The sequence below is a fragment of the Gasterosteus aculeatus genome, chromosome 7 (assembly GCF_964276395.1).
Source record: "Gasterosteus aculeatus chromosome 7, fGasAcu3.hap1.1, whole genome shotgun sequence".
In the NCBI taxonomy this organism is placed as follows: Eukaryota; Metazoa; Chordata; class Actinopteri; order Perciformes; family Gasterosteidae; genus Gasterosteus; species Gasterosteus aculeatus.
In genome coordinates, this window is record NC_135694.1 from 19744848 (window position 1) to 19863533 (window position 118686).

Here is a 118686-nt window from a genome sequence, read left to right on the forward strand (position 1 = left end):
ATTGATGGTTATCACGAGCGAACCACACCAGCAGCGTTATGGCAAAATGAAATAAAAATACAACGATCTAATTTGTTATGTTGATGGAAACAGTTAAGACAAATCAAAAGAAAGAAAAACACCCAAGACTGCTCTTTTAAATCGCCCCAGTGTGCAGGAAATGCAGAGAGCACTGAATGAACTCCCCCCCCAACTAACTTGGAGGAGGCGGTTCCCTCGGCTGACGCTAGGAGCTGTCCGTGGTGCTGAAGCCTCGTCTCTCCATGTGCCGACTGCTCGCGCGGACAGACGGGAATCCGCTTACCGAGCGTCCGCATCAGGCAAAGGCGCCCCTCGCGTTGCGCTCGACCCTCTTCGGCTCGGCTCCACGCTGCGAATTGCAGACCAAGTGTGAACGGTGGTGAACCGTGCGGCTCAGTTTTGGGTCCGTCACGCGATTGAATTTGTCGCTTTTTTTCCTCCCCCCCATCCTCCTTTGTTTTTCTTTAAGCCCTGGAAGTATTCTTTCCCAGCACACGGACGTGTTCTGTTCCAGCGCGAGGAGAGACCTCCACTCAAAGTAGACATGTGTATGAGGCAAGACTCTCAATTGAAGACCCTCTTCGCGGTTTTGGTCCTTACTGCCGCCGTGGCCGACGTGCATGGACGAGGTAGGAACTTGGGGGTTTTGCACGCACTTTGTGGGGATTGTTCCGTGGACTTCCTTTTGTCCAACTGTACGGGGCGAAGGTAGAACCGCGTGCTGGGCAATAACACCGGCTTCACCACGGGCAGATCTACAAGTGTGTATGGGGTGTGCGCCAGCACAATGAACCGTTTCATATAGAATTTATAATTTCCTGTTCTAATTATTCACCATCAAGCTGTTTTGATAAATTATCTGCCCATATTTTAGGCTGCAGAAATAACTCAAATAATAAGCAAGCAGGCAGCATTTATATATATATATATATATATAAAAATATATATTATATATTTATATATTATATATTTATATATTATATATTTATATATTTATATATTATATATATTTATAATCAAGATCCAAGTATTTCCTTACTGCACAGTGTAGCTGATTAGAAGTTACAGACCCTCACATTTTTCGTCAGGGTAATATTATTTAACATTCAGTTACATAACAATTTACTGTCAATAACCTCTTTAGAGTGCTACAACGACACACACACACACACACACACACACACACACACACACACACACACACACACACACACACGCATTTGGCCACAAGCTACAGCTAAAAAAATGAACATACTTTGAACCATATTTAATGATACATTTTCCCGGTGAGATGCTGGAGTATACAGTCAGGAAGTGACTTGTTTTGGGCATCCAGTTCTGTGTGACAGACGGTGCTCGGTAATAAGACTCTAATCCTCAGGAATTGCTGAAGATTATTGACCAAGCTGTTTGACACAGTTGAGTGCCCGTTGGAAGTGGCGATGCGTTCATGCACAGTGGCCTTGTCCTAATTATTTTTCTATTGTGCCACTGCCCTCACTTTATCATTCTACTATGCAAGCTGTTGGTCTACTTCTATTTTATCTTGTCTGAACGGTTTTAACCATCACCATCACATATAAACATATATATATATAAATGATATATATCTCTTTGCTTTCTCTTGCACTTCCACATAGACATGCGCCACCTTCCAGGTAGTGTGTGCAGATACATTTTGCAATAATGAAAACAACGTGCACCATATACCTATATATTTTTACTTATTTATCCATCAGGCAAGTATGTCAAAGTATGTTAAATATATAGTACAAATACCACCTTGTCTATTCAAGGATCATATAATACACATCACATCTGCAGCTCAAACAAGTATCTCATTACATTTCCACATACATTTAGCATCAGGTAAAGTAGTCTTTAAAGAAGTTTTTTCTAAAATGTCTTTGTGAATACTATTTCTGCCACCTGTTTTATGTTGAAAATGAATGTGATAACTAAACAATATAGTATTTATGAAAATGAATTCACATTTCCTGCTGATATGTAATGACGGGCAATGTGAAATAACAGAACCCATCCTGGACCATCCAAACAACATTTTACACTGTCAACAAAACCTCTGCTGATGGGTATCTAGATGAGGAAAAGTGCTGCGTCCCTTCAACAAAGAATTTCAGAACCGTGCACAAGCATATGGAAAATTAAGTTGTTTGGGATTCAGGTCAACATCCTCAGAAGACTTTTCATATTGTTTAAATGTTTAATAAACTACTCTGAGTAAACACACAAAGTACAGTAGTGCTTGTAAGTAGACGATGAATGCATTTTTTTTGCGCCGACAAATGCACACGTACCAAAAACACACTTGCTTTGCTGTCCCTCCGATTACTCTAGGGAGGGGAAAAATGCACAGAGCACATTTTTTCTAAAAGCAAAAACAATTTCTCCGCCATTGCTTAGCCAGCAAATGTGAAAGATTTAGTAAATTCTCCCTCTAAACACTTGATTCTCGTAGTTTTGAGTTTGCAAGCAGTGAGCAGTGAGGTCTGATTCTGATTCTGTGGCCCACGCCTGTTGTTGACATGCTTCACTCTGTTACCGAGCAGGGAACACAGATAACATCTATTTCACTGTCATCGCATGAGACATTTTACCAACTGTGACAATAGTTTTTCATCTGTAGTGTGCACTTTCAAATGATTATCTCTAGAAAATGTTCCACAAATAAATGTAGCCTAATGTTTGTTATATGGGTCATCTCAATTCTAAGCAACTGATCTAATCTGAACTAATCTACTTCGCCTCATGAATAAAAGAAAGAAAAAAATATTCATTCATAAATATTAAATCTGATTTAAACAAAAAGACGGTCATTCCATGAGAATTATCATTAAATTGTTTGAATTGAGGTATTTTTTGTGTGAAAAAAAGAGGATGTGAAATTGCAACATGTAATAGTTAAGAGGAGATTGCCACAGACCTTTAATTATCTTCATGCGATTCTCTGAGCGACACAGTGACAGAACTTGTTATGGACCTTTGCTTGCATAGACAACCTGAAAGCAACAGCTTTAAGCTGTCATAAAAGGTATCCGTCACATTTACACTCTGATGTAGCATGTAATCAGATTATTACTATCACTTAACAGGAGTGTTAAACTTAAAAAAAATACTATTAAAAGAAACATGCCGTGTACCAGATACGGTGTAAAAAGATTCCGAACCACTGAATCTACACTAAGGTAAAAATCTCTCACAGTGGTTGTTACGTTTATTTCCAACTCCATTTGTCTCAAAGCAGCTCAATAATGATTACATTTTGTAAAATTATTCAAATGAGTACGTCTGATAAAATCCGGACACATAATTAATAGCTAATCATGCACCCATTCAGCGTGGAGAGTTTTTGCTGGCCCCGGTACGGCACTTAAAGTTTTCCACAGTAATGACATTCAGCTGAGCCTATTATCTTTATGCATACATATTATCTCCGCCTGTTAACAATGATCTCTGGCCATTGAGGAGCTGAAGACAGGGATGTTTTATGTATCCTAAAGCTCATTAATATGAGTTATGATTTCCTTGTCGATGAACCCTCTTTGACGTGCCACCGGGTGTTTAAGGAATATGTAGGAGTTTTGGTTTTAATTTATCTGTCAAATGTTGCTCATCATACAAATATACTGCAAGTTAGCTTGTATAAAACAACAACTTTGCTTCCTGTTTTCATGTAGATTTTGTCTTCTTTCAACTAAAACTCTCCTGTGATGCAGAAGTGGACCTGATTTTAGGTAATTGTTGGAAGAGGCGCATATTAAAACCGCAGCATAGTTATTGAGACCGAGAACCTTCCTGCTTTGGTTTTGAAACTTTTTACCAAAATGAAATCAAGTTAATTTAACGTTTTAATGAAGTGTTTACTCATTCAACTCCATAGTGTTTTTCTTGCTAACATCACAGGTTTAGACCCTCACTTTCTGTTTTCCAGCCCAAGAGGTGGGGTTCATATTGACACACGGTGGTGAAACGAGCCCATATCGTGGGAATGAGACGGTAATTCTTTCGTATAGATTGCTGCTTTGAGCGATGTGCTTGAAAAATCCGAATGTCCTATAGTTCCAGGGGTGGCAACAGGAATTATTCAGCACCTGTTTGTTGGATTGCCGGTGATTAACTTCATCAAGGGCTATTCAGCATCTGTGTGCTGTCATAATTAGTTTAACTTTCCCAAGGCCTGTCAATGGTAAATGAGAGTCATTATGCCAGAATGCCCCTCTTCAAGGCTTGGCGCCTGCCTGCCTCAGCCCCTCTCTGTGCCTGTCTCGGTCTCTTTCACTGCCTCCTACGTGGAGCTCACAGCTTGGCTGAATGCGACTCATTTTCCACTCTTCATGTGCAAATGCCGCTCTTTTGCTCTGTGAGAATGTTCTATGCATTCTAATTTGAGTCATTGCCTCATATATTTTCTCAAAAGTGTGGAGCTATACTTGTTGAAAGAAAGGAGGATTTTTTTGCAAGGATCTTTTGGGGATTTCATATCGGCTTTTCTTGGAATGGGTCTCCGACAGCTGGTTCTGCCCCAAAGGTGCCTTCACTAGATCAGGCTGTAGTTCAACTCAATCTGCACATCAGTATTAAAATTGAGATTCGCAGGGCGGAAAGCGGTTGGTTTATTTCTTTTCCTCGTATCCTTGCTGTGTGGTCAAAATGCAACATCAGCTTTAAAAATGAGGGCAACCGGCTGTGTTGTATGAATAGTGATATAACTATTTTTTATCATCAGTTTCTTTGTCAGGTTCTCTTTCGTCCACCGTGTTTCATTTAACATTTTGCTTTTCATTTTCTTTTCAGGGATGAGTGGTTGCCATTTGTTTGCTCCTTTGTAATTGAACATTTAGCCGCCCCTGTTTTGTGGGAGACTAACTAATTAACTAAAAGCATTATATCAACAGGATTTTTTCTAATATAATTGCTTTGTTAACATATTGGATAAATATGCATGCACACAACCTGCATGAACTATATTTGTAAAATCTCTAAATGAAATGCCATCAACACTCTCATCATTAAAACATCTGTTCAGATATGTGTTGGCTACTTGACCATCAGCCAATAAAGCAAGAAACAGGAACAGGTTTTACAGGCCGTTAAAACTAAATGTATGAGAAAATACAGAAAAATAAAGCAAAACGTAATTGTTTTGGTGTATAAAATCGACTAATTAATTTAAGCTCTTAACCCTAAGTCTATAATAAATAAAGAATACAGTTATACTTTACAAAACCCTTAATATTCTTAGTCAAGTATTTTCTCATACACCGTTCACATGGGGCATTTTAGATAGACCTGACATATGTTATTTTGTTTAGATAATTATGTAAAACGCTTTTCCAACAAACCTGTGTTTTGGCTCAACACAATCATCTCTTCAGAGATTTAAAGTTAACAGTTTACAATTCATATGTTATCATTTACCCTTTGCAGAGGAGAGACATTTCCTCAGGATCGGACGCAGGCACCCAGCCGCTTATAAAATCCGTCACCCCGAGCAGAGGACTGGGACTGGACCTCCAGCAAGGAGGGCAATTCACTCTGCGAAAACCAGAGGGTCACATTTACTTTATCGCAACTGAGGATCCCCCTTTAATGGCAAAACCCCCCTAAATCAAGCAATGTCTAACGCTTTGTCAAAGCAGTACATCGCTTGCTTACTTCTACCTACTTTGCCTTCGGCCTTACGCCTTATCGATCCCACCAGTCGTCCACCGACAAAAGCAGTCACTGTGGTTTGCCTCCTCCGGACCAGGTCTCTTTTTTTCTCCACAACTTTAACGCTCCGCCTGGCCTTGTGCACACCTCTCTAATCAGGACTGGCGTGTTTTGCGGCTGCAGTGAGGATGGCTCTCTGAAACGATTAGGCTTGGGGACAGCTCCGGCTCTCTTCCCCTCTTCTCCACGCCACATTCCATCTAGAAGGTATTTCATCTGCGGCCATGGGAAGGCTTACGCGGGGTCTGAGAACGCCGGGCGAAAAGTAGCAGGTAATAGGCTGTGTAATGTGTTTGGGGGAGTAGTTTTAGTATTCACCGTTAGCGCTGACCTCTGACAGGCTGAGCCACCCCCACGGTAATTTCTTCTAAAAAGATGTAATTGAATTCATCAGGATGAGTAAACATATTATAAGTAGCAACTGAAGATAACACTGTTGTGGATAGATCAAGGAAGGGGATAGTAGCTCTGTAAGTAATTGAAAATAGCCAAAGACAAACATAGGCGAAGAAAGTCTGCAGCTTGGCTGCTTCTTAAACAACGTCTGTCTTGATTTGAACTACTGCAAGCTGATCATCACATCCCCGAAAGCATCGAATTATTTCAGTGGAAGCGGCGCTGGCTGAAACAAAGCTAAGTATCACAAGCAAAAATCCATTCCCGAGCCTTCTCCTCTGCTGACGTTTCTCAGCTCACACCACACAGACAAAGAGCGGAGGGACACGATGTCACCCTGAGCCTTGTGTTCCGTAGCGAGATGTATTGAAGCGTCGTCCCCGAGGATCCTTGTGTATAATTTAGAGGTTCTAACATCGACCGCCATCGTCAAATATCGAACATTGTCAGTCCTAGCAACTGGCGGGTGGTCGGGCAATTGTCTGTCAGTAACAAGGCGGTCCTCTGCCGCCGCTTCTCTCCCGGTGATGGAGAGCCGGCTCATTGTGGCCGTTCTCATCTGTCAAAGCAGCGAGCAGCCGAGAGAAAACCCGTCCTCAAGAATGGATTAGTTAGCAGGGAAAAAGATGGAGCTCTGTTAGACCACGGCGTCCATTGCTGGCTTTTTGTGTTAAGACCTGGCCGATGGATTTGGAAGCCACTAATAGTTTTTTAAGATGCTGGATGAAAACAATGGCGACATGATGTTTAGCATCATCGAAAGCCTGGCTGCTTGGAAGGATTAAGTCCAAAATTCTGAAAGCAAACGGAAGAAGGAAAAGAGATTCTGCCAGTAGGGATGATCCTTACCAAAGATTTTAACTTTTGAGTTCACTCTAAACTGTATTCAGGAAGAGAACACAACATTTACGTTAACATTAAGAAGAAAAAATGAAAAAATGAAAGCCAATTACACACCTTCATTTTGCCGGCAACAGTATCAAACTGCTGCTTGCTTACTTTTTATTCATTGCTCAAGGTATTGCAGCGCTCTAGGCCGGAAAATAATGACAATAATAATGTACATATTTTTTTACCGTTTGATAAAATGTTTGCTTTATTGTTTTGAATTATTATCAATATTATCTTGTGTAATTTTGGCCCCTTACATGTACAGCAATATTTTGAATAGTAATTAAATATCTTTGTCCTTACTGCCATAGATTATTATTTACCCTCCCTGTTATTATTTATTTCTCAGCTCCTCAGGGGTATAATCCTTGCAGAACATTAACCAACCTTTCGGCTGATGAATTGGTTTATTTTTAGAACATACAGCATGATCAGTAGGGGAAATAAAAAAGAGAACCTTTTTTCAGGTGATTTTTGATGTGCTCTACTGTTGAATCTACATTTTTTTGCGCTGTACTATAAAGTATTATTGCATTACATTTGTTTTGTACAAGAAAGGGAGACAAGAACTGCTTTTTCCTCTGCAGTTTGCAGTATGTCAGAAGCCAACGTATAGCAGATTTGGATGCACATATGAATGTTTCTATATAGTGTTGTAATATGTTTTCATACATGATTCAGTAAATTATGTAAATATCTGTAGGATCAGCCTCAGAGGGGAAATTCTACAGCTTCTTGCAATCACAATTGCATCCACAAGAACAGTGTAAAAAGCATTTGACACACTTTTGGACCAAGTTTTTTAAACACCCAGCTGGCGACTGAAGTAGGTGGTGCACTTGATATGACAGAAGCAGTACAGTAAACTAAAAGAAACAAGACACGGTAGACAAACACTGGCAAGGAGAGTCACAAAAAGCAAGGTTATCTGACAAAAAATGGGTTGTAATGAGATGCATCTGCTAGCAGCTGGTCACAAAGGCTGATGAGGAGGAGAGAAGCCACAGGTGTGAGGGACAGCGGGACAAACTAACGACACCTGGTGGACTGGTGCGTCCGTCTGTCTTCTTTTCACGGAGACGTTGACAAGTCACAGTAGGAAAGCACGTGTAATAATATAATTAATGATGGCTAAATTTACATCTTAGCTGCGACGGTTTAATGGTCCTGTTAAGGTGCATTCTGGCTGACTGTCACACTGGGAAGGTTTACTGTGTCTATGTCTGCTTTATGCAATTACTTTCGTTCAGATTCTTCATTGACAAACCTGCCTGTATGCAATCTATGAAGCTGTTACCCAGAGATAGTTGGCATGCAACTACAGTTAAGAGCTAGCCCGGCTCTGTCAAGTAAAAAATTCAACTCAAATTCTTCTATATAGCATATTAATGATATTCTAAGCTTACATACAAACATAACAATAGCCGCATCTTAAGAGAATAATCAATTAGATCTGCTGAAGCCGACACATGTTAAAACCAGAACATATGTCAATGTTTGCTAGAATGTAGATGTAGGAATGTTATTCAACCATTTCAAAGAGTTTTCTCTCTTTCAGTATTTTTAGAACACTTAAATTACACAATTACATTTACCTGAGAAACTCAATGCAGTACATCGAGAACTCTGCTGCTTGTAAGCCCTCCATAATCAGGCCCCCCTCCTACCTCACCGACCTGCTCCATCAGCACCCTCTGTGCCGCTCCGATGCCCTCCTCTTCCTCCCTCCTCCTCCTCCCTCTGCCGGTCAGGACCAAGCACCGGACATGGAGGCGACAGAGCCCCCCCCCCCCCCCCCGACCACATCCAAGACGAACACAATCTCAATGTTCAAATCCGAAACCAAAACTCACCTCTGCAAAACGGCCTTTAATGTCTGACTAATGCTGTCTCTGAGTGCTATAAAAAGCGCTCTTCAAATGAAATATGTTTTATTATTATAGTATTATGGAGTTATGGAGTTATGGAGTATGGAAACATTTTAGCTACCTAGTTTATGTACATGAAATTTCAATGAGTTAATACCGAGGTAGAAACTGATTTTCCGGTGGTTTGCTCCCATCACAATGTAGAAAAAAGAAGACAAGAAAAAGACCAAAAAATACAGCAAGAACAACAACATAATTGCATTAGTAGGTGAACTATATGCTGACCTAGCGTATTTTTCATTTTTTCCACACTGAAACATGGTTAGCATCATAAACGCATCTCTGGTTTAGTGGAGCCTGTTATGTGGGAACAACCCCCCCCCCCCCCCCCCCCCCGATTTTTATCAGAAAGCTGCCTTGGGAAAAGCAGAGCAAATATTCTTTGAAAAGGTTTTTTCTTAACAAATGCTGTATCGAGGGCACTCTCAAGCTTCTTGAGTTCTTTTCATTTCGATGTCTTTATTTTAAATCAAATATTCTGCTACATGTTGGGTTTTTCATCAAGACAGAATTAGAAAAACTGAATTTACACTGTGTGAAGGCAGCTGTTGAGACAATCAATGGGTTGGACTCTCCAGTACACTGGAGTCTTTGAAAAATGCACTTGTTTCTCATTTTCCTTCTACACACAATTCAGGGTAAGACGGTTGTACTCAAAGTTGCCGATCTCACGTTGAGAGAAGTAGAGCATTTTCGATGCAGATCACAGCTTTGAGGGTACACCCAGTGTTTTCAAGACAGGGTTTGTGCCTCGGCTTGACTAACGTAGCATGTTACAAACAATTTGACAAGGGGGATGCGAAAGTGAGAGCAGCGTTGCGGAGAAGGGGAGAGGAATGAAAGCGAAGTCGCTGGGAATCTTCTCCACTTCCATTTATATTAGGGAAAACATGAGCTTTTATCTAAAGTGCCTGAGCGATCCGGCCAGGCTCAAAACTACAACCCTGAAAATGTTAATATTGAGAGATGGTAACCAGGGAAGTGTCATGTTATTTTATGCCTGGATGTACACAATAAGGAGGACGTTCGAAAATAGCCTGCTAATGTCAGTGACCGGTCCTGCTTGAAGGTGATGCTGATGGTGTTGTTTAGCTGAACTTATTGTATGTCCCTGTCAAAGTAGTCTCATCCGGCAAGTAAATAAATCTAGACAAGGTTCTATCAAAGCTGGAGAAAAAAAAAAAAAGTCATTATAAAAGCACACCACTTGGCTCCAGAGCAATTACCTTCTGTAAATGAAGCTCAGTCTGTTCCGCGAGTTGCTCACACTGTGCAGGCGCTTTGCACATACACTGTGTCAACGAAGCAGCACGGGCCTCTGTTTGGAGGGTGCGAGGCTGTTTACCTTTGTTGCTGTGTGGATTGATGAGGTGGTTGAGGCAGAGGCGAGGGCATGATGTGAATAGTCGGGGTATTACTGTGGAAAGAGGCGTTTTCCCCCGCTCGCGGGCGGCTAACTGAGTTTGACAAAGCTGTTTCTGCTGAGAGGCTATAGGGACGCCGCCTGGCCCCGCTCCAGGATCTGAATGTGGATGCACATTTGAGGTAGTGATGAAAGGGAAAGCAGAGACAGGAGGGAGGATTCAGCTAACACCGCACTGTAAGTCGGCGCATAGTTAGTTTGGTTTTTCAGGTTTGTGGAGAGAATACAAATTTGACTTCCAGAGAGCTTTATTCAATTTTAAGCTTGGTGTGTGATATATTTTTATGCCACTGTGGTGGTGACAGCCTTGGCCAGAGGCATTGTGATTTTGAGATTGTCTGTCCGTCTCTCCATTCCAAAGAACACAACTTCTCAGGAACGCCTGGGGAGAAATTATTGGATTTGGCACAGATGTCCACTTGAATGATGAGCTGAGTAGATTTTTGTGGCCAAAAGGTCAAGGTCACTGACCTTATTGCCGCCCCCATATTGCAAACATAATGTCTCAGGAAGGCTATGAGCAAATTTCTTCGCATTTTTATAACATAATACCGCTCTTTTTAAAAGGAAGATTTTTGAAGAGAAAACGGATCAGATTGAAGAGCTTTTGTCGGAAGAAATACGGAAATATGACCACTTATACAAACCGTCAATGTCGGCTCATAAGGACGAGCAGATGGCCTCCCATTCATGGAGGGAAACGTCGGTTTGCCGGTCGAGGGGTGTGCAAAGTTGTGGAGGAAAATACGGGACAAATATGTCCGCGATGAAAAGCGCCACCAACTGTCTTTGGGTTGAGATTGCCCTCTCTGCCATCCTTCAGGTGTATGTGGACAACAAGACCGAGTACATAAACAAACCAACGACTTCCCCACACAAAGACGGCATCCTCTAGGTCGACAAAAAACGTTCTGGCGGTGAATTGCTTTGCAACACGCGCAACCCTTTTAGAACCATGAATTAAAACGAGTCCATCGATACAACTGCGCGAAAAAAGCCACAGTTGCAGAACCATGTCAGAGCCTTGAGACCTCGCACGGTTCACATAAATATATTATAAAATAAAATAAAAATAACTGTATATAGGTGTATTCAATCTGCCTCTCAAGTGTAAAAGGAGGAGCGCTTCACTCCTCACTGATGTTTTGTACTGTTCATAATTCATTCCTTCGGCTGCAGTAGGCTCTCTTTGAATTGGTCTTCCTTTTCTTAGATTGTCGAGTAATTTGACTTTTGGTGTTGTGGAATTATCCATTTCAAATTGTATGCATCCCTATGGCTTTTATAGGAGACAAGCCACTATGTGATTTTAACACAGCTCCAACTGCCGAGCAAATTGGATTAAACGTCATGCTGTGGTTCTGGAGTAATTTTATTCCGCAGCCTTTCCTTTCGTTCATGGTTACATGCGCTCTCTATATCGCTATCGCCATTGTCGATATCGTTAAGGGCACTCTCGGTCATTTTTAACTCAAACAAACTTAACTATGGTCTTTTTCATGTTTACTAAACTCAACTGTAGATAAAAGGAAGGTTTCCAGCCCGCTGGATTTGTCACCCTATAATCCAATGGGATTTGCGAGCTCACATTTCATTTCACAGGACAAGCCATTCTGCCCAAACTGATTATGAAAGCAAATATGGGGACAAGCTATAGGCAAACACGTTCTAATGGGTTTTTTTCTATGCATTTGCCTCTACATGCCACCGCCTGCAAACTGTGGGGATCTAAAAGGGTTGGATAGTCACAGTTTTGGAAACTCAAAATGATTGATGTAACAAAAATAAAAGAATTTCTCTTCAATGGAGAAATGTATGAAGGGAACAATTATGTATTTTGTACATTCTAATACCGGTTAAATGATTTGAATAATGGTTCAATATTTATAAGAGCGATATTTCCCTTAACTGGTTGGCCGGAGCATTATTAAAGTTAAGTTGATGTTTGCAGTTGTATTGTTATAGTCGCTGAGTAAACGCAACGCCTGTCCAATTTATTATAATATATTCCTAAAAACAAGTGTTCTTTACTCCTTCATTATTATTTTCATTTTCCCCTCTATTGTCTTCAAAAGTTGTTACGGGCAGAGAGTTTTTAAAACAAAATTATTGACAAAGGCAGAAGACAGAGGAAGCTGAGAGGTGTGACATTCACCCTTTTCATTGACTCGTGAATAGATCCTCAGAATAGAAGCTTTTTAATAGATCCTTGGGGAAGGAAAATCTTGTTGTTTCCATGGTAATATAGGTAAGAATTTGCTGCTTGCGGGGAGTAATTCAATAAAGAAACTACTTTGAATGAGGCGAACGCTCGTGGTAGGGAATCTACAGCAAAAAGAAGTCTTCAATGATTGTTGGAATGGAGTGGCAGAAGGGAAAGCAACAGAACATGGTAACCGCACAATAAAACACACACACACACACACACACTAACAGATAGCGCCGCCATTTCGCAAATGGATCTGGAAAGGCACTTCAGTATGTTTGCTCTTTGTCTCGGGCCGTCAGAGGATTTGGTGAGCCTGAAGACAAACCGCCCCTTGATCTGAAAGCCCAGAATCATGCAGAAGATAGATCAAAGCCTCGTGGCATCTCCCGAGACGCTTCCACTAGAGTCGGGAAGGGAAAAGAGAGGGCAAAGTTTGTGCTAGTGTGTCTGTGTGCTCAGTGTGTGTAATTAGGGTGGTTTTCTGGTAAACGTGTAGGAGAGGAGATGGATTGGCTGAGAACAGCCACAGAAGAAAATCCTTCCGTCTGGGTCTCGCATCAAGCACCAAGGGGCCCAGTTAGATACCGGGAGGCAAAATGTGGCCTGCTCAATGATGTACGGATGAAAGGACTGGAAAATAGTTACAGAATATGGTTACCCAAAGTAAGAGGAATGGGCGGTTCTGTTCCTCGCTCATGTTATCTGGAATAAAATATAGTTCAAGACTTCATATTTTAAGGTAAATCTCGCTGTATCAGCGTAACCAATAAGAACATTGCAGTGTATTTTGAACGAGGCCCTCAACTTTTTTGCTCCGTAAAGAAATTAAACTGTTGGCACGATCTGCGACTATATTAAATAAAGCATTCAGGCCCTCGCAGGTTTCTTGGCTGTTTTCTGTGTTCAGCTAATGATAAAGCAGAAAGATGTCCTTCTGGCCTTTATTTGAAACACTTCCAGTGAGAGAAGCTTCTTAAATTAATTATGTTTGCCTAATGAATAATTAAGTCAGGGGAAAGATAATTTGGTGTTACGCAGCGAGCCAGACCATTGTGCATGTAGAGGAACCACTGCTTTGTGCGCCTGGCTGATTTCACATCGGGAGAGTGTGAAATGAGAATTAGCAAACAATCTGCCTCCCCTTCCAACACTCGCCATGACTAAAACATCACTGCTGATTATGCCCTGACAAGTGTCAATATGGTACGCCTGTTTGTTAACCACCACAGACAGGTCGGTTATGAGGTCCCATTGTTGTGATTTTAACGTCTTGTGTGTTATTGATTCGCGGTTTGAGTGAAAGCAGATACCAAAGGTTATCTTGTCAGGGTGTAATGTCACAGAAGTTAAGGAATATCTTGAGATAAAGCCGGAATGACAGGAGAACAGATTATTTTCTGATGAATGAGATAAGAGACTAAGAAAAGACATTTAATTATCATCTGTCATCTTCTCTCAGGAGTTAGATGGCGTTACACATCATAACATGATATACGTGCAAAACCTTTATTGGAGAAAATGTTCTTTGTTTTTCTCCTTCACTCTTCAATTAGTGAATAGAGGCCTATACCTCTAATTGGCTAAATGTACCCTGTACTGGCACAGTCTGTGATTTGTATAGGTTTTAAAGGCTTTTTCAATGTATTTAATTACTTAATTTAATCTATAGGCTGGCAGTGTTTACCTTACTTTCCTTCTGTAATGCGTTATCAGCGGTATGAGCTAGCTAGTGGACTAACACTAGCTAGTGCACTTGCTAGTAAATAGCAGTGAGGTACAATAGTAATGGTTTGAGTCCGTTATTCTTGACCTCTGAACATGGGATGAAAAGGCATGTTTTCTTGCCAAACCACACCTCTTTCTTGATGAAACATATGATAAGAAATATTTTATTCAAGATTTTGCAATAAATACAGTTCTATCTGCTTCTAGCAGAGATTGTGCAGCTACCACAGAGAGGAAGGACTTGTATATTGCAGTGAAAATCAAGGTTGCAGGAAGAAAAATGTGAAATAATTAAAAAACGCCCCAAAACTGCCAGGGTTCGAACAGAAAAAACCTAACTAATCTGTGGTGGGATATTCTTTTTTTCCCCATTTCAACGGTGTTTGTGTCTTCTCACTGATATACACACCTCGCTTAGATACGTTGTAAAAAGGAAAAACACCACTGACAGTTTCAGATTTGCTGCCCCCAGTGATTTATAGGCTCTATGAGTCAGTCTGACACAAACACACACAGAGAGAGAGAAAGAGATCCTTTCTATCTGCTTGTCTCTTCCGCTCCGCCTCTTTGTTACTCTCAGGTCATAAAGACTTGCCAAGAAATCATTGGCTCAACAGGGAAAGGGCAAATCCTCTTCAGCCAATTTGAATTCTCCTGAGCCGCCTATTCCAAACTAATTAATAGACATGTCATGAATAAAAGCACTTTGATTATGAAAAGAGGTTGCCCTGTGTCTCCTCTTAGGCTTGTCATTAGTATGAGGACACATGTGGTGTCCTCATACAATACCTCGAGTGTTGCTACCAGCAGCCCGAGACAGCAACCGATGCCCCCTCTTGATTACACTTTTAATGTTTTATTCAGAGCGGGCTACATGGACTCAATGATTAGCTATACCTGTTCCGACAGGAGAGCTCGGTCCAGCAGGACCAGGAGGGCAAGACCAATTCAAAGGGCGAGACACAGAGACATGACACCCTTGAGCCCTCATTCACACTCCCACTGCACCCAATAACCCAATTCCCTCCTTCTCTCTTGGTCAATCAGAATCAGAATCAGAAGCCATTTATTGCCACATATGTTACACTTAGAGGAATTTGACTTGGTGCATTGGTGCAATATAAGAATAAAATATAGGAATAAAGTAAGATAAACTAAAATAAGATATAAATATAAAAGCAGGAATCAACAATGTAAACAAATATAAAATTTAAAGTGACATGCAGAGTGCATCTTCCTGTGCTGTTGCACCACTGTAACCTGCACTGGCTCAGTTACCTGCCCTGCATTGTAGAAAGAGGGGAAATTATATCTTCTTTGTTATTGTGCTTTGATTAAGTTGTCGACTGGGTTTGAGTTGATCTGGTGTTTCACACAAACAAAGGTAGTGTTAATGCTGCACAATATTTGCCAATTTGCTGTCTTTTTATTCCTTTAAATGGCCAAACAGGCATACATTTTTTGATCTTCTCCTGCCAACTTGGCGCAATTGCTATTCCTTTCGTCTACGCAGTCATACAATTTGAACGACTCACTTCAAAAAGGGGCCCTGTGACTCGGACATGGGCGGATAATAACATCTGTATCAACCCTCGCAGAAACAGAAAGAATGCCTTGGCTCCACTTGCTGTTATTTTGCTGTGGTAATAGCTGGACCTGATGCGTTCAATAATAATCCTCCAAAAATTGGGTAGAGCATTTGAAACTCGGAACAGACGTGTGCTTATATTCAATTACTTCCAACGGTTTGCAATCAAATGGTAATTTATAACACAATTATTTAACAGCGTATAAATGACTGATCAAATTGTTGGTACATTAGTTATCAATTATTTATAAATGCATTAAAAAAAAGATATGCCAGTAATATAATATTGTTCCAGTACAGAAGGTTTGGTTGGGCTTAACAGTTTCCCGAGGTGATTCTCATATTATAATTAAATATGCACAATTAAGAATGAATAACGATATTGGAGATTTCGTGTTACCCTCGGCTGCTTTGTAGATTATGTGGTACAAATGCATCATCTCAGAGATGTTCTCTTGGATGGTCTCCAAGCAGTTTTTAGCTGTCATGCTGGTGCGTCACGTTACTCTGCAAAGAAGTTCTGGCTGTCGACATGTGGTCTTCAGCCGAGCTGATTCAACCCAAAGGGAACCCAGGCCCCCTGCAGGAGCCATCTGTATCCCTGACAAGGCTATCCATCAACCTCACTGCAGAGCTCAATTTAGGGCTCCTCTTCAGACGGCTTTTGGCAGCAGTGAACAGCTTTACATGTACATGTCGGTAATGAGGGCCCCTCTCAAAGCTAGCTTAAGGCCTGTGGAAAATCAATGAATCAATCCCTCTGGCTAAACCCACGGGCATCGTCCTAGGTCATTGCAAATGTTGGTTTGTGGAGAAAAAATGATGGTGTGTCTGGTAACATGCAGCCGTGATTCTCAAACACGATCTGCTGTGTGGCCTACTAACTGTTTTAAAAGACGTGTAAAGTTCCTTTATTCAGCAGATGTATTTGTTTGTTGACACACACATGGTGTAACAAATCAAGTATCTCGTGCCATATTTGATGGAAAGTGTATTCTTATCTGCAGAGACATACAACCGAGAAACTGGAGAGCTAGAGACAATTGGAAAATGCTGGCTTAAAGCATTACTGAAACTGTATGTACTGTTTATTTGGCCCTGTGGCCTAGAATGTTAAAAAATGGAATAACAACATCCATTAGTGCTATTTTTATCATATTGCACCTCTGTACAAGGCACACCAGCATCATATCCATCACACTAATGGTTGATGTTGTTGTAGATTCAACAGGAAGTTCACATTTCTATTTCACCAGGTGTGTTGACTTAAAGCTTGCATTCATTTAGATCCTTTGGGCAAAAGTTGCAAGCAAAGGAGGCTTATATGCAATTCATGAAATTACATTCACTCATGCTTGAGGGCTTGCCTGCTGCAACCACGGAAAGTGCTTTTAATTAATTTTCACAGCTCAGACTTTCCAAGCAATCCCCTTGTCAAAAGCGTGCTTCCTTAACCCCCGGCTACCACTGCTGCCCCATTGCTAGAAAACAAATCCATTTTATTCAAAGAACCAACATTTGCCTTTTAACACTGTGCCGAAACAAGAAACCACTCGCAGAGCCTCATGCCAGGGTTGAGAGTGTATTTGACTCTCGTTCCAGTTGTGTTTGGTGTTGCGCTGAGAATGTGTTTATCCTAATGGCTGACTGAGCCAATTCATCCCCACATCTTACAACACTTCTGGCATTGCCTGAACTCAAAAGTCCGGCAGTGAAGAGTTCACATGTCCGGTAGGTTGAGTAAGTGGAATCCATTTTGTTCCAGTTAATTCAATCAGGCTCAGCTGACGGCGTCATGCTGACGGTGCTCCCAAAAGGCCGCGTGAGCTTTGGAGGGAGAAAATAGAAGAAGTAACCTCTTTGTGTATGTGTGTATGTGTGTCGCGGGTAAATGTCATGGCCCCTCTGCCGTGGCCAGATGAGCCTGTCTTTCATAGCAACCTGCCGGCTCAAGGCACGATTGTTGTAACGAAGCATTTTTTGTTGTCGTACGGTCTGTTCAGTCCACAAACCCTGTATTAGAAATCTCATTCTTCATGCTGCTGGGCGAAACGACTAAATCCATCTCAGTTTCCAAAATTCCACACAAGATTTGTTGTGATGTTTTCTTGACCATATACAAAATGCCATTAACTACTCAGAAGTACTCTAAACTGGAAAACCGGCTTACTAACTATTCATCTTCCCACAAGTGAGAATCAAAGGTCTGTACACATTACTGCGACCAATGGTAAGCCTCCACAAAGCAAACTGGGGAATGAGTCAGACCTGATAGCTTTAAACCTTACAGCTCAGAGGTGAAAAGCATTGCTTTGTGTCTCTTCAATTTGTCCAATTAAAAACTTTGTGATTTGGGCCGTGAAGTGTGAGACAAAGTAGACACGAACCTCTTGTGGCTGCTTGCGGGAAATAAATCCGATAAAGTCAATATTCATTCCGTGTCTAGTCACTAGTGCCGTAACTCAAGCGATCATTCTATTTTTCCGCCTAGAAGTAAACCACAGCGTCGTTCCATTTCATTTTGCAAAAAGTGCTTCGACAGATGCAAAGCTGTACTGTGCAAAAACCTAATGTGACGTGGTAGAAATGAGATTTAGGTGGAAATAAGCAAGGCTTTGTGTGTAAAAAAAAATGTCTCTGCCTTAATCTGTTTTGCTGGATTGTCAGGTTTGTACCCCAGTGGTAGATACCGTATGGTGGTTATCTGTGGAGTGCTTTGAATACACTTCTTTTGGATTTCTATCACTGCGTTTAGTTCACAAGATTTGTATGTTGAGGTTTTTGCTTCTATTCTTAGACAGACAAGCCTCCAGAGGGACTGTGCTTTTATTTTGATCACAGATGAAGGTATCCTGATTTTTCCAGTAATGATCCCCATCCTCCCCGTCTGCGAGATTGTCAGCGAGACTCCCTGTAGACATTAGTGAGTCGAAGAGTCTCAAATTAAAGGCAACACCTCAGCAATGTATGGAAAGCTTTACTTAAAGCATGAATCATATCTTTGGGAGTTCTGCTTCAACCCATCAGCTCTCCTTTTAAAGGACCATATTAGAAGTTATGTGCTCGGCTCTATCAATGCGGCAGTTATACCGTCCCTGGTAATTGCTCAACACAAAGTCACAATATCCTTTAGTCGCTTATAGAACCCTTTTAAAAATGAATGTCGCTCCAAAGTCATCAGTGTCCTCTTTTTTTTCGACTCTCTTTTTAATACCAGCCAGCAATTTCCTACGCCAGCTGTATGAATGTGCACTGAATTCATGCAAGATGTCTTGTGGGTGTATGTGTGTTTGTTCTGGCTATGACCGAGTCTGGGAACGCGTGCCTGGTTCGATGCGTGCCGTCGCTAGCGTGTGAGCAGTTGAGCATGTGGCCGAAGGACTGTCGCTAATGACATAAATTGAATGTCTGTAGATTAACATATGGAGATTGCAGGCTGTGAAATTGACTTGAGGCTGTGAAATTAAAGGCAATACCCACTGAGGTGATAGTTCCGGTTGTTCGGGGATGGGGCATTCTGCACCGTGCGCGTATACTGCAATTCAATTAGTGCCCTTGATCATCTCCTTTAGCAAGTCCTATGTGGTGTGACTTTGCAATCCGGGCGTGGAGACACTGGCTCAATCTCAAAGAGATGTTTGATTTATTTGTTCATTACGAACTGGCTACACAGATTCAGACCTCTCATCAATCCCTGTTTGCCCTCAACAAGCACAATCAGCCGACGTTCCATTTTGTAGCCAAAGGGAAGGAAAAATTGGCACGCATCACAACCATTGATAAGTCGGTCCCCTAACCAAATTTTACAACAAAAAAAAATCTATCTCATTTTTAGGGGATTAAATATTAAACAGTTTTGCACGTGTGTGGAAGGAGAGCAGGCTATGGAAATACCAGGAGGATTAAGTTGGAGCGGATATGTTGCTGCAGTAGTAGCATGCCATCCTGGACTTGCTGTTTCTCAATAATAGAAATGTCAGGAAGGGGGGAGAGAGGAATGGAAACGAAGGGTGACGGGCACGTCCTAACTGCAAGAGTTAGAAAGCACAGCTAGTGTAGAAGACATCATCACTGCTTCAACCCTTTGCTGCTGAGGAAAATCGTGGTGTGTGAATTTCACTCAAACACTATTATTTTTTTAACAAAAAGACTTCATAATTGTGTCAACGTAATACTTGTTTCATTAAGCCTTTACAAACAAACACCCTTATTAAGACCAAATTGAATAAGCTACCGACATCTTAATAAGCAATTTAGCTTAGAGAAACAAACGTTAGAACAACCTTCCCTGACGGAGGAAGTGTTATTCACATTCATCTTCGTGCTTTATTTTGTAATGTTTTATCGCTCACGGAGCGATCACTTTGTCAGCATCAGTAATGCCTATAAATCCCACTGTGGAGGAGATTAGTCTGTGAGAAGTGCTGCTGCCTGCAGTAATTAAAATTCTGCTGGATGGCCAAGGTTTCTCCTGCCATCATCTCCTGCACGTCGCTCGCTGTCTGTCTCACTGACTGCCTTTGTCCTTTTGTCCCTCTCAATAGTTTTAATCATTTTACAATAAATATCAGACCTGATAACGCTACTCCTTCACGCTTAAGTGGATGATAAGAGGGGAAGAATAAAGGACCTTCTTGAGAAAATAAAGACGATGACAGACATCTATTTCTGTGGCTGTGAATTGCATTTCAGAGATCATGGTTATGTTGGTGTCTGAAAATGAAAATAAAAATCATATCCATCCATTCCGTTTTTTCGGTTATTGGAAGCAAAAATTCTGAATAAGTGATTCAAGATAATTAATGTGTAATTGTAATGTGTAATGTGTAATTAATGTGTAATATGTAATATGTAATTAAGTCAATTCATTTCTTAAAATCACAAGTTACGACACAGAACAGACTCTCTATTTCATACAACTATAAAAAATGTATGCACCGCAGTTTACCTATTATCATTTTCTTTAATGTGGGTTTATCTGTTTATTTAGTGAATCGTTTCCTAATCCAATCCAGATTTGTTGATGATTGTGCTCTCATGATTGAGTCACACAGACATCTGCTGCTGTTGTCTAGAACTGATCCTACAAACTACGCCTGTCTGACTGGCTGTCGGGCTCTATAAACATGAACACATTTCATGACACTCCAGCTTGACAAATTGAATAAATCACAAATTTATTAAAATGCCATTGTGCATCTCTGCAGCATCAGAACTATGTAAAGTCAATGCAACTGGACTTGCATGATCTATGGATGATTTGCATTAACCTTTCATCACGGTCCACTCAGAGAACAGTGTGTCTTTATCTGAAAGAGACACTTAACACTCTGGACATGTAAAGAACTGTAGTGGGACCTTGACTTTGATTATAATCTCCGCAAGGATAATCTTGCGCCAGCTCGCATGTGTGCAGGCGCCCGTGAGTGAGTGTGCCCCTCTGTTGTCCGTCCAAGGCTAACCTCCCATTCTGCTGCTGCAAACTTCATATTATTTGGCCGCTTATCTGCGGCTGCGCGCTCAAGGACCTCTCTTTTGTTGCAGCGATGCATACAGTCTCGAAACACCTCTTGTTGCGTGTCTGATGGAGCCATTGGTTGAGTGCTGTCTGCGTCACACACTGCTCTTGCCAAGTCCAAGGTCGATAAGGGCCCCGAGCTCACAACAGTAGAACACCATCAGCTGTTTGTCTTAGGGGAAACACAGTTTGCTTACTCTATTGTTATTCACCTTGTAAAACTACACACAAAGAGGACTGCATGTCTGCCGCTCAGTCACTGCTTTGCTGTCAGTTATTCAATGCGTTTTTATTTGGCATCAACCTCACGTTTACATACGTATTATAAAATCAATAGATTTTTGAGGCCAGAGAAATGCCACATGTAGACACTTGTCTACACAGAGCAGCTGCAGACATCTGAATTGATTACGATGAAAGGTAATCTGTGGTGATGGATGCGGGAGAAAAACGTATAACAAATATATAACATATATAATCATGGGAGGCTTTCAAATAAAAGCACTTGCTGTTTCGCTCTGTTTGCTGAACTAAATCCAAATGCCGCTCTCCGCTTGTGACTGGGGATCATGTGGTATCTGGAAGAATATATGTCATTGGTTACACATTTATAACTAAAGGGGAGATGATTATAGATCTGACCCTGACTGGTTTTCTCTAGGTCTTCAGAACATATAAATATATAAAAATACTATGAAGCAATCAGTTTCTTATCTTAATCTGTCAGACTGCAATGTGCCAACTCAGTGAAGCTCAGCAGTCTGCACTTTGAAAGATCTTTGATGACGGTAATCTGTCCTGTTTTGCTAGCTGTGCAACTGACAGTATTTCAGATGGTATGAAATAGCGCCATGGTTCCGTTACATTGTATTTTTTTTTGCTCTATTTCTGACACATGTTGCCTCAAATGACAGCTGTTTATCTGCTTTAACACCTTAATGAACTACCTTTTTTGCATCTGAGTTATACTGATAATGCGATTGGTTCATTATCCTGTGTCTACACAGTTCTACACAGAGTTATGAGCAAAATCCTGAAATTGTAATAAACGACTTTACCCGCTCGGCCCGTACCGGATTTTTTGTTTTATGGCTTCTGTGACCTTTTCAGACAATAAAACTCTCCCTGTGCCAGTCTCCGTGACGTCGCGGGGTCATCACATCATCAGTTATCTCTTTACTATAACAGCAACATGACCTAAACTTTCTGTCCTCAGCTACCAGCCAGAGGTGGATTGATGGTTTTATCTGTAAATGTAGCTGCTGCACTACATGTGCTGACATAAATTCCCTGCTGATAAGAGGAGCACTTTACGGGCAAGGTGGCAGGTCATGGCGACGGCACTATCTAAACGCAGCATGTAAAAGAGCTGAAATGAGACTTACTGGCCGCCCAATTTTACACAAAAGGAATTACAATTATATAGTGTTTGGTACTAAATGAACTGCTGGGAGCCCACTGAACAGCTCATTTGTTTAAAGCAAATTTCATCATATATTTATCATATATTGTCATATATTTGTTTTTGGTGCAGAGCAAAATGAATAAAGTAATGCCAATAGCATGAGGCGTATTTGTTGCATTTATTGCAGAACTTCTGCTCTTCTATCACAAGAAGCTGATTGCCAGTATTTGCGACACATCTCTCATCCACAGACCTCGATCCAGGGAGTCGGCCATCAGCCCTATTGACGCTAGGCTTGATGGATGCGACTTGGCAGAGAGCATCGACTGAAAAAACGACGGTGTAGTGTAGTGATTGGCTGGTTGTCCGGCTCAGGAAAGAAAGATTTTAAGAATCTTAAAATCGAAAATACTCCAAGACCAGCTCCACAGGAGGTATAATTAATCCCAATGGAAAAAAAATAAAAAAATGCTTTTTACAAAAAAGTATTTTCGTAAGAGAAAATATCAGTTGTTTAGGCGCTGCAATCTTTATTGTCTTCTTCAAGTTGAGACGATATTGACGAATTAAAACGGGAACCTTGTAGTTTTTTTAAACTCAACTTTTATTTTTCTTTAACACCTCTAGACCATTTCTCATTCCAATTTCATTAAGATTGATCACTATTCCAGTCATTGTGGAAGCTTTGCATGCTTACTCAATTAATTATTTTCTCTGACACGGACACATTCACAAAAAAAAAACTGTCTACCTAAAATAATCGTTTTAGGTGGAGAGGAACACTTGTTTATGTTTTGGGTCCAGAATACCGAAATAAGATTGATGATTTATTAGACAGCCCAAATCACAGATTTTCTCATTTTCTCTGTTCCCCAGGTGAAGCGATGTAACTGCGATGTTGCTACATAATGATAAAAAAAATAACCCTCTTTCAGACTCAGTTAAGATCAGAATTAGCATAACCTCTCCGCGAACAGCCGTGCATGAAGCTCACAGTCCTTTTAACCTTGGTGCTTGGCACCGCTCGCAGCACTGACACACTGATGTGTAGGACCGCTTGCTTATTCACTTCCCTCCGGGAAGGAAAAGACAGGTAGCTGGAGCTACCGGTAGGTGAGGGGGCCGGCTGACTCTGTAGTGATGACAAGGGATGCCGTAACAAGCTCTGAATACTCCTGAAAACTCCTGCTCATTTAAGTATTTAAGTATAGCTTACTGGTGCCAGTAAGACCTTAAGCCTTTTTGGAGACTGGCTTAATACGTGGTTGCAAAGTCACTTGTCATAAAATATAAAACACAGTCTGAACCTTGTAAACACACTGAAATTAATCCAACATTTCCGTAATACACACTTGCAATGTTTCCTTATCTTGAGAACAGTTAAATATGGGACAATAGGATGATATAAACGGCGGTTGCATTTATGTGTCTATTTAATTCATTCCTGCAAAAGATAGGACAAATATCAGTTGACCAATGGGAATGGGATTTTCAGCTGTAATGATCAAACATTTAACAAAGGAACAATGTGCATCACATACTACCTGTGTCCAGAAGTGCAGGCAGCAATGTTTTTTCCCTATGCTGGCAGATCTGCAAGATTTAAGGCAGTGATTCTCAACTAGTGGGTCGCGTCGCGGACTCGTTTTTAATGGGTCGCGACCTGGATTTTGCCTGGGAAAATAAAAATTTGAACAAAAAAAATAAAAAAAATAAAAATTCATCCTGTGATTTCATTTTAAAGGGACATTTTTAATGCAGCGGAGTGTCAGTTTGTTTGCCGACTCGTCCGTCCATGTTTTCAGCAGCGTGTGCCAGGTTTATTTAATTTATTTTGAATTTGTGCAAAAGCTGCTCCTCAAGACATAGTGTTAGTCATAGATCTGTTAAAGTTAGGTCATTTGAGTGTTTTTTCAACTTTTTTGTTTGTGCATGAAAGCTGTTGAGTTTGTTTGAAATGGCTGAATATTCTTAATTGTTATGTATGTTGTAATACCTTGTGTCCTTAAGATACACTTTTGGTTTTTTAGCTAATTTAGTGTAAAAGGGAATAGTTCCCTAGCATCGCTACCAGCTGGCTGTTTTTTTTTTTCATTAAACTTGTTTTTGTGTTGGCATACGTATTCTGTCTCCATACTATCTCAGGTAGTATTTGGGTCGCGGCTTGTCATTAAGGGGTGATGGTGGGTCCCGGAGCCAGACCAGTTGAGAACCACTGATTTAAGGGATTAAACTGTTTTTTTTCCCCCATGGTTCTACGCACCGCTTAACCTTGCAGCACTGTGAAGACCGTTTTCTGAGCAGATTAAGCAGCAAATGTACACATTCACCATATTTGCTTGGTATCTGGAAGAATTTACTGCCCCACTCTTTGGTAATTGAACGTTCAGTACTCAAAAAGGAAAGAGTTTAACTAATGCCAAATTTTGCATTCTAGATTTTGAGGCCCATAAATGACCATATCACAATAATTAATTGATACAGTTCCCTAATTTAACATTCATTTTATTCCATATGAATAACATACTATATGAAAGAATAATACAAAAGATTGTTAGGGCCAGACCTAATTAAAAAAAAAAGAGAAAAGGTTTGAACTAGATTGAGTTTTATTTGTATTAGACTGAAGCTAAAATACTATTTTAAGAATAAAAAAGAAACGTTTAAAATAAAGTTGAAGTGTACAGGATAAAGAGGACATTTTTTGATAGTATACTAATTGTTAACAGTGATTCAAATTACCACTTTGAAAAATGAAATCTCCCTTCCCTTAGTTTTGAATGAAATGAATGTTGCAATGTTGCAAATTGCAGACTAAATCTCTCACTCTCCAAAAATGATGAAACAAAGTGGCAACGGTACGGGTGCTAATTGAAGGCGTTCCAAAATGTTAAGTATCCATTATGAAAAATTGATGCCTCAGTTGAATCCAATTAGGAATTCAAAGAAAGAGCCACATAATAATTGCTGTTCCATAAACCCAGGCTCTTGAGACAACTTTTTGCATTTAGTTAGGACCTTGTGTACTAATGTGGTTCATATCATGCCAGAGATAACTTTTATTTTAATATCTTGCCCACTACTGTATGTGTAAGGTTGTGGATTTAGAACATACAATATTGGATTACAGAAATATCCAATTTAATCTGTTTATGGATTAACAAAACACAAGTCCCATAATGAAAACAAGGATTTAAATCCTAAGAGTAACATATGGCCAGAGACATACAGTACATGCAGTGAAAATGCAAGTATTCAAAGAGAAGTTAAGCTGCTCCCCACGTTCAAATAACTGGAAGAAAAAATTAAATATTATAATACAATTTAGTATTTATCATCACATTACCGTTGGACTTCAATTTGATGCTTTTCTTAGGACCAGATATTATCAAATAGTCCCTTCATCTCCAACTCTTTTACTGACACCTTTATCCAGACCTTTCCTGCGTATATCATAATGCAGGCGTGCAGGCGTGTGGTGCATCTCAGCCGTGATGAAGCATGACATTTGTGATAAATGCACTGACCATAAACTGTCAAATCAGAGCAGGACCAGCCTCCTGGCCGCTCCCTTAGTTACGCTTTGCACCCTTTCCCTCCTGTCTTGTCCGTGTAACTCGCTCTCATCTCTGTGCACGGCTGCCGCGTTAGACACACCGTGTCAGAGTTCACTTTGACGGGAGCTAAAGTGAGTCACATAATGGCCAAGGGCATTAGCAGCCACTGCTGGTCACCATTAAGCATGTTTTCACCTCTCTCCCCACGACCCCTTTTGAGCTAGAAATCCCTCTCTCGGCATGTACTCTGACATGAACGGCAAAACCGAAAGATGTAGATGTTTTTAGACACACAATAAAAAGAGAACCTGACGTACTATCTGTTGGCATACCTTCCATTTTATTTGTCTGTTATGCACTCACTCAGGTTGACAAGTTGTCATTTAAAAAAAAAAAAAAAGCCATTTAATTATTCACACTACTTCATGCATGATACTGGTAATGGGGGGCGTTGTTTGGGTCTCGTTTGTGCAACCCGCCAGAAGACGATCACAGTTGTTGAGTTGGTTTTGTACTGTCACAGACGGACATGAAGTCCAAACAAGATTTTTTATTTCTTGCTTTCTTGCTTTTTTGGAATGCTGCAGTCGAATCTATCAGAGGTCAAAATGGGGCAGAGTGGTTCACAATCTCAACAATATGAGTCAGCTAAAATTCACCAACTCCAGTGTCGCATCACATAACCGAAGCAAATATTAAGGAACAAATGTTATCCGTCTGACTTTCTGCTACTAGTGAACGTAAAGAAATGACACAGTCACGGATGTTTTCTCTTTGTCAATTCAGACTTGTCTGCATTTTTGTTTGCAGACAAGTCTGATTTTGCAGCATGTCAATAACGCAACACAGATCATGGTTCGAGTTCAAAGTACAGTAGTGCTTTTGTGTGTTAATGGCTGGAAAGAACTTGTGTGGTCGGCATACTAAAACCAAGGTCGGTTCATCTCATCTCTTGCGGTGCGTAGCTACGTAATGAACAAACACCTGCGGATGCGAGTTATCAGCTTTGATGTACGTCTCTCACAAGTGTGCAACAGCATATTGGGTTAGCAGAGGCGTGGGTGTTGTGACCATCTGCCGTCTTTAAAGACCTCGAGGAGCCACGGCAGATTGTCAACAGGCCTGAAAGAGGAGCATGTAGAACAAAAGAGATGGGGAGAAGCGTTCCCTCATACTCTAATTATGTGTCACTGCTCAACTCTAAAGCAATGCGAACCCTGAGGGCGCTTCACTTCAGTTCATGCCATCTGATCAATAATAACAACAGGTTTACACAAAAAGGCAGAGGTAGGCTACAGTACATGAAGATTTCAGACAGCATTACATATTCAGTGTAATCAGGTTTTATCAGTTCATATTTTTCAGTGGATGTAAAATTATATTTGCTGGATTTGGGGTTTTAGTTTTGATAATAATGTTTTTAACAAGAATAATAATGAATGACTGGACACTAAAATGTATTTTCAAGCCTCTCAAATCCATTCAGGTTAAACCACTTGAATTTTCACACTTTCATTTTTTTTTTAACTCTCTGCTGTTCCACTCCTCAGATTTGCTTTCGCACGACATTTGTTTGTGGATCCTCTTAGGGTGGCCGGGCTTGAAATCCAATTTTGGTGAAGCTATAAAAGCACAGAGGGTAAAAAAAGAAAAGAAAAAGATGTTTATAAATTGTTATTCTTTTCATAACACAATGCACCAATGAAAAACAACTTTAAAACTTTAGTGCTATGACTGGGGTTTTTGGAATTTTAATACATGGACTTATTCTCAGTACTAATAGTTAACAGTTTATTTCTCAAGAATTACACCTGCTTGTTTTTAACATCTGTCAGTGCTTTGATTTTATTGGCTCAACGATGCTCTCCAATTACCTAGTGTGGTAATTTATAGCCCCTCATAATAACCTGTTCCTGCACCGGGAGAAGTTCAAATAAGATCAGAGCATTTGAATTCTCTCAATCATGCTTGAGCACACTGATCGGTTTATTTAAGCAATAAGTTACAAGAGGTTTTCATTTGCAGTTATTCAAAGTAGCTATTGGAGGTAAAAAAAAGAAAAGAAAAGAAAAGAGAACTGTCACTTACACTTTCTGAATACAACATATTATATTGAATATGAACAATAAAAAATATTTGTTAACCAAATTGTACCAAAGTGACTGCTTTTTGTGTTGTTATTGTTTCAAAGATGAAACAATTTCCATTCAGAGTGTAGTTTTAGATTTACATTGATACAGTTTCCTGACAAAAACATCCCACAGCTTTGCAAAGCAATCATGTCTTTTCTTATTAACGGTGACAGTTTCAGGTATTATTTAATCCTCTTGGACCATATCTCGCTTTAGCTTTTTACCATTTTCTAAACACATAGTTGAGCTACATGTCAGGGAAAATTTAGAGGGAAAAGCTCTTAATCTAAACAACCATGAGTGGTTGTCTGATATGTTGTTAAAAACTGTAGAGTGAGGAGCAACACCAATTAGACCTCCAAACCTCCTCTATATATATATATATATATATATATATATATATATATATATATATATATATATATATATATATATATCTATATCCCAATAGACCGATCTGAACTTTTTTTTTAAGTAAAAATGCTTCCTCTTACTTGATGAATCTATATTATTCACACACAGACACAAATAATTAGTGGGCCATTACATTGATGTTCTTTAGTCATTTAAATTTAGGAAAAATCATGGTCCATTTTCAATGTACTCTCTTTCAAAATACTGCAAAGTATCCCTGTTTCTAGTCAAACAGATTACAGATCACAAAATGTAAATATCCCATTTTTGCAGAAGGAAACAACTCTGCAGATACGCAAGCTGACATCACAAACATAAACAGTGATGGCTCATACATTTCTAAGACTGGACTTTGGAGGCAATGCACGCGTTGCTGTTAGTGTGGCGGCGACGGTGGTGCATCGAGGAGAGACGGTGTGCTGGTTTGAACCCCGTCTGCTCCATGTCCCATGTTGAAGTGTCCCTGAGACACCTGACTCTTAATTGCTCCCTCGGCAAAATGTAAGCAACCATGGGTTGAAAATGCAATGTAAGATGCTTTAGGTAAAAGCATCAGCTAAATGACATGCAGTGTAATGTGCAGTAGGACTTTTGGGGTATATTTCACAGTCTAGCAGGCAAATATAAATTACATTCAGCATTGTGCACATCCACCTCATAAATGCAAGCTTTACCCGAAACACACATGAATTGTCCCTTTTAGAAGAACATTGTGCTGTATCTATTATACGTTTACAGGGAGCAGCATAATCCATCACTGTCAGCGTTAATATTGTTTTCCCTCACCTCCCAATAGGCAGCTTGTGTATTGGTTTATAACATTCATGTTTCTAGACTTGTGGACTCACAGGACCTCACCTGGGTTTGCTCTCTGGCATCACTCTGCCAAAACTCATAAAACTAATTTCAACATTACATGCAGCAAGTCTCTCTCTCTCTCTCCCTCCTTCCCTGCCTCACTTCAGGATTTAGCCGATTATGGTTTGTGTTTTATAGTCCGATTCTTGTATGTTGATCGCTTTAGAAAATGTTTGTTTGAGATTTAATGCAGTTAGGAGAGTTGCTCTAAACAATTACATTCGCAACGCAATTACATTACAACGCTAGAATTTTTCAAATAAATTACTTTTTTTGTGGACCCGTGTGAAACTCCAAAATTTGAATATTTGACATAATACATAAACATGACAACGTTTAGAATAAAATAAAGAATGATTTAATATCATAAAAAGCATTTAATCTCATTTATAATCCGTGTGGAACCAGATTACACCTACATTTCAATCTAGATTCACCCTCTGGTTATGAGATGCATCATCACCAGTGAACAAAAATAAGTTAAATTGTTAAAATGTTAATAGTTTCAGTCAGACCTACAGAGTAGACCAGACATGCATCACATACACAATAAAAAGCCCTTCTTTAAGAAACAAGCCACTAGTTCTGATCAAAGCAACAATATTGTCAACCCATTTGAATGCCATTTCTCTGTATGTGCGTCACATTTAGATTGAACACCGTCTTCAAAGAATACAATTCAATCATCCAAGTCTCAAACGTACAACAATTTCCACCTCAACTCCTCTTAACTTTTAGTTCCATGTGCCACTTTTTTTTGCTTGCTAGCTGCTGCAAACTGCACAGAAATAAAACGTGTGCTCAGATTGGAAGTTTTTTTTTTTTGTCTGACAGTCTACTTGTTCACCTCCTTCTAACCAATACTGTAAATACAAAAAGGTCAGAGCTCACACTTGAATGTGAGCGCTTCTGCTCTTCCTTCTAGACTATTACACGAATCACCTTTCACATCTAATTCCCACAGATTCTCCCTGAGTCCGTAAGCCTTGCAGCTGTATCGGAAATTATGGATGAGAAAGAATATTCATGTATGATTATTTAAATTTTCCAAATCAGCAACGGTATATGAGCATCTTTGGCTCAAAGAGAAGCATCAGAAAACTACAACAACATTGTGAGATATCAGGGCAAACATTTCTATCGCTGACCTTAATGACCTTAATCTTTCCCAAATATTACACACCATGCATATTAAATGCAAGCCGTGTCAACTTTTGCGGTTGCCAATGTCAAAGGACTGTTGAGCAACGAGATTCAGTGAGTTGATTGTAAGTGTTTTGTAGCACGAGCATCTGTGAACATGTGAGGCGTGTGCTATCCAGCGGTGCGTTCAATGAATGCGTGTGAATGCACCAGGCAGCGCATTTAACAGGAGTGGTATTGTAATGATTGGCACACAATAAAGAACAAATGGAACCGCTGGTCAGTTGAGTACTAGAGTAAGGTAAACCATGCTGAATATTAAGCCTGAACTGAAATAGAGACTGAATCCCTGTAAATGTCCGCAGGCCTGTTTCAAAGGAAAGTGAGTCAAAGACTAAGGGAACAGATTTCTAGTCTGCACGAGTGCTCAGGGGAGACAACTAGTGAGAGAAGTAGAGTGCCGGCTATGTTGGATTTGTTCTATAAAAAATTAGTATGGATTCTTACTATAAGTCGTTATTTTTCAATTAATAAATAAATGTGTCTCTTTGTATTCTCGTTCATGGAGCAATTATTCTTGTCTTGTCATTTTACTGCCCGGTAAGACATCAGTAAAAACAGTGCGGTGGCGAGCGAGCTCACCTCACTTATTATCTTTGGCCTCGACACAAACTGCTGCCGTGCTTGCACTTGTTGAAACGAAGGCGAGGCCTAAACCGCATTTCGACGTCCCGATCTGGGTTAAACCAGAATCACTGGTCACGCGTCAACATTTGTGTGCAATACGGTTTATACCACTTCAGTGGCAACTCATAGGCACTGCAGAAAATCCCTGTGATACGGCCATGACGTCACTGAGAGAATAAAAAGCAATGCTACCCAAAACTACCATGGCGTCCCATGTGACGTGACTTTGATGGAAAGAGTTGAAACTAAGTTCCTTTAAAGAAACACTCCTGGTGTTATTCTATGCTGCTGTGCTTTTGTTGTTTTTGAATTCACCACCTGGAGTTACTTTATAGCTGCTGTGAAGATTTATGGCCTAAAGGCTTTTAGTTTAAATTCATCTAGTTAGATGTTTGATGATGGGTATTACTGGTTTATTTTACTATTGTTAAGTAAATTGAACCGGTTATATGTCAATGAGCAGTTTCTGAGATTACGGTGTGCATATGTGTTGTAGTAATAGCTGGATGCAACCCTTCACTATTCATTAAATTGTATTTTAACTATTGCCCTGTAACTGTTGTATTTTAACTGTTGCCCTGGTGCCCTGTAATTAATAGATCTTAATAATTATCCCATTTTAATTAATAATTGTCTGACTATGAATAATCTAGATTCAGCTTTTTCAGCCTTAACTGGGGGGGATTTCAGGGGTGAGGTGCCGCCCCCCTGATATAACGGTAGGGGAGACACTGACAAGAGTTCTGTACGAGATCCTAACAGAAAAACATGGAAAAAACAAAAAAGGCCTCTGATGTATCAAGCTGGCACTGAAATCTATCGAGTTTCAGATTGTCTTTTTTTGGGTTGGTTGAGTCCTTGAGGCTGAAATGACTTGTTGAAATGTCCTTGATTCGGTTACTGATTGAGTGTGATTAAAGGAGCCTCGTCATGAGATGGACTAACGGCAGGCGTAATGGCACACAGAGCCATGTCAATCTATGACACAGATTAAGTTGGAAATGACCAGTGTGGTTCTTTAGTAATATTATCCAGCGGCTGATTGAATTGTTGTGTGGCTGGAGACTGACTTGAAGTGTGACATCAATCAGGTGCCTTTTACATTCACCACTAAGGTTGAGTGTTTTTAGGAGGAGAGCCAGATGTAAAACCTTCAGTGAGCATCCTCAGAGGCTATAAACATAAAGTATGTGTAGATTATCTAACCTTTCCTTCATGTACCTATCTGTTCCATAGTTGCAATGGTAACGCTGAAACAGGATGCTGCTACACATTTTGTTCAGACTATTGTAATCCAGTACAAATTTGAAAGTGATATATCTTGTTTCACCCACAGCTCTATTTTTAATTGATTCCAACAAGGAGTAAATGAGATGAAAATGAAAACATAAATTACTCTAATGGGAGGAAATGAAGTGTGAAACAAAACATTCCTCCCAGTATTTTCAAGAATGCAACACACTGGTAAATTAAAATACATAAAGCTGCTATATAAGACAGACTCTGCCATGGTTACGGACAATTATGTGATTTTAATACCAGGCATTTATACAACAATTCTTTACTACTAAAAAACAAAACCCAGAAGAAAAGTGGGAGATCTGTGGAACTGTGGCAGTGGAATTTCAAATTGAATAAGCTAACAAACTGCTAACAAACCAACAGTCAATTAAAGCACGTTCAACCCTTTATAGAGTTCAGATTTGTTTAAGGCTGGCCCATTTACTCCCTGCAGCTTTAGTGCTTTGCAGTAGATTTCATGCAAGTGGCGCGGCTGGGTAGCTCTGTTTTTGTTCCGCTCCAGCTTAAAGGTCAGGTCTTACGAGCTCCCTAGCACCATTAAGACACCGTTTGTTTAAAGCTGTCTGAAGGACAAACCTCAATGAACCGGAACAAAGAAAGGCCACATTAAATGAAAGGGAAAAGTTATGGTTTCCCTCAATGAAGTCAAAGGGCAGATCGGGGATAAGATTTGGTCTGATTCGTGGCTTAAAAACCATGAACAAAGTAAAGCATATTTAAATGCTGAGAAATGTAAATCTTTACACAGTCATGGATGCACTATTTTGGGCCTCGAAATCCCTTTGTGAATCGTCACCTTTTTTTTTAAGGCTTATTTTTCCAGCCAGTGCTACTTAATTTAATTTTCTTCAAAAAAAAAGTTCAAATGTCTTTCCTTGTTCATGCACTCGTCACACACACACACCAAATTAAAGACAGGTGCAGAAGCTTCACATACTGCACTAGATTCCACAACTGGGAAATGTTCACCTGATTCGAATGGATTCATGAGCTCAAAGCTCCACTGGGAACCTTAAAAAAGAGTCATCTGGAGTGATCTGAAGGCCTCGTATCTGAGCCCAGCGGAAGCTGCCTATTGATTTGCTTGTCTAGTGGCTCTCTGTAATAATAAGGAAATAAAGCCGTGAGGATGTGAGGGGATTGATGTCAATCAGGAGTCGGCCTCAAGTGTGGCTTGTCCCATCTTATTAGTGCTCTCTCCATGCACTGAGTGTTTACTGATGACTCCATTGATATGCAACTGATGAGAGGAGACTACGTGTGGCCATCTTGAGAAGGAGTCCCACATGATTGCTCGGTGGTTGCCATGGATTCATCAGGACAAAGCATAGGCCTGTAGCTTCAAGTGCTGAACGCTCTTTTGATTTTTAGTCAGTAGAGATGAGAAACGTGCGTCATCATTTAAGATGCCTTTGAGAATGCTTTTATTACTCCCATAAAATCTGCAAGACATTAAAACAGATAGATACCAGACATAATTACCAATCAATTAAAGTTTGTACAAGGAACGCAAGGAAAACAGCAACATGAAGGATGAACATTGGAATATGGAAATATTTCACAGCAGTGTAACTGATAACATCCTGGTTCGTCTCCTTTCCTTTATGCTGCAAGAGATAAAAGGTTTAGAGTTCGAGACCACACATTTTTAAACATTAATATGGCAGATAAAGGATATGGCTTGTGCTAGATATAAAGTAAAAATTGTCTAATTATTTTTACTCCTCGACTTAACTTAGTGAATCGTTTCTACAGGTTTGTTTTCATACTTTTAAACTGTCAGGTCAGATTATTCTGCATCATTAACTAAATGGTCTTGTAATAGCGACTTTGTATTTAGCTCCAGTTTAAAAAGGGGTGGGTGTTACTCTACATAGACTGGATGTGTGATGGGCTTAAGGGCACCATTACATTCTTTTGGTGAGCGTCTTTCCTCTGAGACCTTGACATGTCCTAAATGGGCTCTCCTAAAAGGGGCACACAGAAGAAACTTATTTCCCCCAAGACAATTAATGGTATTTTATTGTATGTGTGACACTGCTCAGAATAAGATAGCACTAATCTCATTCTCTAGTGGTAATTACCACCGTTAATTTATGAGTTAGCCCTACAGTAATTAACCGGCTTCAGTGTGGTGCGATGTAATGCAGTTACACGCCTGACCTCTGGAGGGTGCATCTACTTTTAGCTATTGGATATGCAGTGAATTAAGTTTTACTGAGGCTTGAGCCACTGAATTTTACATTTCACACCACTTACGTCTGCTGTTTTTTGCAGTCGGCCCATAGCAACACATTATTGACAACTAGCTGTACAGCAAGGCACAACTTTCACACGCGTTAGCACCTCTTTCGTCCTGACATCGGCCTGGTTTCACCAGCATATTACTGAGCCTCAATACTGGATTGGAGTCTTTCAAGCACAATGAATTTAAATTGGCTTCTAGTACACGGTGAACGGGAACAGGTGAGAACAGGAGCGGCCTGTGTTTCTAATCACAACCTCTGCCAGACCTTGCAGCATTTGCAAATTTGCATTTTTCTTTCTGGTTAATTTGATAGTAATACACCGTCTGACATCTCAAATGAATATCATTTCTGTGTTTGCATTACATTTTAGTGGGTTGCTCCACATTAGTTTGATAGCATTAAGCTGAGTTTGTGTGTGTATGTATTTGCCAGGGACTTATGTTGAAGGTACGTATTTACTACACAAAACTAAACTGAACCTAAACAACTGGATATTTTTCAGCCTGGATTGAAAAGGAGGAACAGCATTCTTGGCGAATATACATTAGCTTTCTCAATTACTGTATTTTATTTCTTTGGTTCGTTATCGATTTAGGTAATCACAAGTGTTCAATCCTTGCCATGTTTTTTGTCTTTTATCTAGGTTGTTGTTTTACAAAATGTCTTTCCCCCAAACTGTCCATATTATACCTTATATTATATTAGCTGATAGTGAGTTTACACCTGTTCTTTAAAATCAGGGTTGGCCAATCAGATTTCATCATAGCTTTAGGCCACTTCTGGTTCAGCGCCTGTAGAGAGAATATGTTTTTAAAATGTTTGGTCTTTCGCCTGCCTATGTATAGTGCAAATGCACATTTTGGAATATCATTGGCATGCTCTACAATTGTCCTATATGTATTCCAAATCTAGTTTCATTTTAAGATGGCATGCTTATTTTGGTCTAACATTTTGAATTTGAAGTTAGTCTTTACCACCGGTAAAATTCTCAGCAGCTCAGATGTGAGGCATTTTAAATAATCAGTTACCTCTGTATGTGTTGTAAGGTCACGGGCGGTCCTTATGGCCAGTTAAGGTGGAGCAGCGCATGGGAGCTGAAAAAAAGACACCATCACAATGTTTAAATGAAGAAAAGAAAGTTTATTTTCCCATGCCACAGGCAGCTCAGGTAATTTGTTTCAATCAAAAATCCACTGAAGTCCATTAATAAACATAAAGCGTCGCGGAGGAGAAAGTGATTCCTCAAGCAAACAAGAACTTAACACGGCTGATTCCTTGGAACAAGTTCCACCTCGTTGTGGTCCTTTCTGCATGTTTCCTCCACGTAAACGTCTGTTCTCCTCCTGCTTGTCCGGCCTCCCCCTTCTCTCCTTCTCCAGCCCTTAAGTCCGGTCTCAATCAGGTGGTCTAAACACTAAAGGGGAAGGAACACCTATCTACCACCTGGTGTGATGCCACAGTGTGTTTATTTTACAAAAGGAAAAATAGATTAAATAACTGATTCTATCCTGTTGTATTCATATTGTATGTATTGTATGTATGTATGTATCGTATTGTATTGATTCACATACTCAAATTATACATTTAAATTTTAAATCAACTTTTTGGCCCTATTCTGGGAAACCTTAGCTGTAAACACCCAATTAAGGCTCGGCAATGAGGGGAGCTTGGTAACTGCACACTCCTCTGTAATCACCACAGCGAGGTCTCCAACCTGTACACATTGATCCTGTATTGATCCGTATATGAGAAACTCTGGTTTGACCCAGTTGACTTCGTTCTCACTCTCCTCTCCCACTCGATATTCTGACTGAAAGACGGCGACTGGATGGCCAATAGCTAACCTGCACAGATAGAGACAGAGACAGAGAGAGATAAGAAAATAAAATGGTAGGCCAGTTTCAAATTCGGTGCAGCAATAACAATGATCTTGAAAAAAAAAACACATCTCCCCAAGCTGCCGTTTACAGTATTTTTAAGATTCCTCTCTACTTTGCAATTATGGTGTGTGTGTGCGTGGGGGGGGGGGGCAGCCTTATAACCTTCAATCATTCATGAAGACCTCCCTTTACACGTTTTATTCTCCTCGGTTGTGAGACATGTCAAATATGCTTAGTTTGCCTTCACTGTGCAGCTTTCTCTGCTCTTGTTGTGACAGAATAGGGCTACAAGGAAATGTTCCTCCTCCATCTTAGAACATCAAAAGCTCTTTGAATTGCTTCTGTCGCCGAGAAAGATAAATGCTGTGTTGTCGCGTCTGCCAGTATAATGTAAAACCATGTGTCAATTCTGTAAGCCTTGGAGAGGCTTTGTAACAAAATTGTTTACTCTTCCTCTTGAATAATCCGATCAAACTTTTATTGGTGTGCTGGATGGTAGCCAAACTACTGGTGTTACAGCGCTTTACAAACGCTTTCGTTAAGAGCCACGCACAGCCTCTCCGGTGACGTACGTAATATTTGCATCGTTTTCAGCAGCATTTGTCATCTAATGCAAAATTCCTGTTATTAAACCCTGAATATATTCAATGCAGTCAAATGTCAGTTTTCCACGGTGAATTTTTGCCTGAAAAGCAACTTGCGCTTGTGATCAATAAAAGCAAAATGAGCCAGTCAATTAACATGCACGCTTCATAATTAAATCAGATAATAAGAACTGACCCCAAACAAGAATAGACAATATGTGAGACTTATTGTGGAAGAGAATTAAATAATACATTATATAATTTCACCCGTCATATACTGCAGTATTTCACATGACGTCTAAAATATACACTGTATAATTATTTTTAAATTGGTCTTGCATCTGTTTTGATATGCAACATATATCCTCTTGAAATGTCGTAAACTCTCACCATGAAGATATCTTACGCCTGAGTTGTCTGTGAGAACACCATCCTTTCATCTATAACCATGACAAGTGTGCTGGCTTTTGTGTCTCATTTAGACAAATGCATTGAAACCCATTAAGGTGTCAAAGCAAATGGTATTGTTTCAAGTACAGTGCAGTACAGTCAGAGAATTATATGAACTTTTTTTTAAATAGCACTCTTACATCATGCAAATTATATTGAGGCGGAGAAAGATGTACATGCGCTGATGCCAAAATGAAAGAAATAACTCACAGTCTGGCGTGGCGTTTTTAGACAGCGTGTTGCACCGTCCTAAAAAAAAATGTTGATTATGTGTTTTATTTTTACGTCCCGCGCTGTATTCCTGCATCCATCAGAGCGAGATAGAAGCACACCCTGCCAACAAACCCCTTACAAAGAGCCTTTCAAACATGGAGAAAAATACAAATATATATATATATATATTTCACATAAAAGGTATGTAACTAGCAGCCACCTGGAGAAAATTCGATCATTTCAGGGTTGTTATCCTGTAAAAGGCCTTTTACAAGACATTTATCCGATTTTTACACGTTCTGGAGGATTTGCAGTGGTGAAAACCTTCCTTTCATTAGTGCATCCAAACAACTGATGGGAGGAAATGCAGCACACAAAGTAGTAACACTTAGACTGCATGAACTGATTAGCCGGCCAGTTTTTCTTGAGCTCTTAAAGGACATGCAAACATCTAAAAGTGAGTAGACACTCATTCAGTTTGGAGTTTTTTGTTAAATTCCGCTGTATAACTCATTTTCGGGGAAGAACTGAAAACATATTTGGTTTTCATCCGCAACAAATTCTTCACTGTATCATTCACTGTGCAGTGATTTTACAAAAGTTGTGCAGCTTAAATCTATTAACCGGTTTTGCTTTGAATGGGGAGGAAGTAAAATATGTTGGTTGTTCATTAATAACAAGTGTGTTAAAGAGAATGTTTTGGACTGTAAGGTAAAATGCACACTCATGTTTTGATCCAAAGCTGTTCCCCAACGAGTAAAGGTTTGGCTGTAATCAAGCAGCTTTCCACATTATGTGGACTAACCAGTGAGTGGGAAAGACAAGCCATCCACACCGGTCCATCTCATGGGGAGGTATAGTTGACTAATGTAGGTTCATTTAGCACCACACAGTGGTGACTTAACCCTATAAACGAGCCACAACTTAACCAGGAGCTCAACTCAGGAGGAGTTCTGATTACAAAAAGCATGAGTGCTGATAACAAAAGTGAAATATTTCCATTTTTTAGAGAGACAAATAAACCAAACAAGCAGTGGAATTTTAACAGTTATTTGAATTGACAGGATACAAATTACTTCTATGACAATAATGTCATTCCGAATCCTGTATGTTGTTGTTACTGACTAAACCCGTGTTGAGTGTGCTAGATTTTCTTTGTTAATCTATCAACAATTCTTGCTCTGTTTCAGTGGTGTGTGTGAGGTGTAAAAAAAAGAAAAGAGAACACGAATACAGTGCTAGTCTACAGAAGAATGTCGTAAAAAAATATGTGCTTTAAAATGGTTTCATCTTACAAGTAACTACACTATTTCTGCCTAGTTTCTCTCTACTCTGGATTCCAGCGCCTGCGGGTGTGATTGAAGAATTTACCTTTGATTATAAACTGGCATTCTGCAAGACGCTACTCGCCGCTGTCAGTATTAATCGTCCTCATCTTAAAATTTCACTGAATTACACTGAAGGTGTGTTCCTACATAGGATGCTGTACATCAGGGGTGTCAAACTCATTTTAGGTAAGGGGCCAGATGCTGTCCACACTGCTGGGCCAGACCGGCGGACCGGATCCGTATGTGTGACACCCCTACGGTACATCATATCATGGGTGCTGTACATTACTGTACCTACATATGTCAACCCCTTGGTCTATTGTGCAATTACTTAAGCTTCTGCTCCCCCTCCCCCCACAGACCAGGACATGCACACTGGATAATGAACTGATTTAAATTGCAATCAAATGTGTTGGGGAATTATGCAAGAAGACAGCCTCCTACCTCATTAGGCATACTTTTGGTAAATTATAGGCTGGCATTCTCTTTTTAGCAGGAAAATGAAAGGTGAATTGCTCGTTTGCACTTTATGTTGTTTTCTTAGGTCACTGTCCTGTAATACTGCACTCATACGACAATATTCTTTTTCCTTCTTTTAGTGGCAGAGGACAACAACGGAATCAGCAAGAGGACACTGGACCTGGACAGGGACTCGCCAACCCAGGAAACGGAGAGCGAACTCCGCTCTGTCACCACTGTCTCACCCATGAACCTGCCCAACCACCGACCTGTCCTCAAGGGCCTGCTGCTTCATGAGCACCTGCTTACAAGGGATTTCCAGGGAGACCAACACTTTTTTAAGAGAGATGACTCTGACTCTGTAGCTGCATATTCCACCATGCCGGGCTCCGTGTCCGCCTCAGACGGGGGGTTCCCAGTCACTCAGGTGGTGCCCCATGAGGATGCCCCAGCCTTTTCAGACATTGCGAGCACTGCCACTGCCGCTGCCACCTCCCCACCGACCACATTTTCCCGCACAACATCAAGGCCTGTCTGCCAAGGCATGTGTGTCCCTCAAAAGATGTCATTTAAGACAAAGGGGATGGACAAGGTGGAGCCAACAACAGGCTCCCTCACCACGCAAGTGTCACTCAATAGCAGAGGCTCACTCAGCGAGAACCCAGGGGCGTCCGCATCATCGCAAAGAAGCCACTCTCAAATTGTGAATGCGCCTCCCGTAGAAGTGACCCTGGCACCCTCTTCGATGCAGGCGGAGGAAGGGGAAGCCAGGCAAACAGCGCTGAAAGGGAACACCGGCCCCGATAATCCACTGCTGAACATAGCTTCCCGAGAGGATGGTGCCAACACCACGTCCACTACCGTAATCACCACCATCACCACCATGCAAACAGCAGGTAGGCACGTTGAGGTTTCCTTTGACTTTCAAGGATGACATTCCAACACATTCCTTCGTAGATAATAACGGAAATTCAAACTTGATAGTACCGCAAAGATTTAACACATTCTTTCCAGAGGATAAGAAATTTAAGCATCGGGTTATCAACATGGCTGGGTTTAATTTTGCATGCTGCACACAGCTATTCATCTCACCAGCAGAGATAACAGAGTCGCTCATGTGTCGAAAACAATTAGATTCTCCCTGACGTGTCCTGCCTGCCCTTTCCATTGGCCAAAGAGCTGACGGCCCAGATCAGCAGTGCCGGGAGGGAAATCTGCAGAGATAGTTAGAGGGTTATGGAGCTACGGTGACACAGGTGTCCTGTCAGAAAGATCAGTCGTCCAGTAAAAAGGGAATCACCTTTTTTTTTTTTGCTGTCTCCCACAGAGCCGTGCAGCCTGAATTTCACTGACCCTGAGGGCAACATCAAAATCCTGCAGCAGCTTGACTCTGGAACAGAGTGTAACTACCTGGTTACGGTCTACCTGGGATATGGCATTGAGGTTCAGGTCAGTGCAATTTTTACACCATTTATAGAACTTAAAGTGGAAAAGTTGTTAAGGAGTAAGGAATGTTCAGACTCTTGCTCCAATATGTTCACCGGCTATTTGCTCATTTTGTTTCGATTTATTGATGGGCAGTTAGTGTACAGTGGCTTTATCGGCGATCCTTTACTACGAAAAACTGCTGCTTGCATCTAAATGTGCAGTAGTAGGAGCTGCAATACTAGACCAAAACAGTCAAGTGGAAAACCATAAAAGCGAAACAATGAGCTAAAAGATGCTATTAACACAGTACAGCTGGGAGGAACAGCAGAATCACGTCTCTAAAATCGAACTGCTGCTGCACAAATATAAAACAGCGGAGTGCATTGAATCATTTTGGCTTAGTGTCCTGGCTGTTACAGTATCCACTGCTCTTGTGTGGGTTGACAGAGATGGGCAGGCAACAAATTGCTGGAGTGGGTGGGGAGATGGGGGTACAAGTGATGGCGTCTGTCTCAGGTTGAAATGTTTGCTTTGTGGGTCTTTTAAAAAAAAAAAAGTAAAGCATCGGTGCATGTGCTCCTTGGCATTTGCAATTTTTCAATTGCCTCATTTACCGACGGGGACTAAAATGTGTGAGCTTTGTCTTGCTGCCTCTGGCGGGCTACGATAAGTCTTAACAGAGGATGTATTTGTATAGGTTTTGCTCTGAAAGCTTCTTCTGCGTAAGGCAAGTAAATCTTGAACCACATAAGTACGTGTGCACTACCTGCACACACACACACACACACTTTTGCATCTCACCACATTTAATAAATCAGACCTGAACCACATCCTCACTCAATCAAAACAGCAAGGAAAGGGAACTAATAGATATTTTACCCTAACAAAGCTACTATACCAGAAGTAATAAAAAAACAGCACATAGCAATTTGTTTCAGCGCCACCATTTGAGCTAATGAGACCACAGCCTCCCTCTCTCCTTAAGCTGAACTGATAGTGAACTTATGGTAAACTACACACACACACATTACTGCTTGCCACGACTGATGACAATGGGCCATGGTCCCTTTGTTGATCGCATTAAGATGAAATGAAAGAAGTTGAAGTAAAGTGTACCGTCTCATCAGCACCAAGTAGAGTTCCTCTGCCTGCGGGCTGCCCGGGTCCCACGGTTTAAAGAGAATAAAGGGCTTTAGAATGTAGACCTGGGGAGAAGAAGTGTGCACAGAAAAGTTAGCAGGACAGTTTTTACTCAGGGATGACTTTGGTTTTCTACAATTCACAACCGCCACTCACCTCCTGCATGAATAGACGGACACGGACATGTTCTCATCGGACCGGCCGAGTAGAGAGGACTTTTCTGACATTTCCGATTTTTGCACCAGCAAGAAAAACTGACAGGTAGTTTTTTTGTTTCTTGAAATTTTGTGTAGAGACATGTGACTGTCGTACTGTCGCAGTGTCGTTCTTTCTAAAGATAAAGATAATTTTTCCAACAATAATCTATTTACTGAGTAAGATGAAATATAACCACTGTTTTTGGCAAAAAATTTGAAAAGATTAATTAATAATTTCCCTGTTCGATTCATGTACTTGTAGTTGAATTTCATTTTAGACATTTTAGAAACTAACTGTTGGTGAAGCAAATAAATTAATTGCTTCCACTTTACTGCCAATGGTATTTGTCGACCTCTGGTAGGATCACATATTCTCCACTGCCAATTCTCTGTTGGGCTCATGGCCAGTGTGTAGACTTTTGGGCCAAAGTGAAACAGAATTTAGTAGAAAACACAAATATGTGATTTATGGAATTCACTTTGGTTTGGATTTGATTTCACGTGTCAAGCAGCAAGCATTAGGAGCCATAGGAGGGATATTGTGGTTGAAGTGCACGTTCGTCTTTTGGCAGCCTGCCTCCCCGGTGGATGGGAGTTATTATAGGAGACATTCCTCAACTTCGCAAGGGCAAAGGAAGGAAATTCAATGGAGTAAAAAAAACTGAAGGAGATGAGGTTGCTGTATGATAAATATCTATATTGATGTATGATTAGGTTAAACATAATACAGGCACTAAGAGAACTCTCTAATTTCCATCAGGGATCACATAGATTGGTGGGGAATAAATACGCAAGATCAGACCTTTTCTCTGCTTAGTCAATACTCCCTTCAGCAGCCTGGCAGTTTGCAGGAGTGGGAGGATGAAAAATGTATCAGGAGAATTTACTGCCCTGAGCCTGCCTCTACAACCCCTCCGCCACAGCTAACAACATATTATGCATTGCTCCATCTAGTGATTATGGCCGCATTAACATTTACTTGCAGAATAATTGCACAAATATTACGAGGCTTAGGCCACTCTCACTTTCAGCGCAGAAAATAAGGTAAAATAAAATATATTTTGTATTATTCTTCCAGTGAATTGACACTGAACTTAAGAACATCTTATTCCTGTTCTCTTATATCTATCTCCGCGGTTGCTTTAAAATAAGGTTTTAGCAGGACAGATGGAGCTTTTCCAGAATTGGGCTGTGGTATTAAGCACTTCAAATGAGTTTGAGCTTTTTTCATTTGATAAAGTAAATCCGGTGGGTTAGCTAGCTATCTGCTCTTTCCAGGCCATCTGCCCCACTTGGATTTCTCCGTCTCCTCTGCTCACTGATCTACCTGCCGGGGTCTCAACCATCTAAGGTTCTGCACAGGTTGTTTCAGATCCGTTTCATGGTGGCCAGAGTTGTGCACTCTTGCTGAAAGAGTATGCATTGTGTTTGGAAGGACTGGTTGATATATTTCGAGGGTTACGAGCACAGACATGGCCAATTTCTCCCGTTTCCACAAAGGCTGATTGTGGAAGCGGTTTTCCATTTTCTCACAGCATTAAAAAAAAAAAGATCATTCAAAAAGATAGTGGGGCAGGATTTTGAGGTCAATACTGTATAACTCATTTTTTGCGCTTCTCCATCCCTCTCCCAATTGTTCACCTTTTTTTCTATTTCCACCCCCTCATCAGTGATCGCTATCTGTATCAATCAGTTTCAGCTCTAGTGGTGAACCTGCAGATGATTTACATCTCTAGGTTTACTTGCTGTATGATTATTTACATGAATACCTTTAATTTATCTGCATGACTGTTTGTTTGAACAGCAAGTAACCGGCAAGTAGGAGACAACACAACATTTTCTTAATTTGTTTCTTTAACGGCAGCTTATGGAAATCAAACAAACGCCTCCACTCTCAAGTTTTTTTCATACTCAAATGCTTGGATATTTTTTCAGAAGTATCCAGGCGCGACAAAATAAAAGTTAAGAGCCCACATCTAATGAGCTCAAGGCTGCTTGTGCTAATGAGTTACATCCGATGAGGGGATAAAGCTCGGTTGAGGTGGAACGCCAGTGAAATGCCCCTTCAAAGATAGAGATGTTACCACGCATGCCAAGTGTTTATAGCCAACGCCAACTTGAGGGTTAACGATTGGTATTTGATGCTGCTTCTGCGACCACGCTCCTCTGACTCCAATCAATAGCCATGTTAATAAGCAGCTGAAATACTTGACGCACAGCCTCCTCTCCGTGATGGGTGAATTGCTGTATTGATCTTTCGACTCTCATTTTAATCCCAGTATTTCTTACAAAACAAGATAATGCACATGGCATTGACCCTGGCTGGGAATTAAATCAGTTTTGATGGTGTTCAGTTCACCAGTGGTCTAATAAAATAAAAGGGCCACAAAAAAGTGTTATGGGGTTTCCACCAACAGGCAGTCTATTTCCCCACTTCATTTAAACGTTTTTCCTTTTAAAAATGCCAACAACAACAACAATACTTGTAATCCCCCTCCTCGGAATTAACGTTGTTTTAATGAGGTAATGCACATTGTTTGGGCCGTTCCCTGCCTCCCCGGCAGCACAAATGACACAACGCGTGGCAGATGTGTCGCAGAGAAACCAAGTCTAACTGAGAAATGGAGGCCAAGACAGGCTTGCTGCCTTTAATCAACTTGAAATGAGGCAGAGGGAAGCCTTCATCATGTTGTGCCTTAGGGGAGTAAGGGAGGACATAAAAAAGGCCAGTTTGATCTTGATGAGCTTTTTAGGGTGCCGGGGCTTTGCTGAGATGAGTTTTCATGGGGCCTAGTCATCCCGGGAGGAATGCTGTCAGATGACACTAATTGCTCCTCCACCAGGCTAGCTGTCAAAAGTGAGAAAACTCTGTCTCCCAGAAAACTACCTTCTCTCAGACTCTCTCAGTGTCATGATGATGCATGCTTGAAAACATGAAGAGTAATTAGCAATGCATGAATTTAAATCTATGCAAAAAATGAACACTGCAGCAAATAAAAGGGGATGTCAAGGCCCTACAGGCATCTAGGTTAGTCAGGCTGATTCATCAGAGCGCAGGAGTCTCATCTCGTAGAATGCGATTCAAATGCTGACGGGTTCAACATTGACTTTACACTAAGCTTCTAGAGGCAAGATGATGTCGCTCATCATGGCTCCTCGTGTCTTTAGTACTTTTACCAAGGTGATTGTGGGTCAAGCGTGGGATTTTAAACCTTAGAGAGTAAAATTTAGTGTGTAAAATTAAAAGTTATGTACATATATATACATATTTGAACCCATATCACCTCATCTTTTACTAAACCTATAATCAAGTAGTAGAATCAAAATCTCCACAATTCCACAAGAGGTTAAAACACTAGAACATTGATACACAAAATCTAGAAATGCTCATTTAAACGATATTTTTGGTTCAGAAATGTCAAGGTTCGTTGTATCGGTGGTTTGCAGGCTTGTCAGTTTTTTTTCTCGTACATGGGTTGCCAAATGATACACAAGTGACAATTAGCAAGCTAGTATTATATTCAACCGCCACTTGTGTCCCATTGTCATTAACATTGAGCTTTCGCTGATTGCAATGGGTCGATTGTTTTAGACAGAAGGGCAAACATGATTTAGCCTTGGCTGTTCTGCATATAGAGGTGAATGTTTAATTAAGATAACGCAGCCCATATAATGAACAATATAGGAATTCTTTTTTTGTATGCATTTATTGGGGGATACACAAAAACACCAACTGGTGGTGTACTAAGATTATTCAAACGTGAGGATTAGATACCGGGTGCTGAGGTAGGTGGTCTACTATAGGGTGTTGGCCTGCATCAGACATAGTAATGATGACACTGCAGCTGGTGAGTTCAATGGTGGTTAATTTATTTCCCCCAGCAGCAGGGTCATTTCATGTCCACGTATAGGGAGATCATTGTGATTACATACTGCTCATTTCTGCATCAGCAATGGCTCCTGTGAGTCAGTGTAAATGTTTATTGCAGAGCACCACCAGATGTTTTTAGCATTAAATCATCAGTGAGAACCAGCCTCTGTGGACATTTAATTCATGTGTGTGCTTACGGATGAATTAATAACAGTGAATAAAGATTACATGCCATCTGTAAAAAAGCCAATTGGACAGATTGTTTATTTCAAAAGCATCAAGGGAAATTCTTTTTGCCCTTTATTTTCTTGTTCTCATCAAAAGAATAAAAAAGAGGTGGTTTCCATTTGTCCACTAATAGTAGTGTTGTGAGTAATTCTAAAACATCAGACGGTAACTCCTTAATTACATTTCAATCTGGAGAGACTTGTTGAAATTTGAACAATGCTTTATTATAACAGGCATAATATTGATATTGCAAAGTTGTTTGGGGCTTGGACTCCATCCTGCCGCAGGATAGACCAGCGGCCGGGATGTCGAGCCGAAATGAGGCATATCCCCCCCCTTTGGGAGTCCAGCCACAGGTGGTGGTGGTGGTGGTGGTAGAGCCTAAGTTGCTCCAAGCTCCTGATATGCCAGGTTCTGCTGTAGATTGGGTGTCAGGGGGGGTGGTGGCGGGTCACCTAGAGCGTGCTGAAATGAAAACTGACAGAAAAAGAGAGGAGAACAGTTTTTAACGTTTTCCTTCACCGATGCAATTGGTTTGCGGTAACGACACCCACGTCTGGTTGGCTAGTACTACCCGACCCTACCCCTAATCAGCTGGCCGTCCACCCCCAGGGAGAGAGGAGGCCACCAGGGAACGGCACAGCCTGTCCAGTCTTCCCGACTGAATTTTCGCCTAAGCTTCATTAAACAGATTTTTCGGGTATGGTTTCGTCAAATTACTCAGAGACTTTGATTCTTAAAATCTGTCACGAGTCCCTGTGTGGGTGATGAAGTTACTGAGTAATGAAGCTACACCCTTCCCTGTGTTAGCCTCGGTGTGCCTTCATTATTTTGCCAAATTTACTTGGGAGCGACATCCAGTGTTTTCGGTGAACGCATCAGTTATGCAATCTACCATTGTCTGTGTTAAAAGCTCTGGAAGCTGCTATGTTTGAGTCTGCGGGCATGTTCACAATTGTCATGCTGTGCAACCTCGGTTGACTGTTGGATACCTGCAATTACTAAAAGACATGCATGCTTGCTTTCTTTCTGGATGGAATAAGATGAATCTTCACCTCTACGCACTTACATAGTTTACCACTGCGGCACCTTGGAAAGCTCTGTGTGTCTGACAAAGATCACGGTATGAACATCAAGATCAAGATATCGGCTTTTGGATAAATGTTTTGCCTTTTTTTTGGAGATCTTTTGTATTATTAATAAAGTTGGGGCCGTGTAAGGTGGTGTGTCCGTTATTGACGCCTGATTGAAAAGACAGTAGCTGGAGGAGAGTGATGACCCTCTCTCCTGTAGTCCTCTCATGTTGATTGGGCTCAGGAAATATTTTACTGGAACAGATGGAGGTTGAGAGAAACGCTGGAGGGTTAACAACCGAGATTTGAAAGAGCACTTGGAGGACAGTCCTACATTCTACGCATTGTTACGGGTCTTCCAGTAATAACCTGGATACAAAAAAACAACACCAAACACACACCAAATAGACATACTCCCTTCTCTGAACAAAACCTCCAAAATGGAGCAACACACTGTTTAGATGGCGTAGTCTGATAATCCTGCTGGTGCAGAAGTGTGCTTGATCAGCGAAATCCCACAAATGTCTCACATATTCCAACTCGGAGTTACAATAAGGCTGCTCTTAGTGCAGTCCAGAGGAGCATGCATATGTGTGTATATATGTGCACACACCCATACAAACCAGGAGTGAGACAGTGAGGAAGAAGTCCCCAGGGCATTTGGCTCCAGCACTGGATAAGATAAGGTAGTGTGATGTTTCCTGACATGGCCAATGATTCATAATTGAGGCAGGACAGCTGTTGCTGGCTGCACTGACAGGTCCCAGGGTGGATGACAGATGATAGGGCCCACCGGGGTTATCAGTCCGACTGCTCCCTGTTCACTATCGGCTCACCTGTCCTTCATAAGCCTGGCTGGTATATGTAAACCAAGAGGTCGCCATCCTACAATCTGTTTGACCTTGTTGGATAGGATTTTAAGTGGTGGCAATATCCGACTGCGTACAAACAAACAATTAATACCAATGACAAAAGCCAAGGAATTGTCAAAAATTAATCTTATGTCTGAGAGTGCAATAAAATAAAAAACTGTTGAGGCGAAGCAGTAAGGAAAACATACTCTCGATTGAAAAGAAAGAAAGATAAAGAAAAAAAAGAAAGAAAAAACATGAATAGCACTGTAATTTCTAGCCATATGTGTGATGTGTTTTTACAGGCAGTTTAGTTTGTCGTCTAACGCTGGTATTAAAAAATGCTCGCCCAAATAGCTCAGAATTGTCATCATTACATGAAAATACAATTTTGGGAAATTTTGGGATTTCCAGTCTCTGATATCATTAGGCAAAAATGCCCCAAAAATTGCAGAAAGGCTGGTAGAAGACTTGGAAAGCCGGCAGGCGGGGGCGAGGGGGCAGCGGCGCTACCACCATTTTCGCAGAGGGATATGAAAAGAGGGACATTTGATTTACCGTCAGACTTTTCTTTTTTTGAGAGATGCTTGACTGAAATATTTATGAACCATGGTGGAATATCAGCCATCTCTCATTTTGTCACCAGCTTTACACAGGCGCAGGCAACAGAAACACGTTACGGAATAATAATTTGAGACTGAATTTCAGACATAAAGAGAATAATAAGCTGCAATTTCTTTTCTTTCTGAATCAATAAATCAAATTTTGAAAATAAGATATTTATTCTTATATTCTCTTTGATTAAAAATGTGATAGTAAGGTGAAAAACCTTCTACTTTCATAGAATAATTATCTATGGCATTGTCTCATTCCTTGAAAATATGTGAATTGAATTTAAAGATAATGATATGCTGTATTGGGGAATAAATTATGAAATTATAAGATGAGCAAGTAGCTGAAGCAGCCTGATTTTAATAATATCCAAGCTCTCCGTATTAACTCAGATACACAAAGGCAGAAGTGGAGAGAAAAAGAACTGTGCCAAAGGCTTTGTCATTGCCGTTGCCCTTGAGAAACAGGGATTCTAAAAGCATGTGGCATTCCTTTATTACTCTCTGTGACGTGATTGTTTGAGGCTCCTGCAACAACGGTTTTTATATTAAAAACAGTCAGAGGTGATTCTGTAAGACACTCACACACACACACACACACACACACACACACACACACACACACACACACACACACACACACACATATCTGCTATTTTGATCTAGTGTTTGCGCTCTGTGTTTTCAGTTGGTCTGAAAACCGCCAGAGTGTTTAATTCGAGTTGTGATAAAAATCAAATCAATCAAAGAGGCTGACCTCGCGGATCATTCAAGAAGAAGTCACCTCTAAGCTCGCTCTCAGAGTGTCCATTAGCCTCCCTGCGCTCATTGTCAGCTCTACCTCGACTGAGTGACAGTTAGCCAACCTGGCCAAATTCATTTCACGTGCTCATCGTGCCTATACCGTCTCAGCTTTTCTGGACAGTTGCACTCCTGCACACATATTACCTCAGGGACCATCGGCCTATGGAGGGCAATCCTCTTTTGGCCTCATGGCATACCTGAAGCCACTACCAATCATAGCTTTGAAACATGCCATGATTCTAACTTGAAACATTAACTGGTTGAATTAGATTCTATGTTGGATCTTGTGCTACGCAGAATGAATAATAAGGGTGTGAGAAGGAATATTTTGTATTTTAAATGCACATTTACCTGATTAAATATGTTTGAATATAGAATTTAGAAATATGTAAGTGATATCTGTAAATTCAGTCTGTCAAATTCTGCTGTTGTTTAAAACACAAATGAAAACCTTTTGCCTTCTCCATGCACCATGGAAGTCGTTGAAGCCAGTAGTCTGCAAACACAAGCGAAGGTGAAGATGTTTTTTTTTATGGTAAAGAATAATTACTCTGACCTGCTGTTGGATTACCAAGCCTCTTTTATAGTTTTGCAGGGGAATTAATCAAGATGTTGCTCCAAAATGTGTCAGTGCTTCATTATCCAGACAGTTTAACTACATGCAATTCTCCTGAGGTTACCTCACCAGATTTAGCTGCAGATGCTGTTCAAACCTGTTGAAGACAGAAAGCACTTCTGTCGGAGTGGCTTACAGGTATGAGCCAACACAGGAATAGGGTGAGTCAATTCATGCAACAATCCATGAGTGGAATGACCCCGTGTCTGCCACTCAGGTGCAGGTTAACGAAGAAATTACCAGACCAAACGGATTCTTGGGTACTGTGTTGGTTAGACATCTGAGCAAAGTATCACAGCAGGTGACCCACTTTTCATAGCAACATCATTAGACTAAACTGGGCTTTTAATGAAAACACAGCAGCAGGGGAGGCTGAATTAAGAACCCATCTGGGGTGAACTGAAACCTCATGAGTCAACACTTTGGGATTTTGATTTTCTGTGCTGGAGTTAAAAGTCTATGAATCGAATGGATGAAAATGAATATGCTGCAAAGACAATAAACTATGTGTTACTCTATAAAGATCCTTTGAAAAGAGATGCACAGAAATGCCTCAATGAATGCCGGTATGTAATATGTTTGCATGGTCTCACATTGTTTTTTAGGTGCTAAATGTGAGTGCGTTAGAGGGAGAGCAGGTGACAGTGGAGGACACCGGTGGCCAGGAACCCTTCATCCTTGCCAACGAGTCAGTCTTGATGAGGGGCCTTGTACTGCGCAGCTGGAGCAATCAGATCTCCATCCGATTTCGTAGTGACCAACCGAACAACTACAGATTTCTTCTTCTGCATTACCAAGGTGAGCCAGTGCCATACGCAGTCACAGTCAATGTCCTTATGCCTTCTCTCAATGGTTTCATGCACATTAATTATGTTACTGTCATATTGGGAAAGCAGCTTTCAGTCATTATTATTTAGCAGAACATGTTGCATTGGGTCGTAAGATTTGACATCAAATAAATGAATAAATTCCGAGCCCACGTTAGTTTTACCATGCTTATTATGTCTGATGTCCATGGCATGAAACAGGACAGCTTGCTTTTGGAACACCTTCAATAGTTTTGTTAGCATTTAATGTCGTTGGGCTTTGCAGAGAATAAAACGATTAGAGACAAATCAACGATCGCCTCTGAAAATCACACCCACAATAGCGGAGAACAATTGGCGCCACAATTTGCAACCAAGGATTGAAAAGTAGCTGGTAAAAACTTTGGATTTCAGCCTATAAAATTATAACCAATACCTCTACAAGATGATGTAAGCTGCACCAGGCTGCTGTAGTTTGCTACGGCACTTGCAAACTTTTCAAATAGCTTTCAGATTCATCCGCATTGAACCACAATTTACATGTTCATTTTTCTGACCACTAGCAACTACTAACAAAAGTAAGCCACTTTCAGGCATCGTAAAAGTCAACAGAGAGCAATTAATTGTTGTCCTCTGGTGTGGGCGGGACTCAATTGCGGCTCGTCTTCATGCAGAATGATTTATTAAATGTGATCAAATAGTAACTACAAAAGGGACTTATGTGGGCAGCAATATCTGTCGGCATAGAGAGTTGGTGAATGATGTTGAATATGATGGCCCATAAATTCCTCCCTTTTTCTTGCATGTTTCGTGTGTGTGTGACATTGATCTTCCATGTCAGCAACAAAGTCTGTTTATCTTAGCAATAACACAAAGTGGTCAGCAATTACATGCCCCATCGATTTGAGTTGATGGTGGAAGCTGGTGGACAAAACATTCATTCCACCACATTACTATGGTACTTTCATCAGCTGAAAGCGGCCATCAAAACTGTCGCGCTGACGTGAGATAAATCACCCCGTCGCTGTTGGATGTGCGAATATTGCGTGGTCAGGCTGAATGATGACAGCGAGGGGTTGGTGCAGATCATACAGGGTTCTGCTTGATGGCGACAGATGGTGAAAAATAGTTGAAAAACACAGTGAATAGGTGTGCTTTTCTCCTTCTCACCCTCGTTGCTCTTCAGTCTAGATCCTATACAGTATTGTGTGCAACGTTTTCCAAGATTTATTGTGCAGTCCACAAAAGTCATGCCCTTGTTAATAAGTAAAAGTAATTTAAAGCTAATGGACGGCAGATTTAGCCACAAACCTTAGCTTTCTAGTATGTAAGAGTTACAAAACGGAAGATGAACATGTCAAATATTTTACTAAAAGTATTGTATGGAAATTTGATGATTTATTTTCTTGCAATTTAATAAATCTTAGATTATAAAAGGTGAACAATACGTCCATAAGTGAAAGCCTGAAAATGGCAACACCACCTTCGTAACGAGGGTCATTTGTTTTTTTATGTCTGATTTTACAAATGGACAATTGTGTGCATGTACACCTGTACCTGTACAGAAATATACTGGTTTTTGGCAGTGGCCATATTTTAGGTGTAGCATACGGAAGTATCTGAAGAAACGGAGAGAGTAAAATAAGTAAATAAATGAATTAATATCAAGGGGTTCAACGGCCCTGGAAGAAGGCATGAAGTCAACTTCGCCTCTAAAAAAGAAATATGTAGATCCTGTCGTGTCTGTTCTTTCTCACCAACAGTTCTGTATTGCCATTGTTGGGCATATATAAACCCGGCAGTGAGATGTGTGCTTTGGAATTTCAATGGGACCAATTTAATTAATCTAAGGAGGAAAGATGCCGTGGTCAGATTTCTAGTAGAAGATGAGACATATCGGATGGGAAGAAGATTTCAATTTGTGTTCCTCTCCTTGATTAGCTGAATCTCACCTTGTCTTTTAAGATGGGCTATGAGAAATGTGATTGGACAGGCGTGGAGAAGGAGACAGAACTGTTAAGGGATAGATCTCGTCTCACGGTAATTAATATCTACTACAGCGGTGGCTCTGCCGGCAATGACAGACTGATGGATGCTTCTATAACATCGGCATGAGCCTGACACTTGGAACAGGATTATAGGTGTGTTTTACTGTGTCGACAGATGTGAGCCATGAGGAAACTTCATCTTCATCCTTATCTTTTTCCCTAATACACACGCATATGTATCCTGATATACATAGAACATCCATTGTCCATTTAATTATAATTTCCAGACACAGCCACTGCAGCTAAAGTATATTTGAATAAAGCAATGCATGCAAATAACAAAGAACCATACAAAAAACATGTCCTGTATGTAATGCATCCTGAGTGTACCCTTTTTGTATACAATCTATATTCAAACACATCTATCCATTTAGGGCTGACATTCAGACAATATTTATTCATGAGCTGTGCGAGTTTTATTTATTTCATAGGAAGTGGTATCAATGTAAAACATATTGGGACTGGTGACTTTTTTTCGCAGGAATTTATATTCTTTTGAGAAATTACGTTTTTACTTTGTAGTTAGAATTGACTGCAATTTTACATGCAAACACATTGAGAATACTTCATTCTAAAGTGTTTGCACCCGCAGGAGCAGACTGAATAAATATAGAACTGTGCTGGCATGCAAATGTATCCTTTGGCTTTGTACTGACTTTTTGAAAGAAAAGTAATCCTGTCATGGTGTATTTTTATGCTTCAGCATTGAGTACTAATAATTAAATGCAACTCTGGTTATGCAAATCTGGACACTTTAAGGCCAATTTTATTAAGACGGTCCTTCATTTTAAACGAAATGTAATTCATTATTGACTTAAACCACAATGTCCATGTTATTTAATTTTTGAAAAGATTGCCATAATAAATAACATCATAACTTCTACAGGCATCCTTACAGATCGTTATCGATGGCGTCGCCAACGGCCGTGATGCTTTATAGGACTTATTGGCCAGAGGACGTCTGCCACTGGCAGTGATCCACTTTGCCACAACTTATCAGTGGCATTGATGAGATGCCTCTGGTCCAAAGTTATTTCTCTTTAATAGCCTTTATTGAGTAAATGACTATTAAAATCGAGTTTTTAACCCAACCACATAAATACCAACGGACCATATCACGGCAGATCGAGGGTCTGGCTTTTTACAACTGAATCACTTTCCCAGAGACAACACTATCGATCTTTCTTTAAAGGATAATGCTCGGGTGCGCAGGCACGACATGGGGCTTGGATACAGTGAGCCGCACTGTCCCACAAATCGCCTGCAGTGTTGCGGCAGCGTAAAAAAAAAAGCGAAACTGAATACTCATCAACTCTGGGTTTTCTTTCCTCGGAAACACATTTTACTCTCAAAATGTTGACATAGTACATCGTGGAAAATATTCATTAGATATAACAATCAACACTGCATTAATTTGGTTTTGGTTTTCTGTCACCCTGTTTCATTATCTTCTCCCTCCTTGTTGCCAAGTTTAATGGCCAGCTCTCCTCCTGAGGGGATTCAGGTGACATGTGAAATACAACATTATTGATTTAAATGCATTTTATTGGTCTTCCCAAATACTGTGGATAACTGTGTTTTACTAGCTTCCTCACCTCATCTATTGTGTTTATTGTCGGCGGAGCAGCAGCTTTTCCGATTGGCAAATGAAAAATCTCTATGCAGCAGAATAAGGCTCATTAACGGGAGGAGTGAGTGTTTACTTCCTTTCAACGATTTCCTCTGCAACTTTTGACTGAGTGCTGAAGAAAGCGTTGCTAATTATTTCACTTTAAACACAAATTCAGGGTTCTAATTGATTTTCAGGAAGGTGAGAAAGGCCATGGAAGCAATCTGAACAGAAATACTTTACATTCAAAGAAGCCAGGACAAATCCATTGCTCATGGACTGATAAGAGAGGGAGAAAGAAAGAAAGTGCAACAGGATGTGTTCCTCTTGAACGGTTGGGAATAACCACAGAGAAATGACAAAATATTAAGTGAAATTATTTTTTAAGCTCCTGTTGAGATGTCTGATGACAAACTGAAGCAAGGGGCACAAAGTAAGGGGGTCAATGGCCCCTTCGTATCCCACCAGTCTTCAAACTCAACCTTCATTTTAATTTCAACTAAACACATCTAGGAAGCTACAGTAGTTGTCTCCAGGACCATATTTTACCACGCAGCACACAAACACACACACACACACACACACACACTAACACACACAAAGAGCTTCACGGTTAGAACCAAATCATGTCACTTGTAAAATATGTTTGTGATAAAGGCATTTCTGTCAGTAATGTCTCCAAATATTTGACGTGTGATGCCCTCCTTCATCTAAACACTGCATTTCTGAAAGAAAAAATGCAGAGGGGTGATGAATTCCACAATTTGACAATCTTAATACTGGTCTTTAGTTCTCACCATTCAGAAAACAAAAAAATCTTTGCAAAAGCTGAAATTTAGAAGAAATAATATTCCTTACAAATGCAGCTGAAATGTTAGCATGCATATGACCATTGTGAATATGTCCTCCCCTAGAAGGAAACAATAACTGAGGACGCATCTGTTTCCCGTGGCCCTACAGTGCCATCAGCTAATCTTCCTGGCTGTCTGCGCCGTGGATCTATTATTTGTAATGGCAAAACAATCAGGCTTTATGGCCCATCACCACATTCCCTGGAATGGGGGGGGGGCGCACGCCTCTAATACTTCAAGAATTGGCTCCACAGTTTTGTGCCTCTGGCTCTCCCGCTGTATGCTCAATAGGGATGTAAATGCAGCTATGATAATGACAATAACCAGGTTCATTGGAGCTAGTGATAAACTATGAATTGAATGGATGACTTGGGGCCAGTGCACCTCATCCCTGGGGCTCACTGATTTAGTGCAAAAGAAAGGCTGGTTTCATTATGGTGGAAACCAGTGGCTTGTGTGAAAGAATAACCGGTCGGTTAAAAGTCGGTAGGTTAAAAACACAGCAGATGGGGACAGCTTCACAAGCCGTTATGGCCATTACCCATTTAGGGCTGTTTTCTCTTATGTTCAAGTTCAACAATTGATAGAATAACAATAATGTTTGAATAGCCAGTTTCTTCGAGGTAATGTTAGAAGCATGACTAAAGTTGTTTTTTGTCCTTCTATAAATGATTTTCTGAAAGGAAAAAACTTTATATTCACACTCGTGCAGAGCGTCTAATGTCGCGTTCTAACCGTGCGTTTCAGCATACAAAGACCTCAAATATATTACTGTAATCATGTGTGCTATAATAAAATGTTTTTTCTTTTTGCCATGTGGCCTCCCCTCATGCGCTATATGTATGATGTTGTTGTCCGTAGACTCTTCATAAGGAGTAGAAATCATTAAACAGTTGGAGATGGTTTATCAGGGCACTTTGGATCAGTGGATATTATAGGGATCTGTAATGTTCAATAAAGCCAAAAGAAATAGTTGCCTTTGGCACAATAGGATGTAATAAGTGAACAGAAACAGGCTTATACCAAAAAACTCTTCAACTATGATGCTGTACATTTCTATGGTCTATTTATCAATTCTGTAAACAATAAAAATGAATCATAATACGATTAAGGTATATACACACTACATACGCGTGGCCGATTATCATCATAATTGCTTTTAAGACTGCAAGCACAAGTGCAGTGCAGATAAATCTTTCACAATGCTTTTTTCCTAATACTGTAAATGCTTTGCATGCACTCCATTGAGCTGACACAGAACATGTATCTCGCAAAGTTTGAGTAAAGTTGCGGCTTTTAAAAAGCTTGTGTAAATTTGCCGGTTCACAGTCACAATGCGATCGCAGCACAATCCAAAGTGGTTCCAATTAGGTTGCTTGTTTTGTTATTCAAACATTGCCAGAAGTTTAGAAGTTTTGGTCGAGTCATTAGAGTCCCTACACTAATGAGGTAGAACAGTGTGGCCGTTAGACAGAAAGAGAAGGCTGTTTAATAGCTTCCATTACAGACTCGGTTAGCTCACTCCATTATCCATGTGAACTCCATTGCATCCTACACCATTTATTCAAAAACAAGGACAGGACAACAAAGCAAACCAAGTCCAGGAACATTGATCTTCCCCCGCTAAGATCACGACTCTTTGACAACCACTGCAGAGGCATTTCCTCTTCCAACCATCACATTACGGCCCTGATGATGTTCAGCTAGTCAGCAACGTTTCCATTTGTCAGAGTGTGTGCAGTGGCCCTATGCCGGACCACACGGTGATGTTAATTACTGTAGTGCTGCAAACGCGTCTCTGTACATTCACATACTGCACCAACTGGTGAACTTCGACTCATTAAGAGCTGGGGGTGTTTATGAACAAAGTTGACGGTTGTTGTGTGTGTGTGTGTGTGTGTGTGTGTGTGTGTGTGTGTGAGAGAGCGAGTGAGACGAAAACCGGAATGCATTTTGGAATGGAAAATCAATTATTTTCTTTCCCTTTTTGTATCTAAATATGTTTTGGTGCTGTGTGGTGTTTTGGAGGGGAGATAACACGGTCAATAATGCACCACAACAGCAGGAGTTATACGGAACACAATGCAGGACACAGCGGATTACATTGTGAAGCCAGTTAACATGCCTCTTGTTTTGGCCAGAATTGGATTTTTTGTGCAGAATGAAATATTCATTCTTTATTTTTACATTTAAAATTTCCCTCAGCGGGATGCTGGTAACATATGAAAAATTTGTGATACAAGTCAGACCAAGCAGGTGCCTGGATAAGGTGTTTCATTAACATAGTTGAGTTTTTTTTTTTTTTTGTTTAAGCAGTTTGACTCCTTTTTCTGGGAGGTTTAGTTACACATTGGACAGATGACAAAATAACACTAAGAAATTAGTGTATCTATCCTCCATAGTATGCCACTAAATGTATTTATATTCATTCAAAAAAATCCTGCTTAGAAGTTGAGGCCCATTACTGGCCACAGCAATACCAAAAATAATCAGGAAAAAAGTTTTACTGTTTTTTTCTGCATTTATTATTAAGCCTCAACCATTGCACTCTATCATTTTTCTTCTTCCCCCTTCCCTCTTCCCCAGCCTTTGTGCTAAGCTGTGCATTCCCCAAAGAGCCGGCTGGTGGAGAAGTTTCCGTGACGCACCTGCACCCTGGCGGAGGGGCCTACTTTCGCTGTTTCACCGGTTACAAGCTGCAAGGTGCCAAAATGCTCACGTGTCGCAATGCAACAACGCCCTACTGGAGTGGAAAGGAGCCCCGGTGTGTCGGTAAGACCAACTGCTCCTTTGACGGACAAGAAGTGGCAGTGGCGGCCAAGTCAGGGCAGTGAGGTTGCGCCTCGCTGAACTGCATCAAAAGAAGAAAAAAAAAAGGCTATTTTCACCGCTGTTCAATCTTTTGTTTGATATTTAATGTTTTTTTCACCACTTTATGGTTAGTGCTTAACACTTGCTCGGGGGGGCGGAGCTGCGATTGTAAATACATTTATCCAAATGGATTCCAAGACGCTTTGATAAATCCATTTTTTCAGAATCCAACAGAACAAATGGTACGATTAAAATATGCTAATTAAATTAAAATTCATAATTCATATATTGCGTGTTGTAAACCCTCCTCTCCTTAGCTTTCCTCGGGTGATTTTGATTAATGGAAGCTTTCGTGAGGTTGTTTTCGCATCGAGTCGATAAGTTACACCACAGGACCAAATGAGTGTGTTTGTATGTGATTACCGGCGCGGGGAGCTATTCTTTGGAGTCACGGCAAAGAACAAATGCCATTGGACCTGTCTGACTTAATTAGATCTCGGGCTGCATGACTATCCCTCCTCCTGCTAGTAAAGGCTCATCTGCCAGCTCCGGTCTTTTCTCTGCGCCTGCATGCAGCTGCTCCGGACCGATACAGCTGGTGCTGCTGTTTGGCTCTTTTCTTTACATGTCCATCGCACACCGCCACACACTCTTAGACCCAGGTTGGCTCCCTAGTGTAGACCGGCCGTAATCCACTGAATATTGATGCAATCCACGCTCACAAAAGGGTTGGCTCCGAACCCCCCTCCTCCCATAGGTGTTATTACCTTTCTCATATAATCCTACCATCCAACTTGTTTTTGTCTCCTTCCTCTTTTTCTCTTCTCTTTGTCTTCTCATGTAGCATCCTGTGGGGGAATGATAAAAAATGCTACCTATGGTCGAATTGTCTCTCCTGGTTTCCCTGGCAACTACAGCAACAACTTGACGTGCCACTGGGTCCTGGAGGCCCCCGAAGGCCATCGGCTCCACATTCACTTTGAGAAGGTGGCTCTGGCAGAGGACGATGACAGGTTGTGTATGCACTTTGCAAAAAAATAATAATTTACCAAATCAATTGTATTTTATAAGACAGTGTGTACACCGCGGATGTTGTGTGTGTCTTCAGGTATCATCACCGAGCTTTAAACTAATTTTCTGTATAACAGTAGGACTGTGGATAGAGGCTATAAATAACCAAAATCTGTTGGCAGTGTCAGATGAATTTGAAGGGACCTTTTATCATTATAATCCTTTAACAGTGTTCCATCAAGCGAATGAATTGGAGGGACTGCAGAGGGGTAGGGAGTGGTAGGAAACAGCAATTGCATTACATTTTTCTCCAGAGACTACTGATCCACATGACTATCGTCACACATGGCCATTCACCTCATTACCGAGTGTTGGAGAATGTTATCACAAAGTTATTACAGCCACAACTGGAACAGCGAGCAGCTCTCAGATAGTTTGGAACTTTTAACGCTTCTCTTACCTTTCAAGGCTCACTTACGTCTATTCTAAACTGCTTTCCTTTGGCGTGTTGGTGTGTGTTTGTTTCCTTGCAGGCTGCTGATTAAGAATGGCAACAACATCGACTCTCCCCCCGTGTACGACTCCTATGAGGTGGAGTATTTGCCCAATGAGGGTGTGCTCAGCACTGAACGTTACCTGTTTGTAGAGTTCACCACAGATGGGACGCTGACCTCCACCGGTGCAGCGATCAGATACGAAGGCAGGTTTGAACATGCAGCCTGCAGAGCTACTAAAGACAAATCAGCGCCTTGTCACTCGGGTCTGATGTTGTGTGTGTGTGTGTGTGTGTGTGTGTGTGTGTGTGTGTGTGTGTGTGTGTTTTTTGCATCTGCAGCTTTTGCGAAAGGCATGTGCTATGAGCCTTTCGTCAAGTACGGCAACTTCAGCGGCGGTGACTCCAACTACAACGTGGGTGCGGTGGTTGAGTTCTCGTGTGACCCCGGGTACACGCTGGAGCAAGGCTCCGTAGTGATTGAGTGCGTGGACTCACAAAACCCTCAGTGGAATGAGACTGAGCCGGCTTGCAGGGGTGAGTCAACAGACCTCATCCGCTGGAGTAATTTAGCGATGCGAAATCTATTCACAAGCAATGTGCCGCAGCACACTGCAGCAGATTTTAAGAGGCATATGGGACTGACCCGAGGACCCGAAGCTTTGCTCGTCTGCCTGATCATTTTAGGAGTTTGTGAAATTTTTTTATCCAAATATTTTAAGACCACTGGCAGTTAACCGTATCTTCCTAAGCTGCTTTTCTCTGATCCACGATATATTTCCTTTTAGTATTGCAACATTGATTTACTTTGATATGTGTGCTTGCAGGGCAGACTTTGGTAGTGCTTGGGATTAAAAAGGCATACAATAGTTGGCCTAAGATGAACACTTCCACACTGCGCCATAATAGCAATCCATGAGCCCTTCTTTCATCACTCTCTCTCTCTCTCTCTCTCTCTCTCTCTCAATCACTCTTCCCTCACAGTCACACACACACACACAGGCACACACAGACGCTGACCTTATGCTCACTCTTTGTCGCCTGCATGGTCCTTCTGCCACGCTGGGAAATTGAAAAGCTCTCCTGTAAAGCTAGATGTAAGGAAATTTAATTTCTACTCCCGTGGGTCATGGTCATCAAGCGGTTTAGTGCTAGCGTGCGGTTTCACAAGGTTCACGTCAAGGAGGCTTCCCACTCCATTTCAGATGTGCTTTATTGAGGATTAAGGCCAGTTTCCGTTCTTTGAAGTCACATAGCAGCTCATGTATGTTCATGTATATACCACCTTACCTGCACACCACCACTTTGCGTCGTTTGATGTTTCATTTCCTAATGTTATATTTGTATTATAATCAACACTTTGTGTCTGGAAATCTGTTACAAAACAGACATTTGTTTCAACCTGAGGTGTTTGTGCGTTGCAGCTGTGTGCAGCGGGGAGATCACAGACTCTGCTGGTGTGGTGCTGTCTCCTAATTGGCCTGAGGCCTACGACAAGGGGCAGGACTGCATCTGGGGTATCCATGTGGAAGAGGACAAGAGGATCATGCTTGACATCCAAGTGTAAGAGACTGCACTCAGGTGTAAGACTAGGAATCACACAGGGAGGTCAGAGGAGGAGGTCAGATTGCCTTCGAGATGTCAAACACTCAAATACAAACACACTCAACGCTTCTTTCTCATCGATTCTCTCAGTCAGAGAGACACCCTTACAAAACGCACATAGGGAAAGTGTTTCTGTGGTTGAAGTCACTAATTAGATTTTTTTTTCATCCGCTACATTAAGAATTCTGTGTTGGTTCCAGCTCGCTCTCTGACCAGATTAGCCAGTAAGCCTCCCTGCTCCCACTTCCCCGGTGGGTGTCTCACAGTTGGCTTTGAAATGAATATGCTCTGGCAGTGAACTACTCTGAGCCTCCCCTACAGTACAGCCAATTCAACACATGCACACAGGCGGTAAAATAGACTCGGGAACACCGATTTCATACTGAGTGGACATAGGTGTCCCATCCAAACACACCAAAGTTATTGCTGTCATGTCAGGTGATCACATTTCTGTCTTTTTCTTCATTAGACTAGTTGTTTCTTTTAAAACCAAACTATCGAGGTGTGAACATGATAATGTGCAACTTCTTCTTTGTTTTGTCTCAAATGCATTCATCCGTTTTCCTTCCTTGTGATCCGAGCAGTATTTCCACAGACACGCATCCTGTAGGAAGCACAATAACTACAAAATAAGGGATTTGTTTGTCATAGCTTGAAGCACTTGCACACCCTAGGGTGCAGGGAGGTTGAAATGAAACCCTCGGGAATACTTCCCGAGGCCGGAACAAACTAAAGTAATTGTTTGCTTTTTGGTCATTTCTATTTTTTATGTTGTGCTCTGAATATTAACAGTTAATTCATCTGTGGCCAGGTTTAATTATCACATGGGGTCTGGATACTGGGCATACCTTGCAATCCAGCACAGCGGTAGACAACCTAGAAAACACGTATTCATGAAAATAAAAATAATATTTTATATCTATTTCCTAGTTAAGTCATTTTTGTTTACGTATTGTGTTAGTACACAGGATTATATGAAATTCATGTGAAATCCTTACAGATCTACATCAGACGGACACCCTTCTGTGGTGAAACCATTTTTGTGTTAATAGAGATATGAGCAATCACTACAATATGATCAACAGATCGAGCGGGGAACAATAGCATCATAGGATACCATTAATACACAAAGTCTTCATACCTCACAGGACGTTTATATGACCCTGCCTGCATCCATGTTTTTAAATTGGAGATAAAAGGGTTAAAAAGACCAGAGAGGATTTCTTCCGTTCCTTCATGTAGAAGTAAACCAGTTTGAACACATTTTTATTCAGAGATCTCTTCTTAAACTTGCACCATCCCGATATTTGTTTTAATCAGACCCACATGAGGTCCCTCGCTGGGACTTAATGGGGCTTTGGCCAGATTTAGTTTATCTCAAGGTTGGTCATGCATGGCCTTCATGGCAGTAGGAACCCACAGCTGTATGATTCTTGCAGACCCTCCCATTACCCTCATGTCCAGCCCGCTGATCTTGAGAATAGCATTCTTAAAGGCCAGGTCAACTATTTATGTTTTTGTACATGAACTGTGTGTGTGTGTTTAAGTGATGAAAGGCTCCTGTGGCTGAGAGCTGACTCATTATAAAGGGTGGGCACACACTTTTCCGCGATAATGAGAATGTTTTCTGTATTATCATTCATCGCTGTGCCTGTGCTGGCAATTACAGCTGAGCAGTGTGCATAATGAGGACTGATTAATTAATTTAGGCCAAACAGGAGGGCTGGCTCTTTGCTAATTACCTCGGAGCATGGCTTGAGCAAGAGCCGGAGACAAGAGGTTGCAGCTGATATCCCCACCTGTGGAACACAACAAGGTAAAAGTAATTGACATGTGGATTTTAGAATTCAGAGCAGAACTGCGTTACACGTTTGAACACGATGGGTAAAGTCGATTTTACAGCTGTGATGTTGTTTGCTGAGCAGGATCAGACAGGACATACTGGGTTTTATAGGGTCCTCTTGTGGAGATTCTGAGCATTACTTGCCAATTGCAACTATACTTGCCTGGGATATTATTGTCTATTTTTCTTTTAAAAGATAACCTTTTTTTGATGTCAAATACATTTTTGAATATAAGTAGAAAGCAATTTCCACTCTGTTAGAGGTTATTTGTCAGGTTCTTCTGACTTGGCAGGTCAGTGAAGGTGACAAACGCCTGGAGGCTTGAACAAAACACAGCAGTCATCCCCTCATCTGCAGAATGGAGCTTGTGCTATTGGCATGCAGGCAAGTTTTCAGAAATTCTCTAAAGGCAAAATCCTTTTACAAAACAGAACCCTAGAACTAAATACCCAAGTCACGTTGATGAAGGAGGCATTTGAATCGGATAGTCCATTACATTGGTATAATACAGGTTTTTTGCATCCCTACTTATGAAAATTTACCATTTCACCGGTCATGCACATCCCTCTGACTAATAGTAGTTTCAGGCTTTTAGCTTTTGTTTAACGATCAGTTGTGCCATTATGCATTGTACTCGAATGACTTGACGCTTATTTCCTTTTTTTTTATTTGAACTTGAAAGCAACATAAGCAGTAAAGTGAATGTCACCAGAGCTGAGCTTCATTGTTTGTGTCTTAAATATTAAAAGGATGAAAGATACAAAAAGTAATGCAGAAGTCAAAATGACCATAACCTGATGTTAGACTGATAACAATTAATGTTACTTCAAAATATAAAGAAAACATAGGAGAAAGAGTAAAACTATTTATTTAGAAGATTGGTTCGCACAGCACCTTTAGAGGAGCCAGGTGGGAAGACATTTGGGTGAAGTGATTGCCAGATTGCTACAGAGAACGCAGCTGAAAAAGCTTGGAGTCTGAGTCCCCACAGAGTGCTGTTTGATCCTGAACTGAAGGCACTTTTTTGTGTTGTCACCAGACCTTCGAAAGCTCCTCACGCAGACAGTCGGGGACTTCAAAAACAAAAGTCGTCATCAGAATTGTTTATGAGGTGACTGGGTTCCTCGTGTCTGCATGACCGCTGCAGACGTAGGTTCGCCAAAGAAGGAGATGAGTCTTTTAATCAGATTTCATCACGTTCAATACAATACAGGTTGACTCGTTTTTCACCGCACCTTAGTGAGGGAACGTAGAGTGCGTTAGAATAAGAGTCATTAAGGAAAAGATCCATTTGACAATTTTCTGTGAAGGACTAGACAGCACTTACTGCAAAATGGACGCGGCAGGTGTCGTAATAGTTTTGACTTCAACAAATGCAGACCAGAGACTGGACATAATCACATATTGCCCACTGACAGTCCAATACCTCTCCTTCGAGGGTAGTCTAAAAACAAAAACAACCCTTGGGAGATAAGGTGAAATCTGGAGTAATGAAAAGGTGGAGAGACTTGACATGAGTAGCAGGTGGACAATAGAGGAAGAATAGAAGTGAAAGTGTGAGATGTGGAGATCAGAAAAGATGGCGTTGGTGTTGCTCTGTGAACTACACTCATGTTTATTTATTTTATTGTGGCACCTCCTGATAATTCCATTCAGTCACAAAGTGTGAGCAAGCCTGCATCCTATCCATCATATACGCCTCAAAAAAGACAAATATATAACAATGAATGTCGGAGTGTGAAAACAGCACTAGCATATTCTTTGGATTGTATCTTTTTGCTTATCTATGGTGTTTTTGAAATGCACATATTTAAATACACAAATTATTCTCATGGCGGTTTGGGAAATGGAGACTGGCATTTTCATAACCTGTCACTTTCATCGCAGCCTCTTACTGTTGGAGAACATGGAGGTGTAAATTGTCCCCGAAGCTGTCCAACTAACCGGGGTGGAGTACCTTGTCACTCAGCCCCTCATTTCACCGCCATTCAAGCAGCCGGCGTCTCTTTTGCGTGTCAATCAGGAAAAGATGAAATCCTGGCTGTGACGTTTTCGTTTCAGCACCGGCACACTGCACCGTCACAGAGTGGAATACAGTCATTCTATCTATGTTATTGCGCCATATTTGCCGCCGGAGGGTTTTAATCCTCAACTAGAGGACAATCACTATTCACTTTATTGCTCTAATTTCATGAACTGTTGTATAACGCTGATTGTCAACATTAATATGTAAGATATGTTTCTAATCTGGGTGAATGGGGCCAAAATGTTTTTTTGTTTCAGCAGTGATGTAGAAAATGTGTGGGGGAAGTTGTGAAGAAGAGATTGAGGCAAGGAAAAAAGATTGAGGTCATTTGTTTTATTTTATCATGAAAGGGTGTCAATCATAGACAATGAAGCCCAGTCAGAAGCTTTATATTCTCTGTCTGTTCCTACAAAATGGGCCGTTGCACGCATGTGGAATATATGCGTAGGCCGGGTGCAAATATGGCCATAAATCGGTGACAGTTTGTCCAAAGATCATCAAACTTGCTGGATATTCTTATTTAGGCTTAAAAATATGTCCCCGAAAGGCTTCCTGTGAAATGAGACTGACGGGACTTTGAGGGCTCAATTATTGAAAAGCCGCATACAGTCTCACGATGGAAGAAGTGTGTGATTGGTCCTACTCCTTCTTTGGACAGAATTAAACCAGCTGAAATGACTTTGCTCAGCTTTGTGCCGCCTGAAAGCCTGAATCCCCCTTACTACTTACTGCCTGCTGTTTTGATTTTGGCAACTGAGCTTCTTCCTTCTGTTGAGCAAAAAAAAAGGGGGTTTTAGTCTGCAATGACTGCTTGCGGCAATATGTTTTTCTCGAAATTGTAGATTTATATTTTCTGAGTGATTTGAAAAATATTTGTGACAACTAATTTCTCTCTGTTTAATTTAACCTCAAGTACTGCACTGTATGTTACTGGGATGTATTTTAGCGTTCAACTGCTGACCTATTGCTTAAATTTAAATGTTGGCATTACATTCGTGTTTTGTATACATGTCTACTTTCTATGATCTTTACTTTGCATTTCTGTTCCTTTCTGCAATCTGAGAACACAGAAGTTGGTAACTTATGCTTTCTAATGTAGCAAATATTTTGACAGTAATTTTAACCTAATGTTGATAAACTCAGAACTCATATTTATTAAGAAGAAATAAAGACAGGGTAAGAAACAATGACGCACGATTTGACACAGTCACATTGGAGCAAGATATACAATTTTTCTGGCGTTGGAACTTGTAATTTGCATTGATAACCAAAGAAATTGAAAAAACCTGTGGGGATTGTTAACGGCGACGGTTTTTAGAAAATCATGCTTTCCTGAACAGTTTGATTGCTTGTTGATGAGCTCATGCAGTGGGTGGGTGATTAACAGCCACAAAAGCGGGGCTCCTACATCCTATATGACGTGCATGAAGAACGGCCCTGTGCCATTAATTCTCTAAAGTTCTGTTTAACACAGCTTGGGGATGTAACACAAAACAACCATACGGTCATTCTGCACTGCTGGTTCGACTCCCGCCTCAAGAGACATAAAGAGCAACTACTTCCCCCTGACTATTATATCAGCAGGGAACTACACTTTCTCCAGCACCCGTGTGTGTGAATAAATGTCAGGCTTTGCTGGTGTTTCATAAAAGGAGCAAGGACATCCAAATCACCAAAGGGAAAAGGTTAATGCATTCTTAAGTTAATGACAGCAGAGATCCTGTCCAACTGTGGCACAGCGGCTTCATATTCAATTTTGTATGCGGATTATTGCTAACATTCCGATTTTGAGATTGTTTGCTGGATTATTATTTACTTACCCGAGGCATTTAGGGACCATTATATTTCTCTAAGCCTTGTTGTCATGCATTGCGGCTGGCTTTTTTGTGAGCAAAAAGATCACATTTTATTATGCTCATATATTTGCAGATACACACTATGGTACATATTCATGAGACCATGTGAGGGACGAGGGGAGACATACATCATGAATTATTTAGTGTTTACTTCAGATCAGATCTATCCAATATAAACAGAATTAATATTTCCAAGTACTGCTGACATTGCCTTATGCCGTGAGCAATGTTTTCATCAGATATCAATCACTCATATGTTAAAAGCATTTCTACTAAGAAAAACCATCATTTTTTATAATTAGGAAAACCACTTTCTTTTATGTCTCTTCTAGTCTCCACGTTGGTAAGAATGATCTGCTGACCTTCTATGACGGGGACGACCTGACGGCTAACATCCTGGGCCAATACAGTGGCACACGTCCACACTTCAAGCTGTACACCTCCATGGCTGATGTTACTATTCAATTTCAATCCGATCCTGCCACCAACATCTTTGGATACAACAATGGCTTTGTGGTCCACTTCTTTGGTAAGGTTTTACAAAATAAAATGTTGTTTGGTTTGGTTAGCTGCACTCCATAGCTTTCTCTTCAAATGAAATGTATGATAAACCTTTTGTGTAAAATTCATATTGCAAGACAAACAAGCAAATGAAAAAATTATACCAAGCGCGCCATGTAAAATGTTATGTGTTCCTATAAACCATCAGATTACCAATTACAAAAAAGTCTTGTTTCTCTGCCTCTGCCTCTTTCCATTGATGTGCCACTGCCCCTCTTCTGGCTTATCCCAGGTGCAGAGGATGAGATAACAACAAGCACAGAGACAAAATAATAGGGCACACTTTAAAATCAGCTGTTTTTGCCCAGCGCTTTGTGTTTTTGGCACTGTGCTGTACTGTTAGGGAGGCGCAGATTGACTGCTGCCAAATCACAGGCTGTGTTACTCACAGAGAACCATTGTCCTTTCAAACTGCCGCTGTTCAGCGCACACAGACAATTTTGGAGTCCTATACAACCACTAGTCAGGATGTTATTATACATCAATGCAATGAGTTATTTAAGGAACGTCATTTTTGTTCTTTAACAATACGAAATAAAGAATGAAGATCACATAAGAAAATTGGAACCAAGAATTACTTTAGTCTTTCCTTGATGTAGCTCAATAAATAGGAAGGATGTCTGTAAAATACTTCCATTCAGCCTCTCCTCTCTTTTACTGCTCCGTCATCACCAGAGGTGCCGAGGAACGACACCTGCTCCGAGCTGCCGGAGATCACCAACGGCTGGAAGAGCACGTCCCACCCCGACCTCGTCCACGGCACCGTCATCACCTACCAGTGCTACCCTGGATTTGAGCTGGTGGGCTCTGAGATCCTCATGTGCCAGTGGGATCTCACTTGGAGCGGCGATGTGCCGAGATGTCAGGAAGGTGAGAAGAAGCAAACAAATACTGCTGTTTTCTTCATATGTTCAGCAAGTGAGGGGGGGACCTCCGACCAGATCGCATCATGAACTCAAATGATATTGGTTTACCTCTATGCCTCAAGCTGACTTCTAGAATTATGGCTATGAAATTGCCATATTTGAAAATATGAAATTGTTCTGACAAATGTTTGTTAATTTTATCACATATTTGTGTCCCAGAAAAGAGAACATTACAAACAGGTAAAATAATAAACCCTAATTAGACCTTTTACTTTTTTAGCTCACTTGCTTTCAATAAGCTTCCTGTTATTACAAATGTCTAATCATCTTACACATTATGTTGTATCTATTTACAGATTATTTAATGATACGCCACCACCTAGTGGTCATGTAATTTAACACATTAAAGTACATACACATAAAGAGAGAGATTATTTAGCATTTCCTTTGCTCTTCTCCTACTACTTCCACTATTACCACTACTGATAACACACAATCATCTTTTGCTTTTTCAACCACCAGTGATGACATGCCAGGACCCAGGAAACGTGGAGCACAGTCGCAAGGTGATCGCAGGCAACCGTTTCACCGTTGGCTCCACGGTGCACTTTGTCTGCAATAAAGGCTACATCCTGTCTGGCAGCAGCCTCCTCACCTGCTACAACCGAGATTCAGCCACACCCAAGTGGAACGAGAGGCTACCAAAGTGTGCCCGTAAGGCTCTCTTTCCTCAGTGAGAAATAACAATAGCTCCGCCTGTCATGAGTTAGGCCAGTGGTTCTCAAACTGTGGGGCATGACCCTCTGGTGGGGTGCGGATGTATTACAGTTTTTCTTAAATTATTGTTATTTTATTTATAATATTGTCTTAATCCCACGTGCGGAAATTAATCTCATTAATCTCATCTGCATTTTACCCATCCATAGTAATTAAGGATCAGTGTGCTGCTGTGAAGCACTGGCGAGCAATCTGGTTTACAGGAAAGTGACTTAAATTTTATTTTTTCTATTATTAATAAAAGCACACAAAGAGTCACAAAATGTCCTTATTTTAATAAAAATTCAGCATGGACCATTTTGTTACATTTTTGTTGGGGCCGTGGGGCCCCAACATTTTTCCTTCCTCCAAAGTGGAGCCCGACAGAAAAAGTTTGAGAACCACTGAGTTAGGCTCTTAAAAGTTCTAAAACATAAATTGTCAATCTTGCGTTTCATGTCTTGGCGTGTTGCCTCTTTATGTGTTCATGTGAGCTCTCAGTGTTCCTACAGTTGAAAAAGATGCCCTGCAATATTTTGTGACTCTCAGCTGAGAAGTACGAGCCATGCAGGAACCCCGGTGCCGCCTCCACCAGCGTGCAGAGCTCTGAGAAGGCCTTTTACCAAGCCGGGGAGGTACTTAGCTTCTCCTGCCACTCGGGCTACGAGCTGCAGGGTGATGCCAACATCTACTGCATCCCCGGACACCCGTCACAGTGGAACAGCACTCCACCTGCCTGCAGAGGTAAACCATGCACTCTGTTTAGCAAACCTTTTTGTTTTTTTACAGCTGTCACATATGAGAACTCGGCCTTGTTATTGTGTGCTGAGTTTTGTTGCTTTTGTGAGTGCAAGGATATGCATTGTATGTAATTGTAACATTAGGTTGTGTTAGGTGGTGCAATACTGACTACAGTGCAATTGTATCTTTTTGTAGCATCCACAACCGAATATGTGAACGAACGCAGGTTGGATGGTGAGTTTATTTATCAAGCGATATCTCACAATCACCTTGTGAAAATTTCTTCAAATTATGTAAAAACGTTGCATATTTCACAAAACTAATACCTGTTTTTGTTTTTTCTAGTTGTAAATATGGATTATAACATGGAGGGAACCAATATTACCCTCGCGGTTTTAATTCCAACCGCTATCATCTTGGTGGTGGTTCTCGGGATTTATGTCTACTTTGCAAAGTAAGGAGTGACTTTAAAAAGAACAGTTTATTTGATTTGAAATTGAACGTGTCTTCACACAATGTTCCCTGTTTCCCTACTCTTACCTTAGACTCCAAGGGAAGACCATCAGAATGCCATCATCCTTGCCACCGTATGACAACATGACAGAAGAGTCAGCTTTCGACAACCCTACATACGAGAGCGGAGTAAGTACAGATGTCATGAGCATGCAAGACGTGGATTCACAGAACACCAGTGTTCTGTCCTGATCCGTTCCCATCTGGCAGTCATCCCGTTGTCATCTCATCCTCCACCAGCAGAGGGCGCCCACCGTTTCATCCTTCATCACCCTGTCAATCATCACCAAGCTCCAGCCACATAGCTGATGATATTTCTGCTAAAAATAGAAACAAAGGACACTTTATCCAAGCTCACTCTGTGCTCATTTTTCATTTTGAATTTCCATACTTCATTAACTTTAGACTTGCAGAACATCATCCACATTGAGGTACGTCATCTCCTATCCCGTCGTATAGATGTATTATGTTGTATGCATCAGTCACACCAGGAATGTAAATGCAAATTCACGTGTCTGTACAAATGCAACTTTGTATTTGAATTTAAAAACAAAACAGTATTATAGTGTGCCACATGTCTATATGTGAATTATGTCTTATTTATTCTTGTAAGTCAATGTATCCCTGTATTGATCTCAAGCGCTTCCTTTCCTCTTTTTTTCCTGCTCCCTCAGCCCTGGCAGTCTCATTCTAGATACTAACTGTCAGTCAGTCCACTTTGGCTGTACTGCTGACAAACCGTGAGGTGTAATGTCTTCCTGGTGCAGAGAGACCATCTCACTTATCGTCACTTCACCCTTTTTTGTTTTGACTACAACTGCTATAACTGGCCACACATTCTGATCAGCTGGTTGGTCCTTCTACGATTAATCTTTAATATACACTGGCTGTCAAAACCCATGTCAGTATTTACAGACCACTCCGGGTAAACAGAACCGCTGGTTGACGATCATTGTAAACACATTGTTAAAGTATACATCACAGAGTTGGCCTCTTGAAACATGCAATCATGTTTGTTTGGCCTTTACAACAAAAATAGATTTGAAACAATTCTTAAATGCATGAAAACTCTTTACCCTATAAATATATGATTTTTTTATTTTTTTATTTTAGCCGTTAAGATTGTAACTTGTTTTTCTCTTTTGCATTGCATCTGTCATATGATCATTTCAGTAAGGATAACGTTGGGCTGTCTTGCTTCATTAAGTGTTGTATGTGTGATTATGACATCTATGCCACATGCATACTGGTCATATTTACTTCTGTCTGTTTAAAGTATAGCAGCAGCACTTCATTTATGGGAATTAAATTTGTTATCTAGTTATTTCTTCAGAAAAGATCGAAGTTGCCAACATATAATAATTGGAAAAAATGATTTTGTGCGTCTTGTTAGGCTTTCAATGGGTACGTATTGATAATACATGTTAATGGATATTAATAGTTTTCCACTGTAAACATATTTAACTATATCTCTTCTCGTGACTTCATCTTTTCTGTTTTTGTGTGTATCTCCCCATGTTTTATGTGCAAGACATTACTGACAAACAGTATTCCTCTTAAGAAAATCATCATTATGCCAGCACGTTAGAGAGATTATTTATCTTAACTCAAACATTTTAAATAAAACCCGAAAAAGTAAGATGCCGTTGATTTAAAATACTGTGCATCACAAATTGCACAATACTCTAATTCTTTGTTCATTGATTTATTTGTCTGGTCTTTACAGGACAAATGAACACGAGAGGTGTCCATTTAGACCTTAAAGCAAGAATTGCTAAAGCTCTGCCTTTTGGGACCCTCTCCACACTGCCCATCGTTTCCCTCAAAGCTTTTTGTTCCCAATGAATTTTCTTTCCATTTTCCCTTTGTGTGGAACTGTAAATATGTATTTCTCTCCACGGTCAAAATCTGGGAATCTGGGAATCACCATGGTGATATTTTTATAAAGTAAAATGGTGATGGCCGTTGGTGATTGTACGTTTCTAAGTACTTTTTTTGATGCCCTAATCTAGTAGCAATTAGAGACTGAGGGAAACGGTGCGTTGATTGTCGAGATCTGTTGGGATCAAAAGTCCCAATCACTCATCATGCTTTGGAAAGTTGCCACCATGTTTTTTTTTCATTTTCTTTGTGTGTATGGGCCTGCTCTTTGTAAATAAAATGCCTGTCCAATAAGAGTGCCTCACAACTGACTATAACCTGAGAAGTATCACATGTTTGCAAACTCAATCTTTTGTTTGTCTATTATTATTATTATTATTATTATTATTATTATTATTATTATTATTATTATGTATTTATGTGCCTGATATTATCAGCACGGTGTTGAGGCTTTTCCATCGTACAGTTTCTCTTATAGAAACAGAAAGAAATGACGCTGAATTTACTTTCCTACGAGCTGATGCGGGGTTTTTAACTGGATACTCCATCAGTGGCTTTCTCACTTACTCCTAACGCATTGTTTTCATGTATCAGCTATGTACTATTTTGTTCAAATGCCGCATTGGAGCATCTGCCTCAAAGGATAAATAGTCATTTGTTCATTTTTGTATGTTCCAAAATGTGATTGCGCATCCGTATCAATAATCGGAACACGAGATAAGAACCCACTTAAAGAATAGCCTTGATTTACAAGGAGAACTACTGCCGGCTATTGTGTCAGACAGCAGATTGATTCCTGTGTTGCAATTGAAGTTTTAGTATGCCAAAAGAATCCTGATATAACAGATGGTTCTCCGTTGGGATCACATTTGGCCATATGCTTGGGTTCAATCTGTATGTCCTTTGTGCAAATCTTTTTCCATCATTAAATCTGCTGCAACCGCTCCCAGGAAACCAAATCACCTTCAAATATCTATATTCCTCTCATTGATAATAAAAGTAATTGTTCCTTAAAGTATCGTTGTTGACTCATTACTTGAGCCGGGTGAGAGACGGGGTACACGTTGGCCTGGACAGACCATCGGAGGGCTGACACAGAGGCAAACAACCATTCACACTCACATCTGCATACCTACGGGCAATTTAGATTCACCAACCAACCTGATCATGTCCTAGAGCACGTCTTTGGTCTGCGGGAAGAAACCGGAGCACCTGTTAGGGTTTCGGAAAGCTCTCGAGGGAGGCCTCACTCCTTTGTTCTCGTCCCAGCCGGAAACGAGGACACGAATGAGTCAATTTGTTTAAATTCAAAAAGTATTTAATAACTAAACAACGTTATAAGGAATGCAATTACAAAGGGAAATACTAAGCGAACAGTAAAATATTTCGCGAAATAGAGAATCCTCTGAGCAAGTCTAAAGTGACTTATCAAAGCGGCTGCAGGAAAATTCTTCCAGTCCTTTCCCCGCCTTGGTCCTTTGAAAACTCTTGAGGTGTGTCTTCCTTGGTGCATTTGAATGTCATTGGCTTCTTCTCCAAAGGGTCACCTCCTCCATTGTCCCTTTCACGTCGAGGTGTGAAGCTGCAGCTGTAACCTGAAACCTCACTGTACTATCTGTCCCTCACATTCCAATGCACTCAATGTAGATACAGTTGGCTTTATGCCTCAATGAGTGAATTTAACAAAGCATACATCGTTTAAGTCTTCGTCTTATAACTAGTACACTTTTATTACAACAACCCATCATTAATGATCACCGTTCATCACACTTCATCATAGATCTATGACAGTTCATGTGGTTCAATTCTCAAGACATTTGCCTCAATCGGCTGCCTCGCATTAAGTTGTTCATTTATTACCTGACAGGAGAAAAAACTCCCAAAAAACCCTCTTTGGGGATAAAATTGGGAGAAATCCATAAAGGACGGCAATTGGCATCCGTCCCCAGGTTTTAACATCACATTGTGACAGAATGTTAATGTGTACAGTGTTTATACGATTTAATGACTATGAATTGTGTTTGATTGAAATTGCATTCACTTCATCTAATATGTTAATGTAATAACTAATATCTCATAAACACACAAACTATAATTCTAACACTAAACATTATTACCCGTACTATAATTTCCTGACTTAAATCCCTAACACACCCGGAGAGAACCCACGCAGAAAGGCCACTGGGTGGAGCCGAACCCAGGAACTTCAACCGCTGCACCGCCGCACCACCGTGCCCCCCCTCGGATTTCATACAAGTGTAAAATAACCGCAAGAACTGTTTTCACAGGTAGGTGTTTGACCAATTAACAGCCACATACTCATGTCCACTTACTTTTTTTGTAGATGTGCAATGCTTTAATTAAAGGACAGGAGATAATTTGACAGGCCACAGTAGAAAGTCAGAGGTTTTAATCGCAAAAAGTAAATGGTGGTTAAACTTCTTTTTAGCTGCTTTGGAACAAGGGTTTTGCTGCTGGCTCATGTCACAATTGGCCTGAAATGTGAAGAGTAACGCTTAAAAAGTGAAAATGCAATGTGTAATATTATCTATACACTTTAAATACTAGGAAATAAGTATGGCCTTGTTGAGCATGAGTGGCAGCAGCATACACAGCACCAATAAAGCATTTGTCAGTTAATGACAAATGTCAGTTAATCTGCCTGTAATAGGATAGGTGGCACAACAACAGTGTTACCGTACAGCCTTTGACCTCAAGGGGGCAGCTGGATACCAAGTATGGATCAAATAAAAAAATAAAAATAAGTATATATATATATATACTATATAACATTGTCTTAACAAAAGACAAACTCTGATGCAGATTGTACCTTATTTTTAGCTGTAGGTTACATGGCACAATATAGACCGGAGAGGCTCACTCTGCCTTGCCGGATTTACCAGAGACCGGCCCCCTTAGATGAATTTGTGATAAGGTCAAACACATCTGATTAAATCATTGAATACATAAAGTGCTCCCACTTTTTTTTTTTCATTGTTTGTTTATGTGGGAGTTTGCTTGTCTTATTGTTTTGTGTGTGAGGATTTTTATAAAAGCTTTCACTCCGAAATGATGCTGTAATTGTGAAGGCCAAGAGTGCGCAAAGCTGTTATCAAACTAAAAGGTGGCTACTTTGAAGAATCTGAAATATAAAACATCAAACATATTGTGGTTTGTTTAAGAGTTAATTCCATACCACATAATAATTCGATATATATTCCACACGTTCCTTCATAGTTTTGATGTATTTAATATTAATCTACATGTACAAAAAATAAAAATGAAGTCAAACCATTCAGTAAGAAGGTATGCCCGAACTTCATAGTATTTTATAATATTGCCATGGATCCAGTGATTTAACTCATCTGCCTCGGTAAAATAAATGTTGGATCCTTTATAGTCATATTTGTGGTGATGTAAACTAATATTTGGGAATATTAATATTTTTATCTTTGAAAGAATGTGAACCACACAAGATGTAGTCACGTTGTGCTCCAACCATTTACTTCATTTTATCAATGTTTAGTGTTGGATAGTGTCCATGCCGGGAGGGGGCAGTAGCAAGCGGAGTGAATGACGTTCAATAACCTTCAGCTATTCTGCTTTAGGCAAATACTTAAACCCTATAACATATTTAAAAACATAGATATTTTATGCAACTGTACATATATGTAATAGGACATATGCTTTTAATTAAAATAATATGATGAATTAGCTCAGTAGAATCAATGTTATTCAATAAGAACACCAATCTGAACATTTGTATGTCATCTTTATGTCTTCAGATCCACTTTGCTCAATTTCTGTAGACTTTGGTCTTACTGTCCATATGGTAAAGATTGAATATCTATATTTTTTTATACCGCCCCATAATGTGATGTTTATTTCCAGAATGCCCTCATTTCAAAATATATTGAGATAAAACCCATAAATCCCATAACATCACCTCAGTGACGTAACATTACTATGTTTGCAAGCTTGATCAAGCTTGCAATTTCTTAAACTTTGCTTCCTGTCGTGTGCATTGATTTTTAATTCCAATGAGAGAATGTGGGGTGGAAAATAAGGAATGCATAACACTGTGGAAAGCAGGGTCTTCAATATCCGTCTGATATCCTTCTGATGGCAGTTTAGCACTGAAGTCTTTTCCATCATCAGTTTAGCAAATTATCCATGAAATCTTTGTTACAGGTTCAGCATGGGTTTCCGTTCGACGGACAAGGAAATTATGATTGACATCTCTACTGAATAGACAGCTGCTCTCCTGGCAGGTTTGTCGTTAGGACAGATTGGTCTCACTTGGGTTGAAAAGATTTTAAACACATCCAACTTATGATTTCTCTCTTTTCACTCTTTCACTGTGTGTCGTTTCTAATAAAATAAATAAATATTTGGTCCATTCCTGGTCTTTCTAGTTGCCCCAACTTTGTTCTAACTTTTGGACTCTTACTTTTGATTTTGATAGTCATCCATTGGTGTCTATTTCCAGTTCCCTTTTAACCTATCAAGCAGTGTTTGTGATCACCCTCAGTAAGAGCGCCTCAGTTTTGGCCTTTTGGTTTTCCACTGACATGTTTTTACTTCTTACTTTTGTTACTTCTCCTTTTCTTTGTTAAGTTCACTTCTAGTTCGAGGGAACTTGGCATGCAAGTGCTATTGTTAAGTCACATTTTCTGTGAGTAGACACAGAAAACTATTTACTGAATATTACAAATGGCCCACACACCAAAACAAAAGTACTGGTAAACCTCTCACAGGGAGAAAGAAACATTTATTCATCATAATCTCCTGACGTTTGGTCCGTTTCCTTTCAACGTGTCACATTATTTCTTAAGACGGCACAATTGTTCGTAATAATTTACCACCTGTTAAGTAATTGAGTTCTCAATAACAAAAACCCCTGTAAACAATGGCCAGTTCAGTCAACAAGTTAGTTATTGGAGATTTTGGAATTGAACCTGAAAACCCACCATCAATAATCATGTAGCAAGCTTATGAGCTGGTTCCCTGTTGTTGAACCTTCCCTGAAGAAATGTCCTATTGTGACCGAGGTAACTGAAGCCCACACTCGTCTGCTTGAGTGTTCTCTTGGGTTGGGATCTGGTGACGGATGGAAACGCCATGTGGTTCATTTTGAACTGGATTTAAAGTCTGCAGGGAATAATAGTATCCACACATCTCAAATGCTCAAGAGATGATTTTTGGTGCGGTTCAGCACGTCAAAGTTATCATTAATCATTGCCCATTTTGTTTTTCAAATCCATCACTTAAAAATGAAATAAAAAAGGGAGCTACAGAAATGGCTGAACTACATTTTGACTCGTGTGCTATTTCTTTGTACAGCGTAATTTTAGTCTTCCTAACACTCAAATTCTTTTTACGCTACACGTCATTCACCCTTTCGTACACCAATGGTGGCACATGAGGAATAAATATTCACACCAGTTCATAGGAAACAGGGATCCATGAGAGATTTATCACCTGCTAACTGTTTTTGAAATATGTCTTGAATAATGAGAGAATTACAAAAAATATGCATTATTTAATTGGAGCGATTGAATATACACAACACAAATATGGGGAATCTCATATTTGGCTGCTACACACAACGGCAGCACAATAAGCTGCAGAGAAACCAGCATGCCTAAAGGTGCATGACACAACATGTAAACCTGGAGAGGTTCGCTCTGTCCTGCCAGTTCCACCAGAGACTCTTGTCCTTTAGATGAATTAGCATGACGGTTGAACATTTCTGATACAATCATTGATTATATGAAGTTCAGCCACGTGTATTGTGTGTGTGTTTTTTGTGCCTTTGTTTGTGTGGGAGTTGGCTGGCTTCAGCGTGTGCGTTGGTGGGCAGTCACCCATGATTTCAGCTGAGCCTTCACTCTGATGTAGGGGGCAACGAGCAGTTTGAGCCATTAAAATGCAAATGTCCTGTGCAGTCAGTCAAGGATGAAGAAAAGGGCCACAACTGAGGATCTGCTTGTGCGTCAGCTCGTTCTCTTTGTTCACATGTTAACCGCACACACATTGACTCAATGCCTGCTATCATTGAAATGAAGAAATCCATACAAATAGAAAATCAAAGATGAATTGCTTCAATACTTGGGTTTACACCGCTTTTTGTCTGAGATGGGAGCCTGTTTTAATGAACTGTCAGGCTGCATGGGATTCATTTGCATTAAATGCAAAATATTTCCCACAAAATGAATGTAGCCAATCAAAATATATGTTTATCATCATTTCAGTTGGTTAGTAATAGCTGATAAAATAAACGACTGCTAAACGTATGAAATAACTCTAAATGTGCTGTTATGGAGGTCGAACTTGGTTAAAAACCCAATGCTCCATTGTTATCAGATAGGTATTAGTTTAACCGGCCAGCAGGTGGCAGTCTGCTACTGACAGGGGAGGCTGATGTTCCTAAAGTGCCTTAAGAGGTCCATCTCCAACACACTGCCACCATTCACCAGAGGCCGACTGCTTGGTGCCGGGGCTTTACCGGACAGGACGGTTCAAAATTAAACTAAAACACCCTTCTCCTAATCCAGTGGAGACCAGGATATTTAATTTACCCAATAATACCTCAGACCATTAGACCTCCTGCTCTGTGTCTGCAGCCCCAGGAGCTACGAAACGTTTTCCATGGGGCTGTGGGATGCATATTAGGAGAGATGGTTTAATGTAATGACCCATCCAAAGTGTACCATTGAGTTGAATCATTTAGGTCACCAGCGTAGGCCGGGTATAATATGTCAGTGAACATACTTAAGGCTACCAGGCTTTGTTATGAGATATTGGCAGTTCTCAGTCGATTGTTTCAGCTTTTCCTTTCTACCTGTTTCCCCATAATAAAAATATGTGGCAAGGTTTGATGCCTTTTTACTTAAACCCCCCCCCAAATGAATATTTTCCTTTCTGTCTCTACCAGTCTTAAAGTGTAATCTGATTTATCAGGGCTTTGATAGTTCACCGTGAGGCATCTTTCTTTTTTCCCCTTCTGTGTTTTTACCCAAGATTGACCGAAACGCTCGGCCTCCCTAAAGCACAATTATTATTATTGATCTGATTAATGTGCCATTAAAACAGTACAGCCGCAGACATATCAACTCAGTGATGAAACCTGGACATGTTAAGTGCAGAAGGAGAAATTAAGGTACGTTCTCAAGTCGAGACTCCTGCAAGTCGGACCTTTGTTCACAAAGGCCAACAGTATATGAGCCATCAGGCTTGTGTTTGCAATAAATACGGACCGAAGTGGGTCTTTCATGATACCTTATTGGAACCCCTTTAATGTAATTTTCACTGCCGTCATATGGGATAGTTATAGAAGAGTTCAGGAGTTACTTTGTAGAATCGCCAATGTGTTGTATACAAAGACTCACTGGGAAATTTCCCTGTTCACTATTAAACTATTAAATGCACAATTCTTGTCCACGGTCGAAAGAAAAGAATAAAAACGATTTCTCTCAAGTCAATATGATATAGTGTAATTTCTTCTTCCCTTTATTGCTCAAGTAAGAAAATTCCCCAGTACGCTACTGTACTGTATGTGTTACAGTCCCCGGGGAGCTGACGGCTCATGAGGCAGGCAGCCATGTCATATCGCACAGACAGGACAGGACTGTCTTTTTCAGTACAAACTGCAGCCTCAGGAAGCCATTTTGCTCAAAACAAAGGGTAAACCCTCTGCACGCCTCTGGCGGTGCTTGGCGTGGCATGCTGCCAAATCTCCCTCTCTCCAGCATATGTGGGAGGTCAGGGCTTCCCTAATGCCCTCGGTTCACTGAGACCTCCAGTTAAAAAAGAAGTGCTGGAATTATCTTCGGTTCCAATCTTCGGTCCCGCTGCTGGACCGGCTGATTTCACACAGATAAATACCTTTGTAATTATTGTATAGATGCAAATTATTTCGTAAACTCCCCTACATTGCCCTAATAATAGTAGGGTTATGTTCTAAACTGAAGCATTCTGCAAAGTAAAAAAAATCTGCCCAAAAGAGCATTGAATTTCTATTAATGCGAGTTTGACTAAATTAACAAATTTCATGTTCAACCTTGTTGTGAATGACTTAAGATGTATTCAGCCATTCTCAGAAAATGCTGTTTCCCAGAAAGGATGTTAAGAGGCTAAAATGTGTCTGCACGTTATTGGGTGTGTCAAACATCAATATCTACAGTATATAAAATTATGAAAGATGTGATAGATCTTCATTTCAGTGCAGATTTGGCTTTGTATGGTTCATCCTTCCCTTTTTGCCAGAAATGTTTTGACCACTGGAATGTAGAGCTGGAGAAGTCGGCCTGTGGCTCCTTCTGTCGACAAGTCGAGACGCTGAGTCAATTGTTATGCTTGAAATGGCAGTTTGCTGCAACCTATCAGTGTTTGTGGACGTGTGAAACTACTCTTCAGAGGTTCAACACAACCTGCATAGACTTATTTAAATGTGCTCCATGTTGTGTTTTGAACACACATAATGATGGTTTGCATATGTGAAGCTGCTCATGCTATTGTGGTTTTGTTTTGCAAAAATAAGTGTCAACATGTATTACAAGTGCACCTGTGTGTGTGTGTGTGTGTGAGGCAGAGAGATCACACTGATGTATTATCTGAGCTACAGCAAGATAGGAGATGTTTCCCTTCCAGGATGCTGGCCACGTTGTGGATTTGAGATTGAAGGGTCTGAACAGAGAGGGGGGGGGGGGGGGACAAAAGAGAGAGCGAGACAGAGGGCGGAGGGGAGTGGATGAGCCGGTGAGATGATAATACAGCATGACACCTCTGAAATGAATCTCTGGTTACCATGGCGAAGAAACGGGATGGGACAGTCTCTCAGGAGCCTCAAATAAAGCCAGCTGTAAATGATGTTTGATTAGTATTTAGATCATGTTCCTGCTCTGCAGAGACATTCTGTCAGCTGTTTGTGCACCAGTAACTCTGCCATTGTTCAGCCTTTACACCAGCTAATACAGAACATACAACTTAACGGTATATTACACTCTTATTTAACCCTAAAACTGTACACATTATGCCTAAATAAATATACAAACTACATCAAATGAAAGTTGTTTACTAGATAATACCTTATTGGTAATTATATGTGGCTATTATATATTATATGCCATGTGGCTAAGCACCAAATGAGTCACACTAGATTATTTTATGGATATAAGTATAAATAAAGAAGATTTACTTTTATATTTGTTTCTATTAAATAAAATTTACTAGCTGATTCACCTACGGACTTTTGACACAGGTGCAGTAGGATTTAGCAGCTTACCCGTCCTTTATGTAAATCAGCAGCAGACAATCCTGTTTGCTTGAAGCTTATGAGCGCAGAGGTATCTGTGTACCACATAGTAAATATGAAGGGGGTGGTCAGGGTGGTCTTATTTGCTCATGCACCTCAGCATAGTTTTTATTTCGGCTATTTGCCAATGAACTGGGGGATTTTTTTTCAACTGAAATATGGTTTAACTCCAGGTGTTATGGGAGGTCAAACTGCCAAAGTCAATATAAAGCATCGACATGAAATGAGCTCCTGCAGTCTCGCTTCTACAGCCTTTGTGTGATTTTTAGATGACCCAATCGACTTAATGAGAAAAAAAAATGACCCGACATCTTGGTAATCCTGCACGAGATGGACCATGTTGTGTGTGATGGGTGGACCGTTCGCCCTGGTAGCTTCTTCAACTGCTGCTTTTGCACTTGTCTGTTGTTTTTTCCATCAGCCAGGCAACCGATGGACTGGTTGCCTTGCCGGAACTAATCACATCTGACTGCTATCTGTCTCTGTCAATTACACACTAGGTGCCTCCTGCCCTCCTGTTACTATACATTGAAAAGGACCCTATCAAACATCCACAACAGACACTTGCTCAAAGTGTGCAAAGGAGTCTTCTGGTTGAAGCACAACCAGTATTGGCTTAAAAAACAACAACTGCGCTTTCATTCATTCGTCCATTCATTGACCGCACTTGTTTATTCCTATTGAGCGGTAATAGTACGGAGGCCCTGGGAGTGGAGGGGTGGGGTCTGGTCGATCACAGGGCTGACGCAAATGGACAATCACTCACTCACACCTGCAGTCCGAGAGTTATTGGCTCACCTGGTTTGCTTTGGACTTCAAACCCTGGACGCTCAGGGCGGCCGCGGTGATCACTGAACGTCGTCAAGAGCGCTCATGGAAAGTGAATCACTCCGGAGCAACGCCATTGTTGATTTGTGTTTAATAACTTGCCATACCGTGTTCGGTTGAATGTTAATTTCGATTGACAACCAATTCACTGTGTCTTAAATGAAGCCGTCATTTGTAACGGATTAAATTGAGGCAGAACTCAATACTAATTGAACTAAAATGTAATTCTTACCTTCTCACAAATGTCAAGCCGACTGATTCATAGAATCCAAAACATTGTTATGTACTCACTCATGTTGCACTGATATAATATAATACAATATATATCAATACCTATTAAAAATTGAAAAGCAAGTTACCACTGTTTGAGCTTATAGGATGATGATGTAAATGTTATTTTTGACAAGCTGGAACCAGATGAATTTATTGCACTTTTGCTTTACTTTCCAAACTATCAACTATACCTGATCTGCTCCTGTATACGAGATCTCGGCCGTTGCTCTTCTTCATCCCCCCGTCTTCCTCTTGTTCACTGTCTGGCCCATGTCACATGTATGGAGGGACGCCTGACAATGACGGATTGCTCAGCGGCAGCTTAAAGGTGACTGCCTCGCTCCTTGTTCCCCAAAGCGCTGGATCATTGGAATCCATCACGAGCAGCAGCCCTGGTCTACATATAAGACGGATCGCGTGGAATAGACAGCCGCAGATGGGCACAACAGAGAAGAAGAAGAACGCACTGATAAGGGAGGAAGAGAAGCACGGACAGCGAGAGACTGCGAAAAAAAAAAACCCCACTAGACTGGATTAGAATGTTTTGGTGCAAATGCTGAAGAGCCTCTGGTCACAGTGGAGTGGACTGGGGGGAGGTGGAGGTGGGGTGGGGCGGATAGGCATGTGAAAGGGGGGCATTTATCATTATTGGCCCTTACCTCCATTCCTTGCTCAACCTGACATCCCTCCCATGCCATTGACATAAATCATGATTTCTCCATAATAGATCCCCTTTCCGCAATGGAGGGGAAGAATGTGCTGCTCATATTGATTTTGGTCTCGAGTCTCTCCTCCTTCCCACATTTCGACTCAGCACAGTGATGCATAATCATTATCAAACATTACTGATTTGGAATTCATGGGATGCCAGGTAAAGTTTGTTTTACGCGGCTTAATTTAGATGCATGGGATACAAAGAGGGCTGATCAAAACACTGGGTGTTTTCTTTGTATTTTCAGCTGGAGCCACTCAGAGACTCATAGCCATCATAAAGAAAACATGAAGAGAAAAAGCAATTATCTTGTGCAAGCACCTTTTCTTTCAGCTCACAAAACTAAATAAATATTGGTTTTAAACCTCATGCTCCAGATTCCAGTGGATGAGTGTGGTTGTTCATAAGAAAAAGAAAATGTGAGGATTTCTGCATTTTTCTCATTCAATAACACATCTCGGACCTTCTCATAAAACCCAGTGTTGATCAGCAGGGGATGATGAAACAGGAGGTCACATTTAATTCTGACTGAGCTGAGCAGGTTATTAAACATTAATAACCACGTTGTTGATTTTCAAGTTCAAGTTCATTTGTCAAGTGCTCCACATTGAAACCATTAGAGTACATGCTGCTCTGCACCTGGACCTTGGCCAAGTTGAGACCAGGATCGTCTTACAGCAACAAAGAAAGAATTGCAGTCCGTGCAGGACAGTCGCAAAGGATCACTTTGATTAAAGGACCAATTTATTTGCTAACACAATAGTTTCATAGATATTAAAAAGCTGTAATTGTCAAGTGAAGTTGTTGTTTTTCAAAGGCAGCTCTAGAAATGGCATGCGCACCACAAATAAGAATCAAAATCACTGCCTGAATCATTAAAAGTCATACATATTTAATTTGAGATCGTTTTTTTAATTAAACATTAAAATTTAATATGTTCTTTAATATGTTAACCAGGAGGCACAACGGGACTATATTTTACAAGCGCCTTGATTAATCACCTACCAGCAAATGTATTTTCAAATTATAGTATAATTAGTCATTTTATGTATCAATTGTTGCTAAGAATATTTGAAGATAGACTGATGTGTATTTCCATTGAAAGAATGGGACTCTTTATTCAACAAAAATGTTTCATTAGAAATGCATTAATATCTCAGGAATCTACAACGTGCTGTAGAAGTGTGTAATCATATATGTGTACTATAATTCTCATTCACCACACTTTTGCTTTTCTCTGTTTTTGTTTGATTCTTATCTCGTGACAGTACTCATTTTTGCCAACTTCTGCACATTTTATTCTTCAAAATGTTATGTTTAATACATTTATATTAGGAACATTTATTACCAAAATATGTACAAGGAATTTGACTTGGCGGTTGGTTGGTGCATAACATGAGACCGTAAGACAACGGAAAACAAGGCAGATAAGACGACATAGTGCAAATACAACACATTGTTTCTATTAAAATGTAAATATTTTTTATACTGGAATATGTCTTGCTTAATATGCTGGGCCCCCACGACAATGTACTGGATAAACTGGTAAAAACACAAATAGATGGTTTCATGGAGACATGGATGGATTGTTGGCTCATGATCACACTGGTTTAACTATTGGAATAAAAGGTCCTTAATTCAACTTGTGGCGATAAAACATATTAGGTCTGTGAGAAGTGGAGGCCTAGAAGATGAGCAAGATTAGATTCTAGACAAGCCTGTATTTAATGACGCCCGGACTTAACTACATATGTGGGGGTTAAGTGCTTCATGAGGCCGATACAGATATAGTGCCTAAATAAATGATAGCAGGGTTAATTGCAGTTTTCTAGGCTTTTGATAATGGACTGTATTTCTCTAATGATAAAACATGAGCATCTCCAAAGATCCTTCACTCAAAGTGCCTTTATTGGCCTTTGGTTTCACAGCCCAGATCATTACACTCTCCAGCTGTCCAAGCCCTGTCCAAGATAACCTAATTATCTTTTGCTTGACGATTAGCAAGGATTATTTGATATCTTGCTATAAATATTGTCATAACTGGAGTGTGAAGTATTTGTAGGCAGCCAAATCCCTGTTGTAGGACAGAATTGGTGTCGCAGGTCCATCAAGAAGAGAACCGCGTCAGGAAAGGGATATACTATGATATGTCTTCTTAAACATGCGCACCAGCCTGAGGATATTTTACTCTCAAAGCGTATTGTTTCACACAGCAAGGAAATCACTGAAATTGTCCCTCTTCAGGGAAAGCAACCCTGTCAAGGTCATTAAGCCGCCATATAGCATCACAGAGACTTTTAGAGTCTCCAGCTGCAACGTTCACGATGTACGTACTTGACATAATGTTACCACGAGTCCTTTTAACCCATTGTTCAACGCCAGCTGTCACCCTGGATGCATGCAGCGTTAATAGATCGCTCCTCCGGCCTCTGAAACAAAACACACACCAAGCCTGAAGAGCTGTCGCTGTGGAGCTGTGGATTCCCCCGTTCCATTCCATCCAAACGAAATGATGTCTCCTAGTTCTCGCTGCACACTTCATGGGCAGCTCGGCCACAATGAATCCCTCTCTGTTTTGGCCATTTTGCTGCTTTTGCCGCTTGCGGTGTGAAGATAATGTATGGGAGTCTTGAACTTGACTGTATAATGAAATTCGGTGTATAAAGCAAGAAGACAAAAAGAGGGTCGGCATGTACCTCCTTTATCTGTTTCTAATAACAGGGAAACGTACTCACACAAACCCACACACACAAGCGCTCTATTGTACCATGGTTTTTGTGATTCACCAGGTCTGTTGCACAAGGATATAAGTTGAGGCTGGATATGAATGTTGGGATAATACAAATTGCAAAGTATATCCACAGGTATGGATATAGATACAGACATTCATCTGTGTGTGTGTGTTGGGGGGGAGGGGGGTTGTTTGTCTGTACATGCCAAAAAGCGGCAAAAATGTTCCTTAATATGTTCCTCAATATTTACACTTCCACTCATGTTGTGTGATGATTAAAAATGATTTCTGTGTGACAGGAGTAGGTCATTATCACATCAAAGGAGACCCCCGTAATGAATACCGGTGCATCACAAGTCCGGTGACCTCGGCACGCCATGCACTCCACTCGTTGTGGCTGCGGTGTGAAGTGGGGATGGTAATCAGCTACAGGGTCACATGACACTGTTTTTCTCACTGAGGACAGAGTGCCACTTTACTTCTAATTGGCGTAATTGTTCCACATCTGAGAGGATTGACCACAGAAATGGAATACTCTTAAAATGAAGAGCTCTTACTGTTAGTTAAGGAGAAATCCAACGGACTCACATTCTGCCAGGACGTATCAGCTTGAAGGAAAAAAATTTTGGCAAATGCAACAATTTGACTGTCTTGCTTCGAGTTGGAAGAGAAGAGGATATTACACTGTTTCATATAAACAGCCAGAACTAGCAACCAGCTGACTTAAAGTAGCTTAGCGCAAAGACTGAACAGCTAGCAGTAAAGCGTTGTTACAAATCCAACAAAAGACACAAACTTTTAAGTTTCACAGGGGGAATTTACACCTTTTGAACCATCTGGCTCTGTTGTTTCACTTTCATCCTATGGAAAACAACCATGTCTGACAAAATATACAAAACACAGTTTTAAACCGCCTGGTACATCTTACATTGAATGCTAACAGTTTAAGAGCGAAATACGCCTTTTGGTTATGTCAGAATTGAAATGGTCAGGTTATTTAAAAAACGCCTTTATTGTGCTGTACAGCCCAGTTAAAACACAAATAAACTGCCTCAAATAGACAAGAAGATAAGTGGACCATTTAAGTGCTGAAACTGTCAAAGTACTTCAATCACACAGGAGAATGGAAGGTGGGGGGTGTGGGGGTCATTATGGCAGATTGTGGCGGCTAAACCCTGTTGCCTCTCCACCTGCTCTCTGGGCTGCTACAGTGCGCAGAAAACCTCCTCACCTCTAATGGCAGTTTACTGAACGTTTACCCACAAGTGTCATCATTTTCTCTAACAACTACAATTATGTCATTTATTTTTTTTTGAGACATACAGTATATTAAATGGGAACGACAACATCCGTCATTATAACTTCAATTAGTTGGTAGAAAAGATGGGGCTGAATTGTTGCTTGACAGGCATTACATTTTAAACTCAAAACATAACGTTTCTCCAATTATGTAACTGTACACTGAAAGCAGGGCGAGTGTTTATCTCCTGACAAAAGCAGTCGACAAGCAGGTGAACCGAAGCTAGCCACAGGAAAATGCATTGTTGCAAGAGTGATGTCAATAGTCTTGAGAAAGATCGTTTTTAATGTGACTTGAAGTCCGAAGGGTTGGTTTGCTCTTCGGTACTTCAGTTTCCATGAAATGAAAGTAAACAAAGCAGCTGCCGTTTCATTTTTAAAGAGGTGGGTTGACATTTTTTGTCAATTTCCTTTTTGAAATAACTTTCTGTCTATGCAAATATAACTATTGGCTGTGCTGAAGGTACACAAATACACAATCTCGTCTATGCAATTATCAGAGCATCTTCATGTGCAGGAGTTTATAAAACCATGGTTCAGATTAATTTGTCCGCCTTTGTGTGGCTCATACGGCACTCCAGTCAGCCCTGTTTCTTATTCACACTATGCAGGCTCTCTGCCTCTAATAATGGATAAACAAACAAGCGTGACGAGCCCGATGTGTATCAGTTCATAATTTAATTATGTTTTGATGGGGAGCTCTGCAGGCGTACGAATAACCGAGAGAGTACGTTGCTGTCAATGTCATGCACTGTTTGGTATGTCAGGATGGTGCAAATATTGAGCTGGATTCAATTTCATAAATAATCTGGTGTTGATTTGTTTTTCTGTTTTTCCTTTCTAATACTGCCCCTATATAAATTGTATATGATCTTCCTACACTAGCAGTTTTAGCTTCGTGGTTGAGGAATCTCACATATTTCATGATATGAAAAGGGAGTTACTACATTCCTTTGAACGGAGCCCATGCAGAATTTGAAATGCAAATAATATCCTTTGTATAAAAAATAAAAAACTTTTTACGCATGATGACAATAGGAAGGAGCAGTCCACATTATTTTTTTTTATACACGCAGCTCCTGCAACACATGATGTTGACCTTTTTTGGGCTGTGACTGTGACTGCAACATGCTCTCTATGCACTGGTGTGAACGGACAATAGTGAGCAGCTCTGGCAGGCATGTTTCTGATAAACCAGTGATCTCCCAAAGGCACTTAAAAACGAGCCCAATTTACATGATAGTATTGCCACTGAGTCTCAGTGAGCAAGCTGGGGTCAGAGCAGTGCACTGTGGTATTAAATGGAAGCACATTGGTGTTTGGGAGGGCGGCAGGGAGGGGGGGGTGGGGGGGGGTTGAGGCCACGGTCCGCACCCTGATGAATACAAATCGCACCTTCCCAACTTCCTTATCTGAGAGGGGAACACAGGATGCACAGCGGCGTACAAAGAGTGATGTAAAAAGACGAGGCACTAGTATTTGAACGCTGTGTCACGTTGACACTCAAGTGGCAGCGAGCCATATCAGTATGTTTAATTACTTTTTCATTGTTGTTGTGAATATGTATTCTTGCAAAATTCCTTCACTCATGGCAGGATTTGATTCGTTTCTGTTGTGACAAAGGTTGCGTGCAGATGATGTTGTTTTACATACTCTTCATTCCTGACTGTACGTCACGTCATTGGCTTGAACGCGATGGCAATACGCCAGCACTGAGTCAAAGTTGGGCCAGGAGGTTGACGTGGGAGAACCCTTCCCTACCACCTTCTTTTCTACGTCAGGCGCCAAATCTTCAAACTTGGCCATCATGTTGACCTCAACGACACTCCTTTAAAGTTTAGTGACTGCATTTTAAACAGTTGTGAAGCTATCGCACACGACAAAATCGTGTAAAAACTGAAAACATCTGTAGGTTTAAGTACCTTGCCAAGCACGATGACACACAGACACAGACTCGCAAGGTGAAAATAATACCGATAATAATGATACCAATGATACCATAATACCATTTGAGCAATTCAATTCAATTCAATTCATTTTATTTTATTTTGTAAAGCCCAAAATCGCAAATTACAGATTTGCCTCACAGTCTGTACACATGCGACATCCTCTGTCCCGAAACCCTCATCGACACAGTAAAAACTCCCCAAAAAAGCAATGAGCCAGTGAGGGTTTCAGTACAATGGACAGAGGCCTGCAGACGTTACCTTTTCGGCAGCTGGATGAGCCTGCAGGAAATTGACAGTAAAAACAGTAATTTTCCCATTTTGTAATATTTTTTTTTTCCTTCCAGGATTTGGTGTCATGCTTTTGCACTTGAATGAAATGAGATGAATGTTGAAACACAACATCAATTATCCTATGTCAATGTGCTCTGACTTGCAATGGTAAGTATCTCTCAAAGAAGATTCAAAATGAATGTTGGGCTTTCAGCATGAATCCTTGATATAAACCCATTACTTTTTGCTCTGGCTATTTTTTGAATGGATTGCGCTGATTGAATTGAATCATTGGATCTAGTAAAGGTAAAGTAAAGGTAATCAATGCATGAGGGTCAGCCTTGTGTTAAATCAATTGAAATCCCAGATGCCGTCACAGATGAGGTAGCAGAAAAGTCCACCAACACAATTCACTTTGAAAGAGACATCGTGAGGGTAGGTATACCCAACTGAATCAAATGCCAAAATTCACCTTTTGAGGCCCAATCTATTCCCTTCTTTAAAACACATGCATTTCCTTCAGGACAGTTAGTGTCCTTGGTGAAACATTTATTTCCTCTTCCCCCTTCCCCTAAAATAGATTATTACAAAAAGTATCACAGTGTCCTCAGGAAGTAATTGAAGGAAAAAGGAAAATCTGAAAAATGATTGTGTCCTTTGTCTATGATCTGCTTCAAGATGAATGTGTGTGTGAGTGAAATGCAGCTTACTTTCATCAGAGAGGCTGATGGACCGACAGAGTCCACAGGGGTACAGGGCACAGTAATTCTGTCAAAACACTCCACGCATCCACACAACACTGATACATGTGAGCTTTGCTGATGGTTTGGTATGGAGCTACTCTTCTGTGAACAACAGAGAAATAATCGGTGTCATAAAACAAATTACGTCATGATATAAGTCCCATGTAGACTGGAAATGTAAATCAAGTGTACTGCCACACTGTGAGTCTATGGTGTTGATCCCTGCTGAGAGGCCAAAGAAACAGGCCCACAGGGATCAGCAGGGCAACCGGAAGCTTTTCTTGATACTAAGGCACATAATACCACAATAGGGAAAAAACAAACGTTCCATATCTGTTCCCTGAAATGGACCAGATATGTGATGGTTCTGATGAACGAAATCACTGTGTAATGATGATTATTCTGTTAATGTTTCAATGGCTCTTGCTTTTTTCCCCCCCAAATAGACCTGCGTGTAATTAGCAGGTTTGCGTGTATATGTGAGAACACACGTGTGAAATACCATGTGTGCACATGCTGGGAGCCAGCTCCTTCTTACCTAAAGCCATAGTGGAGGATCAGAGCTCAGCCAGACTTGGCAACGCCCCTAAAAAGCAGGGGGGCTTTATGCACTTGCTTGATCCCTCCATCTCTTCCCATTTGCTTTCCCCTCCCCCCAACCATGACAGCGTGATTAACCATTGGACACACAATAGGGGCACATGTCCCCACAGCCACGACTAGCTCACTCAGACCTGTACATCCTAATAAGGATTAGGCGAGAAGTTAACAATGAATAAAGAAGTCCTTAAGGAGCCCTTAATGCTATTCTGCTCTGTGTCACTTTTCATCCCTGGCTATTCACAAGCCCGTGTTTGAACATAAGGTATAATCCTCTTAAATATCAAAGGTGGACAAATCATATTAATTTAGACATTGCTTCCCGTGCCCCAAGGGCACATTATGCACTCGACACATAGCCCCAACCTCACCATCTGCTCTCTTCTCTCACCTGCCTCAATTTGACACCCCATGCGCTCAAGCCTTTATTCTGTCTGTTTCTATCTACTTTCCCCCTCTATATTTGATTTTTTTAGTATTTAAAACAGAATAATTGATGATGTAGACACTTTCAACGGGTCTGGTTTTAGCAAACCATACAACCATCTGTGACACATTTGTCTGCACGCTGTAATTAATTAATATGACGGATTTGTGAATTTTAGTGAATTTTCCCTTGATTGTTTTTCTGTTTGGTTCAAATGATTAGATCAGATTCCTGAGAGATTGTGGGAGTAAAAGAAAATCCACGAGTTAGCGTTGCTTTCCAGTAGAATATTATCAAACGGTATTTTTCCCAATGAAAAATAAAATACTGATGAAGCAGAATCAGATCTGCATTGCAGGTCATTTGGGGGGCAGTTTTCGACAAGTGAAAAGAAACCATGGAATAACAGCAGTTTTGCCACCAATAGTTTTTGTCATCAATTTATTTGTGTTTTACAGGCAGCTAATAGACACAGCAGTGGGCTAAAGAGATCCGGTAAACCTACCTCTTCACCTTGTCCACTCCAATCATCAGATTTAGTTATTTTTTTGTTTTTATTTGCTTTGTTTTTGTTCAAACTTGTAGTCCTTTCGAACCCGACCATGCTTGTAGTCAGGTTGAGATGCAAACTTACTTTTTCACAAAAGGTATGTTAAAGAAGATTCTACCACAGACGTAGGAGATTAGAGGGATAGCAGACAGGTATCACTGAAAGACAACATCAGTTCATCACCAGTGCGATCTCTCCACTTGTGCAGCCAACTTCGTTTCCACTTGAATTTTATCAACCTTCTGCTGGCCTCTCAAGGAGCCGGCGCACACACTCTGACATGAATTAGCCCCAGATTGACTGATACTGCCTCACCTCCAGGGAATTGACGAGTCCCTGGCTTTTCTCATCCTTCAGTCTTTTCTCTTTCTCATCTTTTCTTTCGCACCACTGCCTCTGGTTTGGTTTCTACCTTATACCCGTCCTTGTCACTCACCTGTCTGTCAGACATCAGGCCTCCCCCTTTGTCTGGCGGACAGGTGCTAGCAATGTCTGATGGAGTAATTTGCCATGAATGTGCAAAACACGATTGATCAGAGAGATGTCATCCAAGGAGGTGGAGAACGCCAGAGCGCTGAGGATGGCGCCGAGACGTCCATTTCCATCCAGCTCAAGCACTGACAGATGGTCCCAGTTCTCAATTTCCATCTTTCTATACCTTGTCCCTCAGCTCATTAATGCTCTGCATCCTCTACAGGTTGATGTATTCTCCACTTGAAGTCGGTGCTTATCACCACCTGAGAGAACAACATGTGCTTTTGAAAATATTAAAATGAGAAGGATCGTTATATGAACTAAGCAAATGTGTGTAGAAAGAGTTTAGGCATCATTTTAGACTCCTTACAATTCAGACCCAATGTTAGTTACACTGACATGTGAAATAAACATGATGAGTTGGTATTCTGTATGCAAGTTCTCAGTTGGCGGCTGGTTTTAACACCAACATACTGACAATCTCCACACCAACGGATGGTAATGATGGTAATGAAGTGGGCTGCATTATAGTCCGTATTATCTTCATTTTGAGTCAGTCTTCTCTTCCCACAGTCACTATTGCAGAGATAATGTTTCTGCGGCAGCTAGAAACCGTATTTTTATTTTCAACTGTGGCGCATGCATTAGTCCTATCTGATTGTGAACCAGCAGTCACGTGCCTCAGATTGGCCGACGGTCTCCGAGGTGGAGGCAAAGGTCACGATGTGGCAACCTGTCTAATGCAATGCCCCGTGTGATATGATAGATTGCCTGTCAATGTGTTTGTATCACCCAGGGAAATATGACCAGAGCCGACAACACGTAGAAGTAAACCTATTGAGTTTGTGGATGCGCCACTACAGAGATGCAATTTACATGAAGAATAAGACTAATCTGTACAAAGACAATCATTTTGAAGCTGGATTCACATGATGTAACACATCAGAGGCTCATACCATGCCAATCACGGATAATCCAAGGTTCAAAACAAAACAAATAGAATAATGGGTGCGAATTTTTTAGGTGTATCAAATCACCGGAGGTACAGAGCAGATGCTGTGGAATAAAGCAGCCTAATCCCCTGGGCAGGAATAGATTTAAAAATAATTTAGGGGATTAAAATAATATCAAAGTCATAATCTTAAATGATACAAACTTGGCCCACGTTGTTTTTCTGAAACAATAACATGCTTTTTCACATTTTTCCTGGTAATGTTGTCTTTAAAGTATTGCGGCTTGCTCTCAATTGCTGCATTAGATAGATAGATGCATAGATAATTAGAGAGAAGTTTACAATTGCTGTACTTCACAAATATAATGATTCACCTGGTAATGTAAGTTTTTGATCTTCACTACGTTACCGAAATGATGAAGAGTATTGACCTCAGGATCCTTGAAGATTCAGAAGCTCTTCAGTGAGGTTGGAAAGAAATAGAATATAGCAGGCTGGGATCTTCTCCCGGTTCTGAAAGATTGAAAATTGAGGAGCCACAAAGGGGTGATTCGCCTCCTCTTTGTGTGAAGGAGCCGAGGTTGTTGCAGACATATAGGATGGCAGAAATCAATACACAACACAACACTCAGGATCCAACACAAACACCTCAACCAAAGGCCATCTCCCCAAGTCTGCTGTGACCCTGAAATGACCATATTTTGTTATTGTCCTCTCATCTCCATCGAGAGGATAAGACCCACACGGAATTGATTGTGTCTCCACAAACTGAAGATAGCCATTGATTTCCTCTCTTCTATTAAAAAAAACAGGGCCGCTTTGTTCAACCGACATGTACGTCTTCCTTCTATACCAAGGTGGGCACCCAAAAGCATTACAGGTAAGGAGGAACACAACGATCTGCTTGAGCAGGAACGGAAAAGTTCTGACCCTCGTTGGGGAAAATGCGAGCAAGCGCTATTTGCGCCTGCAACATGCTGAGACTGGTTACTCCACCGAGGCCCTTCATTCTCCCCGGTGGTTTGATGCTGATCTCTGACAACTCCTGGTGGGAGAGTACAGTGTCATAGCTTCGTTTATCTCCCACCACCTCCAGAGAGATGAACCAATCGTTGTGCTGCAGCGAGGCCACTGGCAGGAGCTCGTCGCGCGTCCCGCGATATTGTCTGGGGTCGGATGTGACAAATCAGTCAATCACTCCTTCTGCTGATCCCTGCCTCTTTAATTCTCACTTGCCCCTCACTGGAGCCTGGAGGTTTCAACTGATCAATTGCTTTTAAAAAGCTTTATCGACATGACAAATGAAACATCTGCATTGATGAGCCTGTTTGGACAAAGAGTTGTCATTAACAATGGTGGTGGTGTGAAGTAGTGTGGATGCAGCATATGACTTATATGGATTGGATATCGCTGTGATATGAGATTATGGATTGATTATCTATTGTTGCTGACCAAAGAAGAGACCGTGCCTTTACCTTTTGGATATAAACTAAAGGATTAAGTTAAGAAAATAATTCTATATTAAAAATAAAATTGAGCTTCCTTGGCTCTCTCCAAAAGTACAGAGGTTCTCAATATTACATGTCATTTAGCAAACGCTTTTATCCAAAGCGACTTACATTACACTTTAAACCCATGGCTTTTTTACATTTGGCCCAGGGAGCAATTAGGAGTTAGGTGTCTTGCTCAGGGACACTTCAACTTGAGACATGGGGCAGCCGGGACTCGAACCTCCAACCTTGCGTTTCCCAGCACACCCACTCTACCCCCTGCGCCACGACAAGCTAAAACAACAAGCCATTTCATCCACGCAAAAAAACTTTTAAAGTAAATTATTTGAATTTATTCTGAAAGTCTAGTTACAAAGGCGAGACAAGAAATGATCACAACATTTAAGATGTCTTTTCAAAACAAGTGAAGAGATTCATTAATTGCAAAGATACATTGTTGTTGGAGAATCAACCTGACTACATTTTTTAATGAAAACGTTTAGAAATGTACTATTTGTTAACATCCCATGTTGTGGGATGTGTAACCTATTTATGGTGCGGCTACAACACTTCTATACATCTTTGTTGCCTAATGCCATGCGGTCCTATTGCTGCCTTCTGCCACCTCCTATAGCCTATAGGTGTTGTATTAGCGGGTGGGGAGGTGGGGGTAAGGTGGGGGTAAGGTGGGGGGCGGTCAGGGGTGAGCCAGGACACTGCCGGAGGTTTGAATGAAGATCAGTTTTGTTATGAGCATATGTCTTAGTCAAGAGACATTGGGCTTGGCAGTGACTCTACTGTGTCAATCCATTAGCACTTTTCTCAGTACCCCCCCCCCCCCCCCCCCAGCTTTCACCACCCACTGCCGACTCCGTCACTGTGGCAGCTCAGAGGGAGACTCAATGCGACATAAATAATACACTACCTCACATATCAGTTAAGATTTACTAAATGTATTTTGCTTTTATAGGAAAAAAGTGTTTGCTCGGTATACGTGATCTTTGTAGATAACAGCAGCTAAAGAAGTTATTGTTTCACCGCCCAGTTACAAGGTGTAGAGCGGAAAAATCCCAAATAGTCATATAATGGTGAATGTAAAAAAAGTATTTTTTTACCAATCCTACTCCTCCAGTGACCAATTCATTCATTTAAGGAAAATGCTATTTTATGGCTGTGTAAAGCCCTTGGGCGTGCTGGAAGGAAACAGATTAGCACATTAGGATTGTAGGCTGAATGAAGACTTCTGCCTCTGCCTCGGGCCCTGCAGGCTATTAATGCCACCGCTGCTCACTGACATCAGCGGACAATTATCCAGCTATTTTTGCCTGAAATAGAAATACAGGATTTAATATCAATCTCTCCCACCATGGCATGTTTGCCTGTCAACAGGAAACAGTTAATTTACTGCACAACATCCACAGAAGCGACTTTCAGGACTTTATTTACTGAAAGCATTGAAAATGTATGTGTATCTGTAATCCACCTTCCCTTACCTATTCTATTAAATAGTCCTGTTTAAAAAAACGGACTTTCATACTGCTGTACTTGTCTTATTCCAGAGTGTTACGAATTAACAGAGAGCTCCGTGTCCGTCGTCCTCCCCTCTGCCCTCTGGGCCTCTATGCAGCCGCAAATGAGAGGCCGCGATTGCACTATTTTCCTCAAAGTACTCCCCTCTCCAGGGATATTGACCGCGCCAGTTAGGTTCTGGTTGGCTGCGCTTTGCAGAGATGTTGGGACTGTCAGAGGAAATATACGGCCCTCGTCTGGAACCCAGGTGTGCTGAGGCAAAGTGTTAAATTTGGTCATTACTCTTGCAATAGTGCTTTTTATGTTGCGTTCACAAGGGTCATGTGTGGAAGCGCCGCAGCAGGTCTTTGTAGAAAGGTTTGCAGACAGAGACGTAGGTATCAGTTGTCGGTGAGATCATATTAAAACCGCTTGCTGTGTCCATGACGATGGATAATGCTGAATGTCAGAGAGGCATGTAGATGACCCTGTTGCAGGGCTGAAAGATGATGAAAAGAGTGGTAAAAATTATTCCTGGGTGTGAGAATATGGTGATGAGACACATCAAGGCCTTTGACGCATGTCCGACGGATCATTTGTGCATGCGTGTGCCTGCTTCAAGCAACATATGCGTGCATGTGTTGATTTGTATGTGCCGACCGGGCTAGAGGCAGAGCCAGGGGGAGGAGACGGCAATTGTAACGGCTTTTTGATGCAGATAAATGGCTTACAGATGGCTCACTCAATATATTTAAATGAGATATAAAAATAGGGGAGGATCCTTGAAGAGGACCCTCCATGTGTAGCACCATATGAAGCGAATGCATCGATCCGACGACCAAGCTGGTACATTTTCAGGTGACACATTTCCCAAACCCATCCACACGTCTGTAAGTTATTTAGAAAAGTGTTCTGTAATTACACTAACAGTTCTATTCTGAATCCACAAGGATTTGTAAACGGTGGGACAACCTGGAACCTTTAATACAGAATTTAGAATACAGAATCATTTCAGATCAGAATCATTTTCCCATGATTGCTCAGTTTGTATATTAAATGGAACGTGTTGTTTCATGCAGACTGTAGGTTCTTCTAGAATGATATGTATTAAGGAAGATGGAAGAAGCTGGTGATTATTAGGCTGCATGCTTTAGTTTTATGACACTTTTACACTGTAAAAAAGGAAAAGGGAATTTAAAGTTCAATGCAATTCAAGTGTCAATTTGTAAAAGTCTGCTGCTGAATTAGACAATAAATGAAAAAAAGCTTAATTCACGCTGTGATTAGGCATTTTGTTTTGACAGTTACCCTGTAAGATATCAATACAAAACATGAATATAAACCCAATAAATAACAAAGGATGATACCAGGATATCCACCACTGAAAACCGCCTCTGGTAGGGGTTTTACAGCCCCCTAAAATCCAGCAGTCTGGGCAGTTTATGTTTGAAGAGATAATCCTCTTCATTCAGCCATCTCAGTCTGCAGACAATATCCTGGAGGTAACACATTCCATACTATAATGTACGACCGGTATGAATTGTATTTACCCACGTTTCACCTTTAACATCGGGCTGGAAAAGAAGCCCAAATGCGATTATGCACATGAAGAATTAATCCGGAGATGAGCGCAGGGTAATGTATGGTAATTATCCAACAGGATATTCTTACATAGCGATTAGCATATCTGGGAGGCCAGACAGGGATGTGAGGGAAGAGTGAGAGGAAGGGAAGGACACAACTGCTGATAAGGAGCCCAGTTTGTTGGTTTGTTATTTTTTTTTTTTTTGTGTTGATTAAAAATGTGGATAGTCTGATAGAGTCATGTACTCGCTTGCTATTTTTTCTGTTGTACTCTATCTCTTGTGCACATAGGCAGATGAGAACGGACACGGGGATGCACATGCACTTGCACACACACACACATACAGTGACATCACTCCTATCAGTGAGAAGGGACCGAATGAATTTGAGAAATAAACCCTGCTAACAACTCACAAGGGAAAAGGCACCTGTGTGTGTAAGGTGTAAGGTTTGTACATGATGTCTTATTAAAGATGGACAGGTGCATTCAAAATAAGAAATTTACCAATTAGCGAGAAGTGAACGCTAAAGGATGCTGCAAGAGAAGCGATATGACGAGTTTTTTTTCACTTCTCCTTCCGTCATTCTGCCTAGGTTAAATATTAACAATAGGTTGAATAAAAATTCTCTCAAATAAAATATGCCAATGTTAATGTTTCTTTGTCGCGTTCCAGCAGCTCATTGACCCTTCAGCTCTCTAAGGAATGAATATTTGCAAACAATGCAGACATTATTTTTTGTGTATTTTTTTTACTGAACGCCTTGTATCCCAGTTGCAAAACGTGACCGTGAGGCACTGTATCAATCCTCCGTTTGGTGTGTAGGTGTAATCAGCCATGTAGGACACCAGCTTGCCAGGAAGCACGGCCCTTTGTGAGACGCCCATCTGTTTAGTGCATTGGGACGAGCCCGGTCCCAAAGAGCTGTTGGAATGAAAGGGTGAGCATGAGAAGACCCAGCTGAAAGGACAAGGGTGGGCGGCAGCATCGGGACACAGTCTGTCTGCGGCACTCCTGCAGTCTTATTCTAATGCCGCGGCTACAACTCCCCTGCTTGCATACAACTCAGAGATCAGAGACTGACAGATGCATCAGGGGAGGCAGACTGGGGATGTCTGACACATGCATCCTTTCATGCGAGCCCCCCCTTGCCCCCCCCCCCCACATCTCTCTCCCTCTCAGTTAAGCTGTTTGGCTAATATTTTCCTATTGACTCGGCAGTGTACATATTACCCCGCCTTGGTGACCTCTTAGCGGGACATATCTGTGTGAGCGCAGATCGATTCATACAGTGGGCTCCCCCTCCTTGTTGTCAGTATGCAGTGGACGGGGCTGGGCAGAGTGGGAGCGAGTGATAAGCTGCTACGGGCCAGTCGAGCCATTCCAGCAAAAGTCGTGACCCTACTGCAGTAGGGCTGATTATACCTGACCCGGGGCTGCTGGGTCTAAGAATCGAGCCTCTACTCAAGCCTGAAATAAATCTCTGCCGACTGAAATGACACTGGCAACATATAAGGATAGATGATAAGGAACTTACTTCCATCATTGTTTTTCCTTTGGAAATACTCTATGTAATTTTCCAATGTTTTCCTCTTTTCCATTTGTAATTTGATTTTGTTGTTTTAGACATTACAATTATTGTGCTTTGATAATTGAGTATTATTTTATATTTCGTAGTGTCTTTTTGAATAGAATAGAATAGAAGTACTTTATTGATCCCCGAGGGGAAATTGTCACTATCTTCATGAGTAGTTTCAAAGGTGAATTAATTGTTGGATATTTTGTACACATTTTATTTTACAATAACGAAAGCTGACCAGTTTGAGAACTTGTTTAAATGTCTCCTCTGAACAGACGGGCGATGAGAGGCAGGTGACCTGCTTGTGAGAGACTCGTCATGTGTTGCGTGGAAAAGGGCCCTTCTCCTCCGGCGGTAGGACCATATGCCCCCAAGCTCCAACAAACAATCTCCCTGCCCCCTGGACCCCCCCCGCTCCCCCACTCCCCCCAACCCAAACACAAGCACGCTCCTTTCTGTCAACGCAGCCTGCGCTCCCCACCCCCGGCCCTCTGTGCCTCCTCTTTGCGAGCGCTCTTGATAACCGACGGCAGCTGCGGTGATGAGCACAATGCGGGGGCCACGGCAGCTCAGCTGGCCTCACTCCCCACTTGACACTGGTTTGACCTCTGGCATGTGAGCCGTCCTCCCCAAAGGCGGCTCTGCCTATGGCCTGACACTATCTGCTCTCCCCACACACCCGAGAAATGGGTGCATCCTCAGGTCAGCCGGGTCAATGAAATTCAAATTGAGGATAAATGATTTGTAAATCATGTACAGATAAGGAGCTAATGCGCCAGAGGGAGGAAGCGCTGGTGCTGTCACTCTCGTCAGTAGAGAACTTCTTTAAAACGAACACTATCCATACTACGTTTCCCGTGGATGCTTCCTCAATATCTTCTTGTTGACTTTCATCTACTGACTCCCGGATAGCCTTACAGTTTGTCCCGCTCGCACGAATCCATATTTACCGTCCCTCCACACTCGCACGCACACTCCAATATGTGCACAAGCAGCAGCGGCAGTGCAGAATGAGTGGACGTGAGAGGCTTGTAACGGTTCTCCTCCCTGAGGGGCTGATGACACCGCCGCAACTAAACAGAGGCTGTTGGTGTGACAGAGCAAGGGGCTCATCGCTCCCCTATTGCCATTCTGCTCCTTTACAACTTTACAAAATAGCCTTTTAATTTGCTGCAGCGTCTGGGGTGTCTGAATTGTGCCTGCATCAATCACCATCATCGCTGGGGGCCGTGGGCACTCGGTCCCTTGGGCCCTCTCACTGAACTGCCCCTCAGGCAGATCACTTTCTGTGCCCTCATATGGGGTAGGTCCCCCAATCCTCTCACCTCGATCGGTCTCCTCTCCTCTCTCTCTCTCTCTCTTGCAAACAACACTCTTCTCCTTGTACTCCTGTGCAAGTCATTACTATCTCTAACCGCTCAGCAAAGCCTTGATAAGAGAATCCTTTTTGAACGGTTTTAAGGAAAAATAGCCGTGATTGTCAAGATTTCTTTCTTGAATTTTTTCCGAAGCAGCAGTTTGATTAGAAACAGTGTGAGTTTCTAACAGTAACTTAATGTGGACTAACTTTTTCTCTGGGATTTTGTAGACCGAATGGCTCCCACTGCTTTGGTTCCACCATTGGAAAATCATCAAATATACAGTTTAAGTGTTGGAATGGTGGAGATGCATGTATGAATTATACAAATCCATGATATGATTTGGCAAGTCAGTGTAGTGGTGGTCAATTTAAAATACAAAGTATTGATGTGTTTTTGCGTGTATCATCTTCCTGGGAGTGTGTTTTTTTTCTATATTTAGCCATTCACAATTTATTGCTGAATAGGTTGAAGCCGGTGAATGTATTTTGGAATTCTTCAACCCATACTGCATGACAGTACCTCTGAATTCCACTTGCATTTGCCCTGTGCTACCTGTATTATGCAAATCTTGTCAAGCACACAATGCTCACACAGAGTATAGATCTGTGCTGTATGCTGAGCAGTGCAAATGCCACGCTGTGCGGTTCCACTTCTCTGCTATAGAAAACAACGCAGGCAGGAGGTCAGTTGACTCAGAGCAGGGACGGTGCACATGGTGTGTTCTCGGGCCTGCAATGGATATTAAACTGTGCGCAGTGCCAGTAAGATGCACTGGTACAACACATGCTCAGTAAACTGTTTGTGAGCTAAAAATTGATGTGGTGTGACACCACAGTGCTGCAATGAATCCTATCGTCATAGAGGTTTTAACATAACTGTTATAAAGGCATCTTCTGTGTAAGAGGCTGCAGTTTGTTGGATTGTTGAATTGTATTGCATTATGCCTGATGTATTTTATATTAATGGGGAGGGGGCTTAATTTTAGAAGCACTTCTCAGTATTACAAGCAGTTTAATAGGAAATTAAATCATTTGTGCATTCCTGAGTTTCTTTGGCTCCCATTTTTATAATTTGGCCACATATTTCTAAGTATGAGCCTTTAAAACATATTTCCTTTTTACAGAAAAGGCCAATTTTCAACAATCAGCATAGTTTTTCCATCCAAATAAAATACAGCTTTTCAGTAGGCAATGATATTTTTTTTACAAGAACCTCTTTTTAAATAAATTGTAATTTTCAAAAAACATAATACAGTGTGCCATCATTGCCGAACTAGAACCTTTGGAAAAGTTCAAATGGCCCAGATGCTGAGAGAGATTTTTCTACCTGTAAGTTTCTTTATTTCATCTTTTAGTACTTGCACTAGTCAACAGGCTGAGCTAAATACAACAAATTTAGCTAAAACTATATTGTACCAAACACTACAGAAGACCATTGTCGGGTATAAAACTGTGAGCAAATTGCCTCTTTAATTTCAACCTAATAGATATAAGATATATATAATACAAGAAGTAGCAAGTCGGTGAGGTTGACGACAACAGAAAATCTTCTTAAACAAAATTTGCCCCAGTGTATCCTTCATACAAATACGGCTGTTATTTTGTCATCACTTGATGTTTTGACGGAACAATTCGTTCAGCACATACAGGAAGTTAAAGGGAGGCCATCCTGTTTCACAGTCGGGAGCTCACTGTCGAAAAGTATTTGCAATGCCACATTTTGTTGCCAGGTATTTCCCTCCTGTGTATAACTTCCCCATTCCACCACTACCCAATCAGCTATAATTGACTTTAATTAGCATCTAGTAATTAATTTTGTTTTCTACAAATTATTTGTATGAACGGTCCCAGTAGGTGGCCTGTTCATCTTGTTAGGGCCAATTAGCTGCAATTAACAAACACTAATGACATGTTTTTTTTTTCAGTCCAAAACAAACAGCGTGCACCCTGCCAGAATCCGGTGCTGCACAGGGACCCTCTTGTGTGTTGCAGGGATACAGGGGGGCAGCTCACTGGGCTACAGCTTCTAATCAACACCTCTAATGGAGAAACACAAACCAAGGAGGAGACACTTATCCACACGTATCACACTTAGGACACCACGGAGATAATTACTTTCCCCTCTGGTCTTTCCATTGTCACCCACTGTTACATTTAAGCAAGCAGATCAGGTTTGTGGAACATAATAGGAGAATTCTTAAGCTTTTACAATTACTAATCTATAGGTTAAGGCTATTAGCGTGACACAGAAGAGGATACTGTACTGTATGCTTACATCTGACAACACATTGTAAACAGGACTGTCTTTTGGAAATCTATCAGGGAACAATGTGCTCCAATTGCATTATTGAGTCAGAGCCTTTTGGGCTATTGTAATGTGTAAGTAGAAAATCCTCAATTTAACTTTGAGAAAATCACCAAAAGAGATTATTATCTACACGCAATTATGTCATGTGTATTAGGTGTTTTACATGTTTTTATAGCATACCCAAATCATCCATTGCTGGCATAAACAATGTTTGGTGTGTTTGGACACACTCAGGTCATAATGCATGTACTTTACCCAGAAATTTCCGTCCAATAAAAAGTATCTGAAATTAAAAATGTATTCGATATGCAGTATAGAAAAGCTTTGCAACTTTCTCAAAATACTAAAGAAAATCTAGTTGAATAATATAATATTAATTTGGGCCATATTTTGGTTTGATTGGTTTTCAATAATTGCTGCAGCTAGCTCTGCAGGTCTATAGAATAAAAAAATCAAAGATAAGTTGAAACAATTTGAATGAGACCGAAAATAGAGCCATGAGTACACATGCAATCATTGGCACTTACTAACTTTGTATGTAGAATGGATACCTATCAGTTGTCAACTTTCAACTAAATATATTTTTGATTTTGCTCGCGAAGTGTCCTTCCAAAAACAAAAATCTGGGCAGAAAAAAGCTGACTCACTCATTCGCGTTTAACGCAATGTGTCGGGGGCTGAGATATCAGCAGATACCAGGGAGCTGGGAGCTTGTATCTCCTTCCCCAGCGCACCAACACGGTGTGATAACATCTAGTGGAGACAGCCTCTGACCCGCGGAGTCTAACCGTTATGATCCGTGTCCTTTCAGACGAAATGAAGTATAGCCCAATGTTGGACTGCAACATTCATCAACGTGAAGAGCGTGTGTTTGGCATGTCCATCTCTCCTCCCCCGGAAACTGAAGGGCCAGTTTATAATATGATGATAATATTCTCCCACACAACCCAGGGAATAATGTATTATTATGACATCGTCGTTTTCCCTTGGCGGGATATCATTAAGGGACAAATTATCTAATTGCAATGAAAGCATTGTTGGAAGGTGGAGACCTTTTTTTTTTTATATATTTTTGGTTCTTATTCACAGCTCCTTGGGCAGCCAGCACCACTAGAACACCTCGGAGAAAATATTCTCTGGACTCCTTCCATTTCCAATAATTAAGCACTAATACCGTGTCTTTATTTAAAGTTCTATATCGCGCGCTGTTTGGTCGCGTCTCTTCCCGCTCATAGAACAATCATTTGTTGAATCACGTGTCTATTTATTTAACATTTTTTTAAACGTGTATTTCATCGTATTTCACAAACACAAGTGTTATGCTTTCTTTCCATATTAACCAAAGCGCACAATGTGCTCGAGCGGATCGGAAAGGCTGCTCATAGGTTTCTCCTGGTGCTGACGTCACGCGTCTCTTAATAGGCAATAGGCTGAGCTGTGGGAGGTGCGCTCATTACGGCGTTTTCTCTCGGACTGGGAGCTTATTAGAAGGGGAGATGGGACACAAATGACAAGACTGAGCGCACAGACAGCATGCCGTCGTTATTTGTCCCCACTTTAGACACCACTCGGGATGCATCGCACAGTTGGTAGGTTTTTTTTTTTTTTTTCGTTCCCCAACCCGTAGAATTCGCACACTTCAAGATCGTCTCGACGGCCCCGCGATGATCTTCAGCCTATAATTTTGCACCAGAAAATGCTGTGTTTTCAACAGTCAGGCCGTCGTTCCGAGCTGCCGGCCCGTGCACGTGGATTGTCGCCCGGCGGAACAGAAGAGCCGCATTCGATCTCACGGATGGTGATGTGATTTATCCGATTCATTTGGATATTTTGTGTTTTCCGGGATCGTAGTCTACGCGGGACGTTGGAGAAGGACCATCCGCAGAGTAGTGTCTATATCCACCCCCCACCCCCCCCCCCCCACGACCCCCCGCCCGCCCCCCGCTGGGCTGGGAATAACTCCGGACAATGCTTCAGTGTTCCAGCTGTGAAAAGCCTATTCTCGATAGGTTCTTGCTCAAAGTTCTGGACAGACCGTGGCACATAAAATGTGTCCAGTGCTGCGAATGCAAATGCACTTTGTCAGAGAAGTGTTTTTCACGAGAAGGGAGACTGTATTGTAAGAATGACTTCTTTAGGTAAGCATCCGTGTCAAGTGTCAAAAAAACAAACAGAGAAAATGCAAATGCTGTCAAATGTGTTTATTTTTTGCCAATAAAAAAACGTACATAGAAAGTCAAAAAATAAATAAAAAAGCAACATCAATGCTATAGTCCAAAACAAAAAACGCATGTTACATTACATTACATGACATGTCATTTAGCTGACGCTTTTATCCAAAGCGATGCATTCAACCACAGGGATACAAACACAGAAGAGCAAGAAACAAGAAAGTGCAATTTCCTCAAATAAGCCAATATACAACTTGCTATAGATAAGTGGTGTAATAAGTACGATTTAAGTGCTACAATGTGTTAGTTTTTTAGTCGAGGTGGAGTCTGAAGATGTTGATCAAATGCTGATGGGGCCTGTTGTATTAAAACCTCTGGGCTGTGTTTAAGCTTCCATAAACACAGAGGGAGCTCCTTTGTGCAAATGTTACAGATATATTTTTTTGCATTAAATCATTAAATAGTTTATTCAAGCAAAGAAAATATGCCATTATTCTGTCTACAGTAGGCCTGTTGGGCTATAATACAGCTGCTATGTTAAACACGCCTTTATTACACGTGTGATAGCTAGGATTTGCACGCATAATGTGATTATTATGTAATATTGCTGTAATATTTTTCACGTTAGTTAAGATTAGTCTTTATATAATTAAATTATTTCTGACATGAATTGCCTCGAAATACATTTTAAGGCTGTCCTCCTCAATCTTGTGAACCCATCAAATTTATTTCAACAAGTCTGGTAAAAAACACTATGTCAATTATTACTGAACAACATCTGTATGCTGCTGAAAGTTGCCCCTGACTGTAGCTCTCCCTCTTCAACAGGACGTTTGGGACCAAGTGTGACGGTTGTGCCCAAGGGATTTTACCCAGTGATCTTGTCCGCAGGGCCAAGAGCAAAGTGTTTCACCTGAACTGTTTCACGTGCGTGATGTGCAACAAACAGCTGTCCACCGGAGAGGAACTGTACATCCTGGACGAATTCAAGTTTGTTTGTAAGGAGGACTATCAGAATAACAATGGAAAAGACACAATCCTCCTTTCAGGTGATGAATCAAGCCATTCGGGGCGGTTTTTTTTTACTGTTTAAAAAATATATATATTTAAAATTATTATTACTGTCATAATTTATTATGAGTCTTTGAACTACTTACAGCAGCATATTCGCAGCTCCATTAATTTTCGAAATATCCTGTCCAGATTGGTCTATTTTATTCACAGCGATAGCATCTAAATTGCGCTATTTTGGAATGAGGTTGTCACATCCACGTGCTAACTAACACGCAGCGTTTCATGTCGTCAATGGCAGTCACGACGTGCAGCGACCCGAGCCTCTCTCCGGGATCCCAGGACCCGCAGGACGACGGCAAGGACTCGGAAGCGGGACATTTGTCCGACAAAGACAACGACAACAACAACAACAACAACAACAACGAGAATGACGAGCAGGGCGCCGTCGGGAAACGACGCGGGCCTCGGACCACCATCAAAGCCAAGCAGCTGGAGACGCTGAAAGCGGCTTTCGCGGCAACGCCGAAACCCACCAGGCACATCAGGGAGCAGCTGTCCCGGGAGACCGGCCTCACCATGAGAGTCATCCAGGTAAAAACATAAAAAAATAGGCTGAAGAAACAAAAGAAAAGTTCAGGTCACACGGTGCGTCGAGGACATGCGCAACAGACAATAACGTCGGCCCATAAGCACCCGAAAAGGCTTTTATTAACTCAAAATGCGGGTGTTGATTGGGGACTTCGGGGCATTCTCAAGGGGATTGGTCCTAAATGCTGTGTTGATTATTATTGTTTCCTTTTTTTTCCAAAGCCAGTTTGATCCATAATCTTTGCTCCCATTGCGCTCCTAAAACCTGAAATAAAAGCAGGAGTCACTTAGCTTGTTGTGATGGACATTTTTTTATTAAGGTCCCCTGATGCAATTTCCTGTCGGATCGAGCCGTCGTTTTGGACATCGACATGTGAAAATTGTGTTTCAATGGACTAAACGGGCACCAGTTCTTATGTGCTTTTTACGCATAAAAAAACCATTACAACTTCTAGAAATAATAATGTGATATTTTGCCCCGAACTGCATTTCGATATTTTTATATCGCGATGCTATTTTAAAGATTTTACTAATTCTGCTCTTTAAATGTATCGACATATTTTTTTAAAAACGTTCACGCGATGACGAACTCGTTTCTGTGACGTGCACGCGGGGCCTCTGCAACGCACAAAGTTAAACGGGGACATATTCTCTTGTGAAAAGTCGTTTTCGCTCTCCTGCATGTGTCCCCCGCGCAACTTGTCTAATCCCTACATGCTCCCCCCCCCCCCTTGTTTGTACGAAAGGTTTGGTTCCAAAATCGTCGGTCCAAAGAGAGACGCATGAAGCAGCTGAGCTCGCTCGGCGGCCGCAGACACGTGTTTTTCCGCGGCCAGAGGAGGATGAGGGCGCTGGGAGAGAGACTGGAGGCAGAGGAGCTTGGACACTTTTCCTATTATGGAGGTGAGCTGGATGTTTTGGGGACGCAGGCTTCATCATTTCCTTGCAATTAAAAGTATTTTACTAATATGAATTAAATTAGCTTCTTCAAATTGGTTTGCTCTATAATTTTACCAGTAAATCTGGAGTTCGGTCATTTTATTGAAAAAACACAACAAAATAAAAATCCATTTGAAGGGTTTATATATATTTTTTATATTGTGATACATGCTGTGCACTCACCCATATGTTTATTTGCATGCAGACTATCCCGGTGAATACTATGGCTCAGGGGGGAATTATGAGTACTACCAAGGCCCACCCTCGTCCCATGCTCAGACTCCTGCAGACTTGGGTTTTGTGCCCTCCTCTGTGCCTGCTGGTACCCCGTTAGGAGCAATGGACCACCACCACCCAGGGCACCATTTTCCCGGAGAGGTGCACTGTTTCTCTGACACGGTCTCTCACCATCCCGCGGACTCACCCAGTCCGGAGCCCAATATGCCGGGCTCAATGCACAGCATCTCTAGCGAGATGTGTGGCCCCAGCACGCCCTACACGACTGTCTCCCTCAGTGACAACGGATACACCAACCAGCTGTCACAACCCTCCTCAGAAATGAGCGAAGGCACTGTCTGGTAAACCGGCCGGCACCAAACTACAAAGGCACATTTGGATTTTGAAGGCAAATCTACTTCAAATCATTTTTTTTGATTATTTATTTATTTGTTTGTTTAATTGTCTTTTTTATTTATTTATTTATCCGCTTGCATTTTTGTTAAGCTATATTTAAGTATTTATAAATCTCTATATTTCTATGTGGTTATAATTGTTTATTGACTAGCCAATCAATAGATTGTTTTAATGTGAATTTGACTCATGAATACGTTCACAGTGCTGGGCCTCATTGATCAAGCAATAAACAACCATATTTATATGCTGCAAATTCTTTTTTTTTGCCACATATTTGATGCTATTGTCAATGAAATGTTAATGTGAAGGCGCATGAGAGCATTTAAAAAAAAAAAAAAACTTTTCAGTGTTCAACACATAATGACAAACAGCGCCCTCAATCCACGAGTTCATGTTTTATACAAGATATTATTATTTAATAACAGACTATGATTGTGATGTTCAATATATTTGACCAAATACCTCTCTCAGGACTGGAAACATTGGTTTTTTTTCTAAATATTTAGTCATTTTCCCTTTTCAATTATTTAATTACCATCACATATTTGCCTTCAAATGGATATCTTAAAATTGTATAAGTAACAAAACAGGATTTTACTTTAACATGAGTCCAACGTTTTATACAAGAGTATAGAACAGTCAACAGTTTACTTAAAGCTCCAGTATCCAGGGGTTTGAATATCAGCATTGTGTTAAACCGATGGACAGACCATTTACTGCAAACCAAACCAAACTGTTGTAGCCGCTCTATTTCACTTGCTGTGCTGGTTTGTTCCACGTCCTCATAAAAAAACAAAAACTGAAATGGCTAATGAAAACTTTGCCAAGCGAATGCGCGGCAAAACCCTTTGTGAGAAGCAGCGTTTCTTAGGTGTTCACTTCCCTTCCTAATTATCTGAAAACAGTCATTTGCAGCTCAGTTGGCCGAACAACCGGGAATTAAACTGTTTTTCTGTTTTAATGGATCAAAATGTCATATTACTCACATTGATGATCTCATACACTGCCAGCAGCAGCAATGTTGTTTTATGAGACATACTTGATTGTTCCAATTAAGTTTATGAGAGTAATGTTTACGACCATTCACTGTATAATAAAACATATATTGAACGTTTTTATTTGTTAATCAATTTGAAGAGGGACAAAATATAGTAGTAGTTCTGTTAAGTATGGGAGATGCTGGACTTTTTTGAGGTTATTAGGGAATCGATTATGTAAACAACATATGATTCAAACAGTGTTGGAACTTTTATTATCATCCTCCTTGTGTTCTGATGAAACCAGTGGCAGTACTTAGTTAGCTGAATAAATATGCATACAAACCTAAACTTGTAACTCTGAATTATTCCTAATTCAATGAATTGAGTGTACATCATTTTTTCCTATGGAGAGCACCTCTTACAAAATCCTCGGTTTAATACCTGTAACATTTGGTATTTGCCGTTGTTACAGATTGCTAAATCTTCACCGCAATGTCAGAAAATTTAAACGTTTCGACAATAATATTTAGAATGTTTTTTTCATGAATTTCATTGAGAAGTTCCCTAAAAAAAAGAGCGTCCTGCCGCAGCACTGTCAACAAAACTAGAGCTGCTCATCGTGGTACTGACAGTGTTGCCTAATCCACACAAAACATGTGGCCACCAATTGAACTTTCAAACCCAGGAGCAATCGGTCAGCATTCTTTTCGGTCGCTTTGCAAATGTTGGTGAGCTGTCGGGTTTATAGAGTGGCTGATGTCTACTCAGTACTGAGGAACACAACACCACGGACGACCAAATGCTATTTTGTTTTGCCTCATTTTCTTCTTGATACATCCAAGGAGTCCCTATACTCTCAAAAACACAAAGAGCTTTCCGATATGAGAGACCTTTCATAGAGAGATTTATGAATTTTAAAGTAATCAAGCACATAACATATAATAGTATGGCGTGAGTCTGACAACATTTGCTTTGCTATTAAGAAAAGGGCCTTTATCAGGCAATTGTCCATAAACTTGCATGAAATTAAGTCTTGCTTGCTGGTAGTGAAGAAGAGGCTGGTTGTCGACTGGAAACGCTGAGCAGGAGGCTGAAGGAGCAGCTCAGTGAAGCAGTGTGGGGGAGGGGCAGGAGAAACGAGTCACTAAACGCAAACTGCTGGACAGCATAGAGGTCGGTCCGTTATTTTTTCACATTTGTTTTTAGTGGGATTTTCTTTTTTTTAGATTCAGTTTGGGCTTGACCTCAATTGGTCAGCCGAACTGAACTTGATCGATTAGCGTGATGTCAGACAAGCAAGCTAACGCCTATCAATGAAACCAACATACCCCCAAAGTCCTGCATAATGCACTCTTAATGAACACCAGACATAGGCAGGTGGTGAAATCAAGAGATAAAGCTAACCATAATTTGGATGTCCATCTCCTACTTTCATTTTCAATAGCTCAATAGTAGGTCTCTAAAAAACATTTGGGTAAATAAGGCATTTCAACAACGGAATTATCAAAGAGGGCTGATCTCCGCAAGGTGTTTCTGCAACAACCGCTGCTGTGTTTCTGGTCGAGGGGAATACCACCCACAATTGGTTCTCTTTCCAGACATCAAAGGGGATGTAAGGCCATGCAACACATACGCCATTCAAATTCACCACCAAGAATCGTAGACCAAGCACACCGTTCAAACCAATAAAAGAGAGCCGCGGCAGCCGAGAAGCACGGCAGCGTGTGCGTGAGTATCAGGTACCACTGGAAGTGCACTCAGTGTCATCACGAGTGGCCCTTACCTAAACAAGCAATGAAAGGTGTTTTAAGAAAGTGTGAGCAAGCGCAGCCACGAGAGGCCCCTGATCATGCAGCCGTAACTGGCCTCCCGAAGCGCCCTGTGCTTTGCCGCAGCACAATGCGACATTAGAATGGACGGACACAGAGGTTCAAAGTCACACGCTCGCCCTATGAGATAACTACAGAGCCTTGATGTTAATGAAGGAATATGTCACCCTGCAATGCTCTTTGATGTGTTTGTAACAAAAGAGCTCTCCGCCACAAAGGCATAAAGATATGTGCGGCTTTATATGTCAATATATGCCCGAAGATTCATGGTTGTTTTGGTCTTTAACTGGGGATGGGCTGGCGGTAAGAAAAATATAGATATCATCAGACTCCTCCTCTATATGGATAGACCCTAACCTCCCCTGGAAATAAAATCATTTTGCTGTTGAAAGACAAATTCTACAAATGGAGTTCAGTTAGACACAGACTTTCTGGGGGCCTGCTGCTAATGGGGGAAAAGCTTGAGGCACCGTCTCCTTCATCAGCTGACGGTTGTTACGCCAGACAGTCCCATCCTGCTCTGGGATTATATCTGTTCCACCTGGCTTCATTTCACAGTGCATTTCTCCGTTACATCGTCCTTTCTCGAAAGCTGATTGAAACTGATTGAACTTTGAAGGCACTGGGGGCTGTATAGCTGCTTTGATTTGAGGCACAGTAATTCTTAAATGTATTGAATTGTCAGTGCTGGTGCTGATCCAACAGTAACTGTGGGAATGGAAACATTTTCAAAGAATTATTCCTACAAATGCATTATATATATATTTTTTAGAAATACAAACATTCACTGAAGGTTTTAAATGGGGTCAAGTTCTGTTAATTAAGGCCTACCACTTTCAAACGTTTGAAGGTGATGCTATATTGTTAATCAAGCTAATCCCTGTTTATCTGAGCAAAATGCCACGATTAAGGGAGAGATTTGCATGTCAAACATGAGGCCAGCGAATCAATTAAAGACTAGTGATTATGGCGACTGTTGGACGAACCATGCACAATCATCTGTCCTCTGAGATTTCACTTATAGTGCATGTTTATGTGACTCTGGGACACATTCCTTGTTGTTGTTTTTAGTAGCTAAACACGCAGATCTGAGAATCTGTGTCAAAGAAATGACTGTTCATCCACAAGTGAAAAGAATAAATGAATGATAAACCTGAGCGCTAATCGTCAGCACTTGGACACGTTGACTCTGACTCTACAGGGCACTTGACTGGGCTGGAAGCTCTTTTCACTTAGTCTCTTTTTAATTGTTTTTCCCAACACGACACTGATCTAAGTGTCAGCTGGCTTTGTTGGATACTGTACTTTTGCAGCCGTTAGTGTAGAGGTCCTTTCAATTGGATTTAGAAAAGTGATCATTTTGCATAAAGCTTCATCAACAGACTTTTTATAACAATATTTTCACTCTTCGTGATGTAGTGTGGGAAAATGTCAACTATCTTCCAGAGGAGAGTCCATTAGGGCACCACGCTAATGGACTTGACTTCGATTGAATTGAGCAAAAGAAGAATCACATCCTGTGCCCATTTTCTCCTGGGTTGCCCCTGAGAAAGGGAGAAAGTATATCTTGAATGCAAGTAAACGCCGTTAAACATTACAACTTGACAGAGATTTTGATTGGATAATACTTTATTGTAATTTGACATAGAAATCCTTTTCATTTTCTAATCTAAATCTCATTTGAACTCAGATTTGGCCTTTTTGTCGTTGCTGTTTCTTTTGAGTCGCTTGCAAAATGTGGCCCCGTTTGCTAATTTGACTCTTTCTTCACATTTTGCTGTAGGCTTGGTAGTCCACTTTCTGCATGAAAATCATTCACACATACAATTTTATAATCAATGCCCACAGTAATAGGATTCCTCTGGCCATGGGCAATTAATACAGGGCCCCCCTCCACACCCCCCCCCTCCCCCCCCGCGCTGATCTCAGAGCTACGAGACACTGGCTTCTCCTCATTTACATATTTATTGCATTGGACTCAAATCTGGCTAGTGATTGATGTGGAGCCTGCCTCCTGAATTTTTAGCGGCCCATTATTATGAAAGAGAGGGAGGGGGCTGCAGCGCGTCAGTGTACTTTTGATTAAAGTTGAAGAGGACAGAATCATGAGTGTTCCCCACCTACTTTCTTTTCCTGCAGTGCCTAATCTGCAGGGCCAAGTGCTGAGAAGATTTCAGCGTGTTATAGCTATTGACAAGTCATTCACTTACAAAAGCCAAGGCAGATATGCTTGTTAAGATTTCAGTCAGCGTTTCACTTCTGCTGTTCATTTCTAAAATGCATTCGAATTTAAAATGTTCTCAATTATTTTAAGAAATTACCCTTGCAAAGTTTGGTATTCTAAATTATTTAAAACATCTGAATAATTTCAAGATTTATTAAATGGCAATCAGCTGCTAATATTAGTTGAAATTACATGCTGACATAATTATGAGATGTTCGCAAATCCGTGAGATCGACCAGTCGTGCTTTTGCTTTTGACAAAAGACGTCTAAAGCCAAATAACAACACGTAAAATACAGGCCTGACACATCACGCGGTATGGAGGCACAAGGAGGTATTTGATCCTCAGTTGGCTGTACGCAATGCTTCAAATTCTCCGCTGAATTCCTTGACATCTCTTTGTGTGCTGTGATTGTGGTTCGTGGGGACACCGAGACAAAGCGGTGACAACGACACACGGAAGATTGGCGCTTCTCTCATTTGCAATCAAGCGCGCAATGTTCAAGTGTGAAAAGGCTCCACGCTGCAAAACGTACGTGTGCACGCGTGTGTGTAATGGAGTTGAAGACTAGGGTGGTGGCAGTTGTGGACGAGGAGAGGAGGGGGGGGGGGCGTTCATGAGATATAGTGTTTCTGCCAGGTCTACACCTCTTCTACTTCTCTGTATTTGTCTGAGCCACCAGGAGAAATGCACAACACATCACTTCAGCGTTTGATCATTTGTTATAGGTGACTCCTCCAGGGTCAAAAGTTTGTTTTAAGCTTTTCACAGCACTAAGCGAGGAACTACATTAAAAGCCCATTCACCTGAAAAGCGGGCCTCCTTTGCAGCCGAGTTGATCACAAGCCAGTCAGGCAATTCATCAAAAAGAAGAAGCAGCTTTTGCAGCAGCGTGACCGCGCTCTACAGTACCACTGTCTCCCTTCCTGGTACTTTACCTTTCCCCGCCACCACCCTTCTGGAGTGACAGCTTCTGCAGACCTTAAAAAAAACGTCTTCATCAGGCTGATTTAAATGTTTCAAACCAACGCTGTCAGATGGAACTACTGTATGTGGCGTTGTCAAGCAACAATGATTCCCCCCCCCCCCCCCCCCGGTTGGCTGCCTTCGTCCTTCTGAGGCAAAGGACAATGGTCACAAATAAACGATTCCACAGGCCCTGCGAGGAGCAGCAAACCAACATTTCCATAGGGAGTTGGCTTTCCACGCTCCGCCGATACGCCTGTAATGCATGCATTTTAATGTGGGACACCTCTCAAACGCCCCCCCCCCCCTGCTGGATTGATGTTTGCATTCGGCTCAACTATTTTAGACAGCATCTCTGTAGATGACATAACGTGTTAGAAGGCTTTAGATTATGAATCCCACTGCTCGTCTTGGCAAGACCAGCCCCGCGTAAGGCGTTGAACTCGAGTTGTTCGTGTCAGGATTCAACATGGCCGTGGGCGAAATGACAAACTCGAGGTCCACGAGCCAGTGGGTGAGATCACAGCGACTGCGTCCCCTTCTCACATGCAGTCTATTGTCACTAACATATTTGTTAGCTAGCGCACAAACATTTTGTTAGTTTGGCTGGTGGGAATGTCAATTTGTCGGCGTTCCCCCGGAGAACGCTTTTAATGAGATGCAGTGTCTGCTCGTTGGCCCGGCCTTGCCCACCCTTCCGGCACCGCACCGCGCGGGCCTGTCGCCCCTCGTCTGATTTCCATAGCAGTCAATGACCCGCAGTAATAACTGTGATATATGGCCAAAGTCGTAGCACCTTGCTTACTGACCTTTTCCACAATCCTATACTGGGCAACCTTCACCACCACCACACCATACCCCACCCCTCCTCTTCCTCAAACATCCCTCTCTCCCCCATCTTCTCCCCCTCCGCCCCCCACATCCCTGCATTTCATCGCCGGCTCGATTTACGCGGCTCGCCACACTCCAGTGGCTCCATGAATGTTAATGTCGGGGTGGTGGGGGGGGGGGGCTGCATGGTACAGGGAGCGGCTTCACCTGGTCTGCAATGCACAGCAACGGATCTTTTTGCATATTATTGTTCATATTAGAGGAGCTATGTTTCTCTCATGTCTCATAATAGTAAGAGTCTGATGTATGAGCAGCAGTATTATGACAAACAGCAAGCTAGTCACGGTGGACAGGAACTACTGCAAAATATTGTCAAATTATGACAATTTCTAGACAATTCTTTAACAAAATCAAAAATGAAACAATTGGTTGGTGCTGAGCTTTTAATTTAACATCCACTTTCTTGTTGCGATGTTTACGCTTGTGAATCAGCCCTCCTCTGTTTTCCTGGTGCTCACTTAGTCAGGCCCATGTTTACCAAGCCCTGACAGAATGAGAATGTATGCATTATGGGACGATGATCACAGGGTGTTGTAATCTTTGACCCCTGTGGCACGTTTTCCAAGCGCAGATAGAAGATTAGGCCGCTCGTGCAGCTGGCTGACAGGCCGCCTCTCCGCCCCTGGAGAGATTCACAACTATAACTGCACGCCGGCCTCTCTGCATTCAAGATACAATACGTCATTCATTTAAATTCTTGATCTATGGATGGAAATTGCTTTTCAGAAATTCAGGTTTACCCTTCATCATTTAAGTCCCTCAAACATTATAAATCATGTAAGCCTTGAAATGCATAGGAGAGTCTGAAGCACCACCATCGTAAAACTGTATGCAAACAAAGCCAACAGTGTGACCACGGTGTTTTATTTCCCATTAGGGAATCAGCCCTGAAGACAACTACACTGGGAGTCAGTGATCAAACTATATTTCAGCATGTTCTGGATACTAAATTTAATGGAAATAGTCTTTTTTTTAAATAATGTATGCCTTTCTGCTGTCACCTTGTGAAATAAGGTACCAGTAAGCTTTGGAGATGTTGATTCACTGTACAAATCCTTTCCATTTCACAATTCTAACCACATGATATAATAACTTTGGATTTATTGCCATGTAATGAGCTTAATTGAGTGAAAGTAGCATTTAAACGTACTTCGCATATCTACAGGAAAATACACTCAAGAAAAAATACAAAGGCTTTTCTTAGGTATACTAAAGTAAGCTTAGGAAGTGAAATGACTTAATTCTTAGTTAATAAGGATCAAATATAATCCACTAAAACCAGATTCAAATCACATTGAATATATTTGCAATATTTAAAAGATAAGCTATTTTAACATGGTTACAAGAAATACAGAAACAAACTCACCAAAAACATGGGGTTACCTTAACATGAGAGATGCATGGCTCATGACCCAGAGGTCATCGGTTCCTAAACAGGACTCATACATCTGAAAAGTGTCTTAGTGTGGCTGGCCTGCTTTGCACTTTTCGAAAATGGTAGAAAAAAAGGCAGGCAGGCAGGCAGGCTGGCGGAGATGAGACGAGCTCTCCAGAATCCTCAGCCTGGAGAGAATGAGAACAGCTGGGGCCTGGCACTCCCTCTGTGTCGGTCTACTCATTGTCACGGGCAAAAGACTCTTGTTTTCAGGCAGTAATCAGACAGCCCTGGGGCTCTGTAAAGACCCTGTTCTCTTTTCATCTCAACTGTTGCATACACCCTGCTAATTGGAATTCTGCAACTGGGTCACAGGCATTGTCTCTCAAGTGCTGTCAAGTCATTGAGACGGGTGAATGTGGAATTATGGTTGCCTCAGATGCATGATTGAGTCTCCCCTCTGCGCTATCTTAATGCCTCCATTTCAATCTCATCGCAGACACTGATTTTCTTTTTTTTTTTTTCTTCTATTAATATTTCTTGCTGCTCCCTGCCCCATTTTGGTCACAGCTCTGCCTGAAACCAGCCATCACTGTGGTTTGACAATTGGAAGGTATAACAATATATACATTTTACACATTACTTAAAAGTAGGTACTTCATTAAAGCAATAGAAAGTAAGCAAAGTCTTTCAAGACTGTTGTGATGTGAATGAATGTGTTTTATATAATCAACACTACTGATCCACATTGTAAATAGAAAAAGGGGCAACATAAAGCCATTTCCGGCCGGTATCCCCGAACACCCCGCGGTTTGTCTCTGATTAGAAGGAGAATTAGCCAGCCTAGCATGGCACCACAAATGAGCATAACCCTTTGGGAGACCAGCGAGACCGAGCAAGGCACATTTCCAATTATACCACCAAATGACTCAT

The 118686-nt window shown here is 41.1% G+C and overlaps 2 protein-coding genes across 5 annotated transcripts; both read left to right on the top strand.

Moving 5' to 3' along the window:
* Positions 1-217: 217 nt before the first annotated feature.
* On the top strand, positions 218-74205 carry LOC120822212 (seizure protein 6 homolog). 4 transcript variants are annotated; one of them, XM_040181689.2, is made up of 17 exons: positions 218-650; positions 40234-40989; positions 41421-41542; positions 51518-51710; positions 58813-58998; positions 59882-60050; positions 60582-60748; positions 60884-61078; positions 61966-62104; positions 68205-68401; positions 69109-69303; positions 69822-70013; positions 70605-70799; positions 70992-71030; positions 71142-71250; positions 71342-71438; positions 71984-74205. In XM_040181689.2, exons 1-17 carry the CDS (start codon positions 566-568, stop codon positions 72008-72010), a joined length of 3063 nt encoding a protein of 1020 aa, XP_040037623.2. In that variant the 5' UTR covers positions 218-565; the 3' UTR covers positions 72011-74205. The 4 variants fall into 4 exon arrangements, with proteins under 4 accessions (XP_040037623.2, XP_077963550.1, XP_077963551.1 ...); XM_078107424.1 differs by having other exon boundaries at positions 71550-73482; XM_078107425.1 differs by having other exon boundaries at positions 71553-73482.
* Positions 74206-105572: 31367 nt separating this feature from the next.
* Positions 105573-109741, top strand: LOC120822965 (LIM/homeobox protein Lhx1). The gene is made up of 5 exons (XM_040182967.2): positions 105573-106281; positions 107143-107363; positions 107627-107919; positions 108663-108819; positions 109061-109741. The coding sequence occupies exons 1-5, from the start codon at positions 106112-106114 to the stop codon at positions 109435-109437; spliced, it is 1218 nt and encodes a 405-aa protein (XP_040038901.2). The 5' UTR covers positions 105573-106111; the 3' UTR covers positions 109438-109741.
* Positions 109742-118686: the final 8945 nt, after the last annotated feature.

Bases quoted from the DNA above. Each gene is read 5' to 3' on its own strand.
- LOC120822212 (XM_078107423.1), top strand. From the start codon at position 566: ATGTGTATGAGGCAAGACTCTCAATTGAAGACCCTCTTCGCGGTTTTG. The intron at 58,999-59,881 runs GTAAGACCAACT...CTTCTCATGTAG, and splicing joins AAAGGAGCCCCGGTGTGTCG to CATCCTGTGGGGGAATGATA. The intron at 60,051-60,581 runs GTTGTGTATGCA...GTTTCCTTGCAG, and splicing joins CTGGCAGAGGACGATGACAG to GCTGCTGATTAAGAATGGCA.
- LOC120822965 (XM_040182967.2), top strand. From the start codon at position 106,112: ATGCTTCAGTGTTCCAGCTGTGAAAAGCCTATTCTCGATAGGTTCTTG. The intron at 106,282-107,142 runs GTAAGCATCCGT...CCTCTTCAACAG, and splicing joins TGTAAGAATGACTTCTTTAG to GACGTTTGGGACCAAGTGTG. The intron at 108,820-109,060 runs GTGAGCTGGATG...ATTTGCATGCAG, and splicing joins ACACTTTTCCTATTATGGAG to ACTATCCCGGTGAATACTAT.